Below are 144,179 nucleotides of genomic sequence, written 5' to 3' on the forward strand. Positions count from 1 at the left end.
GCAGGGTCCGGGGAGACCAGATATAGTGAATTCAGGGTCCAGGGAGACCAGATATAGTGAATGCAGGGTCCGGGGATACCGGATATAGTGAATGCAGGGTCCGGGGAGACCAGATATAGTGAACGCAGGGTCCGGGGAGAGTGGATATAGTGAATGCAGGGTCCGGGGAGAGCGGATATAGTGAATGCAGGGTCCAGGGTTTAGTAACACTTTAAATGAGCTACAAATGCATATACAGATACATAGTTTTTTGGAGTTCTTCTTAATTTTTAAGATTATCATCTTATTGTATTAAAACATTAGGTTCCACTTTGAGAGTTTCCAGCAGTTCCAAGCCATGATGTTTGCTATGGAAGAGATCAACCAAAACCCCAATATTCTTACCAATGTGACACTAGGTTTCCAAGCTTTAGATTCCTGTGACACTCTCCGTCTGGACCTTGGAAGCTCTTTACAAGTCCTAAGTGGGACCAAAATGGCCATTCCCAACTACAGGTGTCTTCCTGACATTCCTCTAGCAGCCATTATTGGACCAGCAATCTCTACGCACTCAATTTTATTGGCCCATATTCTAGGACTCTACAAATACAGCCAGGTACTTTGTTTTGCAGATGTGTCTCCTTATTTGATCCTTCAAAGCATGTTCACTCAAAGTGACATGGGGATAGCTGTGACATCCCTGTGCAAATATGGTCACTGGCCATAGTATTTAGGCGTTGACGGTGAACACATATATCCATGGCAATATTTGTTCATTAATGTCACTACTATCTTTTCCTCTTCCCTTATATATCTCAGGGAGCTGTAATTCAGCTAGTACTGTCAGGATCTGCTTGGCAGGGTCCAAATAAGTAGGGGTGTTATGTCATTCTTACTCATTCATATGGGGGGAAGGTATCTGGGTGCCTGCTTCCTTATTTTTAAAGGGAAGCCTCCAAATTCCTACAAGTCTCCACCCACAGATCCCCACAACTTCTGTTCAAGGCACCCCCCCCCCCCATGTTGAGGTATTGTTTAGATGGAGGCCAGAAAGAAAATGTAATTTGCTGGCAATTTACAACCATTTTTCAATTATAAATCTCAGTGCTTTAAAAAATGACTGCTCCCAGTCAAATGGTATTTAAAAAAAATTGCACTGGTACAGGTTTTCTAGGGCAGTGCCCACCTCTATATTATTTTTGACACCCCTTCCCTTGCCTATTAGCCCCCAAAATTGTATTTTTAATTTGACAAAGCAGTTCAGCTCAGGGGCGGACTGACCATTTGGAAACTTGGGCATTGTCCGAGGGCCCAGGGTCAGTAGGGGGGCCCATGAGATGCTCCTGTTACCTTTTTAATAGGATTTTTTGAGTCTGGGAAAGGACACGGGGACCCCTTGATCCCCTATTGCCCGGGGGCCCCATCAGTTGTCAGTCCGCCCCTGGTTCAGCTCATCCCTGGTTTTAACCATTCCTGCATATCTATGGGATAAATGTCCAAACAGAGGAGAAGGTCACACCCAGAATGTTAATAATTATTTAAAATATTCTTGACTAGGCTAGAACTCAAAAAAGATATTGAATTTTTTGTATAAAACTGTAATTTTTTTTTAAATTCAAAACAGATTAGTCATTTTTCCACAAGCTACCTACTTGGTGATCGTAGAAAATTCCCATCCTTCTTCAGGACCGTTCCAAGCGATGCCTTCCAATCTGTTGGACTAGCAAAACTGGTTCTGTATTTTGGTTGGACCTGGGTCGGTCTGCTGGCTGAAGATAGTGATTATGGTCAGCAAGGAATCCAATTGGTTAAACAGGAATTACTAAAGGGTGGAGCATGCGTGGCCTTCACTGAGAACATAATTATGAATGATCAGGAACGCAATGCACAACATATAGTCAAGGTCATGCGAGCTTCAACAGTTAAGGTAATTGTTGTGTTCTCCACCGACATTGAACTCTTTGCTATCCTAGAAGAGATGTTGAGGCAAAATGTTACGGACAAAATATTTGTGGCCAGTGAAGCTTGGTCCACAACAAGCATACGTTCTATTGAAAAATACTCGGACCTTTTGGCTGGCACTATTGGCCTTGCATTCTACAGTGGAAGCATTCCTGGACTTGATAAGTTTCTCCTTGCCATCCGTCCCTCTATGTCCTTGGGTAGTGACTGGATAAACCTATTTTGGGAAGAAGCCTTTGACTGCAAATTTAATACACATAGAAATGTCACAGATATGTTGGACTCTGCATTTAGACAGTGCACAGGAGAGGAGAGGTTAGAAAATGTCCACAACAGTTTTACCGATGTCTCCAATTTGAGGACCACATACAATGTCCACACAGCAGTCTATGCTGTAGCTGAAGCTCTGGACAATTTAAAAAATTGTGTTTTGCAGGATGGAACTTTGTCATCAAGTCGCTGTGCAGACATCTACCATTTCAAGCCTTGGCAGGTAATTTAATGCTTCAGTCTTCTTCTAAGGGACTTGGATATTTTATTATTTATTTATTTCAGGTACTTATATAGCGCCACCAATTTACGCAGCGCTTTACATATATATTGTACATTCACATCAGTCCCTAACACTCAAGGGGCGTACAATCTAAGTTCCCTAACTCACATTCATACATACTCATACTAGGGTCAATTTACTTACCAGCATGTCTTTGAAGTGTCTGAGGAAACCAGAGTACCCAGAGGAAACCTACGCAAGCACAGGGAGAACATGCAAACTCCAGGCAGGTGGTGCCGTGGTTGGGATTCGAACTGGCAACCCTAGTACTGCCAGTAGTGCAGGGACTTCTTTCCCTGTGTGTCAAGGGCACGGGAGTCCATTAAAATGAATGGGCTCTCGTGCTCCTGCAAAACGTGGCCCGCACAGCCGCATAGATGTGAACCGGGGGTAAGAGTGTTCTTATGATATAGGAATAACAGAGATACTTGGTCTTTGAAAAAGTAGTAGAGTTTACGCAAAGAGCCCCCCCATACACACACACACACATCCCACCCTCTTATACCCCAATTGCTAGCGCACCTCACTGTTTCTTCTTCTGTCATAGCAGGTTCATTTAAATGCTACATACTGTATCTACTCACCTTTTCTTTTGTCCTTCTAAAGAAAAGAGAGATGCCTGGTACTTCCAGATATGGAGGTTCATGTGACACCCTCCCCTTTTTTCTGACTATGTATCAGTGGAGTCCAAGCAGCCAGTCACAATGACCGAGTGCCATCACGTAGGGCAGGGGATGAAGTCCAAGCTGTCAGGGACCGCCGCGGCTCCGTCCCCAGCTCACACCGGGACACAAGCACCAGGTCCCGGCGGGCCACGGCTGACAGGATGCCGCGCATGTGCAGCAGGTGCCGCGGGCGCGCCTTGGGCAGCCAATGACAGCCTGGGGGCGCGTCCTGGGCGGCCAATGACAGTGCAGGGCGCGATATTTAAAGATGCCCTGCACTGTCACAAATCGCCGCAAGGTCTGACCTGTTACCTGAAGTTTCCTGTGCCCTGTGATTATAGACCCGGATTGTTTGACCTCTCTGCCTGCTCCAGCTCTGACCCAGATTACCTGACTATGCTGCCTTCTCCTGAGTTTGACCCGGATTGCCCCGGACTACGCTGCCTTCTCCTATCCTGACTCCCGGCTTGTTTGACCATTCTGCGGACTGACTTCGATTCTGACCCTGCGTGTGACCTGACCACTCTCTGCCTGTCGTCTCTGTACCTCGCCATTCCCCACGGTGACAACCGCCGGTTTATCCTGCCTGGTCCTGCCGGCCTCCTCACATCTGGCTCTCTTCTGGTTTACACTCATCCCCGGAGGCTCCCTCTGCCACTGGTGATTCCGTCTAGTGGGCTGCCAGAGGCACCACCTGGCGGATCCATAACACAAACTCTGGCTAGATTGACTTTGGACTTCTCTTTGAATGAAATGGCAACACAGAAAGCAGAATGAAACTAACATACAGTAGATACACTCTAAGAGTATCTTTAATTAAAGTACTAATGAACTTACTTTATAGAGAACTAACATATTTTATACACATTGATTTATGCAAGACACCCTTCTCTTTCCCAGCTCCTGTATTACATGAAGAAAGTCCGTGTGAGCCTGAGTAATGGGAATGAATTTTATTTTGATGAGAATGGAGAACCACCTGCAATCTATGACATTGTAAACTGGCAGCTGAGCCCAGGGGGTGCCGTACGGCAGGTTAAGGTTGGCAGTTATGATAGTGCCGCAGCTCCTGGTCAAGTACTCACCATCAACTCAAGCCTATTATTTTGGGCTTCCAAAGATAATCAAGTAAGAATATTCTATATATATATTACATTTACAATAAAACAAATATAGGGGGGCTCTTCCACCTTGGCTTAAACAATGGTGGCTTATAGCAGACGACAGGGGCTTTTAGACATTTGGTGCTCAATTGATGGGATCTGAAGACTAGAGCTCTTGTCTGGCCCTTCATGGCTACCCAACAGTGTATTTGAATTGTTCAGTAATTTTTCTTCACCCCCAGAGCTGTTTATATAGCTTCTCTCTTATGAATAGAACATTTAATTTAAATCTTAACACACACTAGGGCACCCTGGCCTTGTATAGCATTTATGTTACTTTATTATAAAATTGGTTAAAATCAGTGGCTAATCAGTCACAGTGTTCCAAGATTCCACCCATACTGTGTTAAAGTTTATACAAACTGAGAACACTTCAGAATTTATAGTATGTTTTGTTGATACCCAATCTAGTCTATGGGCAGGGGATGATGGTGAAGCTTTGTAATTGTCAGCCATGTACATTTTGAAATTTTTGGAAGAATCTTTGTGCATATAGAGGGCTGAGCACCAATGGTACAATTCTGAACAATATTTTGTTTATCCTAGAGCCCTGCGCTAGTATCTGTTGAAGCAGGGTTCAACAAAGAAGATGAGATTTCTTCCCCATTTTAACTCCCCAACCCTTGTTTTTTAACTCTAACCCTAGCACAACTCTTCCGGGGAACTCAATCAACTCTTTATTGAAGATAGTCACCTTATGTACATCGATCTTCTGCACTATATCTAAAAGTTTCAGGTCTTAAAGTCTGAGACCAGGGGTAATCATTGGTTTCAAAAGGAAATATTCCTATATGTCCAATAAGATAGGTCAGAAATCATGAACTAAATAAATTATTTGGAAATTTCTCTAGGTCCCTCTCTCAATATGCAGCAAAAGTTGTCCTCCAGGGTTCTGGAAAGCGGCTAGACGAGGAGAGCCTATCTGTTGTTTTGAGTGTGTACCATGTCCTCTTGGAGAGATCGCCAATAAAACTAGTAAGTTAACTGTCCAGATAGGTTTTCCTTCTAGACAGCTAGTGTTGATGATGTTAAAAATGTTAAATTTTTAAAACACAACTCTTCTTCATTGGCTTCCTTTGTGGAGTCAGTCTGGTACAAGGAATGTTCTGTAAGATAGTTTGGCTCACCTAAATAGCTACATCATGCTGTTCAGTCATCCTACAGTTATAAACTGTATCACTCTCCAAAAACCTCCGGTGATCAGCGGTGTGAAGCAGAAGATGAACGGATGCTCTAGTCTCCCTGCTGCAGTGGTTCAAGTTCTATGATTACTTGATTCTCGATTACTGCAACTCCCTCCTCACTGGCCTCCCTCACCACAGGCTATCCCCGCTTCAGTCGATCCTGAATACGGCAGCCAGACTCATCCACCTTACCAACCGCTCCGTTTCCGCCACCCCCCTCTGCCAATCCCTCCACTGGCTTCCGATTACACAATGGATCAAATTCAGAATCCTAACACTGACGTACAAAGCTGTCCATAATACTGCCCCAAACTACATCACTAATGTAATATCCAAATACCACCCAAAACGCACTCTCTGCTCCTCACAAGACCTCCTTCTCTCTAGTTCCTTGGTCTCCTCCTCCCATGCCCACCTCCAGGACTTCTCCAGGGCATCACCCATCCTCTGGAACTCCCTACCCCAATCCATCAGACTATCACCTACTCTCCTCTTTTAGGCGCACCCTGAAAACCCACCTCTTCAGGGAAGCCTACCCCACCCCCTGGCAATTGCCGATCTCCTCCACTCTTCCTACCACTCCATCCCCCACAGCTTTTCCTCCTGTATCACTATCCCCCCCCTCCTAGATTGTAAGCTCCAAGGAGCAGGGCCCTCAAACCCCTCGTGTATCGCATTGTATTGTTATTGTACTGTCTCATGTTTTGTCTCCCATTGTAATGTACAGCGCTGAGCGAACTATTGGCGCTTTATAAATACTGTATAATAATAATAATAATAATGATGTGGGTGGTGTTGTGCTGCCCCTAGGTGTCCTTACTCCCAGTCTCAGGCTCAGATCTCCACTGGTATCATTTCCCACTGGCCTGGAATATCCAAACAGAGGTGATCTCCCTCTAACTCCCTCAAAAGAAAGAACTTCCTGGGCAGTTTAACAAAAGTTCTCTGCACTCCTCCTGCTGCACAGTGCATGTTGGGATCTGTAGTGTAACCATTATAGTGTAGCCATTATATGGCAGCCATCTCCATCTTCAACTCCAAGCATTCTCAGTGCTCTTCATACAATAGAAGTCTATGGGCTTGCTTGGCTTTGGCTCTCCCCCTGCTGGCTGGAGGAGGACGGTGCAGCATAACATTAATCTCACAGTAGAGTTAGAGAGGCAAATAAAGAGCAATGCCTTATTCTCCATGTTGTTGTAGCCTAGCACCTGGCTACATACCGTTTCATTGAGCTTTTGCTTTTTTAATGTATTAAGATGTAGAATGTCAGAATTTTATTTATTGTATTAGTAAGTGTAAGTGAACTTCAATAACCCTAATTCTTTATTTATTTAGATTCTATTGATTGCATCAGATGTCCGTGGGATCAGTGGCCAAACAGCCAGAAATCTGAGTGTCTGTCGAAATCCACAGAGTACCTCTCCTATGATGACCCGTTGGGAATGAGTCTGCTGGTTATCAGTGCTATATCCTCTTTAGTCCCTAATTTTATTTTAAAGCTTTTCATTAACCATAAAGCCAGCCCATTAGTAAAAGCCAACAATTATAACTTAAGTATTCTTCTTCTGGTTTCCCTTTCCTTTTGTTTTCTTACCTCCTTGGCATTTATTGGTTATCCCCAACCTGAGAAATGTCTCCTTCGTCAGGTTACCTTTGGCCTGGTTTTTGCCCTTTGCATCTCTTGCATTTTGGCTAAAACTATCATGGTGGTTCTTGTTTTTATGGCCACCAAACCAGGCAGCAGTTTGAAGAAATGGACCACTCCACGTGTATCCTACATGATCATTTTGACGGGTTTTTTGTTACAATTCATCTTGTGCGCAGCCTGGTTATCCCTGGCACCTCCATTCCCACAAAACAGTACACATATTCAATCCATAGTCATCATTATTGAGTGTAACGAAGGTTCTTTCATTGCTATCTGGACAATGTTGGGTTACCTCTTTATCCTGGCCACCATTAGTTTTATTGTGGCCTTTATGGCTCGAAGACTACCTGACAGCTTCAACGAGGCCCAGTACATTACCTTCAGCATGTTGGCCTTTCTCTCTGTCTGGACCTCCTATATCCCAGCATCTCTCAGTGCTCAAGGCAAATATACTGTAACAATGGAGATTTTTGCTATCTTGGCTTCCAGTTGGGCTGTGCTGATCTGTATGTTTTTGCCAAAATGCTTTGTCATATTATTTAGACCTAATCTAAACTCTAAAGAGTATATAATGAGGAAAACCAGAGTAAGATGAGGAAAAGAAAAAGCAGACTGAAAAAAATGACTTGGAGTAAACCAAGATTACAGTGTATTCCATATACAGTATCAGTGATACATCAACTGACTGTATTTTACTATTTCCTTTCCTTTATTCCCCAACTTCCTTGTGATGGGCTCATGGTATTATTTTTTTCACAATCAATGTCTGTATTACAATGCATGGATGTGTTTCTTTAATAAATATTTGACTTTCCAATGCTGATTTCAATAATATTCCTGTTAGGCAGTAAACGTTTTCTTTCCCTTGGTATCTCCAGTAGCAAGATCTCTCTTCTCTTTCTATGTTTCCTCCAGTCTCAGAGTTTTGGATGTTTTCATTAATCTTGGGGTGTTTCCTCTCCTTCAATTGACATAACGACTTCAATTGACAGGTCAAAAAGGAAAGGTGGTGGTGTCTGTCTCTATGTGAGAAGTGATCTCAGAGCGAGTGTGAAAGAGGACCTAGTGGATGGAGAGTGTGATGAGGCTGAAGTATTATGGGTGGAACTGCACATGGGGGGGTGTACTACAAAGGTAATCATTGGAGTTTGTTATAGGCATCCCAGTGTTAATGAGGAGGTGGAGACTCAGCTCCTTGCACAGATCGATGGGAATGCAAGGGCTATGATAATAGTGATAATAATGGGGGATGTTAACTATCCAGAAATTGACTGGAGTAATAGCGCTGCAGGAACAGGTAAAGGGCAAACATTTACAAACCTGCTACATAACAATTTTATGGTACAATTCATAGAGGCCCCAACTAGGAATGATACTCTGCTGGACCTGGTAATCTCAAACCATGCAGATCTTATTGCTAATGTCCATATAAAAGAACATCTGGCAAGCAGTGACCATAACATGATTTCATTTATTGTTAGCTGTAAACAACAAGCACATACGGGAAAAATAAAAATGCTCAATTTCAAGAGAGCTAATTTTCCAAGGCTGAGAGCTGCTCTCCAAGATTTAGATTGGGAGGGAATATTGGTATCACTGAACACAACACAGAAATGGGAGTTCTTCAAAAAGACTGTATGTGAACACACTGCAAAATATATTCCCATGGGCAACAAGTTTAAAAGGCTAAAAATCAAACCTATGTGGCTTACGGCCAAAGTTAAAAAGGCTATAGATAATAAGAAAAGAGCTTTTATTAAATATAAAAATGAAGCAACGCGATCATTGTTTAAACATTACAAAGAATATAACAGAATATGCAAAAAGGAAATAAAAACCACAAAAATTTTAAATGAACGACAGATTGCAAAAGATAAAATTCTTCAAATATATTAATAGTAAAAAGGTCCAGTCCGAGCATGTAGTCCCTTTACAGAATCATCTAGAGGGGGTGACTGGGGACAAAGAGAAGGCAAATTTAATAAATCCCTTCTTCAGCTCTGTGTATACAAAGGAGCATGGGGGGGGTTCTTGTCCATAATGGGGCGTGGTACTGACACAGCTCCAGATGATCCACATTGGCTCACAATTGATATGATCCAGAAATATTTAGGCAGAATAAAGGTGAATAAAGCCCCTGAATTGTATGGCATACATGAACGGGGCCTTAAAGAATTGAGCTCTGTCATTTCAGAGCCATTGTTCCTAATTTTTAGGGACTCTTTAATGACTGGCATAGTACCAATGGATTGGCGTAAGGCCAATGTGGTGCCAATATTTAAAAAGGGGTCAAAATCTTTACCAAGTAATTATAGACCTGATAGTTTAACTTTTATAGTTGGGAAAATACTGGAGAGTATAAGAAAAGACCACATAAATGAGTTCTGCTGGAAAAAATTACTTTAAGTAACAGACAGCATGGATTCATGAAAGAGAAATTGTCAAACAAATCTGATTTCTTTTTTTGGTTGAACTGGATGGACTTTTGTCTTTTTCAGCCAGACTAATTATGTAACTATGTAACTTTACTGTATATGGCCGACCTGGGAACCAACACACAGAGATCTTATTGCTCTAGCTATTACAGGTTGGATGAGATGCTAGAATCACCATTTTGATATTTGTACATTGCGACAATGTCTCCTCTCATGCATCTTTTCCAGGGAAAATACGTTTACCGTGTGTAGCCATTCCTCATAACTGAGATCCTTTACCCCCCTTATTAGCTTTGTTGCCCTTCACTGAATTCTGGGTGATCAGAACTGGACAACATACTCAAGATACAGCTGAACCAGAATTTTGTAATGTTGTAGAATTATAGTTTTATCGCTTTAGTAAACATCCTTTTTAATGCAAGCTAATAGTTTGCTGACTTTGCTTCCTGCAGCTTGGCATTGCATGCTATTGCTGAGTCTGTCATCTACTAGGACCTCCAGATCCTTTTCCATTTTCATGTCCCCCAGATGTTCTCCCCCTAGCTAGTAACGTTTATATTTTTAGCCTCCAAGTGCATTACTTTATATTTTCCTACATTGAACCTCATTTGTCATGTAGTTGCCCAGCCCTCCAAGACCTTCTTCTAAGGTTGCTGTATCCTGTTGTGAGGTTATTACCCTGCTTAAAGTGGAGTTACACCCAAAAGGGGAAGTTCCGCTTTAATGCTTTGTCCCCCGCTCCCCATTAGGGTTGGCACCTTTGGGGAGCGGGGAGCAGATACCCAAATTTGAAGGTACCCAGTCCCACTTCCACTGCAATCGCCTAGGTGATCGGAAGTGGAAGTTGTCCCACCCCCCTCCCCGTAGTCTTCTTGGACACGTGACAGGTCCCAGAGGACTACGGGGCCATTCACAAAGTACAGAGCTTCTCACGCATGCGCAGTGGGCACCCAGCTGTGAAGCAGCAAGCTGTCACAGCTGGATGCCCACACTGAAGATGCTAGCACCAGGGAGAGAAGACGGCTGGTGAAACCAGAGGAAGTGAGGACACCGCTGGACCAGGGGACAGGCATGTGGCTGTATTTTAAAAGTCAGCAGCTACTCCGCTTTAATGTTGTATTGCCAGCAAAAGCTGAGGTTGAATTGTTTATACCAACCTCTATGTTGTTTATGAACAGGTTAAACAGAATTGGCCCAAGGACAGAGCCCTGGTGTACCCCACTTACAACTCCAGGCCATTCTGAAGATATGCTATTTATCACCAATCTTTGGACATGCTCCTGAAACCAGTTTTCTATGTAGATGCATACACTATCATCAGCAGACCTCAATTTGAAAATTAGGTATTTTTTGAGTACCATATCAAATGCTTTGGCAAAATATACAGTAGATATACTACATCCACAGGCCTTCCTGATCCAGATCCATATTGCAGCCCATTTCCTCATAAAATATTAACAGGTTGATCTGGCAAAAATGACCCTTTATAAATCCATGCTGGTTACTACTAATGATATTATTTTCATCTGCAGATTCCTGGATATAGTCCCTTATAACCTCCTCCAATAGTTTACATACTATATATGTTAGGCTGACTGGCCTGTAGTTTCCAGGTATGTATCCTGACCCTTTTGAGAATATTGGTACCAAAATGGCTTTTGGACAATCAGCTGGTACCATTCTGGTCAGTAAGCTGTCCTTAAAGATTAGGACTAACAGTCTAGCAATGACCTGGCTAAATTCTTTGAGAACTCTCAGATGTAAGCCATCTGGTCTTGGCAATTTGTTCACATTAAGTTTTTCAATTCTTTTTAGAACACTTGATTCTGTTAGCAACAAGGGTACAATCCATGCTGTGTTGCTAACAATAACGTCTTCTCTGTTACCCCTCCTTTTCCACAGAAAAAAATGAGGAAAATAATGTATTTAACACAGTTAAATTTTCCCTGTCACTCCGAACCCACTTCCCCTGAATATCTTTTATTGAGCCAATATGTTCTAACTTTGCCTTTTTGATATTAATATAATTTTTTTTAAATGTGATATTCATTTTACTCTCCTCTGCTATTAGTCTTTCATTTTCTCTTTTTTGCTGCCCTGAACGTGCTCTTACATTTTTTTTTGCATTCTTTGTAGTGTTGTAATGCTGAAGATGTCCCCTTATATTTTTTAAAGGACAGTTTCTCTGTAATATATCTCTTTACGCTTGAATTTAACCACCCAGGTGTAACCTTAGTTTTTTATGTGTGTTGCCCATTGTAATACACTGGCTAATGCCATTAAATAATATGTCCTTAAAGCACTCCCATATTTCCTCAGTGTTTTTTTGCTTCTAATGTCGAGATGTATAGTATAGAGCACAATTTAGTAAAGTTGGCTCTTTTGAAATGTAATGTTCTTGTACCATTACTCCAGTCAATTTCTGGGTAGTTAAAATCCCCCATTATTATCACTGTCCCACCCCTTGCAGCCCTTTCGATCTGTGCAAGGGGCTGAGTCTCCATCTCCTCATTAACACTGGGAGGCCTATAACAAACTCCAATGATTACCTTTGTAGTACGCACCTCCATGTGCAGTTCCACCCATAATGCTTCAGCCTCATCACACTCTCCATCAGCTAGGTCCTCTTTCACACTCGCTCTGAGATCGCTTCTCACATAGAGACAGACACCACCACCTTTCCTATTTAATCTGCCTCCATCTTTCCCCATTCCACCCACCAATAAGTACTGACCCCTGTCTAATCTGTCTACCCCATTATAATCTAATTCTCCCTGCCCCCTTGATCCTAGTTTAAATACTCCTCCAGCCTCCCCTCTCCTCCAGCACAGCAGACCCTCTTCCCCTCTTGCGTCCAGCTGCCACCTCCCACCTCCAGTCCTCCTCTCATCTACAGTTCACCTCTCACCTCCAATCCATCTCTAACCTCCAGTCCACCTCTCACTTCCAGCTTCTCCCTCACCTCCAGTCCATTTTTCACCTCTAGATTCTGCCTCTCACATCCAGGGTCTGCCTCTCACCCAGGGGTGGACTGACAACTCATGGGGCCCCGGGCAATAGGGGATCATGGGGCCCCTGTGTCCTTGCCCATACTCAAAAAAGCCTATGAAAAAGGTACCAGGGGCAACTCATGGGGCCCCCTACTGACCCCAGCCCATCGGGCAGTGCCCGAGTTTCCAAATGGTCAGTCCACCCCTGCTCTCACCTCAGCATCTCCCTCACCTCCTATCTGACTCTCACCTTAATGTTCACCTCTTGCCTCCAGTTTTCACCTCCAGGTTCTGCCTTTCACCTTCAGCTTCCACCTCTCATCTCCGGCCTGCCTCACCTCCAGTCCACCTCTCACCTCCAGTCCGTCTCTTACCTCCAGTCCATCTCTCACCTTCAGAGTTTGCCTCTCACATCCAGAGTCTTTTTCTCACTTCCAGTCTGGCTCTCACATCTAGCTTCATCTCCAACATCCAGCTTCTGTTTCTCGCCTCTAGAGTCTGCCTCTCACATCCAGCTTCCACCTCTCACCTCCAGAGTCAGCTTCTCACCTACAGTCTGCCTTCCACCTCTCACATCCAGCATTTGCCTGTTACCTCCAGCGTCTTTCTCTCACCTCCAGGTTCTGCCTTTCACCAAACTGGGGGATTGACCCTAGTACTATATCTCCTGGAAGCTTCTTCCATAAACAGGCAAGGGAAATTGATCACCTAGCTTAGGAAACCTTCACCAGAATAAAACAATAAATCACTGCTCCACTGACTGCAGTGTAGTCAAAAACTAAATTTAGCTTGACAGCCTAACTAGAGGATGGCACTACATTTGAAATTTGTGAACAACACAACACATAAACATCTTCTGTTTGAGGCATTCGCAGGGATGTTGTTTTAGCCCCAAGCCTTAAGCTGATTAAGCTAACACTGACCGATCTTCTGAAGTTCTTGACAAACCAGCCAAAATGCACTTTGTGGGTGACCCTGTTGGCACCCTCCTACCCAGCATTTTTCAACTGAAAAATCAAAGAACCCAGGTGGAAAATTGTCTGCCGAACAGCAGCTGCATCCAATCAAATGCAACCATTTTTGGGTATTTTGACAGTCACTGGCACTGGCTGTCAAAACACAATAGATCTGGTGTTCTCTTTGTTATTGATATGTGTAGTGTCACCATGCCAAGAGCAATAGATCACTCTAAGAAAGAAACAAACAATGTCCTCAAAAAGAAAGTTGTGGATGCCTATGAATCTGGTAAGGGTTTAACTAGGTCACCAAATGATTTGAAATTATTCATTCTCCTGTAGTGCTGGCCATGGATGGATCAAAATTCAGCAGGGAATGGCCAAATTTTGATCCATGTGTAGCAGTTCTACAGTTGTTAGATCAGCTTCTGTCGAACTGGAATGTTGGAAAACTCTTGTTGATCTGAGTTCCACTTCCAGAATATAATGTTCTGGTGGGAACATCATTTGTGGCCAGATTTAGAAAATCAATCTGCAAGTGGCATGGATTTCAAACAACTGCTAATTTGCCCAGGACTGGCTGGCCAAATTCAACCCAAGTACTGAGCATTTCATTCTAAAAGAAGTGTCCGCAAAATGTTATCATGAGTTGTTCAGGTAACCCTTGCAAAAGATAGGGTCAGTGCATGCATCTACAATGAAAAAGAGATTGCACCAATTTAATCTTCGTGAAAGGTCTATTAGGAAAAGCATTTGCTAGAGCAAGAATACAAATTGTTATTGAACATATAGGCAAAGAACAGACCTTCTGAAACAATGTTCTGAATACTGGTTATTCAAAGACAGAATTGTTTGGTCACAGTATACATGTTTGCCCAAAGTCAAAATCAGTAAAGTGCCTTGAAAAAGTCTTCGTACCTCTTGACATTTTCCACATTTTCATATTACAACCAAAAACGTAAATGTATTTTATTGGGATTTTATTTGATAGACCAACACAAAGTGACACATAATTGTGAAGTGGAAGGAAAATGATAAATGCTTTTCATAATTTTTTACAAATATATATCTGAAAAGTGTGGCGTGCATTTGTATTCAACCCCCTTTACTCTGATAACCCTAACTAAAATCTAATGGAACCCACTGCCTTCAGAAGTCACCTAATTAGTAAATAGAGCCCACCTGTTTGTGATTTAATCTCAGTATAAATACAGTAGTTCTCTGAAGCCCTCAGAGGTTTGTTAGAGAACATTAGTGAACAAAGTGTTCAGGAAGGCCAATGAACACACCAGACAGGTCAGGGATATACTTGTGGAGAAGTTTAAAGCAGGGTTAGGTTATAAAAAAATTCCCAATCTTTGAACAGCTCAAGGAGCACTGTTCAATCCATCATCCGAAAATGGAAAGAGAATGGCACAACTGCAAAGCTACCAAGACATGGCCGTCCACCTAAACTGACAGGCTGGGCAAGGAGAGCATTCATCAGAGAAGCAGCCAAGAGGCCCATGGTAACTCTGGAGGAGCTGCAGAGATCCACATCTCAGGTGGGAGAATCTGTCCACAGGACAACTATTAGTCATGCACTCCACAAATCTGGCCTTTATGGAAGAGTGGCAAGAAGAAAGCCATTGTTGAAAGAAAGCCATAAGAAGTCCCGTTTGCAGTTTGCCAGAAGCCATGTGGGGGACACAACAAACATGTGGAAGAAGGGGCTCTGGTCAGATGAGACCAAAATGGAACTTTTTGGCCTTAAAGTAAAACGCTATGTGTGGTGGAAAACTAACACTGCACATCACCTTGAACACACCATCCCCACTGTGAAACATGGTGGTGGAAGCATCTTGTTGTGGGGACGCTCTTCTTCAGCAGGGACAGGGAGGCTGGTCAAAGTTGATGGGAAGATGGATGGAGCCAAATACAGGGCAATCTTAGAAGAAAACCTGTTAGAGTCTGCAAAAGACTTAAGACTGGGACAGAGGTTCACCTTCCAGCAGGACAACGACCCGAAACATCCAGCCAGAGCTACAATGGAATGGTTTAGATCAAAGTATATTCATGTGTTAGAATGGCCCAGTCATAGTCCAGACCTAAATCCAATGGAGAATCTGTGGCAAGACTTGAAAATTGCTGTTCCCAGACACTCTCCATCCAATCTGACAGAGCTTGAGCGATTCTGCAAAGAAGAATAGGCAGAAATGTCCCTCTCTAGATGTGCAAAACTGGGAGAGACATCCCCAAAAAGACTTCCAGCTGGAATTGCAGCCAAAGGGGGTCCTAAAAGTATTGACTCCGGGGGGCTGAATACAAATGCCGCCACACTTTTCACAGATTTATTTGTAAATCATTTTGACAACCATTTCTCATTTTCCTTCCACTTCACAATTATGTGCCATTTTGTGTTGGTCCATCACATCAAATTCCAATATAATACATTTACATTTTTTACATTTTTTACATGACAACATGTGGAAAGTTTCAAGGGGTATGAATACTTTTTTCGAAGGCACTGTATTTCAGGAGAAGACTCTCATACCAACAGTGAAACACAGTGGTGGAAATGTTCTGCTGTGGGGTTGCTTTGCTTCTTCAGGGCTTGGGTAGCTCACTGTAGTTGCGTCAACTATACATTCTGCATTTACTAAAGGCAAATAGGCTGTGCACTTCAAGGAAGGGGAACATGCAAGGAAAAATTAAAAAAACAGCATTGTTGCTTGCACATAATTGGATGATAAAAATTATCAAAGCTTCCCCTCATTCCAGAGCTTCCTCTCAGATTTAGCGCAACCGCACTTGTAGTGCACAGTATATTTGACTTTAGTAAATCAACCTCCATCTGTCTGAAAGCTGAAGTTGAACTGGAAATTAATCTTTCAACACGATCATGAGCAGAAGAACACCAGCAAATCCACCAAGGAATGGCTCAAGAAGATACAAGAGGGGGTTATGGATTGCCCTGGTCAAAGCCTTGATTTGATTTCAATGGAAGTTTTAGTGGGGGTCTTGAAATGGGCAATTTAGGCAAGGAAACCGGCAAACATGTAAAGAAATGTTGCATGGTGAAGTGGTCAAATGTTTCAATGTCATTGCCAGAGAGTGGTGGGCAGTTATACAAAATGCCTACAAGAAGTAATTTCTCCTACAGGGGACAATGTCATCTTTTGATGCAGAGCGTTTACTTACTTTTTCCAGAGAGCACCATTGCATCTACTGACATTTTTGTTGAGGAGGTGATGGAAAAGCCAAATATTCTTGTGTTGTTCAATAATATCATATTAAACTGCTGTTTCTGTTTGAATGTTTGAATCAAAATCTAATGTACACTATATTGCCAAACGTATTGGGCCACCAGCCTGTACACACGCATGAACTTTAATGGCCCCCCAGTCTTCGTCCGTAGGGTTCAATATTGAGTTGGCCCCGCCCTTTGCAGCTATAACAGCTTCAACTCTTCTGGGAAGGCCGTCCACAAGGTTTAGGAGGGTGTCTATGGGAAGGTTGGACCATTCTTCCAGAAGCACATTTGTGAGGTCAGGCACTGATGTCGGGGGAGGAGGCCTGGCTTGCAGTCTCCACTCTAATTCATCCCAAAGGTGTTCTATGGGGTCGAGGTCAGGACTCTGTCCAGGCCAGTCAAGTTCCTCCACCCCAAACTGGCTCATCCATGTCTTTATGGACCTTGCTTTTTGCACTGGTGAACATTCATGTTGGAACAGGAAGGGGCCATCCCCAAACTCTTCCCACAAAGGAGCATGAAATTGTCCCAAATGTCTTGGTATGCTGACGCCTTAAGAGTTCCCTTGACTGGAACTAGGGGGCCAAGCCCAGCCCCAAAAAACAGCCCCACACCATAATCCCCCCTCCACCAAACTTTACACATGGCACAATGCAGTCAGGCAAGTATCATTCTCCTGGCAACCCCAGACACATCCATCGGACTGCCAGACAGAGAAGTGTGATTGGTCACTCCAGAGAACACGTCTCCACTGCTCTAGAGTCCAGTGGTGGCGTTCTTTACACCACGGCATCCAACACTTTGCATTGCACTTGGTTATGCAAGGCTTGGATGCAGCTGCTCAGCCATGGAAACCCATTCCATGAAACTCTCTACGCTCATCTGAAGGCCACACCAAGTTTGGAGGTCTTTAGCTATTGACTCTGCAGACAGTTGGTGACTTCTGCGCACTGTGCACTTCAGCATACACTGACCCCGCCCTGTCATGTGACATGGCCTACCACTTGGTGGCTGAGTTGCTGTTGTTCCCAGTTGCTTCCAGTTTGTTATAACAATTTATTCTAACAGTTGAGCGTGGAATTTTTAGTAGCCAGAAAATGTCACGGATGGACTTATTGCCCAGGTGGCAACCTATCACGGGACCACGCTTGGAGTCACTGAGCTCCTGAGAGCGACCCATTCTTTCACCAATGTTTGTAGAAGCAGTCTGCATGCCTAGGGGCTTGATTGTATACACCTGTGTCCATGGAGGGGATTGGAACACCTGAATCACATGGAGGGCTGGCCCCAGGGGCAGACTGACCATTCAAGCACTCAGGCACTGCCCGAGGGCCCGGGGTCAGTAGGGGGCCCCATGAGATGCCCCTTGTTACCTTTCATTGGCTGTTTCATAGGCTTTTTTGGGTGTGGGCGAGGACACAGGGGCCCCATGATTCCCTATTGCCCGGGGGCCCCATGAGTTGTTATTCCGCCCCTGGCTGGCCCAATACTTTTGGCACTATAGTGTATGTCTATTCAAATATATGCAACAAGTCAAGAAGTTCTATGGGGTTTACTTATCTTTTAACATGGCTGTGTGTATAAATAAATAATATATACAGTATATATATATATATATATATATATAAAAAATAAATATATATATATACTGTATATATAAATATAATATATATATATATATATATATATATACTGTATATATTATTTATATATATATATATATATATATATACACACACACACATATCTACAGTATGTGTGTGTTTGTGTGTGAATGAAAGAGAAAGGGAAAAGGGGTTCAATGGTGAATATAATTATTTGGACATACTTCATTTCAGAAACTCCTATGTATCCCCCTACACCTTGCTTCTCCTGGGAAGAGGTTGCCCAATTCTACTAGGATTATATCGATTAAATTAGTATAATGAGGCAATTAAACGCAGCCCATAAATGCCGTCTTGGTGACAATGACAGCACTGAAGGCAGCTCTCTGCAGAGTCTCATATGGAAAGGAGTCGCTGTACAGGAGTCCATGACTGTGAATTGTAAGTAGTGAGTGAGTACGAGTGAGTACGTTTCTATTACAACCCAATACAGACTTTACCCTAGCTTCACACCTAAGCGTTTTCCGCAGCGTTTTGCATTTTGCAGAAACGCAGTACACTCCATTTAACATGATTTCCTATGGCGCAGGTTCACATCTCCGCGTTTTCACCCGGCACGTTTTTTGGAAAGGGTCAGACTTTTTTAAATGCAAAACGTTGTGTTTTTGGTTCTATAGACTTCAATGGTAACGCTGCAGAAAAGCATTTAGTGTGTTTTTACCACGTTTTTGATGCATTTTGCGTTTTAAATCTGCCTAGCAACAATTTTTAAAAAACACGCAAAATGCATCAAAAACACACAAAAACGCATGTGCAAAAATGCAAAACAGACCACAGAAACAGTTCTTTTTGGATTTTCCTGGTCCTTTGAGGGCAGCATAGCTTGCGATCTTTCTATACTCCATGTGAGGATACAGACATTGTGGAGTCCACTGTCCAGCGCAGGAGTTCAGGCATTCGGTTGCTTCTTTTCTTCCTATCAAACCACAGAAACGGATCAAACGCAACCTGCATAGGTGTGAACCTAGCCTAAGGCCGGCCATACATGGGTCAAAATTCGACCGATTTTTCATCCGAAAATCAGACCTAAGAATAATCGTCCAATTTTCGTTCTGTTAGTGGGGTCAATGGCATCGGCCGATTTTCGTGGTTCCTTCCCTTTTTCGGTGATCGGGCATGTTGGAAAATTTGTGAAAAATGACCGATTTTCGACTCAATGATGGTCAAATCGTACAATCGTTTTTCCGAAAAGAATATGCGCATGAGCCGTGACCTGGAAGGAACAGAAATTTCGCCTGTTATATGGAGTGAAGTTTATGACTCGGTCGACCGATTTTCGAAATTATTGATGGCGCCGTCGGATTACCGAGCGAACAACGCTTTTGATTTTCAGACGAAAAATCGTTCAGAATTCCAACCATGTATGGCCTGCATAATAGATCTTTGAGTATGACGTGTAACTAAAACAAGCTCAGCTGTGGCATTTAAAGAAAGTCTTCAGCAGGTTCCTTGAAAATGTGATTTCCTTTTGCTTTTCGAAGTGTCATTTACCTCTGCTAAAGGCGGTATTAAACCCAAAAGCAAGCATTTATGATTTAGCAGCTTACCAATTCGTAGTATTTTAGAATTTCTTTCTTCTGTTTTCTCCTAGTGATCCAGCTAGTAAGTCTGTTGTTTTTTTAAAAACCACAAGCTTTCTTGCAGATGCAACTACAGGCACGGGACAAATTATTTCCTACTGACAGGGGTGATTACAATGGTTAGCTTTTTATTATTTGTGTAAAACCTTTATCCCAAAAGCGAAAACAACTGATTATAAAGAGCTGTAGTTTGACTTCAATTTGTTAGTGTATTTCAATCTGCTAGTACATCTAACACTCACCTCCCTCCAGACTGACAATGCTGCTGTCCAAAGGTGCCCCCTGTGCTCCTTCATCCGGAGTGGGGGCGCTCTAATAGAGGAGGTTGTGTTACTGGCCAGATCACCAGGTGAAAACAGAGGGGAAAATAGCCTAAGAGCTCCCACAGCCGGTCCTATTGCCTATTGGGAGGATCTCATATAAAATGACATGTTTGTTGCAGGGGATACCGAAAATCTGTCTTGTATCTTAGTGCAGACCTCTGGGAAGATCAGTGAGCCAATCACACAAGCAGGAAATGACATTTCTAGGTATTGCTGTGTATACCATTTGTGTACAGAACGCCTCCAGGTAGCCGTATTGTATTTCACAGAAAATTGCAGCATTGAAAAGGAAAAGTGATTTTTAATAGCATTCAATTACAATATGACTTGTGTCGTAATTTTATATGCTATATTATGGTTTTTTTTTTGCTAATTTTTTCCCATGAAAGTGGAATTACCCTTTAAGGGCAGCACAGTGGCTAAATGGTTAGCACTGGCAGTACTGGGGTCATTGGTTCGCATCCCAAACCAAGGCACCAGCTGTCTGGAGTTTGCATGTTCTCCCTGTGCCTGCGTAGGTTTCCTACAGATACTCCAGTTTCCTCTTACGCCCCAAAGACATGCTGGAAGCAGGGGCGGACTGACCATTTGGAAACTCGGGCACTGCCCAAGGGCCCGGGGTCAGTAGGGGGCCCCATGAGATGCCCCTGGTACCTTTTTTATAGGCTTTTTTGAGTTTGGGCAAGGACACAGGGGCCCCATGATCCCCTATTGCCCAGGGGCCCCATGAGTTGTCAGTCCGCCCCTGGCTGGAAGGTTAATTGGCTCCTGTCTAAATTGGCCCTAGTAAATTTAAGTTAGGGACCTTAGATTGTACGCCCCCTGAGTGTTAGGGACTGATGTGAATGTACAATATATATGTAAAGCAGTGCGTAAATTGACAGCACGATATAAGTACCTGAAATAAATAAATAACAAATAAGACACACCCCACTCAGTAATGCTAATATGGTAAAAAAAAGTAGTTGCCTGATGTGAAGGATACAATGAAATTAAATGCTTGTTGCTATCCCTGTGTTTAATTTACACCCACAGATATCACTGCTTGATCCTTAAACAAGATGGTCTCCTTATCTACGACAATGTGGACTCTGGTCCTTTCACAGCTCATTCCAGTTTTTCATTCAGATGATCAAAAATGCCGTTTGGATGTCTCCCAGCTGGAGGCGATGGTGCAGCCTGGAGATATCATGATTGGTGTGGTGTTACCTCTACACTTTGATAAGGTCTACCAACAAGTCCTCTTTAAGGAGAAGCCACCTAAGACCACCTGTACAATGTAAATAGAGTTTAACTTGCCCTGGTTTTATGCCTACCCAGTGAATCCTTATTGAGTATGTTCTAGCCAACCTACACTAACCAGCCACTTTATTAGGTACACCTTGCTAGTGCCACGAAAATCTCCCCCACACCATGACCCCACCACCAGTCTGAACCATTGATACAAGGCAGGATGGATCCACCACACCATGACCCCACCACCAGTCTGAACCATTGATACAAGGCAGGATGGATCCACCACACCATGACCCCACCACCAGTCTGAACCATTGATACAAGGCAGGATGGATCCACCACACCATGACCCCACCACCAGTCTGAACCATTGATACAAGGCAGGATGATGGATCCACCACACCATGACACCACCACCACCAGCCTGAACCATTGATACAAGGCAGGATGGATCCACGACACCATTACACCACCACCACCAGCCTGAACCATTGATACAAGGCAGGATGGATCCACCACACCATGACACCACCACCACCAGCCTGAACCATTGATACAAGGTAGGATGGATCCACCACACCATGACACCACCACCACCAACCTGAACCATTTATACAAGGCAGAATGGATCCATGCTTTCATGTTGTTTACACCAAATTCTGACCCTACCATCTGAATGTCGCAGCAACCAGTCTGCCCATTCTCCTCTGACCTCTGACATCAACGGGGCACCCTGGTCCACACAACTGTTGCTCAATGGATATTTTCTCTTTTTTTGGACCATTCTCTGTAAACCTTAGAGATGGTTGTGCGTGAAAATCCCAGTAGATCAGCAGTTTTTGAAATACTCAGACCAGCCCGTCTGCCACCAACAACCATGCCACATACAAAGCCACTTAAATCCCCTTTCTTCCACATTCTAATGCTCAGTTTGAACTTCAGCAAGTTGCTTCACCCCGTCTAGATGCCTAAATGCATTGAGTTGCTACCATGTAAATGGCTGATTAGCTATTTGTGTTATTAAGCAATTGAACAAGTGTACCTAGTAAAGTGGCCGGTGAGTGTATATTCCACTGAATGGTGTTAATGGTTAATATAAAAATGTTTTCCTTTCTCCTGGGATTTGCAATTCTTCACATTGCAGCTGAGGTCTCATGGTATCTATGGGATTAGCTGGAAGCACTGATATTTAGGCATCAGCAAATGCACCAACCATGATCTTCCTTTTTGGTAGAGATCATGTGAATAACACAGCTGTGCTCATAAGTTTATATACCCTTGGTGGAACTTTCCAGAAAATATGAGTGATCCTGCAAAACGCTATTTGATTTCAGAATGTTGGTCAGATGAAGCTATCATCACAGAATTTTGTGTGCCCTTTGACAATGATACAGATAACTGAAAGCACTCAGATTGCCCTTTTGAAAAAAATTATACACCCTTGAATGTTTGAGCTGATACTATGCACTCAAGTTGACATGATAGGCTGAAATGTCATTGAAGGGTAATCATCCACACCTGTGGCTTGTTTGAATGTATTAGTGTCTGTGTATAGTAATGGAGGCCATAGATGGGGAGAAAACCGGCCGATTTTTCTTTAAAAAAAAATGAAAAATCGGTCGTTCAAGCGGCCGACGTTACCAGGAATGGTAAAAAAAATCGGCCGATTTTCATCCTGTCTACAGCCGGCAAAAAGTGTCCCTGCAGAGAGCTCCGCTATTTCTTTGACAGTTCTTTGACATTTATAGCGGTTGCAACAATGTATCTATTTGTATCCATTTAGGATACAGATGTTTTTATTCGGAAACAAATAGATACATTGTTGCAACCGCTATAATTGTCAAAGAACTGTCAAAGAAATAGCGGAGCTCTCTACAGGGACACTTTTTGCCGGACTGGAATTCCTCTTCTTCTTCATCCTCTTCTTCTTCTTCCTCTTCTTCTTCTTCATCCTCTTCTTCTTCATCATCCTCTTCTTCATCCTCTTCTTCATCTTCCTCTTCTTCTTCATCCTCTTCTCCTTCTTCTTCTTCATCCTCTTCTTCTTCATCATCCTCTTCTTCATCCTCTTCTTCATCTTCCTCTTCTTCTTCATCCTCTTCTCCTTCTTCTTCTTCATCCTCTTCTTCTTCTTCTTCTTCTTCTACTTCTACTTCTTCATCTTCTTCTTCATCCTCTCCTTCTTCTTCTTCTTCCTCTTCTTCAACCTCTTCTTCTTCTTCTTCCTCATCCTCTTCTTCATCCTCTTCTTCTTCATCCTCTTCTTCTTCTTCTTCTTCTTCATCCTCTTCTTCATCTTCTTCATCCTCTTCTTCTTCTTCATCCTCGTCTTCATCTTCTTCATCCTCTTCTTCATCCTCTTCTTCTTCTTCATCCTCTTCTTCATCTTCTTCATCCTCTTCTTCCTCTTCCTCTTCCTCTTCCTCTTCTTCATCCTCTTCTTCAGCTTCTTCATCCTCTTCTTCATCCTCTTCTTCATCATCCTCTTTATCCTCTTCTTCTTCTTCTTCTTCATCCTCTTCTTCTCCATCCTCTTCTTCATCTTATTCATCCTCTTCTTCTTCTTCTTCTTTATCTTCTTCTTCATCCTCTTCTTCTTCTTTGTCTTCTTCATCCTCTTCTTCTTCATCCTCTTCTTCTTCTTCATCCTCTTCTTCTTCATCCTCTTCTTCATCCTCTTCTTCTTCATCCTCTTCATCCTCTTCTTCTTCTTCTTCTTCCTCTTCATCCTCTTCTTCTTCATCCTCTTCTTCTTCCTCCTCTTCTTCATCCTCTTCCTCTTCTTCTTGTTCTTCTTCTTCTTCATCCTCTTCTTCTTCATCCTCTTCTTCTTCTTCCTCTTCTTCTTCTTCATCCTCTTCTTCATCCTCTTCTTCTTCCTCTTCCTCTTCTTCTTCTTCATCCTCTTCTTCTTTTTCTTCTTCTTTTTGTCTTCCTCTTGCAGGTCACTGCTCATGCGCAGATTTTTTTATCGGTAAAAAGATCGGCTGATTTGCCCATAATTGCCGCGAAAATCGGCCGATCGGCAAAATCGGCCGATTTTTTTCCAACTTTACCGATAAAAAAAATCTGCCAAAATACCGAAAAATGGCCAAACAATTAACCCACTAACGATCCGAAAACCTGCCGATTTTATTTTCGCACGAAAAATCGGCCGATTTTCAACCCATCTATGGCCTGCATAACTGAGTTTCTAAGCTCTTGAGAATCCCTTTGTGCTTCATTCAGGATTGTGCCTGCTTTACTGGTTACTATAAGTCCTAATCCCCACAGGGAATTTAGTCCCTGTGCATGTTACTCTAGGTCAGTGTTTCTCAACCTTTTTCAGTCAAGACACCCTTTAAAATTATGGACAGTCTTGAGGCACCCCATTCTAAAATGTGAGAAACTATTCTAATAGTTTTATATAACGCAGCAACATCCACACATGTAGGACACCCAACATTAGAGGTGATTTATTCTTTTAATCAAAAACACTTCTGCACACTGGTACTGACTAGTATTCCAGTGTTTCTCCTCTCCCTCAGTTTTTCTCCATCACTTATGGAGGGGGTGGGGGAGGGTCAAACTAGGATGCTGTGCAGGCGACTGACAACCTTCTCATCAACTGATGATGTCATTGGCTGTCAAGACGCCTGCGGCTAGAAGGTTGTAATGGTGCGCAATGAAAACCTGTGGCTTTGTGTAACTAAAAGGCAGAATTGTTCCACCCGCTGGCTTGTATAAACATTTTGGGCAAATTTAGGCTGCTATAGGTGATGCCACACTAGCAAGCTATATTTCCTGACCACTTGTACAAGAACAAGCATTACATAGACTTTATGGTCACAACCAGTGGAGTCAACAAGGTCTATGAAAAGAAGCACACCATCCCTACCATGAAGTATGGAGGTGGATCTCTACTGAGCTGCAACAGCACAGGGACGTAGAGGAAAATCTGCATTTATCTACCCTGAAGTTGTACATTGGGGAAGGGGGGGGGGGTTATTTGAACCTTCCAACATGACAATAATCCAGAACATAATGCGAAGTTCCAGTCATGTTTGTGTTTATTAAAAGTCAGCAGCTACATAAACTGTATCTGCTGACTTTTAATAAACACACACTTACTTGTCCCAGGGTCCAGCGATGTTCTCACCCGCACCATCTCTTCTCTGCTTCTTCTCTCCCCGACACCGGCATCACAACTGTGGGCACCAGGCTGTGACAGCTTGTGGCTTTACAAATCAATTCATTTGGGGTTTTTTTGTTGTGACAATAACACGTGATCACTGTGACCAATCACAGCTAGTGACACAATTGCATACAGTAGATAGCATGAAAGGAAGCCAGCTATTGTTTACAATTGTTATTGATGGGTCACATGGAACTGGCAACGGGCCGGTACACTGATCTGTCATTGGCTGTTTCCAAGGTACACAGCTGGTGACAGATCTTACCACAGCGCGGCCACGCGATCCGTAAAGATAGGAAATGAAAAAAAGTGAGCGCTGATCCTAGAAAGCAGCTAAGCACTCTAAGTAACCAATAAATACTTATACAGAATAATATAAATAAAAGTGCAGCGCTAAGTGATAAATCTGAAAGTTGTCCACTATAAGTCCAGTTCATATAAACGTGCCAGGTGACAAACGGAAATCCACAATGGTGATCGGTGAGGAAGTAGCAGAAATGCGCACTCACCAGAAGGCGGATATATATAAGCAGTATATATCAAAAGCTCATGGATCCTCGGTCAAGAAGAAACAGGTCTGGTCACTGTGGATTAGCCTTTCCTTTCCTCAAGGGTGCAGAGCAAAATTCTTCCTCCTCTTAGGTGGATCAGCAGACGTTGTCGCTGCAATGATCTGTACGGACTCAGGAAGTGAGATGGCCGGAGAAATAATCCTGTTATACAATGTTACCAATACCTTTAACAGGATTATTTCTCCGGCCGTCTCACTTCCTGAGTCCGTACAGATCACTGCAGCGACAACGTCTGCTGATTGGCCCACGCCGGCTCCCGTAGTATCCCTCCTAGAGGCTGCCGGGAGTTGTAGTTTGCTGCATTTCCCAGTGTTTCCCTGTCATGGCTGCCTCCAGTTAGGAGTACCTCTTCGCAGAGTCCTTATTAGGAATCCAAGCATCCACCTAAGAGGAGGAAGAATTTTGCTCTGCACCCTTGAGGAAAGGAAAGGCTAATCCACAGTGACCAGACCTGTTTCTTCTTGATCGAGCATCCATGAGCTTTTGATATATACTGCGTGTATATATCCGGCTTCTGGTGAGTGCGCATTTCTGCTACTTCCTCACGGATCACCATTGTGGATTTCCATTTGTCACCTGGCACGTTTATATGAACTGGACTTATAGTGGACAACTTTCAGATTTATCACTTAGCGCTGCACTTTTATTTATATTGATCCGTAAAGATAGCATATGACGCCTATCCAGATCGATGAGAGTCCTGCTTGGCCGTCATTTTGCTATTGGCCGGGCAGGAAAAGATTAAGAAAATAATAATAATAACGATAATAATGATAATAATAAATGTGATTATTCATGTTTTCCTAAAAAAATGGTCCACTTCTACAAATTCTGCAAAAAGTATGCAAACTTATGAGCACAATTGTACCTCTTCATTGGTCATGGCTGATACCGGAAGACTAAGTTACATTTTTCAGTTGTATTGAAATTTTTTTTTAAAACAATATTATCTTCAATCTGCTTTATAGATCTGCTAAAAAAAATACTATACAACAGATTGCAAAACAAAATGTTTATCGCACAGTAAAAAAACAAAAAACAGATCTCCTAAATCGCAATTTAATTTCAGTTTTGATGTGTAAATTTTTCCAGGATCTTCCAGGCCCTGTAAAAGAAGTAAGTGTATACCTTTCTCTAGGCCCTTGTCTTGAAATGCTGTCACCTCAATGCTCCTTGATAGTTGTAGGCAGGATTTTTTTTTCAGCAGGAAAGTGGGGGAACGAGGTTTCAGCACCTCCAGCACTCAATGAATGTAATGCCAAGGAGTGATGGGTGTGTTGGAGGAATTATTGTTGCTGGCCGCTAGGAAAGCTATTGTAGCTGGGGTATCTATTGTTTGTTGTGAGAGATCTGTTTTTGCTAGGAAAAATCTACTGTTGATGAAGGGGTCTATCGTTTCTGGCTGCTGTGGGGTCTATTGTAATGGTTGCGCCTGCTGTTGCTTGTGAGGGATCTATTGTTGCTGGGGGTCAGTTGTTGCTGGGAGGGATCTATTGTTGATGGAGGAGTCTATTGTTGCTGGCTGCTGGGGGCCTATTGTAATGGTTGTGTCTACTGTTGCTTGTGAGCGATCTATGGTTGCGGGGGGGGTGGAGCTGTTGTTGGGAAGGATCTACTGTTCATGAAGGGTTCTTGTTGCTGGCTATTGGGGGTCTATTGTATTGGTTGTGTCTACTACTGCTTGTGAGGGATCTATTGTTTCTGGGGGTTCGTTGTTGCTGGGAAGGATCTGCTGTTGAGGTAGGGGTCTGTTTTTTATGGCTGCTGCGAGATATATTGTTGCTGGGGTGGCTCTATTGTTACTGAGGGGATGGTTTGTTGCAGGGGGTCCATTGTTGCTGGGAAGTCTAATGTTGCTGGCTGCACGGGATCTATTTTATTGCTTTTCATCAATAAATTCCATACAGAATTACTTAGCACAACACAATGATACTTTTTTATTATTATTATTCAGGATTTATGTAGCGCCAACAATTTTCTCAGCGCTGTACAAAGTGAAGGCAGACATTACAGTTACAATACAATTTGGTACAAGGGGAAACAGAGGGCCCGGCTCGTCAGAGCTTACAATCTAGGAGGAGGGGTTGAGTGATACAAAAAGGTAATAGTTGTGGGGGATGAGCTGATGGAGGAAATAAATGGCGGTTTACTAGGTAGAAGCAGGATAGGCTTCTTTAAAGAGAAAGGTTTTCAGGGATCGTCTAAAGGTGGATAGATTAGGACACAGCCGGACAGATTGGGGTAGGGAGTTCCATAGGATGGGAGAAGCTTAGGAGAAGTCCTGGAGGTGAGCATGGTAGGAGGTGACACAGAAACTAGAGAGCAGAAGGTCTTGGGAGGATCGAAGAGAGCGGTTTGGTTGATATTTTGAGACCAGGTTGGTGATGTAGTTGGGGGCAGAGTTGTGGATGGCTTTGTAAGTTGTTGTAAGTATTTTGAATTTTATTCGTTTAGGCAAGTGTAAGCCAGTGGAGGGATTGGCAGAGAGGGGTGGAGGACACTGAATGGAGGCCAGCGGAGGGATTGGCAGAGAGGGGTGGAGGACACTGAATGGAGGCCAGCGAAGGGATTGGCAGAGAGAGCAGATACTTAACGGTTGATAAGGTGGATGAGTCTGGCAGCAGTATTCATGATGGACTAGAGGTGAGATAGCCTATATAAAGGTAAGCCAATGAGGAAGGAGTTGCAGTAGTCGAGACAAGAGATTACCAGGGAGTGAATTAGGAGCTTTGTGGTATCATTGGTTAAAAAGGGGCGTATTCTGGAGATGTTGTGGAGGTTGAGGCGGAATGATTTGGACAGGGATTGGATGTGGGCCTGAAAGTATAGTTCAGAATCCAGGATTACACCTAGTACCCTAGCATGCAGGGATGGTGTCAGGGTCCTGTCCACGGCAGAAGTTCTGGAAGTTCTGGCATTTCTGCCAGTACCCTGCATGTCCGCAGAAGCGCACGTCAGATTCAGTCTGGTGCCAAGCGGCCTTTATAAGGAGGCTCATCACTTCCTCAAGTTGCTGGATGATCTCTAGCTCCCCGTGCCCTGTTCCTGTTTCCTGTGAATGTGACCTGTGATTTCCTGATACCGACTCAGCTTGCTCCTGGACCCGTCTACTCTGCTTTACCCCTGATCTGACCTCGGCTTGGCTTACGGATACTCTCTCTCTCTCTCCTCTGTGTATGACCACGGCTATACCATCTGACTATGTCTTCTCTGATTCCCACCTGGTACCTGAGCTTGGCTTGAACCAACTACCCAGTAAGCATCTAAATCCCGGAAGGGCTTGCATACCACGCACAGGTGCCTCATGTCTGCAGACCTATCTCAAAGCACCAGCTGTGCTTCTGAGTGGACCACCAACCAGCACTCCTACAGGCAACCTGTGCAACTTTGGGCCTGACTCCCGCTGTCCCACTCTTAGGGGAGTCTGGAACTTAGCCGCAAGGGAAGCCCTCTCTCCATTGGCCTCCATCACCAGGTACGTGATAGATGGGTTGATAGTGGTGCTATTGATCCTGACAGAGAAATCAGGGGAAGAGGCACGTGGAGGAGGAAATCTTATGAGTTCACTTTTGGACAGGTTGAGTTTGAGAAAGTGGTGTGACATCCAGTCTGACATGTCTGTTAGTAAATCTGTGATATGCAAGGAAACTGATGGGGTGAGCTGAGGAATAGAGAGATAGATTTGTGTGTCATTAGCATAGAAATGGTATTGGAAGCCATCAGCTGACCCAAGGAAGAAGTGTAGATCGAGAATAGAAGAGGTCCAAGGACAGAACCTTGGGGGACCCCGACAGTAAGAGGAGTAGGAGAGGAGGAATTAGAGTTGTAAGTGACACTGAAGGTGCTGTGAGATAGGTAAGATTCGAACCAATGGCGAGTATGGTCACATAGACCAAGTAAATATAGTTTTTTGAGGAGGAGGGGGTGGTCAACTATGCCAAAGGCAGCGGAGAGGTCCAAGAGTAAGAGTAAGGAATAGTGACATTGGTTTTAGTGGTTAGTAAGTCATTTGTGAGTTTTAGGAGAGCAGTTTCTGTGGAGTGTTGTGGGTGAAATCCAGACTGAAGGGAGTCGAGAAGGTTATTTTCAATAAGGTGGCAGCTCAGCCGGTTGCAGACTAGACCTTCAAGGAGTTTGGAGGCAAAAGGGAGTAAGGAGATGGGTCTTAGGTTTCTAAGATTGGTGGGGTCCAGTGAGCCCTTTTTAAGTATGGGGGTGACTAGCGCATGTGTTAGAGAGTTGGGGAAGATGCTAGTAGAAAGGGAGAGATTGAAGATATGAGTTAAAGAGTGAAGGATAGAGTCAGAGGGTGACCCTAGTATTTGTGAGGGAACGGGGTCCAGGGGGCAAGTGGTTAGGTGGGCTTTAGAAAATAGTTTACCAACCTCCTCTGTAGTAGCTGGGTTAAACAAGGGAAGTGTAGATTGTGCAGGTGGACAAGGAGTGTAGGGTGAGGAAGATATACTGTACAGTGGAGATCTCGTCATGAATTGTATCAATCTTATTTTTGAAGTGATTAGCGATCTCCTGGGCAGTGAGTGAGTTAGTGGGTGGAGGTAGAGAAGGACGAAGTAGAGAGTTAAAGGTAGAAAAGAGTTGAACGGGATTGCATGAGAGGGTGTTAATGGGAGCAATAAAATAGGTCTGTTTGGCAGTGTGCAGACTAGAATTGTATTTTTGAAAGGCAGATTTATATCAGTCGAAGTCTTGCTGGGTCTTAGTCTTACGCCATAAATGCTCAAGAGCACAGCTATATTTTTTGAGGCATTCTTTATTGAGACGTACAGGATCTAGAAGACCCTGCATGTCTTCTCTGTGATCCATTAGATGTATTGCAATGCAAACCGCATTGCAATACATCTTTCCCCAGCTACTCTGGCCAGGAAAGTGACAGCCGTGACCCGGAAGTGACGTCATGGACACCCACAATAGCTTTCCCCAGGTCTGCAGATGGGCAAGCGGAGCCCGGTTACATGCCAGCAGTGCGCCTATATGTGGGAGTTGGGGACTGTGGAAGCGATCGGTGGCAGTGGAGCCACCTGATAAGCAGGAGTCTGCCTTTTAGTTTTATACACAATCCTGGTGGCTGCAGCCACTGGATTGTCTATAAACCCCCCTGCTGTCAGGTCCGTAGAGCACACGGACCTGGCAGCGAAAGGGTTAAAGCCTATGGATAGTAAAAACCCTCCCTGGCTGCCCTGGCACTACAAGTCTTAAATGCTTGTTTAGGTCAAGGAGACCTGGAAAAGCAGTTACACTTACCCAGTGCTCTCCTCTACTCCCCTACACTCTGGAGGTGGACTGTTCCTCAGCATCCTCATGCCCAGTGAAGGGCTATAGGCTTTCCATTGTACTTGATGACATTGGAGGACCTGTTACCCATCGGAGCATAGGGGAGAAGTAGCTATGGGGACTGGTCTAGCAGCACAGAAAGAACCTGCATTAGTGGACAACTGAAGTACAGCTGCTTTTTCCGGCCCCTTAGACCAAATAAGAATTTAAACCTCACGGTGTGGAGGCAACCCCACTGCAACAGAGGATTTTTCCTGGAATTTAGCTTTCATCCTCTAGGGGCTATCCATAACAAAATACAATGTTTTGGCTGGGGTTGGGCTTTACCCTTTTGTAAGAGTCTAATGAGAGGTACACTTTCATTATTGTTTCTGAAAACGAAATAAAACATTATCTACTGTACTTTCTTCAGGTTCCACCTTGAAACCTTTCAGCAGATCCAAGCCTTGGTGTTTGCTGTAGATGAGATCAACAGTAATTCCAATGCCAATTTTACCCTCGGGTTTCAACTCTTCGATTCTTGTAATGTTATTCACTATGAATTACAAGCTACTTTACAAACACTGACCGGACTCGGCACTGCCATTCCTAATTACCGCTGCCTCAGTGATGTCCCTCTCAGTGGAATAATTGGTTCTGCATCTTCCACGCATTCAATGCTGCTGGCTCATATATTGGGACTCTACAGATACCCTCAGGTGAGATATTATATGAATTTTATGTATATTATTTATTGTATTTACTTTCTGCTGCTTATGTAAAACCACCAAATTGAACAGCAATACTCAGACACAAGGAAGAGCCATAAAACTGTCCTCTCCGCTCCTCGCATGACCTCCTGCTCACTAGCTCCCTTGTCTCCTCCTCCTATGCTCATCTCCAGGATAGATGGGGGCACTTTAATTAAATTTTTTTTTTAATTAATAATTTATTTATTTTTACATTGTCACATTACATTTTTTTAAAATCGCTTTTATTGCTGTCACAGGGAATGTAAACATCCCCTGTGGCAGCAATAGACATGTGACAGGTACTCTTTATAGAGGAATCTGGGTTCTATAAGACTGCAAATCCCATCTCACCTCCGCACTTGAAATCATTCAAAACACCAAGATCAGTTTTTAAAAAATGGCGCCGATAGTTTCCTAGTAAAGCAGGTCAGGTCATCACTTCCAGCTTACTATAACCCCTGGTTCACATCTATGCGAGTGTGCCACTGCTGATCCGCATGAAAATCCGTGCAGCCGCACCACCTGCACAGAGAAATGCAGTTCTAATGGCATGCCACCCGCACTGGAAAACACATCCGTACTGGGGACTGAAGTTCCCGTGAGGGCTACATTTTCCAAAGAAGTGCAGAGACTTCTTTCCCTGCGTGTCACAGGCACGGGAGTCCATTCAAATGAATGGGCTCTCGTGCCCGTGCAAAACGCGGCCCTCACAGCTGCATAGATGTGAACCAGGGGTAAGGGAGAGATGATCAAAGCTGATCCCATCTTTGTTTGGCTGTCCGGTCACCCAGCGGACATGCCGGTTGGTCATTTAGGTCTCCCGTTGGGACAGAGGATCCTAAGAGAGTTGCAGAATGCAGCAGAAGTGGGGGCAGGGAGAACATCCCCTCCCACTGCTTGTACAAGAGAGACGACCACAGGCTCTAAAAAACAGTCCTGGGGTGATGCCTGCAGATGCAGGCACTACTCTGGTATAACCACCGAAGCCCCAGTGGGTCTGCAATTGGTTAAATGATGTTGATCAAATCGAGCAAACTTTGGTGTGCTGGATATTCACCAAACGCTTGAACATTTTTAAAACCCTAAACAAAGCAGCCAAATTCCTTTGAAGTCTATATAAGACAAATATAGATTTTTTTCCTGGTAAATTTGCAGACTTTAGGGTGGAAGCATGGGTATATGGGCACTGCCATGGGGGACAGCATGGGTATATGGGCACTGCCATGGGGGACAGCATGGGTATATGGGCACTGCCATGGGGGACAGCATGGGTATATGGGCACTGCCATGGGGGACATGTACCAATGCAAAAAAAAATAAATACATAAAATAATGTTCAGCAGGAAGCCAGTCTTTAAATGAGGCTTACAGAGCAACATTAAACATACACAATCCCTTTAAATAACATGCTTGGGGGATGCACAAATGGCATACCTGTAGGAGAAGAACTTAAAGTAAAACTATAGCATAACCTTTTTTTTCATTTTGAATAGAGTAAGGAAAGGTCATAACCCCAACCAGTTTATATTTTGACATCTGTCTCCCATGGGGGAGATTTTCCTCCACTTCCTGCCCCATAGCCAAAACAGGAAGTGAGAGGAAATCCCTGAAAATTAAGGGAATCCCTTGGGGACCCATAGGTCACCAGAGCTAGTGTCCCTATTGGAAGATTCGTAATAAAAGCAATACATTTGTTTGATTCATTTTATAAATTTTATCTATATCATAAATTGAAAAAATTGGATTTCTTTTATTCAATCTAGGTAAGCCATTATTCAACTAGCCGCCTTTTGAGCGACAGGTCAAAGTTCCCTTCCTTCTTTAGGACAGTGCCTAGTGATGAATTCCAGTCTCGTGGACTTGCCAAGCTTCTCTTACATTTTGGTTGGACTTATGTGGGTCTCCTGGCTGTGGACAATGATTATGGACAAGATGGGATTCGGCTGGTCAGACAGGAGATAATGAAGACTGGAGTGTGTGTTGCCTTCACCGAATATATTCTAATAAGGAAGCCCAACCGCAATGCTCCACACATAGTCCAAGTAATCAAGAAGACACCAGTTCGTGTCATAGTGGTCTTCTCAACTGATCCTGATTTAGTTCCTGTTTTTGAGGAGATGATAAAACAAAATATTACAGGAAAAATATTTGTTGCCAGCGAAGGCTGGTCTACATCCACATTGTACCTCAAGAGCAGATTCTCAAACCTTCTCTCTGGGACAATTGGTCTTTCATTCTCCAGTGGGACAATTCCTGGGTTTGGAGACTTTATTAAAAAAGTCCATCTATCCAAGGGGCAGGAATGGGTGAAGCTGTTTTGGGAAGAGACTTTCAACTGCAGAATTCTAGATAATGCTACAGAATATTTTCCAACATCAGTGGAAGTATGTAATGGAACTGAGAATCTAGACAACATCCAGAATAGCTACACCGATGTCTCCAGTCTAAGAATCACCAATAAAGTCTACAATGCCGTCCATGTTTTGTCCAAAGCTTTGGATGATTTTAGAAGCCAACATGGAAGCCACACAGGGATCCAGAATTTCAAACCATGGCAGGTAAGAGAACAAAAACAATATAGATATATACAATATAATGTAATAGGTGGCATAACCAAAGATATAAAATGTATCTCTATTTCTCTTTTTTGGGATTTGTTTTAAAAAAAAAAGCATAATACCAGTTTGTTAGTTGTATTAATGTTTTAATGTTTTCAGTTTCAAACTTGCAGTCAGTTACCTATCCAATGCAAATCTATAGAAGCAATAACCTCTACCGTGAATGTTGATGGGCTCTACTCTGTTCATCAACAAAAAACTAGAAATGTGCAGTTTTTTTAGGTACAAAATTCGGATGAAATTTTCATTTTTCGGAGATTTGGATGTACCAGAAACTCTTTATAACAACAGTAACAAATTTTAATGAATCCAAAATAAATTATAAGGAGACAACAAAATTAATTTGTTTCATTGAGTTGTTTGAAGCATCCAATGTAATGAATGATCCAAATTGATTTGTGAATAGCTGGTTGTTAAGTAGCGGGCGACTGCCCTGTCCTTAACAACTATGACTTCATCTGCTGTCAGCGGCTTCCAAAATGTATACAAAAGAAGAGCCAGCATTAGAAATAATTAAAAAAAAACCCAGTGTGGGGGTCCCCTCTAATTCATACAGATTTTAAGGGGGACCCCATGCCAAAAGAGAATTGTGTGGGGTCCATCACAAAATCCAAACCAGGCCCTTAGGTCTGGTATGAATTTAAGAGGAGCTCCACACCAAAAAAATGCCTTGTGGTCCCCCAAAAATCTATACTGTTATCTGAGCATGCAGCCCTCCGGGGGGCGAGCGAGCACACCTCCTCCTGAACCATACCAGGCCACATGCCCTCAACACAGCGGAGTGCTTTGGTGGAGGGGTTCCCCCCTCCAAAGCACCTTGTCCCCATGTTAATGAGGACAAGGGCCTCTTCCCCACAACCCTGAAATAGCGTTTGCAGGAGTGTTGGGGGTAGCTCATCGGAATCTAGAAGTCCCCTTTGACAAGCACACCCCCATATCCCGGCCCCTTGGGCTACACAATACCCCTACGTATTCACTAAAAAAAGTGCAAAGTAAAAACACAGACAGTTTTTGACAAGTCCTTTACTCAAACCCCCCCCCCCCCAAAAAAAATAAATAAATGTCACTCCAAAGTAGATTCAACATCATTCTCGTTGGGAACCATCCCCTGACCCACATTAAACAAAAATCCTGCTGCCTGCCAAATATGACCGGTCCCATCCAGGGACACTTTCCAAATGACAGCTGCTTCTCCCTTGCCAGTAAGTAAACATGGGGACGAGGTCACCCAGTGACACTCCCCAATGATATCATGCACAGGGGTCCTTGAGTGATGTGGGGTTTTATTACTTTGCACATTTTTTGAAGAAATGAGTAGGGGGGAAGCGGGATCTGGGGGGCCCCAGATTCTGGAAGCTCCTCCACAACCACCAGACCAGGGTTTTGGGGAAGAGGCTCTTGTCCTCATCAACATGGGGCAAGAAATGTTGGGGGAGAGTCCAATTTCCCCCAAAGCACCTTCTCATGTTAAGGGCATGTGGCCTGGTATGGTTCAGAGGGGCACTCGCTCATCCCCCCTTTCCATGTTTGGATAAGGGTTTGCTTTGGATTGTGGGTGGGGGACCCCACGCCATATTTTTTTTGCATAAAGTTCCCCTTAAAATCCATACCAGACCTATGGACCTGGTATGGACCTTGAAGGGGACCCCATATTTTTTTCTTTGGCGTGTGGTCCCCCTTAAAATCCATATGTAGCACTACCCCCGAAGGAGCTGTTTGATAATGCTTGTCACCAGTGGTTGCCCTAACCTTGCAAGCCTCCCGACACCTCTGACAGTCTGCATTAAGACATATTTCAACAGTATGAAATAATGATGCAAGAGACATCTTTAGTAACACCTCAAAAGGGTAGACAACAGAACGAAGGTTTAGGAGGTACATCCCCAGTTAATACATAAAAGCAAAACACTGATAAAAGGGAAATAACCAAAAAGCAACGGCTAACAAATTATACGGTCACAAATGGTACATTGTAACTATGTAACTGCAACTCCAGCAGCAGGAGGGGGAAGGAAAGGCCTGTTGACTTATCAGCTCCCTATGGGCCATTGATGTCACAATAGGGAATGCAAAGAATGTTATATATATATATATATATATATATATATATATATCGGACATCGGACACAGTCGATGACATATCTGAGTACCGGCCCCGTTTCCAGTACCATGTGACCTGCTGTGACCAATCACATCAGGTCACATGACAGTTGTATACAATGGATGGCTTCCTTTCATGCCATCCATTGTACACTAGTGTGTCTAGCTGTGAATGGTCATAGCGATCACATGCACAAGCTGGGCCAATCCCAGCCCAGCTGTGTCATGTGATTAGCCGTGGCCAAATCACAGCTAAGCACAAAAAAAATCCCTGAATGAATCGATGTCATTCAGGTAAATGCTTGCTTGTAACAAAGAAATTATTTGCTATAAGCAAATTGTGTAAAAAAAAAATATACTGATCACTTCCCCAAAGTAGTATAATGTTACTATGGTACCATTGTACTACTTTGGTCGTAGTAAAATATTAAAAAAATCTTTAAAAAATTAAACAAAATTATAATTTGTTTTTCGTGCTGTCACCAGTCAGTGTCCTGGATCACCTCCATGTCAGTTATATGATGATGCTGCACTGGTGACAGTATGTAAAAACAAAATAGTGAAAATATATTTTTTTTTTTCATTTTCCGAAAAATGATGACAAAATAATTACAACTTCAAAAAACTTGCCATGCCTCTTATGAAATACGCCGGACTGTCTACTTTACAAAAAGGGGTAATTTGGGGGATATCTGTAGTGTCCTGACATTTGGGGGATATCTGTACTGTTCTGACTTTTGGGGGATATCTGTACTGTCCTGACTTTTGGGGGATATCTGTACTGTTCTGATATTTGGGGGATATCTGCACCGTTCTGACATTTGGGGGGATATCTGTACTGTCCTGACATTTGGGGGATATCTGTACTGTTCTGACATTTGGGGGATATCTGTACTGTTCTGACATTTGGGGGATATCTGTCCTGTCCTGACATTTGGGGGATATCTGTCCTGTCCTGACATTTGGGGGATATCTGTACTGTTCTGATTTTGGGGGATATCTGTACTGTCCTGAGATTTGGGGGATATCTGTCCTGTCCTGACTTTTGGGGGATATCTGTACTGTTCTGAGATTTGGGGGATATCTGTACTGTTCTGACATTTGGGGGATATCTGTCCTGTCCTGACATTTGGGGGATATCTGTCCTGTCCTGACATTTGGGGGATATCTGTACTGTCCTGACATTTGGGGATATCTGTACTGTCCTGACATTTGGGGGATATCTGTACTGTTCTGACATTTGGGGGATATCTGTATTGTCTTGACATTTGGGGGATATCTGTACTGTTCTGACATTTGGGGGATATCTGTACTGTTCTGCCATTTTTGGGCCTCAAGAAATTAGATTGTACTTCAGGATTGATCAATTTCAGATATATTCCATAGTTTGTGAACTATAGAATATATCTGGCCTAAATTTATGAAGAACAATTATTTATTTGCAAACGTTTATAACAGAAACAAAGAAAAATTTGGGTTTTTTTAAAAAAAAATTTTTTAATTTAGCAAAAAATAAAAACCCCAGTGTTGCTTAAATACCACCAAAAGAAAGCTCTAGTTGTGTGAAGAAATTTATAAAAATTTTAGTTTGGGTACAGTGTTGCATGACCGCACAATTGTCATTCAAAGTGTGAGATCGCTGAATCCTGAAAAATGGCCTGGGCAGGAAGGGGGGGGAGTGCCCAGTATGGAAGCAGTTAAACAATCTCCATATTCACCCAGAAGCACCTAGGTTAACCACTTCATGTCCGGACACTTTCACCCCCTTGCTGCCCAGGCCAATTTTCAGCTTTCAGTGCTATCACACTAAGAATGACAATTGCGCGGTCATGCAACACTGTACATATATGAATTGTTTAGCATTTTTTGAGACAGATAAAACTTTATTTTGGTGGTATTTATTCACGGCTGGGATTTTTTTTTTCTATGTAAAAGAAAAAGTCCAAACATTTTGAAAAAACGTGTTTTTCTTATAACATTTTGCAAATAAATAATCTTTCTTCATAAATCTTGGCCAAAATGTATTCAGTTATCTTTTTAGAAAAAAAAATAACCCAAATTAGTTTATAACCAAAAATTATAATTTTTCTAAATTTTTTTTTCATTTTTAATTTTTTTTATACTATTATTTGTTTTTTTTTATATTATTATTTATGTTTTTTGGGGGGCTTTTTTTTACATACTGTCACCCTAGCAGTACAGTGTCACCATAGCAGTACATAGTGGGGGGTGATGAAGATTTTTTTATTTATTTATTTATTTTTTTACACTGATTTTTTTTTACACCCATAAAGGCTGTAAAAGCAATCATTTCTCCTTCTCTCTGGCTGCATTCTTGCAGCCATTGAGAAATACTGTGTGAGCTGTGATTGGTCACAGCTTGTCACATGGTACAAGGCTGTTGTGAATAGCCCTGTACCATGTGACCTCTGTGATCATTCACAGATTTCACACGTAGTAAGCAATGATGTCAGAAGTGACATCTTGCTTACTACTCTTCATGTGATCACTGATTGGTCAATCAATTATTTGATCTAAGGATCAGAGAGGAGTAGACTTCTAAAGACTTCCTTCATTTGTAGGGGTATATTTCACAACTATCAAAAATTGTATGTTATGTCACTTACTTCTTTCACTTTTTCAGCTCCTCTGGTATGTGAAGAAGGTCAGAGTGAAGCTGAGTAATGGAAGGGAGCTTTACTTTAATGAGAATGGAGACCCACCAGCAGTCTATGACATCATGAACTGGCAGCTGAACCCAGACGGCTCCATAAGACAGGTCAAGGTTGGCAGCTTTGACATTACAGCCTCGTCGGGTCAAATCTTCTCCATTGACTCAAACGCCCTAATGTGGGCTACTGGAGACAGTAAGGTAAAGCTTTTTAAATAAGATGCTAGCATCTGGCCTCCCCTGGTCTACATCATGGAAAATATACACTCACAGACCCAGGGGCGGACTGACCATTTGGAAACTCGGGCACTGCCTGAGGGCCCGGGGTCAGTAGGGGGCCCCATGAGATGCCCCTGGTACCTTTTTCATAGGCTTTTTTTGAGTTTGGGTGAGGACACAGGGGCCCCATGATCCCCTATTGCCCGGGGGCCCCATGAGTTGTCAGTCCGCCCCTGCACTGACCAATGTATTAGGTACACCTGTTGGGAACACAAATTGCTAATTAGCCAATCACATGGCAGCAACTCAATGCATTTAGGCATCTAGACGAGGTGAAGACAACTTGATGAAGTTCAAACCGAGCATCAGAATGGGGAAGAAAGGGGATTTAAGTAACTTTGAACGTGGTATGGTTGTTGGTGCCAGACAGGCTGGTCTGAGTATTTCAAAAACTGCTGATCTACTGGGATTTTTACAAGCAACCATCTCTAGAGTTTACAGAGAATGGTCCGAAAAAGAGAAAATATCCAGTGAGCGGCAGTTGTGTGGAGGGAAAGGCCTTGTTGATGTCAGAGGTCAGAGGCAGGGCTGTGGATAAGGGGGTACCACCAGACCTCCTGTACAGGGCCCAGGCTAGCAGGGGGGCCCAAGAAGTTGGGTGAATCGTATTTGGGTGGGGAGGGTGATTGGCATGGCGAGGGGGGCAGTTATTGTAACTGATCCCCTGTATGGCTCTCTCTGCAGCAACTGAAACCTGGCTTCTTCTCCTCTCCCTCCTGCTGGCAGCTGCTGCTGCAGAGAAAACCCTACAGAGGATCAGTTCCAGTAATTGCCCCCTCGCCATGCCAATCACCCTCCCCACCCAAATACGATATACTGTATGTTAAAATGCATTTTAATTACAAAATATATGAAAAATATTTTTTAAAATACATTTCAAATATACTGTATGTCTTTAAAAATACAAATCTACATTTTTGGAACGCATTTACAAATATATGTCAAAATATATGTTAAAATGACTTTTTTATATGTTAAAAAAAATCTGAATATACTTAAAAAATATATATTTTTAAAAATATTTTCCATATATTTTGTAATATATAAAAAATGTATTGTGTGTGTGTGTGTATATATATATATATATATATATGCACGCAATGCATATTTTTATATATTACAAAATATATGGAAAATATTTTTAAAAATGTATATTTTTTAAATATATATATATATATATATATATATATATATATATATATATATACATATATTGAAAAATATTGAATATGGCCAAATTTGTAGCATTTGAAATATATGGCAATATATTTGGGAAGAACATTTTTCAAATATATTTCAAATATACATGTATTCTTCTTCCATGTGGGTATAGCACACGTTATTCCTCAAAATAACACACATTAATATATGTGCATTAGTGCACCACACAGATGTAAGTGGGGTCCAAGGGCGGACTGGCCATTTGGAAACTCGGCACTGCCCGAGGGCCCGGGGTCAATAGGGGGCCCCATGAGATGCCCCTGGTACCTTTTTCATAGGCTTTTTTGAGTTTGGGCAAAGACACAGGGGCCCTATGATCCCTAATTGCCCGGGGGCCCCATGAGTTGTCAGTCCACCCCTGGTGGGGTCTTATATTTGCTGTGCATGAGCATCTCAATGTCCTCTCCAAAAGAATGAATGGAATTTTTCTGGACATGTGAAAAAGTAGGGAACCAGCTGGAGGAGTTTGCTGATGAACATCTCAATTGGATGAATAGGGCCAGATGTGTGGATAAGTGAGCATAAGGCTGTCCATACACTATACAATTCTCGGTACTTGTCTGTTAATTCACCGAATTTATTTATTCAATATAGTTAACATAGTTTAAAAGTTTTATTTTAAACAAATTACTTAGCTAGGATGTCAGTAAAGTGGGTCTCTCTCTCTCTCTCTCTCTCTCTCTCTCTCTCTCTCTCTATATATATATATATATATATATATATAAAATAATATATATTAATATATAATATATATTGAATAAATAAATCCAGTGAATTAACAGACAAGTACCCAATTCTCTGTCCAATTTCTGCCAAATTTCCTTTAGATTTACCTTCAACTATGTAGTGCAAGCGCCTGCCTAATTGGATACAATTGAAAGTGTTGTTAGGTTTGACCTCATATATAGTTACATAGTTAGTCTGGCTGAAAAAAGACAAAAGTCCATCCAGACTACCATAACCATATTATATGGTTTTTGGTAAATCTAAGCCAAAAATCTCAAGAAAATTGTATAATGTATGGCCAGCCTTAGATTGTTGGGAGGAGGTGGGGGTAATTTGAAGGATATCCTTCAAGTAGTCAGATTGTGTCCTCAACCCTGACATTTAGGGGGAGATTGACTAAAAGTGGAGCGCTCAGATTCTGGTGCAGCTGTGGAAGGTAGCCAATCAGCTTCAACCTTCAGTTTGTTCAATTACGCTTTGACAATAAAACCTGGAAGCTTTTTTTGCTTATAGCGCAAAAAATAAAAAATGCACAGGCAATCAAATACCAGCAAAAGAAAGCTCCATTCGTGGGAAAAAAAGGACAAAAATGTCATCTGGGTGCAGCGTTGCATGACCGCGCAATTGTCAGTTAAAGTAGCACAGCGCCGTAACACAAAAAATGGTCTGGTCAGGGGGGGGGGGGGGGGTAAATCTTCTGGAGGACAAGTGGTTCATAGATGTCTTTTTGTCATGTTGCAGAAATGAACAACTTTCTCTTTGCCAGGTACCCCGGTCAGTCTGCAGCGAGAGTTGTCCGCCTGGTTTCAGGAAGGTAGCTATAACCGGTCAGCCTGTTTGCTGCTATGAATGCATTTCCTGTCCAATAGGAGAGATTTCAGGTACCATGGGTAGGTGAATCATCTTCTGCCTTCTAATTTGTGTTTGTATCTATTGATACATGAACGTTTATCGGGAAGATAGAGGGGAGGGAACAACGTCGCTTTTGATTTTTGTAGGTGATGCTTAAACCATTAACAATGAGAGATATTAAAGTATAACTATAGGCAAAACCCTTTTTTTCATTTTATTATAACCCCTGTCAGATTTATTTTTTGTGTTCGATTTCAGAGTTTTCCCTTCACTTTCTGTTCCATAGCCAAAAATGAAAGTGAGTGTAAATGAAGGTAATTCCCTTGGGGATCCCAGGACACCAGAACTAGTGTCCCCATTGGAAGAGTTCCCCTCTATTAGGCCCCTTTCACACGATCGTTCCGTATGTCCGTTTTTCATCTGTCCGTTTATAGAGGAAAAACAGACCCCCCCCCATGTATTTCTATGGACTTGCGGATGTAAATGGATAAACATCTTTTTTACGTCCGTTAATGTCTGCGTCTGTTAACATACGATTTTTTGAACGGAAGAAAACTCTATTTTTCTTCCGCAAAAAAAAAAAAACCCAGAACGAATGAAAAACGGATCTAAACAGATAAAAAACAGATGTAAACCAGATGTAAATGGATGAAAAACAGATGTAAACAGGTGAAAAATGGATGAAAAACGGAGGTAAACCGGATGTAAATGGATGAAAAACGGATGCAAATGGATGAAAAACGGATGTACACCGGATGTAAGTGGATGAAAAATGGATGTAAACAGATGAAAAACAGATGAAAAATGGATCTAAATTGATCTAAACAGATGAAAAACAGATGAAAAATGGATGTAAACCAATGTAAATGAATTAAAAACTGATCTAAACAGATGAAAAAGGGATCTAAATGGATCTAAACGGATGAAAAGATGAAAAACAGATGTAAACGGATGTAAACAGATGAAAAATGGATGAAATAAACATGAAAAAATACAGATCTAAACGGATGATAAACAGATGTAACCAGGATGTAAACGGATGAAAAACGAATTTAAATGGATGAAAAATGGATGTACACCGGATGTAAGTGGATGAAAAATGGATGTAAACAGATGAAAAACAGATGAAAAATGGATCTAAATCGATCTAAACAGATGAAAGACAGATGTAAATGGATGAAAAACAGATGTAAACAGGTGAAAAATTTGTGAAAAACGGAGGTAAACCGGATGTAAATGGATGAAAAACGGATGTAAATGGATGAAAAACGGATGTACACCGGATGTAAGTGGATGAAAAATGGATGTAAACAGATGAAAAACAGATGAAAAATGGATCTAAATTGATCTAAACAGATGAAAAACAGATGAAAAATGGATGTAAACCAATGTAAATGGATGAAAAACTGATCTAAACAGATGAAAAAGGGATCTAAATGGATCTAAACGGATGAAAAGATGAAAAACAGATGTAAACGGATGTAAACAGATGAAAAATGGATGAAATAAACATGAAAAAATACAGATGTAAACGGATGAAAAACAGATCTAAACGAATGATAAACAGATGTAACCACGATGTAAACGGATGAAAAACGGATTTAAATGGATGAAAAATGGATGACAAACGGATGCAAACCGGATGTAAATGGATAAAAAACGGATGTAAACAGATGAAAACTGGATCTAAACGGATGAAAAATGGATGTAGACCGGAAGTAAATGGATGAAAACTGGATGTAAGTGGATGAAAAACGTATGTAAACCGGATGTAGATGATTGAAAAACGGATGTAAACATATGAAAAACGGATGAAAAACAGATGAAAAATGGATCTAAATTGACCTAAACGGATGAAAAACAGATGAAAAATGGATCTAAATTGATCTAAACGGATGAAAAACTGTTGAAAAATGGATATAAACCAATGTAAATATATGAAAAATTATGTAAACAGATGAAAAACTGATCTAAATGGATCTAAACGGATGTAAACAGATGAAAAATAGATGAAAAAAACAGATTAAAAAAACGGATGTAAACAGATGAAAAAATGGACTGAACTGAAGAAAAAAAAGGGAACGCCCCTGTGAAAGGACCTGGGGCGGACTGACCATTTGGAAACTCGGGCACTTCCCGAGGGCACGGGGTCAGTAGGGGACCCCATGAGATGCCCCTGGTACCTTTTTTCATAGGCTTTTTTGAGTTTGGGCAAGGACACAGGGGCCCCATGATCCTCTATTGCCCGGGGGTTCCCAAAAGTTATCAGTCCACCCCTGGAAAGGACCCTTACTGTTCTTTTACTTTCACTTTTAATGATGATGGTAGAAATGACAAATAGAGAGGGGGAATCTCCTTAGCGGGGACACAATAAAAAATAACAGGGCTTCTAATCCCTCCAAAACTAAAAGAAGTTTCCCCTTTAGTTCTACGTTAAGGACAGAATTCTGTATTTCTGTATTTTTCTGTTATACGGTATGTGCACATTTCATACTTTGCCTACTTTATTTTGCAGATGCTTTGGATTGCTTCAAGTGTCCGTGGGATAAGTGGCCAAATCTTCAGAAAACCGAGTGTCTGCAGAAGGCCAAGGATTACCTGTCTTATGAGGACCCATTGGGCGCGACCTTGGCTGTAGCCAGTGCCTTGTCTTCGTTGATACCTGGCTTTATTTTGAAACTTTTTGTTCAGCATAAAAGCAGCCCTATAGTGAAAGCCAACAATTACTCCCTGAGCTGTCTTCTTCTCTTCTCTCTCTTGTTTTGCTTTCTCTGCTCTTTAGTTTTTATTGGTTACCCACAGCCAGAGAAGTGTCTCATCCGCCAAGTGGCGTTTGGCTTGGTTTTCACGCTTTGCGTGTCGTGCATTTTGGCAAAAACCCTCATGGTAGTTTTTGCCTTCATGGCTACCAGGCCTGGCAGCAGACTGAGGAGATGGACAAGACCAGAAGCCTCCTATTCAATTATTATGACATGTTTTTTAATACAATTGATCATTTGTATTTCTTGGTTGTGTGCTGCTCCGCCATTTCCACAATACAACATCCAGTCTCCACCAGTAGTTATTGTTGAGTGTAATGAGGGTTCTCCCCTTGCTTTCTGGACCATGTTGGGTTATCTCTTTCTTCTGGCCACCATAAGTTTAGTTGTGGCTTTCCTGGCTCGGAAACTCCCAGACAGTTTCAACGAGGCCCAGTTTATTGCTTTTAGTATGTTTGCCTTCCTTTGTGTCTGGATATCTTTTATCCCAGCATTCTTCAGTGCTCAGGGAAAATATACAGTGGCCACGGAGATCTTTGCCATTTTGACTTCCAGTTGGGCTCTGGTCATCTGCATGTTTCTTCCTAAATGTTTCATCATATTGTTCAGATCCGACATGAACACCAGAGAGTATTTCACCAGAGCCAACTTTAACAGAAAACAAACATAAACAATCTGGCTCACCTGTACTGCCATTGATGGAAGGATGGAAGGATGGAATTAACAAACAAAAGCTAAATGCAATATCAAGACTCTTCTAAAAACCACCAATACGTATATTTTGTGTATATATTAATAAACAAGCTTCTTTTTTGCTGTCCAATAAAATTGAATGTTTTGGGAGCTATAAACTGTTATTTTGTTTAGTATGTGGAAGTGGAGGACTGGTACTTGGCAAACCAGGTGCCACTGGTACCAAATTGATGTGTTGGTTGACAGTGGTGTATGCATGGTATGACTTGTATGGCATGTGCCCTTGGTTCCATCTGAAACGGGTGCTTGAGTATGCTATAGCCACCCCTAAAAACCTGTTAGTACCCATGGGCACCTTCATCGGATTAGTAAATCAAAGCACCCTTATTTTATTGTTAGGCCCCAGATTTCCCAGGGTCATCTATTTAATGGCCCGCTGCAGTATGTATTTCAATCGTGCAGATGGGTCGGCCTACCCGAAACATGGCAATGCATGGCACTGATCCTGTGCTACTCCCAGCATTAAGAAGAGGATGGAAGTTTCCTCCATCTAGATTTGCTCTGCTTCCCACCCTTTTCTACCCATGCCACTGCTATACTATTATTAAAGTAGGACGTTAATGTGAGGAGGCTCTGTGGACTCCAATGTGAGGGGGCTTTGAGGACTCTGATGTGAAGGGGGCTCTGAGGACACTAATGTGAGCGGCCTCTGAGGATACTGATGTGAGGGAGTTCTGAGGACACTGACGTGAAGGTGTTCTGAGAACTCTGATGTGATGTTGGCTCTAAGGACTCTGATGTGAAGGTGGCTCTGAGGACACTGATGTGAAGGGACTCCAAGGACACTGATGTGAGGGGGCCTATGAGGACACTGATGTGAGGTGGCTCTGAGGACACTAATGTGAGGGGCCTCTGAGGATACTGATGTGAGATAGTTCTGAGGACACTGATGTGAGGGGGTTTTGAGGACACTGATGTGAGGGAGTTCTGAGGATAGAGATGTGAGGGAGTTCTGAGGATACTGATGTGAGGGAGTTCTGAGGATAGAGATGTGAGGGAGTTCTGAGGACACTGATGTGAGCGAGTTCTGAGAACACTGATGTGAGGGAGTTCTGAGGACACTGATGTGAGGGGGTTTTGAGAACACTGATGTGAGGGAGTTCTGAGGATAGAGATGTGAGGGAGTTCTGAGGATACTGATGTGAGGGAGTTCTGAGGATAGAGATGTGAGGGAGTTCTGAGGACACTGATGTGAGGGAGTTCTGAGAACACTGATGTGAGGGAGTTCTGAGGACATTGATGTGAGGGAGTTCTGAGGATACTGATGTGAGGGGGTTTTGAGAACACTGATGTGAGGGAGTTCTGAGGATAGAGATGTGAGGGAGTTCTGAGGATACTGATGTGAGGGAGTTCTGAGGATAGAGATGTGAGGGAGTTCTGAGGACACTGATGTGAGGGAGTTCTGAGAACACTGATGTGAGGGAGTTCTGAGGACATTGATGTGAGGGAGTTCTGAGGACACTGATGTGAGGGAGTTCTGAGGATATTGATGTGAGGGGGTTCTGAGGATACTGATGTGAGGGGGTTCTGAGGACTCTGATGTGAGGGGGTTCTGAGGACACTGATGTGAGGGAGTTCTGAGGATACGGATGTGAGGGGGTTCTGAGGACACTGATGTGAGGGAGTTCTGAGGATACTGATGTGAGGGAGTTCTGAGGATACTCATGTGAGGGGGCTCTGAAGACACTGATGTGAGGGAGTTCTGAGGACACTGATGTGAGGGAGTTCTGAAGATACTGATGTGAGGGAGTTCTGAGGACACTGATGTGAGGGAGTTCTGAAGATACTGATGTGAGGGTGTTCTGAGGATACTGATGTGAGGGAGTTCTGAGGATACTGATGTGAGGGGGTTCTGAGGATACTGATGTGAGGGTGTTCTGAGGATACTGATGTGAGGGGTTTCTGAGGATACTGATGTGAGGGGTTTCTGAGGACACTGATGTGAGGGGTTTCTGAGGACACTGATGTGAGGGAGTTCTGAGGATACTGATGTGAGGGAGTTCTGAGGACACTGATGTGAGGGAGTTCTGAGGATACTGATGTGAGGGGTTTCTGAGGACACTGACGTGAGGGAGTTCTGAGGATACTGACGTGAGGGAATTTTGAGGATACTGATGTGAGGGGTTTCTGAGGATACTGATGTGAGGGAGTTCTGAGGATACTGATGTGAGGGGTTTCTGAGGACACTGACGTGAGGGAGTTCTGAGGATACTGGTGTGAGGGGTTTCTGAGGACACTGACGTGAGGGAGTTCTGAGGATACTGACGTGAGGGAGTTTTGAGGATACTGATGTGAGGGGTTTCTGAGGATACTGATGTGAGGGAGTTCTGAGGATACTGATGTGAGGGGTTTTTGAGGATACTGATGTGAGGGGTTTCCGAGGATACTGATGTGAGGGAGGTCAGAGAATACTGATGTGAAGGGTTTCTGAGGACACTGATGTGATGGAGTTCTGAGCATACTGATGTGAGGGGTTTTTGACGATACTGATGTGAGGGAGTTCTGAGGATACTGATGTGAGGGGGTTCTGAGGATATTGATGTGAGGGGGTTCTGAGGACACTGATGTGAGGGAGTTCTGAGGATAGTGATGTGAGGGAGTTCTGAGGATACCACTGAACATGAGAGGTGCAGTCGGCCGAGCTGCTTGTACTTTTAAGAAACTAGCTTTTGAAAAAAAGGTTTTATTTTAACAGAAAACAGAAAAAAACCCAATAACCACTGCTCATTGTATCCCACGTCTGTAAAATTATGATGTTGATGCTTTCATACAGACAGTAATAATATCTCCCTACAATGCCTTCCCCTTTTCAGCCAGTAAAGAGTGAGGAACTCTGGGAGGAGGCTTCCTATTACCAAAGAGGGGATAGAACTTTTAACATAATCTAATTAGTTGTATGGAGGACACATGGTTTGTAGAAGTCATTTGGGAAACGTATTCACCCAACCGAATCACCCAACAAATGGTTCTATGAGAGGACACATGGTTTGTAGAAGTCATTTGGGAAACTTAACCACCTAACCAAACAACCCAACAAATGGTTCTATGAGAGGACACATGGTTTGCAGAAGTCATTTGGGAGACTGAACCACCCAACAAATGATTCTATGAGAGGACACATGGTTAGTAGAAGTCATTTGGGAAACCTATCCACCCAACCGAACCACCCAACAAATGGTCCTATGAGAGGACACATGGTTTTTAGAAGTCATTTGGGAAACCAAACCTCCCAAAAAAAACAGAAATTCAGATTTGGACATCTGCTTAAATTAAATTTGGTTTGAACTTAATGCTATGTGAGTTTTGGGATCAACTCTAGTGTCTACTCCTCACCATGAAATATTAATAAGTGGATACAAAAGATATCAAGAGGAGTAACACAAAAGTACAAGGCTGTAGCCCAAGTGGTTGTAGACACGTTGACTCTTCTTTGTTGCATATTTTTTATTCTACCAAAAAAAATATAAATTATTCCTTACAGCCAACAAATGTTATCATTGGTTAAGACTATTTTCTTGCATTGATTGATAGTCATCAGCAAATGAAAGCCATTTTCTTGAATACCTTGACCATTCAAGCCCCAACCTAATAGGCCATCCATGACATTAGGGCTCAGTGACATGGACCTCTATGACTAAACCCTGTGGGTGGGGTAAAATGCTTCAGGGGCATGGCCTGGGAGGAGCCTTGGCTGAGGCTGCTCTTCATTCCCTGATTCAGCACACAGGCTCCTTAGGAGTTTGGCATCTTCAAGTTATATTTTGCATAGCAAGCTAGGATGGGCAATTCAGAGAATTGCCGGAGAATAGTAGTTCACCGGAGGAGATCGGATAGGTGCTTGGGGTAGTGATCTAGGAAGCTAAACAGGTTTACAAAGAATGGCTATTTATATTTTGTGTTATATAAATAAAAAAGCTCATTCGAAAAGCAAATTAAACTTTACTTTTAATATGACAAATATCCGAGTCTGTATTATATAACGTGTTATAGAGGAATGTAAAAAAAATCAGAAGTGTTTTTTGGCTATTTTGGGTGTACAAATTATTACTGAAAATCTCATAAGTATATTTAAACCCAAGAACAAAAATGGAATATTTTGCAGCTCACCAGTCTTGATGGCTGCATTAGTTTTCTCTTTTCAGACTTCCTGTCCTAGGGTGAGAGTGCTAACTTACTGTATGTATAGTTATGAAGTGTTGCCACCGTAAGACAGGAGGTGTGTTAGGACTACAGAACACGTCCTCTCTCCTCTTTTCCATAACATAGGGGCTCACATAAAGAGCTGGGAATAATGTAGTAGATAACAATCTACAGAGACGGGGAACACAGGGTGTTATCAGCTCGGAAGATTTCTTGCAGGATCAAAGGGTATTTTCGGCATTTATCCAAAAGATACACTGCTCAAAAAAATTAAAGGAACATTTTGAAAACACATCAGATCTCAATGGGAAAAAATCTCCTGCTGGATCTCTATACTGATATGGATGGGTAATGTCTTAGGAATATAAGGACGCCCCATCGTTTGATGAAAATGATCGACCTACAGAGGACTGAATTCAAAGACACCCTGAAAATCAAAGTGAAAAAATGATGCAGAAGGCGAGTCGATTTTGCTGAAATTTCATTGCAGCAACTCAGAATGGTCCTCAGTAGTTTGTATGGCCCTCACGTGCTTGTATGCATGCCTGACAACGTCGGGGGAGGCTCCTAATGAGACCACGAATGGTGTCCTGGGGGATTTCCTCCCAGATCTGGACCAGGGCATCACTGAGCTCCTGGACAGTCTGAGGTGAAACCTGGTGGCGTTGGATGGACCAAAACATGACATCCCAGAGGTGTTCTATTGGCTTTAGGTCAGGCGAGTGTGGGATCCATTCAATGGTATCAATTCTTTCATCCTGCAGGAGCTACCTGCATACTCTTGCCCACATGAGGCCGGGCATTGTCGTGCACCAGGAGGAACCCAGGACTCTCTGCACCATTGTAGGTATCATCCCGATACCTAATGGCAGTCAGGGTGCCATTGTCTAGCCTGTATATATCTGTGCATCCCTCCATGGATATGCCTCCCCAGACCATCACTGACCCACCACCACAATGGTCATGCTGAACAATGTTACAGGCAGCAGAACGTTCTCCACGGCTTCTCCAGACCCTTTCACGTCTGTCACATGTGCTCAGGGTGAACCTGCTTTCATCTGTGAAAAGCACAGGGTGCCAGTGGTGGACCTGCCAATTCTGGTGTTCAATGACAAATGCCAATCGAACTCTATGGTGCCGGACAGTGACCACAGGGCCCACTAGAGGACGTCAGGCCCTCAGGCCACCCTCATGAAGTCTGTTTCTGATTGTTTGGTCAGAGACATTCACACCAGTGGCCTGCTGGAGGTCATTTTGTAGGGCTCTGGCAGTGTTCATCCTGTTCCTCCTTGCACAAAGGAGCAGATACCGGTCCTGCTGATGGGTTAAGGACCTTCTACGGCCTGTCCAGCTCTCCTAGAGTAACTGCCTGTCTCCTGGAATCTTCTTCATGCTCTTGAGACTGTGCTGGGAAACACAGCAAACCTTCTGGCAATGCCACATATTGATGGACCATCCTGGATGAGTTGGACTGCCTGTGCAGCCTCTGTAGGGTCCAGGTATGGCCTCATGCTACCAGTAGTGACACTGACCCTAGCCAAATGCAAAACTAGTGAAAAACAGAAAAGATGAGTAGGGAAAACAATGTCAGTGGCCTCCACCTGTAAACCATTCCTGTTTTGGGGGTCATTTCCTTGTTGCCCATCTAGTGCACCTGTTGGTAATTTTATTAACACCAAAGCAGCTGAAACTGGTTAACAACCCCCTCTGCTACTTACCTGACCAGATCAATATCCCAGGAGTTTCATTGACTTGATGCTAGACTCTGATTAATAAGTGTTCCTTTACTTTTTCTGAGCAGTTCATAATATACAATTTTTTTTCCTGCACATGTGGGAAGCTGTACATGTACTGTAATTGATTTAATTACATGAAATGAATCCTCCAAGGAAACCCTGTGGCCTGATTGTAGCGATTCCCTTAAGTGATCTCCCTTCCTCTTATAAAAGTGAGAGATCACAAGCAACTCACTCTGCTGTATTGTGCTATGAACATTGAACGACAACGGAAGGGAAGCAGGACTATGACAACCCCACATACGTCAGTTCTATTGGCACTGACTTCTGCTAAATTGTTGTGTGACCTCCATGGTCCTGTCTGGAGGAGCATTACTGCAATCTGTCTATGACGACCCAGCTCCTCTGAGTGTTCATATACCTTTGCAGAATTGAGTATCCTAGTAAGTACGTAGCTACACCTCCAACATAAAAGTAGGACTTTTTTTTTTGCATTTTTTTCTTTTTATGGCTATAGACTGAAGATTCATGTGATACTTAAAGTGGTAGTACACCCAAAAAGGAAATTGTAATATATCGCAGCTTACCAATCCTTAAATGTGATGGCTGCATTGGTTTTTTTGGTTTTTTTTAAATGACCACTGTTCAAGGGTGCCCCCATTGCTAGTGGAGACCCCCTAGCATAACTGCCTGTCTCCTGGAAGACCCCCAAAACAGGAATGGTTTTACAGGTGGAGGCCACTGACATTGTTTCCCCTACTCCTCGTTTCTGACTGTTTTTCACTAGTTTTGCATTTGGCTAGGGTCAGTGTCACTACTGGTAGCATGAGGCCACACCTGGACCCTACAGAGTTTGCACAGGCAGTCCAACTCCTCCAGGATGGCACATCAATACATGCCATTGCCAGAAGGTTTGCTGTGTCTCCCAGCACAGTCTCAAGAGCATGGAGGAGATTCCAGGAGACAGGCAGTTACTCTAGGGGGTCTCTACTAGCAATGGGGGCACCCTTGGACAGTGGGAGTGTTAAACTAGCGGACGTATGGAGTTGGCTAACAAATCGAAGCTGAACTCCACTTAACACTTATTAGGCAGTTTCAGCAACAGTTTGTTTTCCTTTTAGGATACATGTTTTTTCATAAATAAATAAAGCTGATCCTTGTATGCATCACTGTCAGTTGTAAATGGTTTATCTCAGCCCTCTAACTGCCACGTTGTCTGGACAGCGTGGTCTGTTAATCACTTGCCGACCGCACTATATCTGAAAGACGGTTACAGCCAGGGGCAGACTGACCGTTTGGGCATTCGGGCACTGCCCGGGGGCCCAGGGTCAGTAGGGGGCCCTATGAGATGCCCCTAGTACCTTTAATAGGCTTTTTTGGGTGTGGTTTGAGTGTGGGTGAGGACACAGGGGCCCCATGATCCCCTATTGCCCGGGGGCCCCATGTGTTGTCAGTTCACCCCTGGCTACAGTGCAGTTGGCTAGTTCTGGGAGGGCGCCCAAGGACGTCTTCCCAGAACCTCACACATCGGGTGCGCTCTGTGACTGCTGTGTCCTCTGGACGCAGCTGATCATAGATCTGGGTAAAGAGCCAATCACAGCAGCCCTTTACCATGTGATCAGCTGTGTCCAATCAAAGCTGAGCACATGTAAACAAATTTGCCAGTTATCGGCAGTCCTTTCCTCACCCGCTGTGTCTACATGAGGAAAGGAAAGCCGATAACTGGCAAGGCTCTCAGTATGTTGTTTACACTGATTATCAGTGCCATGATTATCAATGCAGCCCCATCAGTGCAAATCATTGCAGCTTATCAGTGCCCATCAGTGTCACCTCATCAGGGCTCATCGGTGCTGATTCATCACTGCCTCTCAATGCCCATCAGTGCCGACTCATCAGTGCAGCCTCATCAGTGGCCATCAGTGCAGCTTATCAGTGCCCATCAGTGACGACCCATCAGTGTGTCCTCATCCGTGGCCATCAATGCAGCCTATCAGTGCCCATCAGTTTCGCATACCTGTTCCCATCATTGTCACCTCATCAGGGCCCATCGGTGCTGATTCATCACTGCCTCTCAATGCCCATCAGTGGTGACTCATCAGTGCATCCTCATCCGTGGCCATCAATGCAGCCTATCAGTGCCCATCAGTTTCGCATACCTGTTCCCATCATTGTCACCTCATCAGGGCACATCAGTGCTGATTCATCAGTGCCTCTCAGTGCCCATTAGTGCCGTCTCATCAGTGCAGCTTCATCAGTGCCCATCAGTGCCGCATATCTGTTCCCATCATTGTCACCTCATCAGGGCCCATCGGTGCTGATTCATCACTGCCTCTCAATGCCCATCAGTGATGACTCATCAGTGCATCCTCATCCGTGGCCATCAATGCAGCCTATCAGTGCCCATCAGTTCCGCATATCTGTTCCCGTCATTGTCACCTCATCAGGGCCCATCAGTGCTGATTCATCAGTGCCTCTCAGTGCCCATTAGTGCCGTCTCATCAGTGCAGCCTCATCAGTGGCCATCAGAGCAGCCTCATCAGTGGACATCAGTGCTGACTCATCAGTGCATCCTCATCAGTGGCCATCAATGCAGCCTATCAGTGCCCATGAGTTCCGCACAGGGGCGGACTGACAACTCATGGTTCCCCCGGGCAATAGGGGATCATGGGGCCCCTGTGTCCTTGCCCACACTCAAAGTACACCCAAAAAAGCCTATAAAAAGGTACCAGGGGCATTTCATGGGGCCCCCTACTGACCCTGGGCCCTCGGGCGGTGCCCAAGTGCTCGAATGGTCAGTCCGCCCCTGGTTCCGCATATCTGTTCCCATCATTGTCACCTCATCAGGGCCTATCAGTGCTGATTCATAAGTGCCTCTCAGTGCCTATTAGTGCCGACTCATCAGTGCAGCCTCATCAGTGGTCATCAGTGCAGCCTATCAGTGGCCATCAGTGCAGCATCATCAGCTTACAACAGTGATTAAGAAAAATTATTTATTTGCAAAATTTTATACCAGAAACTAAGAAATTTTTTTTTTTATAATTCTCAGTTTTCTTTTGTATGTTTAGCAGAAAAACACAACAACCCCAGTGCTGATTAAATACACCCAATGAAAGCCCTATCTGTTTAAAAAAAATTGTAAAAATCTCATATGGATACTGTGTTGCATTACCGCGCAATTGTCATTCAAAGTGCGACAGCGCTGAAAGCTGGAAATTGGCCTGGGCAGGAAGGGGGGGAAGTGTCCGATATTGAAGTGGTTAAAGGAAGCTCAAAAATAACAGACTTACTGGCTTGATCACCAGGTGAAAATGCAGGAGAAAAAAGGAATACTAATGAACAGGGGCGGACTGACAACTCCTGGGGCCCCTGGGCAGTAGGGGATTGTGGGGCCCCTGTGTCCTTGCCCAAACTCAAAAAAGCCTATGAAAAAGGTACCAGGGGCATCTCATGGGGCCCCCTACTGACTCCGGGCCCTCGGGCAGTGCCCGAGTTTCCAAATGGTCAGTCCGCCCTTGCTAATGAAGACACAACACCTGAGAATTGGTAAGCTGCAATGTAATACATTTTTGCTATTGGTTCTAATTTTACCAAGCAACCTATCAATGTGGATGTCACGCCACTCCCTCAATCTCAATCTATTCAAAACTGAGCGCTTAATATTTCCTCCCCCTCATGCCTCTTCCCCTGACTTCTCTGTCAAGATCGATGGCACAATTATCAACCGGTCCCCACATTCCAGGGTGCTCGGTGGAATCCTGGACTTTGAACTCTCTTTTTGACTCCAAATCCAGTCACTGTCCAAATCTTGCCTCCTCAATCTCCACAACATCTCCAATATACACAGCGGAACACCGATCGCTGTATGGGACCTCTGTGTGAGGTCCCGATCATGTGATCACCGATTGGCCAATCAGTGATCACACGAAGAGTAGTAAGCAAGAGTCACTTCTGACATCATTGCTTACTACGTGTGAAATCTGTGAATGATCACAGAGGTCACATGGTACAGGGCTATTCACAACAGCTTTGTACCATGTGACAAGCTGTAACCAATCACAGCTCTCACAGTATTTCTCAATGGCTGCAAGAATGCAGCCAGAGAGAAGGAGAAATGATTGCTTTTACAGCCTTTATGGGTGTAAAAGCAATCAGTGTAATAAAAAAAAAAATCTTCATCACCCCCCACAAGTAGTACAGTGCCACTATGGTGGTACTGTACTGCTAGGGTGACAGTATGTAAAAAATACAAAACAAACAAAAAATATAAATAATAATATATAAATATAAAATAAAAATGTAAACAAAATTGGTTATTTTTTTTTACTAAAAAGATAACCGAATACATTTTGGCCAAGATTTATGAAGAAAGATTATTTATTTGCAAAATTTTATAAGAAAAACACTTTTTTTCAAAATTTTGGGACTTTTTCATTTATATAGCAAACAAAAAATAAAAATCCCAGCGGTGAATAAATACCACCAAAATAAAGTTTTATCTGTCTCAAAAAAATGCTAAAAAATTCATATGGGTACAGTGTTGCATGACCGCGAAATTGTCATTCAAAGTGTGACAGTGCTGAAAGCTGAAAATTGGCCTGAGCAGCAATGGGGTGAAATTGTCCGGACATGAAATGGTTAATTTCACATTTTTTTTTTATATAATTCCCCAATTAAACATGACCAGCAGTCACCTCCTAAGCACATTTTCAGGTGAAATCAGTAGCCCACATACCCACCTTTCCCACCATTGTGCTTTTTTTTTTTTAATTAAAAAAGACCTCCAAAGCAGTTTTTCTTACAACATGATGAGTCAGTTGCCACCACTGCCATCTTCTCCCAGTCTTCTTCTGGGTCCAAAGTCTACAGTCTGAGGTCAGACTTCTCTTTCTGCTGGCCATGGATGCTGTGCTGCTCAGTGTCCAACTGATAAAAAATGATAGAAGCCAGGGAAAAAGATTTTTAAAAACTTTTAAACCTATTTTTTTTTAACACTGGAGTTTAGTTCCACTTTATGAACTGACTCCATTTTTACACTGCTCAAGTCTTACCATTTATCATGAAAATATTGTATGGATGATGTAGAAGTACAGATGCAATATTGTGTTCTGAAAGTTGACTTCTTTGTGTCAATTCTTTGGATAAAGTCTATGAATACCTTGGATATACAGTATCTCCCAGACGTGAGTCAACCCCTCACATTTTTGTAAATATTTGATTCTCTCTTTTCATTATTATTATATTATTATTATTATACAGTATTTATAAAGCGCCAATAGTTCGCTCAGCTCTGTACATTACAAAGGGGACAGAACATGTGACAGAACAATACCAATACAATGCAAAACATGAAGGGATTGAGGGCCCTGCTCTTTCGAGCTTACAATCTAGGAGGGAGGGGATGGTGGTACAGGAGGAGATAGCTGTGGGGGATGGAGTGGTAAGAAGAGTGGAGAAGGTCGGCAAGTTAGCAGGGGGTGGGGTAGGCTTCCCTGAAGAGATGGGTTTTCAGGGTGTGCCTAAAGGAGAGGAGAGTAGGTGATAATCTGATGGGTTGGGGCAGGGAGCTCCAGAGGATGGGTGACACCCTGGAGAAGTCCTGGAGACAGGCATGGGAGGAGACCAGGGAACTAGAGAGAAGGAGGTCTTGTGAGGAGCGGAGTGTGCGTGTTGGGCGGTACTTGGATATTAGCTCAGTAATGTAGTTCGGGGCAGTATGGTGGACGGCTTTGTACGTCAGTGTTAGGATTTTGAATCTGATCGGAAGCCAGTGGAGGGATTGGCAGAGGGGGGTGGCGGAAACGGAGCGGTTGGAAAGGTGAATGAGTCTGGCAGCCGTATTCAGGATTGACTGAAGCGGGGATAGCCAGCAACGAGGCAGGCCAATAAGGAGGGAGTTGCAGTAGTCGAGTCGTGATATGATGAGGGAGTGGATGAGCTGTTTAGTGGTTTCTGGGGTTAGGAACGTGCGGATTTTGGCGATGTTGCGGAGGTGGAGTCGGCACAAGTTTGTTGAAGATTGGACTTGGGGCTGGAAGGATAGGTTGGAGTCCAGAATGACACCAAGTACTCTGGCCTGCGGGGCGGGTTTGATGGTGGTGTTGTTGGACATGATGGAGAAGTCAATGGGAGGTGGTGTGCTGGCTGGGGGGAAGACTAGGAGCTCGGTTTTGGAGAGGTTCAGTTTAAGGAAGTGGAGCGACATCCAGTCTGATATGTCGCTCAGTAGGTGTGTGATTCGGGCGGAGACAACACTGAAGAATTACACTTTGCTACAATGTGACGTAGTCAGTGTACAGCTTGTATAACATGTAAATTTGCTGTCCCCTCAAAATAACTCAACACACAGCCATTAATGTCTAAACCGCTGGCAACAAAAGTGAGTCCACCCCTAAGTGACAAGGTCCAAATTGGGCCAAAGTGTCAATATTTTGTGTGGCCGCCATTATTTTCCAGCACTGTCTTAACCCTCTTGGGATGGAGTTCACCAGAGCTTCACAGGTTGCCACTGGAGTCCTCTTCCACTCCTCCATGATGACATCATGGAGCTGGTGGATGTTAGAGACCTTGAGCTCCTCCACCTTCCATTTAAGGACGCCCCACAGATGCTCAATAGGGTTTAGGTCTGGAGACATGCTTGGTCAGTCCATCACCTTTACCCTCAGCTTCTTCAGCAAGGTAGTGGTCGTAAATGAAAAATATTTTAAAAAATATATTTTTAAATATATTTTTACATATATTTGTAAATGCATTTCAAAAATGTAGATTAAATGTATTTTTTAAGTCAAACAATATATTTGAAAATGTATTTTTAAAAATATTTTTCATATATTCTGTAATATATACAAAAAGCATTTCAACATACAATATATATATATATATATATTTTTTTTTTAAATATATTGAATACGATCAAAATTGTAGTGTCTCCAATGTATGTCCATATATTTGGGAAGGATATTTTTACGATATATTTAAAATATATTTTTCTTCCATGTGGGTAGTGCATGATGTCTGGTACAGGGGCGGACTGACAACTCATGGGGCCCCCGGGCAATAGGGGATCATGGGGACCCTGTGTCCTAGCCCAAACTCAAAAAAGCCTATGAAAAAAGGTACCAGGAGCATCTCATGGGGCCCCCTACTGACCCCGGGCCCTCGGGCAGTGCCCGAGTTTCCAAATGGTCAGTCCGCCCCTGGTCTGGTATATACAGTATTTTGAGGAGTGCAATTTACTGGATGTGTTTACGATATAATAATGAAAGTCTAGCCCAAAGACCTAATAGAGGACTGTACAACCTTTGCCCAATATTAATTAATTAAAACCAGGCTTAGCATCTGCAGCTGGACTTTACCTATACCCACAGAAAATAAATCATAGGTCAACATTGCCGGTTGACAATGTATTATAGGCAGGTAATTATTGTGATATCTTGTCTTTTCAGATACTGGAGGAAAATGGTAGATTTATCCACAGCAATCTGGCTTCTCGCTTTACTGAACCTCATTACAGATGTGTCTTCTATGAATAAGAGATGTGTGTTATCTACTTCATCAAACCTGGAAGGAATGACACAACCTGGAGATGTCATGTTTGGATTTGTTGTCCCACTCCATTTGGAATGGGTTTATCAACAAGTTTCCTTCACCACGAGACCTCCAAAGGTACCCTGTACAACGTAGGTGAACTTTTCTGAAATCCTCAAGAAATATGAAATTGATATACTGTACTAGCTTTTTCTGATGTTGGCCTTGACTTGGCCATATCTCAACTCCATGTAATTTTTTTTGTAGTTTTGAATTGAATGAGGAAGAGTTAGAACCTTGTGCAAGGTTTCTGTTGATGTTTGTGTTCCAATTGGGAAGATTTTCCTCAAATTCAGTTGCCTATCACTGGGGCAGGAGCTGAGGGAAAGACAGGACTAATAGGAAGGGTTTTTTTTTTGTAAACTGGGGGATGGTTTAGAATCTCTTTGTTGGTGAGAATTTCCCTAATGGCCTATCCACATGAAAACCAGTTTGGGAGACTAAGGAGACTAGGGTGAGAATGCCATTCTTTCAAAGACAGAAATGAGAAAACGCCTGTATTTGTTTTTTTGCTTTTTTGCAAATCTAATGAGGAACCACCTTTTTCTGTTAGTGTCCTGACTCTGAGCCATTCAGGTAGATGTGATTGCTATATATATATATATATATATATATATATATATATAAAGCAGTAATATGGGTGGAGTGCACAAGGATGATCAATCACAGTGCATAGCAATCAGGCCCCCCCAATCCAATTTTCTTTATATGGGTAGTGGATGGGTGTTCCAGCATGACAATGACCCAAAACACACAGCCAAGGCAACAAAGGAGAGGCTCAAGAAGAAGCACATTAAGGTCCTGGAGTGGCAAAGCCAGTCTCCAGACCTTAATCTGATTGAAAATCTGTGGAGGGAGCTGAAAGTTCGAGTTGCCAAATGTCAGCCACCAAACCTTAATGACTTGGAGAGGATCTGCCAAGAGGAGTGGGCCAAAATCCCTCCTGAGATGTGTGAAAACCTGGGGGCCAACTCCAGGAAACGTCTGACCTCTGTGATTGCCAACAAGGGATTTACCACCCAGTACTAAGTCATGTTTTGTGAAGGGGATCAAATACCTATTTCCCTCATGAACATGCAGATTAGTCATCATTTGTTAGACATGCATTTCTGCTGAATTTGTTGTTGCTATTCTGTCTCTTAGGGTTACAATACACCAAACATTCGATTTTTAGACCGATCATTTCTTTGTGAGTGGGCAAACATTCAAAGTCAGCCGGGGAGCAAATAGTTATTTCCTTCACTGTATATATATAGATTCCTAGATTGTAAGCTCGAAAGAGCAGGGCCCTCGAACCCCTCGTGTATTGTATTGTTACTGTCTTGTCTCATGTTCTGTCCCCCCACTCTAATGTACAGCGCTGAGCATACCCTTTGGCGCTATATAAACACTGTATAATAATTATATATATATATTTAGTGCACCAAAAAAGATGTGCTGTTGTAAATTAGATACATTTTAAATATCTAATGTGTCCTATTTACTGGATTGAAAAATATCTTTCTCTTAAATATGTTTCATATTATTACATGTGAAATAATAATAACAATAATAACTAGAAAAGCTACAATTTCTGGGGAAATTGTGTGAAGTGTTCTTGCCTCCACCAGTAGTCTACAACTGGAGTGGGCGGAGTAACTGGGTGGAGTGGCTTGTCACTCTGCTGCCTGCTCACACACCTGGGTTCCTATGGCAACTCACTCTACAGTAAGGGCAGAGAAGAGCGGTTAAAAACAAACTGCTCCTACTTGCTCACTTCACTGGCGGTTGCCATGTTCAAACGGTTGTAGTTTTAAAACTATAAATCCTACAGCAAAGAGCTTTATATTGTGAGAATCGCAGACCCAGACCTACATTTTGATGCATAGTATGTCTCTGAAATATTAAAACTGAAGGCACAGTCGCAGTTTAGAAATGCCCCTTCAAATTTCAGGTGGCTGTGAGTGAAGTTTCAATGAAAGTCAATGGGCGGCGTGAGTTGCAAACAAATGGTCATATTGTAAAAACTATCAGGACTTTTTTAGTGGCAGCAGGGATAGCTGAACATTTTGATATAAGATTTGTGTAGGTGGGCTTGAAAATGAGAGAGTGATGGCAGTTTAGAAATCATGTCCTGATTTTTCCTTCCACACTCTAGCTTTGTCAGCTCCCACTCTAGTTGCGCAATTCATTCCTCTGGGACAAATTTCACCACCAAAACAGCGATATTTCGTGAACCATTCGGCGAAACGTTCCACAAAGTAATAGCAATCCGATCGGGAACAATCCACACGTTTCGGTATATTACTTGTCTATGTAATGTAAAAACTGTGGGAGGAGTTAGGGTGGTAAAATTGGCTATAATAATAAGAATAAGAATATATATGTGAGATAACAATAAGTGTTCTTGCAAGAACACTTAATAAACACCATCATCATCAAATGAGAAAAAGATGTTTTACAAAATGATATATCCCCTTTGAGGAGTTTTCTCTCTTTTTGTATTTGTTGGTTGTGAAGATTTCATATTGACAGCTATCAACAGATCCAAGCACTGATATTTGCAGTGGAAGAGATCAACGATAACCCTCACCTTCTACCCAACACAACTTTGGGCTTCCAGGTATATGACTCGTGTGATGTTATGCAGTATGACTTGGATGGTGCTTTGCAGATACTGACCGGAACAAACACAGCCATTGCCAACTACAGATGTCTTGAAAATATTCCCGGTAGTGCTATTATTGGAGCAGCCCTCTCCTCCAACTCTGTCCTCCTAGCACAGGTTCTGGGACTTTTCCGCTACCCTCAGGTAAGGCAAAATATGAATGAAGGCATTTACTCCTAACTTACTCCTTACTTTCAATTGTATTAAATTTAACTACTTCAAGTCCGGACACTTCCCCCCCTTCCTGTCCAGGACAATTTTCAGCTTTCAGCTCTATCACACTTTTGAATGACAATTGCGTGGTCATGCAACACTGTACCCATATGAATTGCTTAGCATTTTTGTGAGACAGATAAAGCTTTATTTTGGTAGTATTTATTCACCACTGGGATTTTTATTTTTTTTGCTATATAAATGAAAAAGTCCAAAAAATGTAGAAAAAAAGTGTTTTTCTTATAAAATTTTGCCAATAAATAGTATTTCATCATAAATCTTGGCCACAATGTATTCAGTTATCTTTTTAGTAAAAAAAAAAATAACTCAACTTAGTTTATAACCAAAAATTTAAATTTTTAAAACTTTTTTTTATATTTTAATTTTATTTTTTTATATTATTATGCATGTTTTGGGTTTATTTTTAACATACTGTCACCCTAGCAGTACAGTGTCACCATAGTGACACTGTTCTACTTGTGCGGGGTAATGAAGATACATTTTTTGTTTTTTACACTGATTGCTTTTACACCCATAAAGGCTGTAAAAGCAATAATTTCTCCTTCTCTGTGGCTGCATTCTTGCAGTTATTGAGAAATACTGTGTGAGCTGTAATTGGTCACAGCTTGTCACATGGTACAAGGTTGTTGTGAATAGCCCTGTACCATGTGATCTCTGTGATCATTCACAGATTTCACACGTAGTAAGCAATGATGTCAGAAGTGACTTCTTGCTTACTACTCTTCATGTGATCACTGATTGGCCAATCAGTGTTCACATGATCGGGACCTCGCAGAGAGGTCCTGTACAGTGCTTGGTGTTTCGTTGTGTCCAGAGGATCGAGGGCTCCCAGGGAGCGCGCACAATCCAAAATGGCGGGCGCCATTTATGAACGGCAAGCCACCCCTGCACTGCCACCCTCTGGCTGTTTATATACAGCGGCCAGACGGGAAGGGGTTAAAGAAGTACAAGGGGTTTTCAAGTCAAACTGGGACTTTTCATTTTCCAGGTCTAAAAAGTGATGCTAGCATGGTGGTACTACACTCAGTAGTAAGTGGCAAGTGTGTCCTATTACTGATAGGCGGCGCTCATGTCTCAGGCCAGTGCAGAGACTGTTAACCAAGATGGCAGACAACAGTGTTAGTGAGTGCACGGAGCAGCGTGTGGTGATGACGTTTCTTGTGAACAAAGGCGTAAAACCCACAGATATCTACAGAAGTCTTCAAGCACAGTACGGCATTGAGACATTCAGCCGCAGCATTACATTTGAATGGTATAAACAAAGATCTCAGTACATGCATCAGTGGTGGTCCCCAGCCCACAGCAGCCATTCCTGTGAACATTCAGCTAGAACTCAATACACTAAAATCTGATAGTATAACATTCCTGTATCAAACCATTTCACATACATTGTGTCCCGAGTGCTTTGTCCGGCGCCCTGCCTGCATTTTTACTGTTCTTTCTGCCTGGAAACTGAGAAACGTCCATGGCGTCCAAAAAGCGTCCCTTTACGTCAAAAGCGGTTTTAGACCGGCTAGAGAACAGCGATAGTAAATTAGAACCACTTGCAGAATTGAGTGATAATGATTCGTGGGGGAATCTGGTACTCACAGAAAGTTCCCGATCTCCTCTTTCGATTGGGACCTTTCCCGATCATGTGACCGCCGTGACGACGTGTCATGGTGGTCACATGACCCTAAACCCCGTCCCACCTCCCCGCTTCTGAAACCCTTAAAGGGCTGGTGCCAAGGGGTTAAACTGTTTATAAATTAATAAAAACATTGAAATACAAAAGATGGATTCACAGCTACCTTTGCCAGTAAATCAATGCCCATGTGCTTTTTCGAAAAAACTTTTGATGCCATGGAACTTTCGATACAACCTTCAATTTACATATAATAAATATTTGGGGGTCCGTGAACAATCTGAACCAGGGGCGGACTGATCATTTGGAAACTCGGACACTGTCTGAGGGCCCGGGGTCAATAGGGGTCCCATGAGATTCCCCTGGTACCTTTTTCATAGGCGTTTTTGAGTTTGGGCAAGGACACAGGGCCCCCATGATCCCCTATTGCCCAGGGGCCCCATAAATTGTCAGTCCGCTCCTGATCTGAACCTTTATGAAGGGGTTGATGAGCAAGTTTTTGTGACCCATTTTAGAACATTTGAATATTTGAGCATGGGCACTTGCGGGTTCCTGCACTACAGAGGGTGTACAGATGTCTTTCTATCATTAAGAGAAAAGCATCTCCTGGTCTTTAGCTGAGACTTACAATGACATCACAACAACTACATAGTACATACCACACAAACCATACATACCATACAAAGTACCTACCACCATTTGCACCAGTCTCTGCCATAATGTCTGTAATGATATCATACACACGAAAGGGGTGATTTTGTGAGGTTTTAATTGACCTACTACTATATTTTTGGTGAGAGTAGAACAACTGTTAACCTCCTTAGCGGTGTTCCCGACTGTAGTTCGGGGTAAAATTTCTATACCAAAAGCGGTGACCCCGAGCTACACTTGGGCTCACCATGCGGCGTTGCTCTGGGGGTCCCTGCAGCACTTACCTTGTCCTTCGCTCCCACGATGTGTCCCCTCCAGCGTCCCCGGCCATCTCCTCCGGCCGATGCCAGCATCCGGCTTCTGTGTTCCTGTTCCTGTGACATCGGGACGCACGGCGGGAAATTTGAATTTTTAAAAAAATTTCATTTTTGCTGTCATTGCTATTTCAATGCATTTCATATACATTTTGTCCCTACTGCTTTGTCCGGCGCCCTGCCTGCATTTTGAATGTTCTTTCTGCCTGGAAACTTAGAAAAGTCCATGGCGTCCAAAAAGCATCCCTTTACGTCAAAAGCGGTTTTAGAACAGCGATAGTAAATTAGAACCACTTGCAGAATTGAGTGATAATGATTCGTGGGGGAAATTCGTCATCAGACACTGAAAACAATTTTGCGACTTTGCTCAGCGATGTGCGAATTTGCCTCTGTATTTCAAATTTCAGTGTTTTTGGTTTGATTATATTATTGAATTAAATTTATTATTATATTATTATTTTTTATGATTATTTATTAAATTATAATTCATGATTTCGTGTTTCAAATTTTATCATACCCGGGATGTTTACTAGACTCTTGTTCGTACAGATTTCAGTGAGTTATTCCTAAAAATTACAGCCTACAATAAAAAACTACATATTTCCATGCAAAAAAATGGTACCGCTTTCAGCACAAAAAATCGGAAAGAATCATACCGCCAAGGAGGTTAATACCCAATGGAAATCCAAACCTGCAACGTTTGAGTAATACACAGTTGTCCATGATGCAAATACATTTTTGTGTTTGGTAAATAAACAACAATTACTCTTTTCTTTCCTTTAGATCAGCCATTTCGCAACAAGTCGCCTGTTAAGTGACAAAAACAAGTTTCCATCTTTCTTCAGAACTGTCCCTAGTGATGTGTTTCAGTCTCAAGGGCTGGCCAAGCTTGTGTTATATTTTGGTTGGACATGGGTAGGTCTGGTGGCTGTGGACAACGATTACGGTCAGCAGGGTATTAATGTGGTCAAGCAGGAAATCACCAAGGCCGGGGCTTGCATTGCCTTCACTGTAAGCATTCTTGTAAGTCAACCTGACCGCAATGCTCTCCACATAGTTAGGGTCATTCGGCAATCTTCAGCCAGAGTTGTCATTGTCTTCTCAACAATACTTGACTTGATTCCAGTTGTGCAAGAGATGCTGAAGCAGAAGATATATGGCAAAACATTCATTGCCAGTGAAGGTTGGTCAACATCACCATTATATGCCACAGAAGATGTTTATAAAATTTTCTCTGGCACAGTTGGATTGGCTCTCTACAGTGGAGTAATTCCTGGATTTGAAGATTTCTTGAGCAATTTTCACCTTTTCAGTGGTATCGGAAGCAATTGGTTAAAGGTGCGTTGGGAGGAAATTTTTAATTGTGAATTTAGGACTACAAAAACTGATGGAAACTCCTCCACAGTGCCCGGGAATGTGTGCACAGGAAGAGAGTCTCTCACAGGAACACAGAATGGCTACCATGATGTATCCAGCTTGAGAAATCCATACAATGTCTACACAGCAGTGCATATCTTAGCTCAAGCATTAGGAGATCTTGAGGGCTGTAAACCAGGTACAGGAGCATTTCCTAATGCACGTTGCGCACATATCAGGAACGTCAAGCCATGGCAGGTAATATTACAGTCAAAAAAGGTATCTTTCTATACAAAAATGCTTTGCTGTTGCTAGACTACTGTAGTTAAGTTCTACATGGTGGTATATGGTAAATTAAAGTGAATGTAAACCCTGAAAATGAATTTCTTTGGTCTGTTAACCACTTCCAGTCCGGACACTTTCACCCCCTTCCTGTCCAGGCCAATTTTCAGCTTTCAGCGCTATCACACTTTGAATGACAATTGCGCGGTCATGCAACATTGTACCCCTATGAATTTTTTTGCATTTTTTTGAGACAGATAAAGCTTTATTTTGGTGGTATTTATTCACCAATGGGATTTTTATTTTTTTTGATATGTAAATTAAAAAGTCCAAAAATGTCTTATAACATTTTGCAAATAAATAATATTTCATCATAAATCTTGGCCAAAATTTATTCCGTTATATTTTTAGTAAGAAAAAAATAACCCAAATTAGTTTACAACCAAAAATTACCATTTTTAAACATTTTTTTATATTATTTTTTATGTATTATTTTTTTTTTACATACTGTCACCCTAACAGTACAGTGTTACCATGGTGACCCTGTACTACTTGTGGGGGGTGATGAAGATTTTTTTTTTTTTTACACTGATTGCTTTTACACCCATAAAGGCTGTAAAAGCAATCATTTCTCCTTCTCTCTGTGGAAGTGGAAGCAACTGGGAACAAGAGCAACTCAGCCACCAAGTGGTAGGCCACATCACATGACAGGGCGGGGTCAGCGCATGCTGAAGCGCACCGTGCGCAGAAGTCTCCAACTGTCTGCAGAGTCAATAGCTAAAGACCTCCAAACTTGGTGTGGCCTTCAGATTAGCACAACAACAGTGTGTAGAGAGCTTCATGGAATGGGTTTCCATGGCCGAGCAGCTGCAGCCAAGCCTTACATCACCAAGTGCAATGCAAAGCGTCGGAAGCCGTGGTATAAAGCACGCCGCCACTGGACTCTAGAGCAGTGCAGATGTGTTCTCTGGAGAGATGAATCACGCTTCTTTGTCTGGCAATCCGAAGGTACTTGCCTGACTGCATTGTGTCAAGTGTAAAGTTTGGTGGAGGAAATATTATGGTGTCGGTTGGGCTTGGCCCCCTGGTTCCAGTAAAGGGAACTCTTAAGATGTCAGCATACCAAGACATTTCTACAATTTAATTCTCCCAACTTTGTGGGAAGAGTTTGGGGATGGCCCCTTTGTATGCCAACATGACTGCGCACCAGTGCACAAAACAAGGTCCATAAAGACATGGAGGAGCCAGTTTGGGGTGGAGGAACTTGACTGGCCTGCACAGAGTCCTGACCTCAACCCCATAGAACACCTTTGGGATGAATTAGAGCGGAGACTGTGAGCCAGGCCTCCTCCCCCGACATCAGTACCTGACCTCACAAATGTGCTTCTGGAAGAATGGTCCAACCTTCCCATAGACACCCTCCTAAACCTTGTGGACGGCCTTCCCAGAAGAGTTGAAGCTGTTATAGCTGCAAAGGGCGGGGCCAACTCAATATTGAACCCTACGGACTAAGACTGGGAGGCCATTAAAGTTCATGTGCGTGTAAAGGCAGGCGGAACACTACTTTTGGCAATATAGTGTATATAAATAACTCTCTACAAAGTTTTCTTTTTTATTGTTGGTAAAAGGGTGTTTATATATATATATGTGTGTGATTTTTTTTTTGTATACTATTTTTGTCCTATATTTGACATTTATAAAGATAAGGGAAAACTTTTTTTTTTTAGTTTTGGATAGTATGGAGAGGTATTAGAATAAGGGAGGGTTATAACCCCTACCATTTTTTTTTTGCCATCTGTGCCCCATTGGGGAGGTTCACCTTCACTTCCTGTCCCATAGCCAAAACAGGAAGTGAGAGGAAATCCCTACAAATTATCCACATCCTTACCACGCTATAGCTGAATGAAGGCCACAGCGCGGATGTCCAGTTCTAGGAGGGCGTCATATGACGTCCTCCCAAAACACGCCCCCAGCGTGCCTCCAGCAGTGTGTATCTGGTGCTGTCTGTGATTGTTGTTTCCTTTGGACACAGCTGATCACATGACATAGTAAAAGGCCAATCACAGCTGACCACCATGTAAACACACTTGCCAGTTATCGGCAGTCCTTTCCTCATGCACTGTGCACTGTCAAAAGAGACATATTCACTGGTAATTAGGGCACTGATTATCAGTGCCCTGCTTATCAGTGCAGTCCCAAAAGTGTCCATTAGTGCCCAACAGTACTGCCCAGCAGTGCCCAACAGTGCTGCCCAACAATGCTGCCCATTAGTGCCCAACAGTGCTGCCCAGCAGTGCCCAGCAGTGCCAAACAATGCTGCCCAGCAGTGCTGCCAATCTGTACCTGTCAGTGCCACCAGTCTGTGCCGCCAGGCAGTGCCGCCAGTCAGTGGCCTTCAGTGCTAATTATTAATGCCCATCAGTGCTGCCTATCAGTGCCCATCATTGCCGCCCATCAGTGTCCATCAGTACAGCATATCAGCGCAGCATCATCAGTACCTCCTCATCAATGTCCACCAGTGACGCTTCATCAGTGCAGTCTATCAGTGCACATCACTGCTGCCTAACAGTGCACACCAGTGCTGCCTATCAGTGCCGCTTCAGCAGTGCCCATCAGAGTCCATCTGTGCTGCCTATCAGTGCCACCTCATAATTGCCCATCAGTGCAGCCTGATCAATGCACATCAGTGAAGGAGAAAATGTACCTATGTGCAAACTTTTATAATAGAAACAAAGAAAACCTTTTTTTTTTTTTAATTTTCACTTTCCGTTTATAGTGCAAAAAATAAAAAACCCAGTGTTGGTTAAATACCACCAAATGAAAGCTCTATTTGTGTGAAAAAATGATAAAGATGTCATATGGGTAAAGTGTTGCATGACTGCGCAATTGTCATTCAAAGTGCAACAGCACTGAAAGCTGAAAATTGGCCTAGACAGGAAGAGGGTAAAAGTGCCCTGTAGGCAAAGTGGTTAAAGGAATCCACTGGCATCCCAGGTCACCAGAGTCTTTGTCCCCACTTGAAAATTTCCCCTGTTCTGGAGCCAACCCCAAATTTGGGATTTTCTTTTACTTTCACTTTCAATGCCTTACTGGCTTCATCCTGAACCTAAAAAAAAAACGGTCTAGCTCAAGTTAGGCTTTAAAACTGGTGACCATAGAAATCATTTGTTAAATGTGAGAAACATTACATGTAGAGATGAGCGAAGTATTCAAAAATTCGATTCGACTGATTCGGCGAATTTGTGGACAATATTCGATTCGAGTCGAATATATTCGCTGTGAATTTAACTTAAAAAAGGGTGTTTCTAGGCTTCAGAGAGACTTAATATTAGTGCAGAACACTGTACCTTTAATTTAAATGCCCTTGGAGTCTGATGGGGAAGAGAAATAATACTGTCAGTCAGTATGACATGCAGATGAGTGCCGTCGATCTTAGAATCACCGCACACTTCACTCATTTGGGCAGTCAGGGGGCCAAAACCAGAGTGTGGAGCCACAGTGTGGCGGTGGAGGCAGCAGCAATGGGAGGCCATACAGCAACCTATGACAAAATGGAAACCAGCAGGAGTGTGAGGAGACCTGAAAGTGGCACATGGCAGAGTGGGAGCAATGGGAGGCGGTACAGGGACCCATGTCACACTGTGGACCCAGCAGCAGCGTGACCAGGCGGTACGGGGGCCCATGGCAGATTACAGGCCTGGCAGCAGCAATGGGAGGCCCGTAATCTGTCAGCACCCTATGACAAAAAATGGAACACACCAGCAGTGTGTGAGGAGACCTGAAAGTGGCACATGGCAGAGTGTGGCGATGGAGACAGCAGCAATGGGAGGCCGTACAGGGACCCATGACAGACTCTGGACTTGGCAGCAGCATGAGGAGGCGGTATAGGGGCCCATGGCAGATTAGGGGCCTGGCAGCAGCCATGGGAGGCCCGTAATCTGCCAGCACCCTATGTCAAAAAATTCAACACACCAGCAGTGTGAGGAGACCTGAAAGTGGCACATGGCATGAGACACTGTGGACCTGGCAGCAGCATGAGGAGGCGGTACAGGGGCCCATGGCAGAATAGGGGCCTGGCAGCAGCTATGGGAGGCCCGTAATCTGCCAGCACCCTATGTCAAAAAATTCAACACACCAGCAGTGTGAAGAGACCTGAATGTGGCACATGGCAGAGTGTGGCGATGGAGACAGCAGCAATGGGAGGCCGTACAGGGACCCATGAGAGACTCTGGACTTGGCAGCAGCATGAGGAGGCGGTATATAGGGGCCCATGGCAGATTAGGGGCCTGGCAGCAGCTATGGGAGGCCCGTAATCTGCCAGCACCCTATGTCAAAAAATTGAACACACCAGCAGTGTGAGGAGACCTGAAAGTGGCACATGGCATGAGAGACTGTGGACCTGGCAGCAGCATGAGGAGGCGGTATAGGGGCCCATGGCAGATTAGGGGCCTGGCAGCAGCTATGGGAGGCCCGTAATCTGCCAGCACCCTATGTCAAAAAATTCAACACACCAGCAGTGTGAGGAGACCTGAAAGTGGCACATGGCATGAGAGACTGTGGACCTGGCAGCAGCATGAGGAGGCGGTATAGGGGCCCATGGCAGATTAGGGGCCTGGCAGCAGCTATGGGAGGCCCGTAGTCTGCCAGCACCCTATGTCAAAAATTCAACACACCAGCAGTGTGTGAGGAGACCTGAAAGTGGCACATGGCAGAGTGTGGCGATGGAGACAGCAGCAATGGGAGGCCGTACAGGGACCCATGACAGACTCTGGACCTGGCAGCAGCATGAGGAGGCGGTATATAGGGGCCCATGGCAGATTAGGGGCCTGGCAGCAGCTATGGGATGCCCGTAATCTGCCAGCACCCTATGTCAAAAAATTGAACACAACAGCAGTGTGTGAGGAGACCTGAAAGTGGCACATGGCATGAGAGACTGTGGACCTGGCAGCAGCATGAGGAGGCGGTATAGGGGCCCATGGCAGATTAGGGGCCTGGCAGCAGCTATGGGAGGCCCGTAATCTGCCAGCACCCTATGTCAAAAAATTCAACACACCAGCAGTGTGTGAGGAGACCTGAAAGTGGCACATGGCAGAGTGTGGCGATGGAGACAGCAGCAATGGGAGGCCGTACAGGGACCCATGAGAGACTCTGGACTTGGCAGCAGCATGAGGAGGCGGTATATAGGGGCCCATGGCAGATTAGGGGCCTGGCAGCAGCTATGGGAGGCCCGTAATCTGCCAGCACCCTATGTCAAAAAATTCAACACACCAGCAGTGTGAGGAGACCTGAAAGTGGCACATGGCATGAGAGACTGTGGACCTGGCAGCAGCATGAGGAGGCGGTATAGGGGCCCATGGCAGATTAGGGGCCTGGCAGCAGCTATGGGAGGCCCGTAATCTGCCAGCACCCTATGTCAAAAAATTCAACACACCAGCAGTGTGTGAGGAGACCTGAAAGTGGCACATGGCAGAGTGTGGCGATGGAGACAGCAGCAATGGGAGGCCGTACAGGGACCCATGACAGACTCTGGACCTGGCAGCAGCATGAGGAGGCGGTACAGGGGCCCATGGCAGATTAAGGCCTGGCAGCAGCAATGGGATGCCCGTAATCTGCCAGCACCCTATGACAAAATGGAACCCTGGGCTGGGGCAGGCAGAACCGCCGTATCTTTATCATGGTTTTCCCAGGCCACCGAATGGCGATGCTGCATATGCTGACGCAACGCTGTAGTCCCAACATGGGCCCCCTGGCCACGCTTGACTTTCTGGCCACATAGTCGACATACGGCTACGTTTACTTCCTCGGGCGGCTTGACGAAAAATTGCCACACCGCCGAGTAGGAAACTTTGCCCCCGCTACTCCTCACTGGCTGACTGCTACTTCCTCCGTGCACACCGGCACCACTACTGGCCGTGGTGGTAGGCTGCAGTGGAGCTGGTGCTCTACTCCGTGGCCGTTTGCCTCCACTGACACTGCTGCGACCCTGCTGCCTCCTGGCAGCAGCAATGGGAGGCCGTACAGGGACCCATGACACACTCTGGACCTGGCAGCAGCATGAAGAGGCGGTACAGGGGCCCATGGCAGATTACGTGCCTGGCAGCAGCAATGGGAGGCCCGTAATCTGCCAGCACCCTATGACAAAAAATGGAACACACCAGCAGTGTGAGGAGACCTTAAAGTGGCACATAGCAGAGTGTGGCGATGGAGACAGCAGCAATGGGAGGCCGTACAGGGACCCATGAGAGACTCTGGACCTGGCAGCAGCATGAGGAGGCGGTACGGGGGCCCATGGCAGATTACGGGCCTGGCAGCAGCAATGGGAGGCCCGTAATCTGCCAGCACCCTATGACAAAATGGAACACACCAGCAGTGTGAGGAGACCTGAAAGTGGCACATGGCAGAGTGTGGCGATGGAGACAGCAGCAATGGGAGGCCGTACAGGGACCCATGAGAGACTCTGGACTTGGCAGCAGCATGAGGAGGCGGTATATAGGGGCCCATGGCAGATTAGGGGCCTGGCAGCAGCTATGGGAGGCCCGTAATCTGCCAGCACCCTATGTCAAAAAATTCAACACACCAGCAGTGTGAGGAGACCTGAAAGTGGCACATGGCATGAGAGACTGTGGACCTGGCAGCAGCATGAGGAGGCGGTATAGGGGCCCATGGCAGATTAGGGGCCTGGCAGCAGCTATGGGAGGCCCGTAATCTGCCAGCACCCTATGTCAAAAAATTGAACACAACAGCAGTGTGTGAGGAGACCTGAAAGTGGCACATGGCAGAGTGTGGCGATGGAGACAGCAGCAATGGGAGGCCGTACAGGGACCCATGACAGACTCTGGACCTGGCAGCAGCATGAGGAGGCGGTATATAGGGGCCCATGGCAGATTAGGGGCCTGGCAGCAGCTATGGGAGGCCCGTAATCTGCCAGCACCCTATGTCAAAAAATTGAACACAACAGCAGTGTGTGAGGAGACCTGAAAGTGGCACATGGCAGAGTGTGGCGATGGAGACAGCAGCAATGGGAGGCCGTACAGGGACCCATGACAGACTCTGGACCTGGCAGCAGCATGAGGAGGCGGTATATAGGGGCCCATGGCAGATTAGGGGCCTGGCAGCAGCTATGGGAGGCCCGTAATCTGCCAGCACCCTATGTCAAATAATTGAACACAACAGCAGTGTGTGAGGAGACCTGAAAGTGGCACATGGCAGAGTGTGGCGATGGAGACAGCAGCAATGGGAGGCCGTACAGGGACCCATGACAGACTCTGGACCTGGCAGCAGCATGAGGAGGCGGTATATAGGGGCCCATGGCAGATTAGGGGCCTGGCAGCAGCTATGGGAGGCTCGTAATCTGTCAGCACCCTATGTCAAAAAATTGAACACAACAGCAGTGTGTGAGGAGACCTGAAAGTGGCACATGGCAGAGTGTGGCGATGGAGACAGCAGCAATGGGAGGCCGTACAGGGACCCATGACAGACTCTGGACTTGGCAGCAGCATGAGGAGGCGGTATATAGGGGCCCATGGCAGATTAGGGGCCTGGCAGCAGCTATGGGAGGCCCGTAATCTGCCAGCACCCTATGTCAAAAAATTCAACACACCAGCAGTGTGTGAGGAGACCTGAAAGTGGCACATGGCAGAGTGTGGCGATGGAGACAACCCACCGACTGTTTTGCTCGCTGCCAAGCTGCCACCCTCTTCTCCTGATGATGCGGAAGCAATAGCCTGATGACGACGAGGCTGCCAAGTGCGATCAGCCTCATCATCATCAATTAGGGTCTCCGCCTCACTACTAGCCCCCTCGGCTGCGTGTGGGTCAGGAGACAGACCTGTCTCTAGACCGGCTACCGAGCCACTCTCCTCGCCACTACTTCTTCGCCTGGCTGCTGAAGAGGCGGATGTCTCTCCCCGTTCCTGACCGCCCTCTGTTAGCTCTTCCTCACTGTACTGGATGACACCGGGAGCACTAGCCTCTGGCTGCGAATAGTGCTGCCTCGACCCCTTCCTCTGCTGCCACGTCTGCTCGCTCCTAAAACATTGCCTCCTCTGCCACTCCTCTGCATGTTGTCTGACATACTCTTTAATTAAACGATTCTGTGTCCCTGAGTAACAATTCTGTGTCCCTGAGTAACAATTCTGTGTCCCTGAGTAACAATTCTGTGTCCCTGAGTAACGTTTCTGTGGCCCTAAGTAACAGTTCTGTGGCCCTAAGTAACAGTTCTGTGGCCCTCAGTAACAATTCTGTGTCCCTCAGTAACAATTCTGTGTCCCTCAGTAACATTTCTGTGGCCCTCAGTAACAATTCTGTCTGTCCCTGAGTAACAATTTTGTGTCTGTCCCTGAGTAACAATTCTGTGTCCCTCAGTAGCAATTCTGTGTCCCTCAGTAAAAATTCTGTGTCCCTCAGTAACAATTCTGTGTCCCTCAGTAACAATTCTGTGTCTGTCCCTGAGTAAGAATTCTGTGTCTGTCCCTGAGTAACGTTTCTGTGGCCCTAAGTAACGGTTCTGTGGCCCTCAGTAACAATTCTGTGTCCCTGAGTAACAATTCTGTGTCTGTCCCTGAGTAACAATTCTGTGTCTGTCCCTGAGTAACAATTCTGTGTCCCTGAGTAACGTTTCTGTGGCCCTAAGTAACATTTCTGTGGCCCTCAGTAACAATTCTGTCTGTCCCTGAGTAACAATTCTGTGTCTGTCCCTGAGTAACAATTCTGTGTCCCTCAGTAACAATTCTGTGTCCCTCAGTAAAAATTCTGTGTTCCTCAGTAACAATTCTGTGTCCCTCAGTAACAATTCTGTGTCCCTGAGTAACAATTCTGTGTCCCTAAGTAACTGTTCTGTGGCCCTCAGTAACAATTCTGTGTCCCTGAGTAACGTTTCTGTGACCCTAAGTAATGGTTCTGTGGCCCTCAGTAACAATTCTGTGTCCCTGAGTAACAATTCTGTGTCTGTCCCTGAGTAACAATTCTGTGTCTGTCCCTGAGTAACAATTCTGTGTCCCTGAGTAACGTTTCTGTGGCCCTAAGTAACAGTTCTGTGGCCCTCAGTAACAATTCTGTCTGTCCCTGAGTAACAATTCTGTGTCTGTCCCTGAATAACAATTCTGTGGCCGTAAGTAACGGTTCTGTGGCCCTCAGTAACAATTCTGTGTCCCTGAGTAACAATTCTGTGGCCCTAAGTAACGGTTCTGTGGCCCTCAGTAACAATTCTGTGTCCCTCAGTAACAATTCTGTGTCTGTCCCTGAGTAACAATTCTGTGGCCCTAAGTAACGGTTCTGTGGCCCTCAGTAACAATTCTGTGTGCCTGAGTAACGTTTCTGTGGCCCTAAGTAACAATTCTGTGGCCCTCAGTAACAATTCTGTGTCTGTCCCCGAGTAAAAATTCTGTGGCCCTAAGTAACAATTCTGTGGCCCTCAGTAACAATTCTGTGTCCCTGAGTAACGTTTCTGTGGCCCTAAGTAACAATTCTGTGGCCCTCAGTAACAATTCTGTGTCTGTCCCTGAGTAACAATTCTGTGGCCCTAAGTAACGGTTCTGTGGCCCTCAGTAACAATTCTGTGTCCCTGAGTAACGTTTCTGTGGCCCTAAGTAACAATTCTGTGGCCCTCAGTAACAATTCTGTGTCTGTCCCTGAGTAACAATTCTGTGGCCCTAAGTAACGGTTCTGTGGCCCTCAGTAACAATTCTGTGTCCCTGAGTAACAATTCTGTGGCCCTAAGTAACGGTTCTGTGGCCCTCAGTAACAATTCTGTGTCCCTGAGTAACAATTCTGTGTCTGTCCCTGAGTAACAATTCTGTGGCCCTAAGTAACGGTTCTGTGGCCCTCAGTAACAATTCTGTGTCCCTGAGTAACAATTCTGTGGCCCTAAGTAACAGTTCTGTGGCCCTCAGTAACAATTCTGTGTCCCTCAGTAACAATTCTGTGTCTGTCCCTGAGTAGCAATTCTGTGGCCCTAACTAACGTTTCTGTGGCCCTAAGTAACAGTTCTGTGGCCCTCAGTAACAATTCTGTGTCCCTGAGTAACGTTTCTGTGGCCCTAAGTAACAATTCTGAGGCCCTCAGTAACAATTCTGTGTCTGTCCCTGAGTAACAATTCTGTGGCCCTAACTAACGTTTCTGTGGCCCTAAGTAACAGTTCTGTGGCCCTCAGTAACAATTCTGTGGCCCTGAGTAACGTTTCTGTGGCCCTAAGTAACAATTCTGTCTTTCCCTGAGTAACAATTCTGTGGCCCTAACTAGCGTTTCTGTGGCCCTAAGTAACGATTCTGTGGCCCTCATTAACAATTCTGTGTCCCTGAGTAATGCTTCTCTGTCCCTAAGTAACATTTCTCTGTCCCTAAGTAACGTTTCTGTGGCCCTAACTCTGTCCCTAATACAGAGCGGTCTGCCTCTCTTGAATGACTGGAGGCAAATGAAGAATTCTAAAATGGCCGCCATTTATAGCTCGACCATTACACAGTGCTGGCTGGCTGGCTGCTGATTGGCTAATGCGATCACATGTCATTAAGGAATGCATTATGGGTCAGCGCGCCTTGTCTGCGCGCCTTCCCAGACATCCCCGCTCCGTCGCCGCACATGTCCGCCGCCATTTTATTTTCCAATATTCGAAACGAATTCCACTTCGCCTACTTCGATTCGCTCATCTCTAATTACATGAAGTAAATTGTAAAACTTTCCTACTTTACAGCTCCTTTACTACATGAAGAAGTCCAGGCTCACTCTGAGCAATGGCAGAGAGCTTTACTTTGATGAAAATGGAGACCCACCTGCATTATACGACATTGTAAACTGGCAGCTGAACCGGGATGGCACAATACACCACCTCAAAATTGGCAGTTATGACATTGTGGCATCCCCTACTCACATGTTCACTATTAACAAAAGTGCCATTTTCTGGGTGGATGGAGAGAGCCAGGTATGACCATTATAATTAATTTATGACCAACTACTAAGTTTTAAAATATGGGTCATTTAATGTATTGGCAATTTCTGTGTATACTTGTACACAGTTCCCTTAGTTGCCAAATATTCTTGTTTCAAAGCAAAGAGCAAGCCTTTAAAAATACATTTGTGAAAGAATGGGTCGCTCTCAGGAGCTCAGTGACTCCAAGCGTGGTCCCGTTATAGGTGGCCACCTGTGCAATAAGTCCATCTGTGACATTTCCTGGCTACTAAATATTCCACGGTCAACTGTTAGTGGGATTATAACAAAGTGGAAGCAACTGGGAGCAGCAACTCAGCCACCAAGTGGTAGGCCACGTCACATGACAGAGAGGGGTCAGCACATGGTGTAGCGCACAGTACGCAGAAGTCCCCAACTGTCTGCAGAGTCAATAGCTAAAGACCTCCAAACTTGGTGTGGCCTTCAGGTTACCACAACAACAGTGCTTAGAGCGCTTCTTTGTCTGGCAATCCGATGAACATGTCTGGGTTTGGCAGTTGCCAGGAGAATGGCACTTGCCAGACTGCATTGTGCAGTTTGGTGGAGGGGGGGTTATGGTGAGGGGTGTTTTTCAGGGGTTGGGCTTGGCCCCTTAATTCCAGTGAAGGGAACTCTTAAGGCATCAGCATACCAAGATATTTCAGACAATTTAGGGTTTAGGGATGGCCCTTTCCTGTTCCAACATGACTGGGCACCAGTGCACAAAGCAAGGTCCATAAAGGCATGGATGAGTGAGTTTGGGGTGGAGGAACTTGACTGGCCTGCACAGAGTCCTGACCTCAACCCCATAGAACACCTTTGGGATGAATTAGAGCGGAGACTGCAATCCAGGCCTTCTAATCTGACATCAGTGCCTGACCTGACAAATGTGCTTCTGGAAGAATGGTCAAACCTTCCCATAGACACCCTCCTAAACCTTGTGGACGGCCTTTTGAGAAGAGTTGAAACAGTTATAGCTGCAAAGGGCGGGGCCAACTCAATATTGAACCCTACAGACTAAGACTGGGATGCCATTAAAGTTCATGTGCGTGTAAAGGCCGGCCGACCAATACTTTTGGCAATATAGCGTATGTTTCTTAGAAATGATTCTGGCTTTATAAATTGCTATTGAAATTATTATTTTTTTCCATCTACAATGTGTGATGAGCCCCTGGTATGATGAGCCCCTGACGTTGCCTGAACTCAGAGTTGTAGTGAATAAGGACACTGCAGATCAAATGTTCCTCACCGAACACCAGCACGTGCATTGATGCACTCTGTGGACCTGTAAAAGGTTCTTTTGAACTCCCTTCCAGTCCATGTATGGGAACTCCTGTCCATGCTTCTGCAGGTTTCATTGAGAATCCTACTATAATCTCATCTACCTAATTTGCATACTTCCTTCCATTTCTGTGAATGAAACTATTTGCTTAAAAGTCCAACATAGTCAATCACATGACCTTTCGATGAAGTGAAAAGGGCTAAAAGCTTTGTTTGGTTTGGGCTAATTTGGGAGATGTCCCATTACTTCCTGTTCTGTCTGACACCTGCTACCCAGAACGAAAGTAAGGGAAAGTCTGGCCACAAGCAATCCAAACACACCAGAGTTTCTAAACAACCACTCTTCTTAAAAAAGATGTCCACCTCAGGGGGGATTTCATCATAATGTTTGACACACATCAATTTTTTTTTTAGCTAAACTGAACTTTAAATGCTCACTTAATTGCAGGTACCAATCTCCATCTGCAGTCAAAGTTGTGCTCCAGGATTTCGGAAGGCTGCCAAACCTGGAGAACCACCTTGCTGCCTTCAATGTGTCCCTTGTGGTCAAGGAGAGATTTCCAACCAGTCAGGTAAGTTTCACCTCTGTTATTGGATAGCAATCATATATCCCTACCTATTCCAGGCAAAATAAAAAAAACTCCTTGTTAACTTTATCTTATATCTCTGGGAATCTGACTACATGCAACACCAGCTACAAGTGCTGCATATCTCATGGTGATGTGTTAAAACAACACAAGTTTAATAGTATTAGTCACAAGAAATTATGGGGAAAATGAAGAAGTGGCACCAATAATGGATCAGCAGCATATACACTCACCGGTCACTTTATTAGGTACCTGGTGTGGTGGTCTTCTGCTGCTGTAGCCCATCTGCTTTAATGTTTAATGTGTTGTGCATTCAGAGATGGTATTCTGCATACCTTGGTTGTAATGCATGGTTATCTCTAACTACACGAAGTATCAGGCCCCGACCATTACAACCATGGCAGACAGACGACACCAGAAATCTTAAGTGACATAGTCGTGCACTGGAGCAATTGTGGCATAAAACCAAATCTCACCAAGCATTCACCCTATATAAATCTGCTTTCTTAACATACAATTCCTCCCTCTATGCTGCCAAACAAGCCAACTTTGTCACTCTTATTAATACCTTGTAATCCAGTCCTTGTCTTCGCTTCTCTACTTTTAACTCTCTACTTTCTCCACCTCCACCCAGTAACTCACTCACTGCTTACGAGATTGCAAATCATTTCAAAAACAAGATTGATGCAATTTGTAGGGGCATCTCTGCTACACAGACATCTATCCCACTTAGCATACTTTATACTAAACCTCCCTCAACACTTTCCTCTTTTGACCTTGCTACTACTGAAGAGGTCACTAAGGTTTTCTCAGAAGCCTGCCTCACCACCTGTCCCCTGGCTCCTGTCCCCTCTCAACTATTACGGTCACCCTCTTCTTCCATTCTATGCTCCCTCACTCACATCTTCAATCTCTCCCTCTCTAACGTTGCCTTCCCCACCCCTCTAAAGCATGCACACATCACTCCCATGCTTAAAAAACCCTCGCTGGACCCCACCAACCTGAACAACTTAAGACCTGTTTCCCTGCTCCCGTTTACCTCTAAACTCCTTGAGTGCTTAGTCCACAATCGCCTGAGCTCCTACCTCACCGACAACAACCTTCTTGACCCTTTACAGTCTGGCTTTCGCTCACTACTCTCCACTGAAACATCACTACTAAAACTCACTAATGATCTACTAACTGCTAAAACCAATGGCCACTACTCCGTACTGTTACTACTTGACCTCTCTGCGGCTTTTAGTACTGTTGAGCATCCCCTCCTCAAAAAAAACTCCACTCTCTTGGTCTCCGAGACTCTGCTCTCTCCTGGTTCTCCTCCTACCTATCGCAGCGCTTCTTCAGCGTTACCTATAACTCTGTCTCCTCCTCTCCACTTCCTCTTTCTGTAGAGGTCCATCAAGGTTCTGTCCTTGGACCCCTTCTCTTCTCCATCTGCACCTCCTCCCTTGGTCACCTGATAAACTCCCAGGGCTTTGCCCAATGGATAAAATTCGAAACATTAACAATAACATATAAAGCCATTTTTAACTCTTCCCTAAATTACATCACCAATCTTGTCTCCAAATATCACCAAAACCATCTTCTCCACTCCTCGCACGACCTCCTGCTCTCTAGCTCCCTTGTATACTCCTCCCATGCTCATCTGCAGGACTTCTCCAGAGCCTCCCCTATCCTCTGGAACTCTCTACCCCAATCTATCCGACTATTGCCTACTCTGCCCACTTTTAGGTCATCTTTGAAAACCTATCTCTTCAGGAAAGCCTATCCTGCCTTCAGCTAACAATGGAATCTTCTATTCCTCATATCAGTTCATCACCCACAAGTATTACCTTTTGTACCGCCAGCCCCTCCCTCTTAGATTGTAAACTCCATGGAGCAGGGCCCTCCTAACCTTCTTGTATTGAACTGTATTGTTGCTGTATTGTCTCCCGTTATATTGCAAAGCGCTGAGCAAACTGTTGGCGCTATTTAAATCCTGTATTATATAAATAATAATAATAGTTACTGTTACCTTTCTTTCATCTCAAACCAATCTGCCCATTCTCCTCTGACCTCTCACATCAACAAGGCCTTTTTGTCCACACAACTGCTGCTCACTGGATATTTTCTCTTTTTCGGACCATTCTCTGTAAACCCTAGAGATGGTTGTGTGTGAAAATCCCAGTAGATCAGCAGTTTTTGAAATACTCAGACCAGCCCATCTGACACCAAAAGCCATGCCACGTTCAAAGTCACTTAAATCCCCTTTCTTCTCCATTCTGATGCTCAGTTTGAACTTCAGCAAGTGGTCTTCACCACGTCTAGATGCATAATTGCATTGAGTTGCTACCATGTGACTGACTGATTAGCAATTTGTGTTACCAAGCAATTGAACAGGTGTACCTAATAAAGTGGTCAGAGAGTGTATAATACTTTTGGTCCCTTGTTACTAAGTAGGGCTGTCACAGAGTTTACTTGACCAACTACATTACCAGGGATGAGCAACTCATGTCACCTAATCTGGGGGTGGTCCTGGTGCTGTGGTTGCACTGAAGAGTAGCTGGCTATGGTGTCAATCAAGATGAAAGGCACATGCCAGCCCACTGTGTGCTGACATGTCAGCTTTTAATGTTTGTCCTAGGGTGACAAACTAAGCCTATATAGACTTACAGTAAGGCATCAAATTCACCATCAGACGTTCCCACCTCCCAGCTAATACTGGTGGGATCAACAGGTCCAAAAAGATGAATAAAAACCTCACAGAGAAAAAGTAGGTGACCCAAAAGACATAAAGAAGGGTAAACTACCATTTATCCGGTTTTAATTTTTAAGGTTTACAGTTTGTTTTTTTTAACACATTTCAGCAACTGTATTGGAAACACAATGCTGTTCTTTTGAAACTAAATGCACACAAAGTTCATGACTCTTCATAAGGCTTTGATCTATCATGATCTATAGAGACCAGTACACTGTCAGTCCAAATAATGCATATTCTTTTGCTTCATGTTGCAGATTCTTTTGAGTGTTACAAGTGTCCTTGGGATAAGTGGCCAAACCAACAGAAAACAAAATGTCTTAAAAAGAGTATAGATTACCTCTCTTATGAAGATCTTCTTGGACTTTCTTTGGCAATCATCAGCATTGGGTCCTCTTTTGTTCCAACCGTGATTATGAAAATTTTGACAAAGAACAAACATACTGCCATAGTGAAAGCCAGTAATTATTCTCTAAGTTGCCTTCTTCTAGGATCTCTAATGCTGTGCTTTCTCAGTGCCTTGATTTTTATTGGGTCCCCCAACAGGGAGAGCTGTCTGTTACGCCCGGCTACATTTGGCATGACTTTTGTTCTTTGCATATCGTGTATCTTGGCCAAGACAATCATGGTGTTGCTTGCATTCTTGGCTGTCAAACCGCTGAGCAGGCTAAAAAAATGGACCAATATTCGTGTGGCCTACGCAATTACAACACTTGGCTTTTTAGTACAGGTCATCTTATGCATTACTTGGCTGTCTCTAGCTCCTCCGTACCCACAGTACAACACTCACATTTACCCAGAACTCATTATTGCTGAGTGCAATGAAGGCTCTACTTTTGCTTTTTGGACCATGTTGGGTTACCTTTTTCTGCTGGCAACCATAAGTTTCATTGTTGCCTTTCTGGCTCGGCGACTTCCTGACAGCTTCAACGAGGCCCAGTTTATCACGTTCAGCATGCTGGCCTTCCTGAGTGTTTGGATATCTTATATCCCAGCATCCCTCAGTGCTCAGGGCAAATATACAGTGGCCATGGAGATCTTTGCCATTTTGGCTTCCAGTTGGGCTCTAGTCTTCTGTATGTTCCTTCCTAAATGTTTCATCATATTGTTTAGACCACACATGAACTCCAGGGAAATTCTAATGAGGAGAGATAGGGTTAACATACCAACTACTTCCAAAATATATACATTGCATCAGTGACTGATGCTTTCTTTTTTTTTTTTTTTGGCGTGTGTTAAATTTGCATAATTAACACCACTATGAAAAGTAAAATATTCATCTATTTCATCCTTTCACAATTTTGATTCAAAGAAGGGCAAAACAATTCCCTTGTCAACCTTCTGGGACTCGCAGTCTAAATGAATCTCATATGTATTTATTAATGTAAATGGAGTGTGGGAGTCTGAAGAAACCTAGAGATATCTCTACATTTCATTGTTTAATCCCAACACAGGCAAAACGTTTTATTTGGTTTTAAATAGAGCAGGGAAAATCGGTTTATATTGCTGTCTGTGTCCCTAATGGGGACATTTCTACTCAGGAGAAGTAACTGTCAGGGAAGGAAATGATGGGAAATCTCTCCAATGTGGTCATAAAAGCACATAAAAGTTTTTTGGGCAATCTCGCAGTCACTAAATAATGCTCTAATCAAGTGCAATATACACACTTCAACTAGTTTTATTCCAAATATAGTGCAATTAGTGCCAATACCCCTAAGCACCAGAATTCCCTTTGCTCATTATACCTAATACTCAGGGGCGGACTGACCATTGGGGAACTCGGGCACTGCCCGAGGGCCCAGGGTCAGTAGGGGGACCCATGAGATGTCCCTGGTACCTTTCATAGGCTTTTTTGGGTGTGGTTTGAGTGTGGGCGAGGACACAGGGGCACCATGATCCCTTATTGCCCGGGGGCCCCATGAGTTGTCAGTCTGCTCCTGCTAATACTACAAACTATATAAATACCATTTCCACTCCCGCCATTCCTCATGTATTAATTTTCTGCTCCATGTACAGTATGTACAATGTGTCTATAAACAACCTCAACTGTAAATTGTAATTTTAAATACAATCTATCTATAAACAATTTCAATCATGAAAATCTTTCAATTAAAGGTCTGTAAAGAAACGTTGTTTAAGTGTTTTCTTTATCTCCCCAAAAATGATCATCACCGATGTGAATCCTCTCCAAATCGCTCGTGTTTCCTACACCTGCATTCTTCTAAATCTCTCATCGGAGTTGGCTGACCTTCAGTTCTCGTTGGTCTCTCTTCACAGAAATATCCACAGAAATGGCAAAAAGACAAAATTACTCCAAGTAGGGTTTTACCACTTAAAACCATTTTTTAAGATAAAATAATTGCACTCACGCTATTGGTTGCTGTACCAGCACTCAATACACCATGCTAAGAATTTCCACCTCCCACACACACTACCCAATCACAGAACTCCTATTCCACCTTTGTCACATGTCTGTGACTCATTGCTGTTGTTCCCATTCTCCTGTCTGCTGGATATTCAGTTGTACAATGTTACCCTGCCATCAGATATACCCACTCATCCATACACCATGTTCTGGCCCGATGATGTATTAGAACGTGTTTTCCCTTTCTTAGCGAGAAGTTTAATATAGGCCTGGGAACCAGTGGGCATATATATGCCCCCATCCCACATTGTATATACAGAGATAGGAGATTAGGGAGTATGTCATTTCCTTGTAGAATTTTGCCAGGATAGCCATCGGGGCTCAGGGATTTATTGTTTGCTAGGGCTTTAATCGTGCATACGGTTTCCTCTGGGGATATGGGAGCATTGAGGCTGTTCAACTGGGACTTCAAGAGATTGGGGAGTGCTAGACCTTCTAAAAATGATTGGGCTGTTCCCTGATCTACCAAATCTTTGGAGAATAGAGCAGTATAATAGGCTTATAGAACTGTAGATATTGTTGGTGTGTAACTGTGTAAGTTGGTCTGCGCTGTCTTTAACCCCCCTGGCAATATTGTAGTTTGGGGTAAACTTTCAGTACCAGAAGCGGTAACCCCGAGCTACACTTGGGAATACACTGCAGCGTTGCTCTGGGATTCCCTGTTTCACTTACCTTGTCCTGCGCTCCTGTGATGTCCCTCCTGCAGCATCCCCGGCAATCTCCTCCGGCCGATGCTGGCATTTGTCTTCCGGGTTCCGTTCCCTGCGACGTCGGGACGTATGGGGGACGGAACGGCAGGAAATTAAAAAATGTAAAAATGTGACATCCACTAAATACACTAAAATCACATAGTATTCCATTCCTGTATCAAACCATTTCACATACATTTTGTCCCGAGTGCTTTGTCCGGCGCCCTGCCTGCATTTTTACTGTTTTTTCTGCCTGGAAACTGAGAAACGTCCATGGCGTCCAAAAAGCGTCCCTTTAGGTCAAAAGCGATTTTAGACCGGCTAGAGAACAGCGATAGTAAATTAGAACCACTTGCAGAATTGAGTGATAATGATTTGTGGGGAAATTCGTCATCAGACACTGAAAACGATTCTGCGACTTTGCTCAGTGATGTGCGAACTGTTGGGGATGCAACAGCATGTACTATATACAGTATTGTGTGTTAATATCACTTGACCAGTAGATGGCACTGTACACTAAGGTTACCAGTTGTGCATATCTGTAAACTTGTTGGTTCTCTCTCTTCTCTCTCTCTTCATAACCAAGATGTCTGCTGTTACAGATTACTGAAATGTTTTGTATGTTTGCAACTTAAGCCACACAAGTAAACCAAGTTCTGCCTCATCACAAGCTACTAGTGTCTTCTCTAACACATAACCAACACGAACTTGGCGCTATATTTCAAATTTCAGTGTTTTTGGTTTGGTTATATTATTGAATTAAATTTTTTATTATTATATTATTATTTTTTAGGATTATTTATTAAATTATAATTTATGATTTCGTGTTTCAAATTTTATCCTACCCGGGATGTTTATTAGACTCTTGTTCGGACAGATTTCAGTGAATTATTCCTAAAAATTACAGGCCTACAATAAAAAAACAACATATTTCCATGCAAAAAAAGTACCACTTTCAGCACAGAAATATGGACATAATCAGACTGCTAGGTAGGTAAAGAGTCAAGATAGACGTTGGTTTATAAGGACCTTTGGGGAGCCTGAAAAGTCATTTGTTTCCAAATGTATGATGTTGTGCATCTAAAAAGGACTGTTTTATTTTTCTCCTACTGTTCTGTCCAGAAATCAAAACAGCGTTTGGCCTCCTGCTAGGCATTTTTATGTTCTAATGAATCAGAGTTAGGGGCATGTCTTTATAAATAAATATTTAAAGAAACCCTGTCAGTAAACTGTTTATTTCAACAATTTAAATAAAAAAAACACAGCGCCCAGGACCAATCTACTAACAAACAATTATAAGTGAAATGCTGCTGTGCATAGGTATATAAACCAAAACAAATTTTCCAATATAAACCAGCGCAAAACACAAATGTAAAATAATAAGTAAATACAAAATTATTATTTTATAAATAATCTTTAAAGTCCAGTGATAAAGATAAGTGACCACAATCCCGTGACATATAAAAACTAAAAAAACTAAAAAAAAATTTTTTATAAATCAAAAGAAGTCCTCAAAGGGGGTCCAGGAGCCCTAAATAATCCTGAAAGGTGTTTTACTCACCATTATCTGGTGAGTGCGGTTTATGTTGATTTCGGCACTGGTGGATGGTGGAAGAATTATTTGAAGCACTGACGTTTATTTTTTAGAAAGTTTTTTTTGGGATCACTGGACTTTTGATTTATAAAAAATTATTTTTTAGTTTTTTTAGTTTTTATATGTCACGGGATTGTGGTCACTTATCTTTATCACTGGACTTTAAAGATTAATTATTTCAACAATTGTCTTTATGTAAGGTTATGAGAATTTTATGTATTTTATGCATGGTATTTACCTTTTTTAGCCTTCCTGTTGTAGACATCCAAAAACCCCGAGGCTGCTACCAGGTGGTGCCATCTTGGGTGTGATGGTGGCAGCTCCAGCAGACTCAGATCTGTCTCTGAAGTGACACCTTCACTCAACTATTCCCCTTCACTCCTCCCTTGACAACTACAAAAAAGTTTATGCAGAGCAGTGAGGGGAAGAGTTGGGCCAGCACAGAGAGTTTAAGACATTTGAGAAGAGGAGAGGGCTATGATGTGCTTTTCTACGTAAACTTTCACTAGAAATATTGATCAAGTGTGAGGAAAAAAAACAGCCAAAATGTTTCATTTTTAACCTTAGAAAGAGTGGGGAAGGCATAGATTCTCTGTCACCGTTCCTTGTGTCCAGCCGAAGCCGGACACCCAGTACTTGGTCAGGGGGCTCTCCCGAAGAGAAAACCCCCTAGGGACAGGGGAGGAAGGAACCAAAAGGCCACACATCCTCCCCTTAGACTTCAGGGCAGGCCCGAGGACCCACACCCTCCATCCTGTGAGAAAAACACACACATAAGCAAAGAAAAAATGACAATACGTGGGAGTGAATAAATTAAATAAATAGAAAATAAAAAAGTGGTCGTGCCAAATTGCCCTGGTCCTAGCCAGAAGGCCTGGTCCTAAGGGCGTTGTGCAGAAAAAGTTTGTAAACAAGTGACCATGTGCCATTTTCAGACAGTTGGGTCCCACACCCAGGTGCTACTAGTGGCACCCCTGAGGCGACTACTCAGGGGGCACTGGTTTGCGGACTCTCTGCCTTCCCGACCCCTGGCCAGACAAGGTAGATCCGTCCAAATCAGGAGGTACTGGATCCTTCAGACATTCCAAAGGGGAATTACTACCAGGCCCCAGCTACGTGTGGGCGTCCCGGGTTCTGTTCCCCCCGTAATAGCCATCCAGACCCCCATCATACCAGCGGGGGTACTATACAACAGTCATCCCCGCAAAGCTAGAATGACCGGGAGCACCCCTACTGGACACTGATAAGAACAGATACTACACTTGATCTTAGCCAAAAGGCCTAGAACTGGCAGGTGCCGTTTATGAACGGCAACCCGCCCCTGGAGTGCCACCGTCCTGCCGTTTATAAACAGCAGGTGGACGGCAAGTGGTTAACCTGCTGCTCGGTGAGAGCCTTGCTACTGCTATAGCTACAGGTCATACAGCCTGACCCCTTTTTGGAATAAAATGTTGTGGCGTGCTGCAACCCATGGATTTATTCCTTCAACATGGATGAATGGATGGCATGGGTTGTTACCGACATGGGGTGAAACTTTCATGTCAATATCAACTTTAGAAATATATTTACTGAGAAGAATGGTGACGTGTTCAATACTTATTTTACCCGCTCTGTATATATATATATAAAATAAAAAGTCATAATTTTTAATAAAAAGAGCAGTACGACAGGCCACCCAAAGCTGCGATAAATATACAAGCAGATGTCAATGATCAGTTTATTGTGAATTATTGAGGCTACGAAACCTGAGACTCCATCTGCTTTCTGCTTGTTTAGTGACACCGACTTCATCCGTATCATCAAATCCCCTCTGGAATTAATAATGGACGGCCCAGGAGGAATGCCTGCAGAGACATCTTTGTTTTTTAACCCTTGAATAAACACTGTTGATGGACTTGCTATCAATGTGATTCTGCTCGGTGCAGAGACAGTGTGTATGGAGTTAATCCTCCCCTGGAAATGTTAGCGTCATTCTCTATAAATACTGAGAACCGGCACTTAACGTAAACGGGAATTATTGTTACGTTGGGAGTGCGGGACGTTGACACTTTCTATGTGGAGTTCCATCCGGGGAGCCCATCGTCCGTGTATTGCAGGTATTTAAAAAGCATTAACAATTTACACTCTGTACGTTCACAACACTCCATGTCGTTTAAGGGGCGTACAATCTATGGTCCTCACCAGGGGTGCACTGACAACTCATGGGGCCCCCGGGCAATAGGAAATCATGGGGCCCCTGTGTCCTCGCCCACACTCAAACCACACCCAAAAAAGCCTATGAAAGGTACCAGGGACATCTCATGGGGCCCCCTACTGACCCCAGGCCCTCAAGCAGTGCCCGAGTGCCTAAATGGTCAGTCCACCCCTGGTCCTCACCTCACTAGAGTCACTCAGCCTACCAGAATGTCTTGGGAGGAAAGCCATGCAAGCAAAGGGAGAACATGCAAACTCCAAGCAGATCAAGTCCTCATCATGATTCAAACCAAGAACCCTGATGCTTCAAGGACAATGTGCTAGCCATCAAGCCACTGAGCTGCCCATACCTGGAGTAGGAATAATGTACTTATGCAGGCCATAGACCGATATTCACACCGTTAGTGGGGCAATGCCATCGGCCGTTTTTCACGAATCTTCTTGTTTTTTTTTATCAGTCATGCTGGAAAATCTCCGAAAAAAGGCCGTTTTTCGTAAGCATTAGTGACAGCATCCATGGCAGCAAGGATCGATTTTTCATTTATTGGCCGACAATTCGGCCAATTAACGGCCCGTCTATGGCCAGCCTTACTCATTCGTATAGTGCAGATCAGGTGAGTATATTGTAGACGAGAGTTAGGGGTTGATTTACTAAAGGCAAATAGACTGAGCACTTTGCAAGTGCCGTTGCTCCAGAGCTTAGTAAATGAGCAGAAGCTCTGCTGACTTCCATCATCCAATCATGTACAAGCAAAACGTCTGTTTTTTTTTTTCCCTTGCATGAAACCAAACACATGTTAAAATCTGCATCTCTGGCTATAAAATTACTTAAAACCCCCAGAATATGATATATTTTTCTGAAAACAAAGGCCCTGCACAAAAAAATGGTGATAGCTGCTTTTTTTTATGCAACACAATATTGCTGAAGAGTTTCTTGAGAAATACTGCTACAGGGCGGCACGGGTGCGCAAAATCACACACACACACATATATATATATATATATATACGTGATTTTGCAGTTCCAGGTAGGGGGCGGGCACGCACCCCACCCACACCTCCATTCGCGCCCATGGCTGTCAATAACCGGGTCCCGGCCAGTAATTACTCGCTGGCGCTCGGTGATTGCCGAGCATCTCCGATGACGAGGAGAACTGTTTGTACACAAAACAGTTCTCCTCCCTGTCAGCTCCTGCACACTGCTTGGGATGGCTCTGCACAGCACACAGGTGATCAAATACCACCAAAAGAAAGCTCTATTTGTATAAAAAAAAGGACCTAAATATTGTTTGGGTGCAGCGTTGCATGACCGCGCAATTATCAGTTGAATTAGTGCAGCGCCGAGTAGCAAAAAGAGGCCTGGTCATTAAGGGGGGTAAATCCTCTGGAGGGCAAGTGGTTAATTTAGTGTTTTTGCATTAGTGTTTAGCGGCGTTTTGCCGCGTTTTCCCAAGTTTTTCCGCATTTGTGTTTTTTAGTATTTTTTTTACCAAAAAGGTTAAAAAAAAGTCTAAAAATGCCGGTTTGCAGCGTTTTACCACATTTTTCAGCGTTTTTCAGTGTTAGAGCGTCTTAACAGCTAAAAATCTCCTCTAGAAGCCCACTAGTCCTGGGTTTTTTCAAGCCAAAAAACGTTGCTACCAGTCTATGTGTGCATGGACACATAGGATAACATGCCGGGGAAGGACACATAGGATAACATGCCGGGGATGGACACATAGGATAACATGCCGGGGAAGGACACATAGGATAACATGCCGGGGATGGACACATAGGATAACATGCCGGGGATGGACACATAGGATAACACGCTGGGGATGGACACATAGGATAACACGCTGGGGATGGACACATAGGATAACACGCCGGGGATGGACACATAGGATAACACGCTGGGGATGGACACATAGGATAACACGCTGGGGATGGACACATAGGATAACATGCCGGGGATGGACACATAGGATAACACGCCAGGGATGGACACATAGGATAACACGCCGGGGATGGACACATAGGATAACATGCCGGGGATGGACACATAGGATAACATGCCGGGGATGGACACATAGGATAACATGCCGGGGATGGACACATAGGATAACATGCCGGGGATGGACACATAGGATAACATGCCGGGGATGGACACATAGGATAACATGCCAGGGATGGACACATAGGATAACACGCCGGGGATGGACACATAGGATAACATGCCGGGGATGGACACATAGGATAACACGCCGGGGATGGACACATAGGATAACACGCTGGGGATGGACACATAGGATAACACGCTGGGGATGGACACATAGGATAACATGCCGGGGATGGACACATAGGATAACACGCCGGGGATGGACACATAGGATAACATGCCGGGGATGGACACATAGGATAACATGCCGGGGATGGACACATAGGATAACATGCCGGGGATGGACACATAGGATAACATGCTGGGGATGGACACATAGGATAACATGCTGGGGATGGACACACAGGATAACACGCCGGGGATGGACACATAGGATAACATGCCAGGGATGGACACATAGGATAAAACGCTGGGGATGGACACATAGGATAACACGCTGGGGATGGACACATAGGATAACATGCCGGGGATGGACACATAGGGTAACATGCCAGGGATGGACACATAGGATAACACGCTGGGGATGGACACATAGGATAACACGCTGGGGATGGACACATAGGATAACACGCTGGGGATGGACACATAGGATAACACGCTGGGGATGGACACATAGGATAACACGTTGGGGATGGACACATAGGATAACATGTCGGGGATGGACACGTAGGATAACACGCCGGGGATGGATACATAGGATAACATGCCGGGGATGGACACATAGGATAACATGCCGGGGATGGACACATAGAATAACACGCTGGGGATGGACACATAGAATAACATGCTGTGGATGGACACATAGGATAACACGCTAGGGATGGACACATAGAATAACACGCTGGGGATGGACACATAGAATAACACGCTGTGGATGGACACATAGGATAACACGCTGGGGATGGAAACATAGGATAACATGTCGGGGATGGACACATAGGATAACACGCCGGGGATGGATACATAGGATAACACGCCGGGGATGGATACATAGGATAACATGCCGGGGATGGATACATAGGATAACATGCCGGGGATGGATACATAGGATAATATGCCGGGGATGGACACATAGGATAATATGCCGGGGATGGACACATAGGATAACATGCCGGGGATGGACACATAGGATAACATGCCGGGGATGGACACATAGGATAACATGCCGGGGATGGACACATAGGATAACATGCCGGGGATGGACACATAGGATAACATGCCGGGGATGGACACATAGGATAACACGCCGGGGATGGACACATAGGATAACACGCCGGGGATGGACACATAGGATAACATGCCGGGGACGGACACACAGGATAACATGCCGGGGATGGACACATAGGATAACATGCCGGGGATGGACACATAGGATAACATGCCGGGGATGGACACATAGGATAACACGCCGGGGATGGACACATAGGATAACACGCCGGGGATGGACACATAGGATAACATGCCGGGGACGGACACACAGGATAACATGCCGGGGATGGACACATAGGATAACACGCCGGGGATGGACACATAGGATAACACGCCGGGGATGGACACATAGGAGAACACGCCGGGGATGGACACACAGGATAACACGCCAGGTACGGACACATAGGATAACATGCCGGGGACGGACACATAGGATAACACGCCGGGGATGGACACACAGGATAACATGCCGGGGATGGACACATAGGATAACATGCCGGGGATGGACACATAGGATAACACGCCGGGGATGGACACATGGGATAACATGCCAGGGATGGACACATAGGATAACACGCCGGGGATGGACACATAGGATAACATGCCGGGGATGGACACATAGGATAACACGCCGGGGATGGACACATGGGATAACATGCCGGGGATGAACATAGGAGAACATGCCGGGGATGGACACATAGGATAACATGCCGGGGATGGACACACATAGGATATCATGCCGGGGATGGACACATAGGAGAACATGCTGGGGGGGTTCACTGGCTGTAGAAAAAAATGTCAAAAGACAAAAACAGCCGCTGTACAAATGTCCCGTGTGCATGAGGACTATATCTTCACATCCCTGTGTCAGCACTTTTACTTTGTGTTCAGATATGAGATATGTTTTATTCCTCATGCACACAGACCCTGCATTCACTATATCCGATCCCCCCGGACCCTGCATTCACTATATCCGGTCTCCCCGGACCCTGCATTCACTATATCTGGTCTCCCCAGACCCTGCATTCACTATATCTGCTCTCCCCAGGCCCTGCATTCACTATATCCGGTCTCCCCAAAGCCTGCATTCACTGTATCCGGTCTCCCCGGACCCTGCATTCACTGTATCTGGTCTCCCCGGACCCTGCATTCACTGTATCCGGTCTCCCCGGACCCTGCATTCACTATATCTGCTCTCCCCGGACCCCGCATTCACTATATCCGCTCTCCCCGGACCCTGCATTCACTATATCTGGTCTCCCCGGACCCTACATTCACTATATCTGCTCTCCCAGGACCCTGCATTCACTATATCTGCTCTCCCCGGACCCTGCATTCACTATATCTGCTCTCCCCGGACCCTGCATTCACTATATCCGGTCTCCCCGGACCCTGCATTCACTATATCCGGTCTCCCCGGACCCTGCATTCACTATATCCGGTCTCCCTGGACCCTGCATTCACTATATCTGGTCTCCCTAGACCCCGCATTCACTATATCTGCTCTCCCCGGACCCTGCATTCACTATATCTGCTCTCCCCGGACCCTGCATTCCCTATATCCGGTCTCCCCGGACCCTGCATTCACAATATCCGGTCTCCCCGGACCCTGCATTCACTATATCTGATCTCCCCGGACCCTGCATTCACTATATCCGCTCTCCCCGGACCCTGCATTCACTATATCTGCTCTCCCTGGACCCTGCATTCACTATATCCGCTCTCCCCGGACCCTGCATTCACTATATCTGCTCTCCCCTGGACCCTGCATTCACTATATCCGGTCTCCGCTGACCCTGCATTCACTATATCCGGTCTCCCTGGAACCTGCATTCACTATATCCGCTCTCCCCAGACGCTGCATTCACTATATCCACTCTCCCCGGACCCTGCATTCACTATATCCGCACTCCCACAGTACACAAAACATGGAAATGCAATTATTTTAGTAAATATAAACTGCTTAATACCTTTTCTCATCAGCAGTATATAGCAGTCTTGTGACTTCTATCAGTGTCCAGCAGAGCACTGGCTACAGCTTGTAGGAGAAGTTTTCATTCTCCTCCTATGAGGCTACAGGACCCCTGACCTACTGTCTGGATATCTCTGATTGGTCCTGTGTTGATCACATGCACTCTCCCAATAGCAAAAAAAAACTCTCAAGCAATACACACCTATCTGAGCATGTGCAGCTTGCCTCCAAGGCTCTGTACTATCAGCAGATGGATTGGGGACAGTAGAAGAAGGGGAGGATCAGAGAAGACAGGATCAGACAGCCTTTTTACACAATGCAGAGGATTAACCCCTTAGGTCCCACAGTGAGTATAACAAGCATGCTTTACTGCATCTACAGACTGATTGTACTGTTGTGGGTTTAGGAACACTTTAAATAACATGCTTGTGGGATGCCTTAAAGGAGAAGTACAGCCAAAGCTTGTTTGGCTGTACTTCTCCTGTGGATCACAGCAGTGCAGTCTGTTCTGGACTTCTGTGACCCACAGGGGCGGACTGACCATTCGAGCACTCGGGTACTGCCCGAGGGCCGGGGGTCAGTAGGGGGCCCCATGAGATGCCCCTGGTACCTTTCATTGGCTTTTTTCATAGGCTTTTTTGGGTATGGGTGAGGACACAGTGGCTCCATGATCCCCTATTGCCCGGGGGCCCCATGAGTTGTCAGTCCACCCCTGGTGACCCATTTTCAGACAACAGTGGGCTAAAGTTCGCCTTCGGCTGACATCACTCAGCTGGTCCAGGCTGGGGAAAGATTGCGATCATATGCTTGGGACCCAACCAGAAGCCTGGAGTGGTACATGGCTCAGGCACTCAGTGACCTGCCGAGAAAAAAATTCCTTCCTGATCCCCCGAGAGGCAATCGGATATTCCCTGGATCAACCTTACCTATAAATGTTATATCCAGTTATATTCTGTGTATCCAAGAAAGAATCCAGGACTTTTTTGAAGCAATCCACTGAGCTGGTCAGAACCAACTCTTGAGGGAGGCTATTCCACATTTTCAGAGCTCTTACTGGGAAGAAACCTTTCCATGTTTGGAGATTACATTTATTTTCCTCCAGACATAAAGAGCGCCCCTTTGTCCTCTGTGATGACCTCAGAGTGAACACTGAGTTCACTGTATGAATGTAAATAAGTAATGTTTCATGTTTGTCTAGAATTTTACCATTTTATTAATTTTGTTGACAGGTAGTCCCTAAATTATGGTCAGGATACACTGTAGTGTCTGGGCCTTCTTCCTCACCCCCTTCATTCCAGCTTTATACAGTGAAGACTCCCATTGTCAAATGGAAGTTATGGGGCTTAACGGCATCGTACTCCCAGGAGATGTCACTTTGGGGGCCGGGTTACCAGTTCGTGTTGCTGATGTCTACCAGTATCTTTCATTCACTTCAAGACCTCCTCCTCCGACCTGCACACTGTAAGTGGCACTTCAGGCCAATGTAATTATTGCATAAAGTATGACCCCCTCCCCCAGTACACCGGCTTGCATCCTTTAAATGGAGGTGGGACAAATGTACCAAGACTGCCAACATTTGTATGCATTATTCTTGCAGTTGAAGGGTGAAATAGTCTTTGGTTGGCCATCTAAGCCTCCCATACGAGGTCATTTGGGCAGAAAGTCTCCAACTTGCACGTAAACTTCCACCACATTCCAGCTCTACTGGGCACTAGATCTATGGAAGAACTGGGAATTCTTTAGCAAATGGCTGGTGTTTTGAGATATTGGTCCATGCCAGGGGCGGACTGACAACTCATGGGGCCCCCGGGCAATAGGGGATCATGGGGCCCCTGTATCCTTGCCCACACTCAAACCACACCCAAAAAAGCCTATGAAAGGTACCAGAGGCATCTCATGGGGCCCCCTACTGACCCCGGGCCCTCGAGCAGTGTCCAGGTTCCCCAATGGTCAGTCCGCCCCTGGTCCATGCTGTTTTACCTGGGCCCTTTCTTCTGCAAACACCTTCTGGATACAGTTGGGTTTTAGGTCTAATATCAATAATATATTGATAACTCAGTGACCTTTTTGCTGTGGCGATAACAGTTCATAGTTACATAGTTCCATAGTTCGTCTGGCTGAAAAAAGGCAAAAATCCATCCAGTTCAACCATAGAAAAAAAAAAGTTATAATCCTATACCGACAGTTGATCCAGAAGAAGGCAAAATATACCCAGCAAAGCGTGATCCAATTTGCTCCTTCAGGGAAAAAATTCCTTCCTGATCCCCCGAGAGGCAATCGGATATTCCCTGGATCAACTTTACCTATAAATGTTATATCCAGTTATATTCTGTGTATCCAAGAAAGGATCCAGGACTTTCCTACAGCAATCCACTGAGCTGGCCACAACCAACTCTTCATCTGCTTAGTGTTCCAGGTTGGCATCTTTATAGAGTCTTTTTTTTATCTAAATTAACATAAAAAATGTTGGCTGTTTGTTCCTGTGAAACAACATCCTAAGATCGGATCATAGGTAATACTGGCACAATGGAATTGGGGTTCTTTCTGTCAATTCTGCCACCTACTGTATATCTGATACACAAGTATTAATGGATTCTTATATTTTTGTTTGAAAGGTTTATATTAATTTTCATTTTTCAACAATGTAACAATGAACATTACATATATCCCCTACGCATGTTGATGTCATGAGAAACTCCTTGCTACATGATATATACATATAACAATGCAAGAAAAAACACCAATACTGCGCTGCACTTGCTAGATCTCACGCACCCTTATGAAATCTTGATTGGATAGTGAATGGGGGGGACTTACAATAAGCATGTGGATCTACAAAACTGCATATAGGTAATAAAACCATCAACAATTTGTGTGTAATGGTATATACATTTAAAATATACACATTAAAAAATATAATATATATATATATTACACACACACATAAATATATATTTATAGACACATATATATATATATATACAGTATATGTGTGTGTGTGTGTATATACATACATATATATGTAAAAAAATAAAATAAAATATATATATATATATATATATATATATGTGCACATACACATGCATATATATATATATATATATTTTTTTTTTTACATATATACACATATATATGTATGTATATACACACACACACATATACTATATATATATATATATGTATATATATATATATATATATATATATGTGTGTATAAATATATATATATGTGTGTGTGTGTGTATATACATACATATATATATGTATATATGTAAAACAAATTATATATATATATATATATATATATATATATATATATGTACATGCATATATATATATATATATATATATATATATATATATATATATATATACACACATATACAGTATACAGTTCTGCTCAACAGTGTGCACACCCTGGCAGAAATTGTGGGATTTTGGCATTGATGTTTCCAACAAATGCTCTTTTATTGAAGGATGATGATCATATGAAGCCATTTATTATCAAATAGTTGTTTGGCTCCTTTTTAAATCATAATGATAACAGAAATCACCCAAATGGCCCGGATCAGAAGTCTCCACCCCCTGGATCAAAAGTTTCCCTCCCCTGGAATGTTTGGCCTTGGTACAGACACACAAGGTGACACACACGGGTTACAATGCCAATTAGAGGTTAATGTCCCACATCTGTGGCTTTTTAAATTGCAATTAGTGTCAGTGTATAAATAGCCAATGAGTTTGTTAGCTCTTACGTGGAAGCACTGACTAGGCTAGATACTGAGCCATGGGGAGCAGAAAAGAACTGTCAAACGTCCTGCGTAACAAGGTAATGGAACTTTATAAAGATGGAAAAGGTCATAAAAAGATGTCCAAAGCCTTGAATATGCCAATCAGTACTGCTAAATCACTTATTAAGAAGTGGAAAGTTCGGGGATCTCTTGATACCAAGCCAAGGTTAGGTAGACCTTGGCTGGTGAAGGCTGCTTTCTGAGTGGGCTGGGAACCCAAGTGTTGCAAAAGAAATAAAGGGATGGGGAGAAAGGCGCCAATAGTGTGGAAATAGTGTAGTATAAGGAGCACTGTGATGCCAAAGCAGGAATCCAAGTAAGCCACCCGGGGAGCCCGAGCTGGAGACCAGATCTGTTGGAGAGCTCTCCAAGGAGCTGTCAAACGTCCAGGGTGCTGTGACCAATCAGAGCGTGCTCCTGACAGTGGCACTGGACTCTGGACTGATGTCTCCATTTGGAGCTTGTTCCAATGCTCATTACCAGAGATGTTTGTGAGTGCATAATTATTGAACTTTATACCCTTTTTTATTCAATACAATTTGCTACACTATTGGCGGCTTGGCGCTTCTCTCTCCATCAGGGGTGGACTGACAACTCATGGGGCCCCCGGGCAATAGGGGATCATGGGGCCCCTGTGTCCTCACCCATACCCAAAAAAGCCTATGAAAAAGGTACCAGTGGCATCTCATGGGGCCCCCTACTGACCCAGGGCCCTCGGGCAGTGCCCGAGTTCCCAAATGGTCAGTCCTCCCCTGCTCCCCACCCCTTTTCTCTGTGATATACACCTATCCGTAAACAGCCATTACCCCTTCATAAATGTTTCTACATATATTGACATTTTCTTTTCTTTCCACAAGGCTTCACTTTGGCTACTTCCAGCAGCTTCAAGCCCTATTATTTGCTGTAGAAGAGATAAACAGAAATGAGGACCTTCTACCCAATATTACCTTGGGGCTCCAGTGGTATGACACTTGTGGGGTGATACCTGTGAACACAGCCGCAACTTTACAAGTACTAACAGGACACAACGTGGCCATCCCCAATTATCAATGTCTACACAATGCTCCTCTCAGTGCTTTTATTGGCTCAGCTTCCTCCACCCACTCCATAGTTGTTGCCAATATTCTGGGGCTCTATCGCTACCCTCAGGTAACACATTGTCTTCTGTAAAAAGTTGTGATCGGGTAAAGAAAAGCCTACAAAGAGAATCCAAATTTGTACAGCTTTGTTGACCCAGCCTTGCCTGGTTATGAGGTTTTCGCCTCATTATACTCGAGTCCCCGAGCCAGAACATTTCAAGTTGTGACATTTACCTGACTATGTAATCTGCACGCCTGGTGTCCAGTCAATGAAGTACTGCAGATAAAATTCACGGGAGGCGGTCACCAATGCTAGTCTCCAATATTGCTCAGGGGTGTAGAAACACCAGGAGAGCCGGTCAAAACGTTGAGAGACAAAAAACAAGTTTATTTTGTCATAAAACTTTAAGGCTCCATGTACACAGGACACTTCTGAATGATGGAAACTGACTACTGGAATACATAGGTTAAAAAATGTCTGTTCAGCTGCGTTTGCGCGCATTTGCATTTAGAAGCGTTTTTTAACCTCCCTGGCAGTATTCCCGAGTGTAGCTCGGGGTAAAGTTTCAGCACCACAAGCGGTAACCCCCCCGAGCTACACTCGGGAATACACTGCAGCGTTGCTCCGGGATCTCTTCTTCACTTACCTTGTCCTGCGCTCCCGCGATGTCCCCCCTGCAGTGTCCCCGGCAATGTCCTCCGGGCAATGCCGGCATCTGTCTTCCGGGTTCCGTTCCCTGCGACGTCGGGACGTACGGGGGACGGAACCGGCGGGAAATTTAAAAATGTCAAAAAGTGACATTCACTCAATACACTAAAATCTGATAGTATTCCATTACTGTATCAAACCATTTCACATACATTTTGTCCCGAGTGCTTTGTCCGGCGCCCTGCCTGCTTTTTAGTGTTCTTTCTGCCTGGAAACTGGGAAACGTCCATGGCGTCCAAAAAGCGTCCCAAAAGCGGTTTAGACCGGCTAGAGAACAGCGATAGTAAATCAGAACCACTTGCAGAATTGAGTGATAATGATTCGTGGGGGAAATTCCTCATCAGACACTGAAAACGATTCTGCGACTGAGCTCAGCGATCTGCGAACTTGGCGCTTTATTTCACATTTCAGTGTTTTTGGTTCGATTATATTATTGAATTAAATTTATTATTATATTATTATTTTTTATGATTATTTATTAAATTTTAATTTATGATTTTGTGTTTCAAATTTTATCATCCCCGGGATGTTTACTAGACTCTTGTTCGGACAGATTTCAGTGAGTTATTCCTAAAAATTACAGCCTACAATAAAAAAATGACATATTTCCATGCAAAAAAAGTACCGCTTTGAGCACAGAAATACTGACATAATCAGACCGCTAGGGAGGCTACAGATAACCTCAGGAGACCTTCCAAAATGCCCAGAATGCACTGAAAAACAGTAAAAAATTAACAATTTCAGACATTTTGAGAGAAAGAGAGAGAGCAGAAGCAGAGAGAGCGATATGTGTTGAGATTAGTTTTTTTTTTTTGTGGTGTTTGGATGTTCCGGCTCATTTCTGTGCAGAAATTATTGCAGCCGTGTCTAACATATTTTCTTTCATGCAAAACCTCAAAGTATGGCGTACCGGGGAAACGCTTTGCATGCATTTTTCATAATGAAAAAAGGCTCTGGACAGCATCTGGAAATGAAAGACTTAAAAAAAAATTTCCAAGCGCTTATAAACACGTTTAGCCGCGTTTAGCCACGTTTACACGCATTTGCAAGCGTTTGGTGTTTAAAACATTGATAAAATCTACTCCTGAACGCAAGTTTGGTGCGTTCAAAAAAACGACTGTAAACTCAACTGCCTGTAAACGAAGATGTGTACATGGACACATAGGAAACATTAGGGAGGGTTCAGGAGCTTCTGAAAAAAAAAACGCAGAAAAGCTCCTGAACGTCCGTTTATCAGCTGCAGTGTACATGGAGCCTAAAAGTTTTTAAAAATTTTGAAAGTTCTAAGGGAGCCCTTCATCAGAACTAAATGAACTCTAATAAGTATAATAAATATGTTTACTATATTGAATCAATACTTTTTATTACTAGATTAAAATTTATTGTACTTATTTATGTTCCTTATGCCCTGCTGATGGGAGCCCTTAAGAGTCCTGAAACATGTTGTCTTGTGCCTTAGATGTTTTATAATAACATGAGCTCCTTGTAGTCTCGCAGTATTTGGTCTGGTGCAGGGGCGGACTGACCATTTGGAAACTCGGGAACTGCCCGAGGGCCCGGGGTCAGTAGGGGGCCCCATGAGATGCCCCTGGTACCTTTTTCTTAGGCTTTTTTGAGTTTGGGCAAGGACACAGGGGCCCCATGATCCCCTTTGCCTGGGGGGGCCCCTGGTCTGGTGCTCCTGTTTTTTCCATTCCCCTTGGATTGCACCCAAAAAGTCTGCCCAAGGAGTCTTTATTGGGTTTGTGAGCTCCCAACCACAGCCCTTTGAATGTTGTAATACATTTTATAAATGTGAGATAAATCTACACTTAGATCCATTGCCATTCTCTGTCTCTCCCAAATTTTGCTCAGGATAAATTTGCAATAAACAAAAGTAATATTCAGAATGGAGTTGACCATAGAAACCAACCTTATTTCAGTCTGATCCATAAAATTTGTTTAAATATTGCTTTTTTGCTGTATGAAATAAGCAGAGAAAGGCAAAGCATTAAAACAATCATAATACACAACAATAACTATCATTTTTATTATAGAGTATGTATAGGTGATTTTTTTTTTTTAATAGAGTTTTGGATATAGTTGGGATTGTTTAACCTCTTCCATACCGTGCAATTTTACACCTTCCTGCCCAGGCCATTTTTCACGTTTCAGCGCTCTCACACTTTGAATGACAATTGCGCGGTCATACAACACTGTACCCAAACTAAAATTTTATCATTTTCTTCACACAACTAGAGCTTTCTTTTGGTGGTATTTAATCACCGCTGGGGTTTTTATTTTTTGCTAAATTAACAAAAAAAGACCAAAAAGTTTGAAAAAAAAACACATTTTTCTTTGTTTCTGTTATAAAAGTTTACAAATAAATAATTGTTCTTCATAAATTTAGGCCGAGATGTATTCTGCTACATGTCTTTGGTGAAAATAACCCAAATTAGGATGTATTATTTAGTTTGTAGGAAAGTTATAAAGTTCACAAACTATGGTATAGATCTGAATATTGATCAATCCTGAAGTACTGACAGCCAATCTAATTTCTTGAGGTCCAAGAATGTCAGGACAGTACAGATATCCCCCAAATGTCAGGACAGTACAGATATCCCCCAAATGTCAGGACAGTACAGATATCCCCCAAATGTCAGGACAGTACAGATATCCCCCAAATGACCCCTTTTTGCAGAGTAGACAGTCCGACGTACTTCATAAGAGGCATGGCAAGTTTTTTGAAGTTGTATTTTTATGTCATAATTTTTCGGAAAATGAAAAAATTAAAAAAATTATTTTCACTATTTTTTTTTTTACATACTGTCACCAGTGCAGTACAGCGTCATCATATAACTGGCATGGTGGTTAACAGGGACACTGACTGGTGACAGTATGAAAAAAAAAAAAATATATATTTTTTAATTTTTTTTAATTTTTTTATTATATTTAATTTTTTATTACATTTTTTTTTATTTTTTTTAAGATTTTTTTTTCATATTTTACTATGACCAAAGTAGTACAATGTTACCATAGTACTACTTTGGGGAAGTGATCAGTATTTTTTTTTTTTTACACAATTTGCTTATAGCAAAGAATTACTTTGCTATAAGCAAGCATTTACCTGAATGAAATCGATTCATTCAGCTTTTTTTTTTTTGTGCTTAGCTGTGATTTGGTCACAGCTAATCACATGACATGTGCATGTGATTAGCTGTGACCATTCACAGCTAGGCACTAGTATACAATGGATGGCATCATGAATGAAGCCATCCATTGTATACAACTGTCATGTGACCTGCTGTGATTGGTCACAGCAGGTCACATGGTACCAGCAACGGGAGCCGGTACTCGGATCTGTCATCGGCCGTGTCCGAGGTGCACGGCCCGTGACAGATCCCGCTGCTGCGCCGCTCTGCATTACCGCAAACAGCGCATGTGCGGGAGCACGCCAAATGGTGTGCACCCGGAATGAAGAGGCACATCTGAAGCCGCCAAACGGCCATTGGCCGGGCGGCTAATGGTTAAAACAGTTCCCTTTTTATTATTATAGTGTATGTATAGGTGATTTTTTTTTTTTTTAGCATAGAGTTTTGGATATATTTGGGATTGTTCAAAACAGTTCCCTTTTTTTTTATTATAGTGTGTGTATAGGTGATTTTTTTTTTTTTTGCATAGCGTTTTGGATATAGTTGGGATTGTTTACAACAGTTCCCCTTTTTATTATAATGTATGTATAGGTGATTTTTTTTTTACATAGAGTTTTGGATATAGTTGGGATTGTTTAAAACAGTTCCCTTTTTTTAATTATTTTGTATGTATAGGTGATTTTTTTTTTTGCATAGAGTTTTGGATATACCGTATTTTTCGCTCCATAAGACGCACCTGACCATAAGATGCACCTAGGTATTAGAGGCAGAAAACAGGGAAAAAAAAATTCTGAACTAATGGACTGCAGACATAGTACAGGAGATGACCAGAGACTGCGGACAGCACAGGGATGACCAGAGACTGCGGACAGCACAGGGATGACCAGAGACTGCGGACAGCACAGGGATGACCAGAGACTGCGGACAGCACAGATGACTGATGACCTTTGGGGAGGTGGGGAGCGGGTACCTGAATTTGACAGGTACCCGCTCTTACTTCCGCAGAGTTTTTGTTTGATCTTACCTGTTCCTCGATCCAGCCGCGCGCTGTCTTCCCGGCTTCTGTAATGGCGCTCGGCATGACAGCCGGATGCCCAGTGCGCATGAGCGAGAAGCACTTGCGCTTTGTGATTGGTCCGGCGGCTTCTGGGATTGGTCATGTGTCCCAGGTACCGCCTTACCATTCACAAAAAGCACCGCTTCTTGCGCATGCGCACTTGGTACCCGGCTGTCATGCTACAGAAGCCGGGAAGACAGCACGCCGCTGGATAGAGGAACAGGTAAGATCAAAGAACAAAGAAGTAAGAGCGGGTACCTGTCCAATTCAGGTACCCGCTCCCCACCTCCCCAAAGGTCAGCAGTCCTCTCCATAAGGTCCCACTGCAGAGCTGAGCGGCCGGCCCGGTATTCTGACACGGCGGCGGTGGAAATACCGGACCGGCCGCTCTATATTCGCTCCATAAGACGCACTGACATTTTCCCCCCTTTTTTTGGGGGAAAAAAGTGCGTCTTATGGAGCGAAAAATACGGTAGTTTGGATTGTTCAAAACAGTTCCCTTTTTTTTTATTATAGTGTATGTATAAGTGATTTTTTTTTTTTTTTTTGCATAGAGTTTTGTATATAGCTGGGATTGTTAAACACAGTTCCCTTTTTTTTTATTATAGTGTATGTATAAGTGATTTTTTTTTTTTGCATAGAGTTTTGGATATAGTTTGGATTGCTTAAAACAGTTCCCTTTTTTTTATGCTCTCTATATCCTGTTGGAGAGAAAAAGAGAAACTACCCTTTTGGGCCAATTGTCATTAAAACAGTTGTCCCCATTGGGAGAATCCCATTTTTGTTCTGGTGACAACTGTAACATTTTGGATTTCCTATCACTTTTCATCTCAGTCACAATAGTCACCAGAACTAGTAGGACGATTCTTGAAAACGAAGACACAGGCAGCAATAGAAATCTGACAAGGGTTCCCCACACACATCCAAAAGTTTTAGCTATGTAAAAACTGTAACATTAAAAACATATGTCAAGGCTTTCCATGTCGCAGTCCATCTCTGCAATACCTGCACCATACCGTGTTTTAATTGGATTCTCTACAAACATGTTCAGGATACTTTTTATTCCATTACCTGTGGAAAAGGCATTATGCTATCATCTTTTTCTGGGGTACAAATTGAGGAAAACGATTCAATGTGTTTGTAGGGCATGGTCAACGTGTTATGACTACTGAATCAGCATTAGGTAACAGTACATCTCCTGACCCACAAGGATAGGTCTATCAACAACAATGGAAAAATGTCTTAGTAGGGTAAAACCACCGCTTTTTGGTGAAAACACCAATTTGTTTTTACATCAAGCAAGCCACCAAACAGCTTTTAATAGGAACTATGTAACAGTCTCTTAAAACACTGTACCCAATTATGGTAGCACGTGCTAGCAGTAGGGATGACTCAAACTGCCCTGAGTTGGGTTTGAGTAGGCTTTGGTAGACTTCAAAAAAATGTGGATGCCCAACCCAAACCCTACTGAAACCAAATCTGTCAAATTAAAATGCTGATTTTTTTTTAAGTAATAGGCAACGGGGTTGTGACGGGAGTGACTTTTGGGGGTGGGGGGACCTCTGTATCATCTCCCCAAATCATTATGTTTAAGGCACCATGTGCCTGTTTTAGGGGTACAGGGTGTGTATGTGAATGTCTGAGTCTTGTGTATAGTGTGCGTTCCTTTGTCTAGGCCACATGGCTGTGCATTGTCTGTTTGCCATGTGCTACCCCCCATTGTGCTGTGTCTTCCTGTCCAGCCAACTATTATGGGATGTACTGTTTGTGTATTGGTGTGAGGGTTGGTCAATGTTCTTTGCCATGTGCTTCATCCCATTGTTCTGTGTCTTGGTGGGATGGGGAGGGGTGATGATGTATTTCCTTTTCTTGGTTGTGTTTCCCCGCCCTCTGTATATATCCTGTGTTTTGTGTTAAAATAAAAAGAGTTGGCTTCGTGTATTAAGAAGAGCTGGGTGCTGTCTATTTCCTGAGGGATTTCAAGGGTGTGGTCTGTAGATGGTGTTCGGACAGGGGAAGCTGTGGTATAACGGAAAAACTCAGTGCGGTCTGGGTTCCGGTTCCATTACAGGGGTGTCAAAAAATAGCATAGTGGGGTGGGCACTGCCCCGGGGAACATGTACCAATGCAACACATTTTTTTTTTTTCAATTCCATTCGGCCAGTAACATTTATTTATTTATTTATTTATTTTTATTCCAAACAAGTTTTATTGAAATAAATTTGTCAATACAGAATCAAATAGGATTAGACATCAAAAAGGTACAATTCAAGAGTAATCACATTAGATCCAATGAGTAGAGTCACAAAATCAAATATACAGTTTTCTATTTGTTAAGTAGCGAGAGTTTGCATACAAGCTGAGCAACACAAGTAACGATAACAGTTTGGAGTCGCTACAGGAAGTAATGGATAAAGAATGGCATGAGGGCCCCCCGATTCTGGAAACTGCAGTTTCTTGATATCGCTGGTATCAATGTCCAGGGGGCAATCACAAGGTACTATTTGCACTATGGCCAATGTAATCCTCCTTGCATATAGCTAGACCGATAATCGGGAGATAGAAGTCAGAGAACAGAAAAGAGGAGCGGGAAACATGAGAAGAAAAAAAAAAAAGGGGGGGTAGGCCAAGATTTGGCAAAGAAGTGGATCTGCCATTGACATCAAGGTCCTTCCATAGGATACAATATAAAAAAGAAAAAGAAAAAAGAGGGGGGGCATATAATAGCCTCACCCAGCTCAGCATTGCCTGCATGTCATGTGTGGTTCATGCTATAGATTTTTGCAATTTAGGAAGGGGTGGTACTATCATTGTCTGGACGAGGGGTGGGCAACACTATCCGTTGGAATTCTGCAGTTGTTTGGAAATATCTCCAGCAGGCCCAGGTTTTCGTGAATTTAGAAGGAGAATCCTTAGCTATGGAACAGGGGCGGACTGACAACTCATGGGGCCCCCGGGCAATAAAGGATCATGGGGCCCCTGTGTCCTTGCCCAAACTCAAAAAAGCCTATGAAACAGGTACCAGGGCCATCTCATGTGGCCCCTTATTGACCCCAGGCCCTCGGGCAGTGCCCAAGTTTCCAAATGGTCAGTCCGCCCCTGCTATGGAAATTAGTTCCTCCATTTCAGCTACAACAGTTATTTTTAAATGATAGGAGGTATATCATAATATGGAACATATTAAATATTTAGTAATAAGCCCCTCCCCCCCCCCGATACCACTCCCCTCTTTAAATAATGAGTATGGGGGAACATAGTACACCCTACTCAATTACAAAAAAAAGATGTAACCTAGAAAAAAAGACACTGACTCATTTGACAAGTCCTTAGAAAAATACAAACAAGTACATGGTACAGCAGGCACATATCAGGAATACGAAATGATGGGTTTACAGATTCTTTAATGCAAACTGAAGCACATGAAGAAGGAATGCACGTCTCTAGACATTCTTTACTTTTCTTAAACAGGTCAGTCATTATGCCACAAGCTCCCTCTTGAGTGACCGTAAGAAATTCCCTTCCTTCTTTCGAACTGTTCCAAGTGATGCAATTCAGTCCAAGGGCTTGGCCAAGCTAATTTTGCATTTCCGATGGATATGGATTGGTCTTTTGGCTGTGGACAATGACTATGGACAACAAGGAATTCAGCTGGTCAAACAGGAGATAACCAAGGCTGGAGCCTGTGTGGCCTTCACCGAGAATATTTTGAACAGCAGGAAAGATCGCAATGCTCCACAAATTGTTAAAGTCATAAAAGAGTCAGTGGCCAGAATAATTGTTGTCTTTGCTGCTGGCCTTGATTTGCTGCCAATTCTTGATGAAATGACAAAGCAGAACATCACAGGAAAAGCATTTGTTGCCAGTGAAGGGTGGTCCACAACTACTTTACAGTATATGGGAGCCTTTGCTCATCTCCTTGTTGGAACGGTTGGTTTAACATTTTACAGCGAGGGGATTCCAGGCTTTCGGGAATATCTTTACAAGATCCATCCTAACATGACTTTGGGAGGAAACTTGGTGAAGTCATTTTGGGAGGAAGCCTTCAGCTGCAAGTTTCCGAATGGTACGAATTTGCTAACCCAAGAAAAATTTTGCACTGGAGAAGAGAGTCTATACAGTGTCAAGAACAGTTACAACGATGTCTCCAATTTACGGGTGGCCTACAATATCTACACTGCAGTTCATGTTGTCGCTAAAGCTTTGCAGGATCTCCAAAACTGTCACAAAGCAGGAGGTCCATTTTCTCATGGAAGTTGTGCAAATATGCGCGGCTTTACCTCCTGGCAGGTAATCTCATATTAGTACTCTAGTATATACACCAATGGCCAAAAGCATGTGGACCTTGACCATTATGTTATATGAGCTGGTGGAACAATCCAAAACCAAAGGCATTATTAGAGAGTTGGCCTCCCTTTTGCAGATATTACAGCCTTCACTATTTTGAGGAGACTTTTTTTTAAACTTTTGCAGTGTGTCCCTAGGAACTTTTGCCATATCAGCCAAAGGAGCATTTGTGAGGTCAGGTACAGATGTGGAGCACAAATACCTGGCTCACAATTGGCAAACTGATTCACCCCAAAGGTGTTCAGTAGGGTTGAGGTTAGGGTTCTGTTCAGACAACTTCACACCAGACTCATCAAACTATGTCTTTACTGAGCTGGCCAAGGGGTACATCCATGCTTGAACAGAAAAGAGCCAGAGATGAAAGAAAATGTCAGATTAACCACTTCCAGTCTGGACATTTTTAACCCCTTCTTGTCCAGGCCAATTTTCTGCTTTCAGTGCTATCACACTTTGAATGACAATTGCGCGGTCATGCAACACTGTACCCATATAAATGTTTTAGCATTTTTTTTGAGACAGATAAAGCTTTATTTTGGTGGTATTTATTCACCACTGGGATTTTTATTTTTTTTGGTATATAAATTAAAAAGTCCAAAATTTTTGAAAAAAAAGTGTTTTTCTTATAAAATTTTGCAAATAAATAGTATTTCATCATAAATCTTGGCCCAAAAAAATTATCCAAATTAGTTTATAACCAAAAATTATAATTTTGTAACTTTTTTTTACAGAGGTTTCACACAGAGGTCCTGTACAGTGATTGGTGTTTCGTTGTGCCCAGAGGATTGAGGGCTCCCAGGGAGCGTGCACAATCCAAAATGGCGGGCACCGTTTATGAACGGCAAGCCGCCCCTGCACTGCCACCGTCCGGCTGTTTATATACAACGGCCGGACGGGAAGTGGTTAAAGAAGTACAAGGGGTTTTCAAGTCAAACTGGGACTTTTCATTTTCCAGGTATAAATTAAAAAGTCCAAAATTTTTGAAAAAAAGTGTTTTTCTTATAAAATTTTGCAAATAAATAGTATTTCATCATAAATCTTGGCCCAAATTTATTCCATTATATTTTTAGTAAAAAAAAAAATAACCCAAATTAGTTTATAACCAAAAATTATAATTTTGTAACTTTTTTTTTACATTGTTTTTATATTATTTTTTATTTATTATTTTTTTTTACATACTGACACCCTAGCAGTACAGTGTCACCATGGTGACACTGTACTACTTGTGGGGGGTGATGAAGATTTTTTTTTTTTTTACACTGATTGCTTTTACAGCCTTTATGGGTGTAAAAGCAATCATTTCTCCTTCTCTCTAGCTGCATTCTTGCAGCCATTGAGAACTACTGAGTGAGCTGTGATTGGTCACAGCTTGTCACATGGTACAAAACTGTTGTGAATAGCCCTGTACCATGTGACCTCTGTGATCATTCACAGATTTCACACGTAGTAAGCAATGATGTCACAAGTGACATCTTGCTTACTACTCTGCATGTGATCACTGATTGGCCAATCAGTGATCACATGATTGGGACCTCGTACAGAGGTCCTGTCCGACGACAGGTGCACCGGATCGCGATGCTGAGCGCTCCCAGGAAGCGCGCACAAGCAGGGGGCGGGGAAGCCGTTTATAAACAGCCACCCAACCCTGCACTGCCACCGTCCGGCCGTTTATATACAACAGCCAGACGGGAGGTGGTTAATAGTATCCTTCACTGGAAACACCTGAGTTTAACAATTGTGGGGGGTGTCCACATGCATTTTGGCCATATAGTTTAGATAAGCGTTTCTCAACTTTTTTTCAGTCAAGGAACCTTTCAAAAGTCTGCACAATCTCAAGGCACCGCAGCCTAAAATGTAAAAAACTATTCTACACACATCCAGTACACCCAACTTTAGAAGTGATTTGTTCTTCCAAAGCAAATACACCTTTGCACACTGGTACCGACTAGTATCCCAGTGTGTGTTTCTCATTTTTGCTCCCTCAGTCTGCTAATGTGAACCCAGTGCTGACAGAGAGGGGCAGGGGAGGGCCAAGCAAGGATGATGGGCATGCACTCGACATCCTCCTTATCAACTGATGATGTCATTATTTGTTAGGATGCCGGCGACTAAAAGGTCATAAAAGTGCACAATGAAAACCTGTGGCTTTGTGTACTAAAAAGGCAGGATTGATAGACCTGCTGGCTTGTATAAAATCTTTGGGCATTTGCCAAGGCACCCCTGAAGAAGCCCGATGGCACCCCTGAAGAAGCCCGATGGCACCCCAGGGTGCCTGGGCACCCTGGTTGAGAAAGGCTGCTGTCGATAATTAGCCACGTAGTGCAGATGGATATACCATGTAGATAGATTTTTCTAATTTAGTACACTTGAATACTCCGAATGTATAGGAAGTATACCTAATGGTGTTCTTTCTTGTAGTTACTGCTAAACAATTCTAGGTTTAATGTCCTTTTGTAAGATGCCATTTTGAATTAGAACCCCTCTCAAGTTATTATTATGGTCTATTTCCCAGTTAGATGGGCTTTGCCTCTCTACTTATCCTGGTGACAATTGTCACCAGGATAAGTAGAGAGCCACAATACTAGACTGATCACCATAACAGAAAAAGATGGGAAAGGAAGTGAAGTGAAATTTGCCCAACAGGGCATGGACAAAATTAAAAAAGCCTAAAAACTTTCAAAAATGTTTTGGTTATATAAAAACTTTTTTTTAAAAATATTCTGGCTGTACAGTACATATTCTTTAAATGAAAATGTTTGTAAAATTTTCTGCACAAAGCTTTTTTTTTTCTTTGTCAGTTACAGGTAATAATGATCCTTCCATTTCAATACACTCTATAGCCGCTGTTGATTTTGAAAACATTCCAATGATGTAAATATGGGAACGTGAATGCACTGTATTGCATACCCCATTGGTGTACAGAATGCACCTTACCTCCCCTTCTCCATCCATCTTCCATCCGCCCCTGCACTGCCACCGTCCGGCTGTTTATATACAACGGCCGGACGGGAAGTGGTTAAAGAAGTACAAGGGGTTTTCAAGTCAAACTGGGACTTTTCATTTTCCAGGTATAAATTAAAAAGTCCAAAATTTTTGAAAAAAAGTGTTTTTCTTATAAAATTTTGCAAATAAATAGTATTTCATCATAAATCTTGGCCCAAATTTATTCCATTATATTTTTAGTAAAAAAAAAAATAACCCAAATTAGTTTATAACCAAAAATTATAATTTTGTAACTTTTTTTTTACATTGTTTTTATATTATTTTTTATTTATTATTTTTTTTTCATACTGACACCCTAGCAGTACAGTGTCACCATGGTGACACTGTACTACTTGTGGGGGGTGATGAAGATTTTTTTTTTTTTTACACTGATTGCTTTTACAGCCTTCTTCCTTATGTGGCTGACTCACATTTCGTGTATTCCCTGCAATAGGGGATTCATTTCTGATCCCCTCCCTTGTCTCCTCCTCCCATGCTCATCTCCAGGACTTCTCCAGAGTCTCCCCCATCTGGAACTCTCTACCCCAATCTATCAAACTATCGCCGACTCTGCACACTTTTAGGCGATCTCTGAAAACCTGTCTCTTCAGGGAAGCCTATCCTGCCTTCAGCTAATAACGGAATCTTCTATTCCTCCTACCAGTCCATCCCCCACAGTTAGTACCGCCACCGCCTCCCTCTTAGATTGTAAGCTCCCAGGATCAGGGCTCTCCTATCCCTCTTGTATTGAACTGTATTGTTGCTGTATTGTCTCCCATTATAATGTACAGCGCTGAGCAAACTGTTGGCGCTATATAAATCCTGTATAATAATAATATATAAATCCTGTATAATAATAATATATATATAAATCCTGTATAATAATAATAATAATGATGAGATCTTCTCTAAGGCACATCCACTTCTCAATGGATGCACAAACTTATGTCATGTACCTGCAGGAGTTCAATATGATTCCTGGAGGCCAGAATGGCAGCTGAAAATAATGAAGGATTTCTTAACCTTTTACCCCAGAAAAAGCCCTAAATTAATGTTCAGGTCTCAGGGAACCCCTGCCAAAATGTACCGTATTTTCGCTCCTTAAAACGCACCTAGATTTTAGAGGAGGAAAACAAGAAAAAAAATATTCTAAACCAATGGACTGCAGACATAGTACAGGAAATGACCAGAGACTGCGGACATAGTACAGGAAATGACCAGAGACTGCGGACATAGTACAGGAGATGACCAGAGACTGCAGACACAGTACAGGAGATGACCAGAGACTGCGGACATAGTACAAGAGATGACCAGAGATTGTGGACATAGTACAGGAGATGACCAGAGACTGCGGACACGGTACAGGAGATGAGCAGAGACTGCGGACATAGTACAGGAGATGAGCAGAGACTGCAGACACAGTACAGGAGATGACCAGAGACTGCGGACACAGTACAGGGGATGACCAGAGACTGCAGACATAGTACAAGAGATGACCAGAGATTGTGGACACAGTACAGGAGATGACCAGAGACTGCGGATATAGTACAGGAGATGACCAGAGACTGCGGACACAGTACAAGAGATGACTAGAGACTGCAAACATAGTACAGAAGATGACCAGGGACTGCGGACATAGTACAGGAGATGATTAGAGACTGCGGACATAGTACAGGAGATGACCAGAGACTGCGGACACAGAACAGGGGATGACCAGAGACTGCAGACATAGTACAAGAGATGACCAGAGATTGTGGACACAGTACAGGAGATGACCAGAGACTGTGGATATAGTACAGGAGATGACCAGAGACTGCGGACACAGTACAAGAGATGACTAGAGACTGCAAACATAGTACAGAAGATGATCAGGGACTGCGAACATAGTACAGGAGATGATTAGAGACTGCGGACATAGTACAGGAGATGACCAGAGACTGCGGACACAGTACAGGAGATGACTAGAGACTGCGGACATAGTACAGGAGATGACTAGAGACTGCGGACATAGTACAGGAGATGACTAGAGACTGCGGACATAGTACAGGAGATGAACAGAGACTGCGGACACAGTACAGGAGATGACCAGAGACTGAGGACACAGTACAGGAAATGACCAGAGACTGCAGACACAGTACAGGGGATGACCAGAGACTGCGGACATAGTACAGGGGATGACCAGAGACAGCGGACACAGTACAGGAAATGACCAGAGACTGCGGACACAGTACAGGAGATGACCAGAGACTGCGGACATAGTACAGGAGATGACCAGAGACTGCAGACACAGTACAGGAGATGACCAGAGACTGCGGACACAGTACAGGAGATGACCAGAGACTGCGGACATAGTACAGGAGATGACCAGAGACTGCGGACATAGTACAGGAGATGACCAGAGACTGCGGACACAGTACAGGAGATGACCAGAGACTGCGGACATAGTACAGGAGATGACCAGAGACTGCAGACACAGTACAGGAGATGACCAGAGACTGCGGACATAGTACAGGAGATGACCAGAGACTGCAGACATAGTACAGGAGATGACCAGAGACTGCAGACAGTACAGGAGATGACCATAGACTGCGGACCTTTGTGTAGCGGGGGGGTGTACCCAAGTTTGACAGGTACCCGCTCCCACTTCCGTGGAGTTGTCCTCCCCCCTACCCTCCCCATAGTCTTGTGGGACATGTGACAGGTCCCAGAAGACTACAGGTGGCCATTCACAAAGCGCAGCGCTTCTCGCACATGTGCAGTGTACACCCGGCTGAGAAGCCGCAAGCTGTCACAGCCGGGTGTCCACACAGAAGATGCCGGTGCCAGGGAGAGAAGATGGCCGGTGAAAGCAGGACATTGCTGGAATGAGGAACGGGTAGGACCGAGGAGCGGGTTCTTCTGCATAGTAGAGCTGAGCGGCCTGCCCAGTATTCAATTAACTCCTCAAAACTCTGGTTGAGAAAGATTGAACTCAACTGAGAAAGGACATTTCGAAATCAGTCAATTCTTCATAGCAGATATGTAGTTTACCGAGGGATTGAACTGGATTTACACTTTAAAGGCCAAGAGGCCATAACATTCTTGCAGATTAGTTGTACCTAGGTATAAAACGGGAAACAATGCTGCTGGCACAGGGGTATGTGTACGGCACGGTATGAATACAAGAATTGTGTTTTAAAAACGACACAATCATACAAATTACAATTTTTCTTTTATCCTTCACTGTACAGCTATTGTATTATATAAAGAGGGTGAAGGTCACTTTGAGCGGTGGGAGGGAGCTTTACTTCGATAGGAATGGAGACCCACCAGCCATCTATGACATTGTGAACTGGCAGATGAACCCAGAAGGAACTATAAGGCAGGTCAAGGTTGGCAGTTATGACACCACGGCTGCTTCTGGTCAAGTCTTCACCATCAACTCCAGCCTTTTGTTGTGGGCCACAGAAGACGAAGAGGTAACTAAGGTCAAAGTGAACACCAGGTACATCCCACATGGAAGAAAATTATGTTTTGAAATATATTTTAAAAATATTCTTCCCAAATATTTTGACATATATTTAAAATACTACAATTGTGGCCGTATTCAATATATAAAAAAAAAAAAAAAAAAAAAAATATATATATATATATATATATATATATATATAAATACTGTATATATAAATATATGCACACACTGTATGTTGAAATGCACAGTGTATGTGTGTATATATATATATATATATATACACAGTATATTTATATATATATATATATATATATATATATGTGTGTGCGTAACGAATCCGGACCCCGACTGCATTTGGGTACTTCCGTTATAATACCACATCCCGTCCAAACACTGACCGCAGACACCACCGCTGACCAAACAAGACTAGACAACACCAGTCTGTATAAACATGGAACTCTTTATTTGAAACTCAAACTAGCTTTTTATACACTCAGGGGACAAATACCCCTCCCTGCATAATGACACAGGGTGGGGCAATCTACCTTTAGTAACAAGAGACACACAGGTATTCAAACTTCACACCAGCAGACAGTCCCATCAGAAGAGAGGGTGGCTGGAGACACCCCCCACCAAGCCAATACACAAACACATACATCCCATAATAGTCTGCTCCCAAGCAAGACACACAATAGAACAATGAGATGCAACAACATGACATTAAACAATCCTTAACCCCCCACCCCAATATTAGGACATTTCACCCTGTACCCCTAACAGGCAGAGGGTGACTTACACATAATACGGATATGGGGAGCTGAGACAGGGGTCTCCCCACCTCTCCAAAGTGCGCTGTGTTCCATGGGCCCCACACCCATAGTGATTCCCGTCAAAAAATAAATAAATAAATAAATATATATATATATATATATATATATATATATATATATATATACACACACACACTGTATATTGATATGCGTTTTTGATATATTAATAAAAATCGGAAAAATTTTTTAAAAAATAAATTTTCAAATATACTGTATATCTTTAAAAATACATTTAATCTACATTTTTGGAATGCATTTACAAATATCTGTAAACATATATTTTAAAATTACTTTATTATAAAAAATCTGAAGAATATATTTAAAAAGTATATATTTTTAAAAATATTTGTCATATATTGTGTAACATATTTAAAACGCATTTCAACATATACAGTTGTGGCCAAAATTATTCAACCCCCAATGCTGTAAAGGGGTTTAGGGACTATAGTGTACATTTGGAATTGTATTCAGAATCAAATCCTACAAGGACGTTGTAACTACCCAAATGCAACTAAAATGACATCAATTGTTTATGTAATACAGTAGTAAATGGTTCTTATGTGGTTTCTTCATTGCCACAATTATTCAACCCCTTAAAGACTACCACTCTGAAGAACAGAGGTTCATACAGGTGCTTTCCATCAGGTATTGAAAACACCTGTGGATGTCACCGAGCAGCAATCAAGCATAATAAGCACCAATTAGGCAGCTTTAAAATGACTGTGATACTCAGCTCCTTCTAGACATTTACTGGTGTGGTTACAAACATGGTGAAGGCAAGAGAATGGTCCAGGAAGACAAGAGAAGAGGTGATTTCTCTTCACAGGAAGGGCAATGGCTATAAGAAGATTGCAAAGATGTTAAACATACCAAGAGACACCTTAGGAAGCATCATTCGCAAATTCAAGGCAAAGGGCACTGTTGAAACGCTACCTGGTCGTGGCAGAAAGAAGATGCTGACTTCGACTGCTGTGCGCTACCTGAAGCGTAGAGTGGAGAGAAGTCCCCGTGTGACTGCTGAGGAACTGAGAAAAGATTTGTCAGATGTGGGTACAGAAGTTTCAGCCCAGACAATAAGACGCACACTGCGTAATGAAGGCCTCCGTGCCAGAACTCCCAGGCGTACCCCCTTGCTGTCTCCAAAGAATAAGAAGAGTCGACTGCAGTATGCCAAAAGCCATGTGGACAAACCACAAAAGTTGTGGGATAGTGTTCTGTGGACTGATGAAACAAAATTAGAACTGTTTGGGCCCATGGATCAACGCTATGTTTGGAGGAGGAAGAACAAGGCCTATGATGAAAAGAACACCTTGCCTACTGTGAAGCATGGTGGAGGGTCAATCATGCTTTGGGGCTGTTTTGCTTCTGCAGGTACAGGGAAGCTTCAGCGTGTGCAAGGTACCATGAATTCTCTTCAGTACCAGGAGATATTGGATGGAAACGTGATGCAGTCCGTCACACACCTGAGGCTTGGGAGACGTTGGACCTTTCAACAGGACAATGATCCCAAGCATACCTCCAAGTCCACTAGAGCATGGTTGCAGAGGAAAGGCTGGAACATTTTGGAGTGGCCATCGCAGTCACCAGACTTAAATCCGATTGAGAACCTCTGGTGGGACTTAAAGAAAGCAGTTGCAGTGCGCAAGCCTAAGAATGTGACTGAACTGGAGGCCTTTGCCCATGAAGAATGGGCGAAGATACCCGTAGATCGCTGCAAGACACTTGTGTCAAGCTATGCTTCACGTTTAAAAGCTGTTATAACTGTAAAAGGATGCTGTACTAAGTACTAAGATTGAATGTCACTTGGGGGTTGAATAAAACTGATAATGCTGTGAGCACAGAAAAGACATTTGTGGTTATTTCATTATAACTGTTATGTTATATTTGTCTGACCTACAAGTGCCTCTTTAATGTAAATGTAAGCAAGATGACTGAATGATCAAAAGCAATGTCAAACTGGCCAAAACACTCAATTTCAGTGGGGGTTGAATAATTTTGGCCACAACTGTAGTATATATATATATATCATTTTTTAAATAAATATATATTGAATATGGCCAAAATGGTAGTATTTCAAATATATGTCAAGCCTGGCTGTACAGAATTACATACCCCTTAGCAGGTAAAACAATAAACATGTACTGCATGTGTTTTGTGTGTGTATTTAGCTGTTTGCCTGGAGTTTTGCACCTACCAAGATATCCTATAAACTTCAGAGCAGATACAAATTGCTTTTTTTGGGATATGAGTCTTTCCAGAACTCTGAAATTTTCCTCCACTGATTTTCTAGGTTCCCGTGTCAGTATGCAGTGAGAGTTGTCAACCTGGATACAGAAAAGCTGTCAGAAGTGGGCAGTCTGCATGTTGCTTCCAGTGCGTCCCCTGCCCACAAGGAGAAATCTCCAACCAAACCGGTGAGCTAAAATTGGAAGTAAAGCCGCAGAAGGTTTTCAGTGCATGGAAGTATGGAAGTATGGAAGTGAGTTCAGGTGTTCCCAGTGAAGGGTTATTATAATACTACAGCATACAAAGATATTTTAGACAACTGAGTTCTTCCAGCCTTGTGGTAACAGTTGGGGAAGGACCTTCTCTGGTCCACCGTGACTGGGCCCAGTGCTGCCCTTAGGTGACAAAAACTGTGTGCCCCCTCCAATGAGAGAGCGAGAGAGTGTGTGTGTGTGTATACAGTATATATATGATTCTTCCTCTCTCTCCTTTCTCTCTCCCTCTCTCTCTCTCTTCCCCCCACCTCTCTCTCTCCTCCCTCTCTCTCTCCTCCCTCTCTCTCTCCCTCACTCTCTCTCTCTTCCCTCTCTCTCTTCCCCCACCTCTCCCTCTCTCTTCCCCCCCCCTCTCTCTTCCTTCTCTCTTCTCCCCCCCCTCTCCTCTTTCTCTCTTTCTTTTTCTTGCTTCCCCCTCTCCCTCTCTCTCTTCCCTCTCTTTTCTCTCTGTACCCCCCTCTCTCTCTCTCTATCTCTTCCCTCTCTCTTCCCTCTCTTCTCTCTCTCCATCTTTTTCTCTATCTCTTCCCTCTCTCTTCTCTCTCTTCCCTCTATCCTCTTCCCCCCACCCCTCTCTCTCTCTCTCTCCTCCCTCTCTCTCTTCCCCCCTCTCTCTTCCCTGCCCCCCCCCCCTCTCTCTCTTCCCTCCCCCCTCTCTCTCTTCCTTCTCTCTTCTCCCTCTCTCTCTCTCCCTCTCTCCCTCCCTCTCTCTCCCTCCCCCCCCCTCTCTCCCTCTCCCCCCTCTCTCCCCCCCCCCTCTTTCTCTCTCTATCTCTCTCTTCCCTCTCTCCATCTCTCTTTCTCCCTCTCTTCTCTCTTTCTCTCTCTATTCTCTCTCTCTTCTCTCCCTCTCCCCTACTAGCACATATTCCCCCCATTCCTCCTAGCAAATACCACCTCCCCCTTCCTACAATCATTACATTTGCTAGAAGAAGTGGAGAGGAAAGAGCATTGAGGAGGTGAGCTGTGTTGTGTTCTCTGGGCTCTCCTTCCTGTCGTCCATACAGCACATAAGACAGGATCACTGACAGATCATATGGGACTGAACACACACAAAGTATGATTACTTTATTAAGTTTTACAGAGAAAAAAATGCATCTTCCATATTCCTCTTGGCTTTTTTTTATACCAAGGATGACCTCCTCTTGCAAAGCATTTTGTCCCCATGTTGATGAGGAAAAGGGCTCCTTACCCACGATACAAAAAATAGCCACTGCCCATCTATAACTGGACTTCACAGCTAGGAACATATGGACAGGCAACGCATGTCAAGCAAAAAAAAAAAAAAAAAAGAGAACAATTCCCAGCTCAACTTGCCAGCCAGCTTGCAAACAAACCAAATTAACCTGTCTAACAGTATGCATTAAACACAGGGGTTTAGTTAGCACACATTTGCAAATACATGTGTAAGCTACAGAGCCACATCAAGGCACCCCAGTATTCTGTAGTCCTAACTCTACAAATGTTGAGAGCCCCCATAGTAGAAACCTTTAAGGAGGGGTGGGCTCCCTCAGGTTCACCTGCCCTTGTTCTATCCATTAAATGCATGTGCCTCTACTATGGGGGCTTTCAACATTTGTAGAGTTAGAACTACAGAATATCAGGGTGCTGTGACGTGGCTCTGTAGCTTACGCATGTATTTGCAAACGTGTGCTAACTAAACCCCTGTTTTTAACGCATACTGCTAGACAGGGTAATTCGGCTTGTTTGCAAGCTGGCTGGCAAGTTGAGCTGGGAATTTTTCTCTTTTTTGTTTCCCCTTACCCACAACCCTGGCCAGTGGTTTTGAAGGTGTGAGGAAAGGGGGCATATCAGAATCTGGAAGCCCCCTTTAAACATAAGATGGCTCCCAGGTACCTCCCCCAATGTGAATGAGTCCTTTACTAAAAAAATAAGAAAAACAAAAAGTCCCTCATTATAAGTTAATTGTTAATCAATGTGCCTGCAGCTTACCAGCTCACCAAAAAATAAATAAATAAAAACCTAGATGACCCTGCAGACATGATCAATCCCAACAGTAGTCATAGCTCCCTGAACTGTCATCAGCTATATAAGGGAAGGGGCAGGGATGGTGGTGAGATCATTGACCAGATTTGGCAATGGCCAAAAACCAAATATGAACCACCAAATCATCCCCAGTGTGGAGGAAGCTGAGTGGTCTGCACAGAGCCTTGACTCCAAAATCTTGTGGCAAGCCTTCCCAGAAGAATGGAGGTTGTTAAAGCCAAAAAGGAAGGAAGGGGTGTGGGGCAACTACAAATAAATGCCCATGGTTTTATAATAGGATGTCCCACAAGCCCACATACAGTTGTGTTCAAAATAATAGCAGTCAGACATCACTAACCGGATCAATCACTGTTTTTGGTAGAAATGATATTTCTACATGGCAAATAATTTCCTAGCAGGTGTAGTAGAGTCATAGAAATCCAACAGACCCAACAGTCATGACATGCATGCTGCTGATTCTGTGTCATTGAATCACTCATTGAAAGGGGCATGTTCAAAATAATAGCAGTGTGGAGTTCTATTAGTGAGGTCATTCATTGTTTGAAAAACAGGTGGCAATTATTGCCCTTATTTAAGGAAGGAAGGCAGCAAATGTTGGTCATGCTGGTTACAAAGCATTTCTCTCTGAAATTCTGAGAAAAATGGGTCGTTCCAGACATTGTTCAGAAGAACAGCGTACCTTGATTAAAAAGTTGATTGGAGAGGGGAAAACATATAAAGAAGTGCAGAAAATGATCGGCTGCTCAGCTAAAATGATCACAAATGCTTTAAAATGGCAACCAAAACCTGAAAGACGTGGAAGAAAGCGAAAAACTACCATTCAAATGGATAGAAGAATAGCCAAAATGGCGCGGACTCAGCCAACAATCAGCTCCAGGAAGATGAAAGAAGGTGTGACGTTCCCTGTGAGGACTGTTACAATTAGAAGACGCCTATGTGAAGCCAAGCGATCTGCAAGAAGCCCCCGCAAAGTCCCACTGTTGAAAAAAAGACATGTGCTGAAGAGGTTACAATTTGCCAAAGAGCACATTGACTGGCCTAAAGAGAAATGGCGCAACATTTTGTGGACTGATGATGGTAAGATTGTTCTTTTTGGGTCTAGTGGCTGGAGACAGTTTGTCAGACGACCCCCAAACACTGAATTCAAGCCACAGTACACTGTGAAGACTGTGAAGCATGGTGGTGCAAGCATCATGATATGGGGATGTTTCTCATACTACGGTGTTGGGCCTATTTATCGCATACCAGGGATCATGGATCAGTTTGAAGACATCAGAATACTTGAAGAGGTCATGCTGCCTTATGCTGAAGAGGAAATGCCCTTGAAATGGGTGTTCCAACAAGACAACAACCCCAAACACACCAGTAAACGTGCAACATCTTGGTTCCAGACCAACAAGATTGACGTTATGGAGTGGCCAGCCCAATCCCCGGATCTTAATCCAATAGAAAACTTGTGGGCTGACATAAAAAATGCAGTTTCTGAGGCAAAACCAAGAAATAGAGAAGAACTGTGGAATGTCGTCCAATCATCCTGGGCTGGAATACCTGATCACAGGGGCCAGAAGTTGGGTGACTCCATGCAACACAGATGTACAGCAGTTCTCAGAAACAGTGCGACTACAACCAAATATTCATGAAGTCATTCAAAGGAAAGCAAAATCTTCAAACATTTCTCAGTTTATATAGTGAATGTTTGAGTTTGTAAAGAAGAATACAAACACTGATATTTTTTTGAACCGTCTAATATTCACTTTTCTTAAATTTTTTTAGAGGAACAACACAAATTTGATCTATTTTTCATCATGTTTTGATTTGGAATAGAATGTGTCGTGTTCCCAATGCATTTGTGTGGATGGAAATAAAAGCTATTAGAAGGATTTTGAGCTTTATTCACTTTTTTCAACACACTGCTATTATTTTGAACACAACTGTATGTGTGATGCTCAGATATCCACAAGCTCATATAGTGTATACAATATACTGAGATAAGATATGTCTTTCATGTCATTCACTGGAAACACCCCAAACTCAACAACCGGGTGGAGTGTTCACACACATTTTATATAGAGGAGAATTGTCTTCATTTTCTGGTTTGTGAAGAGTTATAAAAAACAACAAATATTTTCAATGCACAATAAAAAATCAGATTCACAAAGAAAGCCTACCCTTCCCACTTCCTGCATAGTCACCTCACTTTTTCTGATGTACATGTGCAGTATGTGAATAAACTAGTATGCTTACAGACAGAAGACATACTGTATATATATACTGTACGTATCCTTTTTTTGGTTTCCCAGTTAGCACCTTATATCACGTCTCTTCTCATGCAAGTTCAGATTCCATTATGTGTAACAGTTTAGGTTTTGGAACCAAATTGTCATGCAGTAAGTTATTTCTTATATGTTGCAGATTCTCTTGATTGCCTCAAGTGTCCATGGAGTGAGTGGCCAAATGTGGAGAAATCCAAGTGCCTTAAAAAACACCTTGAGTTCCTCTCTTTCGATGACCCATTAGGGTCAACTTTGGCAGCCATATCTGTTGTGTCATCCATAATTCCTAAATTAATTTTGAGGCTTTTTACACGGAACAGATCTACTCCCATAGTAAAAGCCAATAACTTTTCTTTAAGTTGTCTTCTCCTGGCATCTCTTTCTCTTTGTTTTCTTTGTTCTTTGGCTTTTATTGGGTACCCTCAACCAGAAAAATGCCTTCTACGTCAAGTTGCATTTGGCTTGGTTTTTACTCTGTGCATTTCTTGTATTTTGGCCAAAACCATTATGGTCGTATTTGCTTTTATGGCAACAAGGCCGGGGAGCACTCTAAAAAAATGGGTCAGTCCTCGTGTGTCTTATATGATTATTTTAGTAGGCTTCTTACTACAGTTCCTACTTTGCATTACTTGGTTATTTATGGCTCCACCTTTTCCACAATACAACACTCAAAGCCAACCTATGCTTATCATCATTGAATGTAATGAGGGCTCTCCTGTTGCCTTCTGGACCATGTTGGGTTATCTATTTCTCCTGGCCACCATTAGTTTTGTTGTTGCCTTCCTGGCTCGGAGACTCCCTGACAGCTTCAATGAAGCCCAGTTTATTACCTTCAGCATGCTGGCCTTTCTCAGTGTATGGATATCTTATATCCCAGCATCCTATAGTGCCCAAGGAAAATACACAGTGGCAATGGAGATCTTTGCTATCTTGACCTCCAGCTGGGCTCTGATCATCTGTATGTTTCTTCCTAAATGTTTCATAATTTTGTTCAGACCTGACGTTAACTGCAAAGAATATCTTATGAGAAAAGACAGAAGACAGTAGAACCGTTATGGACTGTCAAGCTTCCTTAGCTCACTGTAATCCTTTTTCTCAGACTGTAAAAGAATTTTGAAAAATATATAAAACCTAAAACACCTGCTCCAGCCACCTTATATTCTCTCGTTCTCACTGTCTCATTGCATAACTTTGCTTTATCAGCATTATTCAATAAAGACATTTATAGAACAATATGATTGTACCATTTTAATAACTCATTACACCCAAAAATATATCAGCCTGCTGTCATTAATTCAGAGCAGGGGCGGACTGACAACTCATGGGGTCCCCGGGCAATAGGAGATCATGGGGCCCCTGTGTCCTTGCCCACACTCAAAGCACACCCAAAAAAGCCTATAAAAGGTACCAGGGGCATTTCATGGGGCCCCCTACTGACTAGCAGTGCCCGAGTGCTCAAATGGTCAGTCCGCCCCTGGTTCAAAGATAGAAATAATGGGATTGGACAGCTTGGTGCGCACATTCAGCATTAGCCAGGAGCTTTAGCACTGCCTTCAGAAAATCAGCTATGTTACAATGTTTTACAGTTTGACTTTGTGGGCGATGCATGGTTTGCATGTAATAAAGAACAAGATTTTCCCCATGATTCCTCAATTTCTTCATGACCAAGGAGAAAAACAAATCTTAATGCCCAAATCTGGTTTTGCCACTTTGGCGTGTTAGTAAAACTGTACATATCATCGCAAATATTTAGTGTATCCAGGTGAATTGTAATATACTTTCGATCCATGTATGGCTGGCTTAACACTGACACTCCCTAAACTAGATCAAGCCCTAATTTATTTTATCTGTTTTGTTTTTCAGCAGGCCTTTTTTTAATTTAGACAGAGCTTCTGTAGCGCTACCCCCATAGGGACCTCAGTTTATTTCACAGGTTCTTTCCCAAAACAGTAAATAGGCAGCCAGGCACAAAGCAACAGTCCATTCACTCCGGCTCCTTAACCATTAGCCGCCCGGCCAATAGCCGTTTGGCGGCTTCAAAAGTGTTGCTGCATTCTTGCAGTTTGCGCTAATGCAGAGCGGCGCAGCAGTGCGATCTGTCACCGGCCGTGTACCTCGGACACGGCTGATGACAGATCTGAGTACCGGCTCCCGTTGCTGGTACCATGTGACCTGCTGTGACCAATCACAGCAGGTCACATGACAGTTGTATACAATGGATGGCTTCATTCATGCCATCCATTGTATACTAGTGCCTAGCTGTGAATGGTCACAGCTAATCACATGCACATATCATGTGATTAGCTGTGACCAAATCACAGCTAAGCAGAAAAAAAAAAAAAAAAGCTAAATGAATCAATTTCATTCAGGTAAATGCTTGCTTATAGCAAAGTAATTCTTTGCTATAAGCAAATTGTGTAAAAAAAAAAAAAAAAATATGATCACTTCCCCAAAGTAGTACAATGTTACTATGGTAACATTGTACTACTTTGGTCATAGTAAAATATGAAAATAAAATCTTAAAAAAATAAAAAAAATTTAATAAAAAATTAAAAATAATAAAAAAATAAAAAAAATAAAAAAATATATATATTTTTTTTTTCATACTGTCACCAGTCAGTGTCCCTGTTCACCGCCATGCCAGTTATATGATGACGCCATACTGCACTGGTGACAGTATGTAAAAAAAATAATAGTGAAAATAATTTTTTTTAAATTTTTTAATTTTCCGAAAAATTATGACAAAAAAAATACAACTTCAAAAAACTCTCCATGCCTCTTATGAAGTACGTCGGACTGTCTACTCTGCAAAAAGGGGTCATTTGGGGGATATCTGTACTATTCTGACATTCTTGGACCTCAAGAAATTAGATTGGCTGTCAGTACCTCAGGATTGATCAATTTTCAGATCTATACCATAGTTTGTGAACTCTATAACTTTCCTACAAACTAAATAATACATCCTAATTTGGGTTATTTTCACCAAAGACATGTAGCAGAATACATCTCGGCCTAAATGTATGAAGAACAATTATTTATTTGTAAACGTTTATAACAGAAACAAAGAAAAATGTGTTTTTTTTTCAAAATTGTTGGTCTTTTTTTGTTAATTTAGCAAAAAATAAAAACCCCAGTGGTGATTAAATACCACCAAAAGAAAGCTCTAGTTGTGTGAAGAAAATGATAAAATTTTAGTTTGGGTACAATGTTGTATGACCGCGCAATTGTCATTCAAAGTGTGAGAGCGCTGAAACCTGAAAAATGGCCTGGGCAGGAAGGTGTAAAATTGCACGGTATTGAAATGGTTAAACAGTCTAGGGGTTGTCTTTTTAAAGTTTATTTGCTTGTAGAACTTGTAACAGAAGATAATAAAGGGGTGTGAGATACTCCAAATGTCAGGTATTATTTGCAGAGGACACCTAGTAAAAGTAGCACAGGTCCAGATAGACTAGAACAGTCCACATATTCATGGCTGGGGACCTTGAAGTACGTTTAGTACAGATAAAGGCAGACTGCAACAGTCCATTGGTTCATGGCTAAAGACCATGAAATAGGTGATAGAAAAAGTAGAGTCAATGCCTGCAGCACAGATAATGATGATGATGACTAGAGTTCCCCTCACTAGTGACTACAGAAGAGCATAGGTAGGGACTCCTCAGGAAAGGAACTACTTGGCCCAGCTATCCCAACAGTGCACAGTCACCAGGATATTGTAATAAAGTCAATATTCACAAGGCCAGGGGAGCAGTGGTGTCCATTCAGCTTCCTCCAGACACCATTCAATGATGCCGTGCGGAGATACTTTCCGTTATAGGTCCCCGGCTCTTCCCCAGCTGGGAGCTCGATGAACATCAGCTTGAATCAGAAGAACTGCTACAGGATGGGAGGGGGTAGCCACCCCCACCCAAATGGGTAGAACCTCTTCAACAGGAAGACCCTGCTGTTCTAAAGCTTGGACTATTTGTCATCCCCTTCAGCCACCTACTTGACCCACCTTCCCAAAGGATTGGCTGAAGCTCAATAAAGATTCAGGCTGCTCAATTGACTTTCCCACCCACTATGTTTTAGAAGCCTCTAAAATGCAGGGTGAAACAATCAAATCTGCAACCCGTGAGATCCAGCACAGTCCAAAGCAATCAAAAGCTGCTCCAATGATTACAGAGGAGCCAAACAACAACTCATTTACCTAACATCTTATCAACCTATCTCGGAGGGTGCTACACTCCTATAGAGAGGAGAAAAAATACAATACATCTTTCCTCCTCACAAAAGAAAAGCTATCCTATGGTGGGTTTTCACAGTAGTGATCACTGTGACTGGCTAATCACAGTAATCACATGGTCATGAGCTGGTCTCCTCCCAGCTTCCGATCATTAGTAGGAGACCAGGAGTTGTCAGTGACAGCTCAGGTTCAATGCTGTAGGAGAGTGATTGAGCGTGCTTCTAGCACAAAAACAGTTACACACAGGGGCGGACTGACAACTCATGGGGCCCCCGGGCAATAGGGGATCATGGGGCCCCTGTGTCCTTGCCCAAACTTACACATACACTCATTGGCCAATTTATTAATTCTTCATGGCATAGATTCATCAAGGTGTTGGAAACATTCCTCAGACATTTTGGTCTGTACTGACATGAGTTACTGTTGCCTTTCTATCATTATGAACCACCGGCCCATTCTCCTCTGACGTCAACAAGGCATTTTCCTCCACATAACCGCCGCTCACTGGATATTTTCTCTTTTTCAGACCATTCTCTGTAAACCCTAGAGATGGTTGTGTGTGAAAATTCCAGTAGATCAGCAATTTTTGGAATACTCAGACCAGCCTGTCTGGCATCAATAACCATGCTATGTTCAAAGTCACTTAAATCCCCTTTATTTCCCATTCTGATGCCCTGTTTAAACTTCAGCAAGTCGTTTTCACCACATGTGCATGCCTAAATGCGTGTGATTGGCTGATTAGAAATTTGCATTATCAAGCAATTAAGTGGTCACTGAGTGTACAGCATATGCGATGCCCAGGAAGAAAGCCCACTTCTGTGATGTCATATATATGTGGGAGGTGGTCGTAAAGACGTTAAATATATTTGTAGATAAGCAATTAAGTTCAAATATCTAGGCAATCATTTTAAAAATCAGATCCAATACCAATCTAATCAGAATGGGCATGTAATTTGCACAGAATTCACACAATAGCTCAGTTCACAATACTAACAAAGAAAAACAAACTCACAAGGATAAAGATACCTATTTTCAAAAAGTGGCAGTTATTGGGTTCAATGAGAAAATGAGTCCTATGGCTGAAGAAAGAGTGTCTTAGGATTGAGTAAACCTTTATGAATTGAACTAAAATGATACTGGGATGTCAATGCAAGCTCATCACACTCAATTATTTCTTGGTTGTTCATTCACACTGTGTTGTCAATGGATGGTGCACATGCTCACTTTTATATCCTGGCCCATCTGGTGGGTAGAACTGTTTGAACCACCTATTTCTTCTGCTAATCTGCCCATCAGTAACCTCGTGCTAATCTGCCAATCATCAATGCATACTACATACTACAATGCATGGGGGATAGATTCCCTCAAGAGCAGGGGCGGACTGACAACTCATGGGGCTCCCGGGCAATAGGGGATCATGGGGCCCCTGTGTCCTTGCCCAAACCCAAAAAAGCCTATGAAAAAGGTACCAGGGGCATCTCATGGGGCCTCATACTGACCCCAGGCCCTCGTGCAGTGCCCGAGTTTCCAAATGGTCAGTCCGCCCCTGCTCAAGAGTTGGTTCTGGCCAGCTCAGTGGATTGCTTTAAAAAAAGTCCTTGATTCCTTCCTAGATACACAGAATATAACTGGATATAACATTTATAGGTAAAGTTGATCCAGGAAATATCTGATTGCCTCTCAGGGGATCAGGAAGGAATATTTTTCCCCTGCAGGAGCAAATTGGATCATGCTTTGCTGGGTTTTTTTCCTTCCTCTGGATCAACTGTGGGTGTAGGATTTTTTTTAATGGTTGAACTGAATGGACTTTTGTCTTTTTTCTGCCAGACTAACTATGTAACTATGCTAGCAGGTTATGACATTGCTTTTCAGGGTGAAAGCTCTTTTTTCGGACACTTCTTTTTTAAAGAGCCACCCCTCAAGTTAGAAGGGGGCGTTTGACTTTTTTTCTGCTTCTAAATACCCCTCCATGTTAGCCAATGGGGGGGATTGACTAAAACTGGAGAGTGCAAAATTTGGTGCAGAGAAACCACCAATCAGCTTCCAGGTTTTACCCTCAAAGCTTAATTGAACAAGCTAAAGTTAGAAGCTGACTGGTTCCCTTGCAGAGTTGCACCAAATTCTGGAGTATTCCAGTTTTAGTAATTCTCCCCATATGTTTTCATGCACACATAGACGTTTACAGGTATTTAGAGGCAGGAACATTTAGAGGCAGAAAAAACAATCACTTATGTATTTAAGTAAAGGGCATTTTGGCAGAAAAAACGCCAAACGCGACTAAATACTTAGAAGTGCATCGAAGTGCTCCTGTGGGCTAGGTGTGTTTAGCTCTTGAGTGTTCACTCATTTCAGTGGCCAGAACAGATTGATTAAGCGATCAAACTAAAAACGTGGCTTAGGTGCATTTTTTAAGCTTCTTTTCTCCTGCCAGAAGAAAAGCATTGAGAAGAGTTTGGCAAATTCCCAATGCGCATGGGGCAGTATGCAACTTTATGTCTGGAGCTTTTTTACCTTGTTGTTCAAAGTTCCAGTCTGCAGCTACAGTGCAGACTGCAGACAAACTGAAGAAGTCTTATCAGTAGCAAAAGCACAGAGAGAGAGAAGGCAGAGGTAAAAGGCTATATCAGTCACCCCAGGGGCGGACTGACCATTTGGAAACTCAAGCACTGCCCGAGAGCCCAGGGTCAGTAGGTGGCCCCATGAGATGCCCCTGGTACCTTTTTCATGGGCTTTTTTAAGTTTGGGCAAGGACACAGGGGCCCCATGATCCCCTATTTCCCAGGGGCCCCATGAGTTGTCAATCCGCCCCTGGTCCCCACTGACTAATATCCTCTTTAACCCCAACCTTCCAGATAGTTTGGCCATGCCCCGAGTGCTCCCTTGGGTCTCAGCCAATCTCTCTCAACTATGCCACCTAGTACACCCTGTGACTCGGAAGCTGCAACCATTCTCATACCTCCAGAAAAAAAGATCTACCTTCCCAACATTTATATATCTACCTCCAGATACGCTATTTTTTCTCTACCATGTCCCCCACATTGACTCTTGGGAAACTCAATCCCTTTGAGCGTCTGTGCATACAAGGTCCCCATCAAAAGGGCATAATTTCTAATACATACAAACTTCTTGTGGATGCTTCCCCCCTCTCTAAGAACACTCATCATTACATGCGCAAGTGGTCCCAGTTTTTGCAATGTGACATTGATCTGACGCAGTGGAAGAAAATTTGGGAAAACACATCTAAGTCTTCTGTCTGTTTGGTTTAAAAGGAAAATACATACAAAACTATGATGCTGTGGTACAAAACTCCTGCGGTTATTCATGCCCTTAACCCGAATTCTTCTTCCACCTGCTGGCGTTGCGGGAAAGACTTTGGCTCCCTCTTCCACATTTTTTGAACTTGTGGATCCATTGTTCCTTTCTGGGAAGAGGTTTTGTCTTTTTTACAATTGCTATTGCATACCTCTCTCCCCTTTGAGCCTCTATACTTTTTATTGAGCCTGCCATTCCCAGGTCTTCCCAAAATGGCCAGGAAACTCCCCACACATATTCTGACTGTGGCCAGAAGAAGCATTCCTATTATTATTATACAGTATTTATAAAGCGCCAATAGTTCGCTCAGCGCTGTACATTACAAAGGGGGACAGAACATCTGACAGAACAATACCAATACAATGCAAAACATGAGGGGATCGAGGGCCCTGCTCTTTCAAGCTTACAATCTAGGAGGGAGGGGATGGTGGCACAGGAGGAGATAGCTGTGGGGGATGGAGTGGTAGGAAGAGTGGAGGAGGTCGGTCAAGTTAGCAGGGGGTGGGGTAGGCTTCCCTGAAGAGGTGGGTTTTCAGGGTGCGCCTAAAGGAGAGGAGAGTAGGTGATAATCTGATGGGTTGGGGCAGGGAGTTACAGAGGATGGGTGACACCTTGGAGAAGTCCTGGAGGCGGGCATGGGAGGAGGAGACCAGGGAACTAGAGAGAAGGAGGTCTGGTGAGGAGCGGAGTGTGCGTGCTGGGTGGTACTTGGATATTAGGTCAGTGATGTAGTTTGGGGCAGTATGGTGGACAGCTTTGTACGTCAGCGTTAGGATTTTGAATTTGATCTGTTGCGCAATCGGAAGCCAGTGGAGGGATTGGCAGAGGGGGGTGGCGGAGACGGAGCGGTTGGAAAGGTGAATGAGTCTGGCAGCCGTATTCAGGATCGACTGAAGCGGGGATAGCCAGCGGCGAGGCAGGCCAGTGAGGAGGGAGTTGCAGTAGTCGAGTCGTGATATGATGAGGGAGTGGATGAGCTGTTTCCTATGTGTTGGCTATCTTCTATACCTCCTTCGATGCCAACTCTGTTTAAAATTATTACTGATGTGAGACGCTTGTTCGATTTCAGTGTTCAAGACAGTGTGGCACCCATGGGATAATTTCACCTCCTCCCACCTTTCTTCAACTGTGCGGTTCTGATGGCCTCCCCACTGTAGCTATGTGACATTATGTTTGTAACCATGCAGATTTCACCATCGATGTGCTCCCTCTTTCTCCTGTGTTCCTCCTTTATTTTACTGTTTGTATATATATATACAGTATATGTGAAAACCAATAAAAATTGTTAATATAAAAAAAAAGGCTATATCAGCAAAGGTTTTTGTGATCCCTGGATACAAAAGAGCTAACCTACCGTTAAACTCACTCTTTACCCGTGTAGCGCTACCCTCTTGAAAGCTGCTGGTTTTGGGTCCCCCTTTACTTCCTGCGCAGACAAGCATTAAGCATTTTCCGCTTGTATCCAGACACATAAAAACAGTCTACGGGCTTGGATTTTTTAGTTTAATTAGGGAATTTAACTTGGATAGGGTAAAGGGTTTATGGGTTGCCCAAACTGATTGAGGAATAATATTTCCTTCTCTAGACTACAAAAATGACAGAGATCCAGCTGGAATTATGACAGTCTCTTTAGCAAAGTACAACTTGCAGGAACTCTCCTTAAATGGATTTCCAACAAAGTCCAAACTTGTAGGAGCTTATTGGTAACCTAGCCAAAAAAAAATGCAAATGCATTTAACCCTTACAGAGTGGGGGAGACCCAAATTGCAAAGGTAGTTTTGAAACTTCCCATGGAGTTTTATATTAAATATACCAATAAATGTCAACAAAATGGTGGCCGTCAGCACACAGACAGAGACTCCCTGTTGCATATATTTGACATGAAATGGGCAGAAGATGGCTTCAGTTCCTGTTCTCCACCTTTACAGAACTTCTCAGATGAATTTCACTGTTATCAGGGCTTAATGGTAGAGCCTTGTATCTCTATCATGACATCTACCATTAAGCCCTGAAAAGGAGGAAATGCATCTGAGGAGTTCTCTACAGGTGGAGAACAGTAGCTGAAGCCATCTGCTACCCATTTCATTCACATTCATGCAACAGGGAGTCGGTGTCTATGTGCAGACGGCCGCCATTTTGTTAAAGTTCTACTGGAGTCTGACAATTGATTCGGTTCGTTTTCACCAGTCTATCCACATTCTGAGGTAGCCCTCTACAACTACCATCTACCATTAAGCTTCAAAGTAGTTGAAACACATCTCAGGAGTTCTCAACAGGCGAAGAACAGAAGTCAAAGCTACTTTCTCTTCATTTTATTCATGTTATTGTAACAGGGAGTCGGTGTCTGTGTGCAAATGGATGCCATGTTGTTGGAGTCTACTGGAGCCTGACAAGCAAATCCTGTCTGTCTTCACCAGTCTATCCACATGCTGATCCAACTGATACAGGCAGTGGTGTATTTAGATTTTGTGCTGCCCTAGGCAACACAAACATTTTGCGCCCCCACCCACCCAATGAGAGAGCAAGACAGTTCAATAAGTGCGTGTATGTATATATGATTCTCTCTCTCTCCCTCTCTCTTTCTCTTCCCTCGTTCCCTCTTTCTCTCTCTTCTCTCTCCCTCCCCTCTCTCTTCTCTCTCACTTCCCTCTCTCTTCTCTTTTTCTCTCTCTCTTCCTTCTCTTTCTCTCTCCCTCTTCCCTCCCCCCCTCTCTCTCTCTTCCCTTTCTCTCCCTCCCCCCTCTCTCTTTCTCTCCCTTCCTTCTCTCTCCCCCCCTCTCTCTCTCCCTCTTCCCTCTTTTTCTCTCTCTATTCCCTCTCTCTCTCTTCCCCCTCTCTCTCTTCCTTCTCTCTCTTCCCTCTCTTTCACTCTCCCTCTTCCCTCTCTCTCTGCCTCCCTCTTCCCCCTCTCTCTCCTCTCTATCACTTTCACTCTCCCTCTTCCCTCTCTCTCTGTCTCCCTCTTCCCTCTCTCTCCTCTCTATCACTCTCTCTCTTCCCTCTCTCTTTCTCTCTTTTCCCTCTCCCTCTCTCTCCCTGTCTCTCTCTCTCTTCCCTCTCTTTCCCTCTTCCCTCTCTTTCTCTCTCTTTCTGGGCAGCAGGAAATGTGGACAGGGGGTGGTGCAGTCCCATATAATCTATCAGTGATCACGTATCATCTGCTGAATGGACAACAAGAGGGAGGGCCCAGACAACACAACACAGCTCACCTCCTCCTTGCTCTTTTCTCTCTGTCACTTCTCCTCTCCCTGCTGCAGGAGTTCCCCTGGTCCTGGCTCTAAGTGCGGGTGGGGGAAGAAGCTCAGCAGAGAGCGGCCACTCAGGAACACCAGGGCACCCCCTCCATCCAGCTAGGTCTGTCTCTCTCTCTACCAGCAGAAAGCTGATAGGAGGGAGAAGGGGAGAAACCTCAAACCGGCTTTCAGCTGCTGGAGGGAGAGATACACAGTGCATCGTTCTGCAACTGCTCTCCCCCACCACACCGATCCTCCTGCTGTCTGGGCCACCTACAGGAGTACCGGTCCAACACAACAAACACTTTACTCCTGCGCTAGGAAAGGACTCAGTAGACCCAATAGGAATGTTCTGGAATTTTCTGGAATATGCACTGCTTGCTGCCCTCAACAGACCGGGGTGGTCCGAATACAGTGGATACAGTGGTCATTTGGCCATTTGGTCATCCGGGGTTCCATCGTATGGACTCAGATGTTGTTTGGATCATACATCTTGTTCAGTTTGACATGTGTTATTATGTCCATTGTGAGTATGATAACTATTTTTGTTTCTTTAATAAATTATTTTAAACGATAATGCACTAGGTCGGTGCGCCCTTTTTCTGTTTCTCCATTTGTACCCCTCAGATAATGACCTTTCATGGCTCAGTCCACTGCTGCTCAACAGGTCTCTTCTTCTGGGGGGGGGGGGGTGGCCATGCTGCCCCTCTAAAAATTACCGCCCTAGGCAAACACCTTGTTTGCCTCGTGGTAGATACGCCCCTGGATACAGGTTTGGGGAGCAATTGAGGGGTACATTTTTCAAAATAATAAAAATGTTTGATATGTGCAAAACCAATAACTGTTAATCCTGCCAGAAAACTTGTGAGCTGATAGCATCCTTTGCACATTAGAATATCAAGTGGTTGTTTGGCGATATTTCCCATCATGCCAGGGCAGCTTCTCTATCTGCAGCTCCCTCTCCGCGATGTTATACCCCCATGATTGGTAGTTAGTTCATTACTTTTACAAACTCTTAAATAGTATCAGAGGATGAACACTCACTAAAAATCCATGATAATTCCATGCAATGCTGCTTTCGAGCAGTTAATCGTTTCATCATTACAACAAGGTACATCTGCATTATCCTCTGGGTACAGTAATCAGTGTAATTGAATCTCTGTAATCACCAGTCATGGGATTGAACCATGGAGACATCATTTTCCCTTACCATCTCTGTATGGAATTTTTATTTGCACAAATGAATTCCTTATAATTCCTTATAAAAGGGAGCAATTCCATTCACATGGGAAAGGCACACTGATAGACCGTGAGTATGGAACATGCACCTTATTTGCTATCTTTAGCTCCTTTTTGTCCTCTCATAGCATTTCTTCATTAGAAGGGATAAGATTCTAATAAAATTGGTTCAACCAGTAATCCTTCAGATTCAGATTCAGTATACTTTATTAATCCCAAAGGTAAATTACGAAGGTACCAATACATTCAGACAGCAAGGGTAGTTTTAAAATTATTAAAAGAGAGAACTTTGCTGGACTTGGATACATAAAAAAATCCTCTAGTATGCATAGAGGGTAACTCCACTTTTGTGGGAAAAAATTGCAAAAAAAAACTTACATAGCATATACAATTGTGACACAAGTCATATTGTGAATGGATGTTATCAGAAATTACCTTTCCTTTTCAATCTGCAGCGCTACAATTTTCATTTAAAGTGTGATAGTGCTGAAAGCTGAAATGTGGCCTGGACTGGAAGGGGCTGAAAGTGTCAGGACTGGAAGTGGGTGAGAGTGTCCGGACTGGAAGGGGGTGAAATTGTCCAGACTGGAAGGGGGTGAAAGTGTCCGGACTGGAAGGGGGTGAAAGTGTCCGGACTGGAAGGGGGGGAAAGTGTCCGGACTGGAAGGGGTGAGAGTGTCCGGACTGGAAGTGGGTGAGAGTGTCCGGACTGGAAGGGGGTGAAAGTGTCCGGACTGGAAGGGGGGGGGAAAGTGTCCGGACTGGAAGGGGGGGAAAGTGTCCGGACTGGAAGGGGGGGAAAGTGTCCGAACAGGAAGGGGGGGAAAGTGTCCGAACCGGAAGGGGGGGAAAGTGTCCGGACTGGAAGGGGGGGAAAGTGTCCGGACTGGAAGGGGGTGAAAGTGTCCGGTCTGGAAGGGGGGAAAGTGTCTGGACTGGAAGGGGGGAAAGTGTCCGGACTTGAAGTGGGTGAAAGTGTCCGGACTGGAAGGGGGTGAAAGTGTCCGGACTGGAAGGGGGGGAAAGTGTGCGGACTGGAAGGGGGGAAAGTGTCCGGACTGGAAGGGGGGGAAAGTGTCCGGACTGGAAGGGGGGGGAAAGTGTCCGGACTTGAAGTGGTTAAATGGACTGTAGTGAACTTCTGCAAAAAAGCACTAAAAAACACATTGGTGTGAAAGGGGAAATTGCACATTTTTTCTGACTTAACCTCCCTGGCGGTCTGATTATTTCAGATTTTTGGTGCTGAAAGCGGTACCATTTTTTTGCATGGAAATATGTAGTTTTTTTATTGTCGGCCTGTAATTCTTAGGAATAACTCACTGAAATCTGTCCGAACAAGAGTCTAGTAAACATCCCGGGTATTATAAAACTTGAAACACAAAATCATAAATTATAATTTAATAAATAATCATAAAAAATAATAATATAATAATAATACATTTAATTCAATAATATAATCAAACCAAAAACACTGAAATTTGAAATATAGCGCCAAGTTCGCACATCGCTGAGCTCAGTCGCAGAATCGTTTTCAGTATTTGATGACGAATTTCCCCACAAATCATTATCACTCAATTCTGCAAGTAGTTCTGATTTACTATCGCTGTTCTCTAGCCGGTCTAAAACCGCTTTTGACCTAAAGGGATGCTTTTTCTCAGTTTCCAGGCAGAAAGAACAGTAAAAATGCAGGCAGGGTGCCGGACAAAGCACTCGGGACAAAATGTATGTGAAATGGTTTGATACAGTAATTTTTTACTATGTAATAATCGTTTTAAAAAAATTACATTTTTTGAAATTTTCAAATTTTCCGCCGGTTCTGGCGCCCGTACATCCCGACGTCACAGGGAACGGAACACGGAAGCCGAATGCCGGCATCAGCCGGAGGAGATGGCCGGGGATGCTGCAGGGGACACATCGTGGGAGCGCAGGACAAGGTAAGTGCTGCAGGGACTCCCTGAGCAACGCCGCATGGTAAGCCCGAGTGTAGCTCGGGGTTACCGCTTTTGGTACTGAAACTCTACCCCGAGCTACACTCGGGAATACCGCCAGGGGAGTTAAAGAAAAAAAAAAGATTTTATTTTTTTGGCGATATGGCCAATTAGGTCAGTTTGTCTCAACGCTTCCACAACCAATGAGGACGTCGGAGGATCTGTATCCATTTGACAAACTGTTGAATGTAACTATAGTTCCTAAAAAAGGGACCGCCAAGATTTATAAGATTCTTATGGATAAGGAGGGTACCGATCCTCCTCAGTTGTTGGAAAAATGGGAACAGGAGCTTGGAACAAAGCTGAACGAGCAACAAAATAATAAAATATTCAAATGAATACATGAGGTGATGAATATGAGCACAGTTGAAATGAATTCTAAATGTTTGGCGAGATGATATATTACACCGAGTAAGGCACAGAAACAACCCCCTCACCCCCTCCAATTACTCCAGTCCATATCCAAGTTCCTATCCTTTCTCGTGATGATCTATCTATATCTGTATCCCTTCCCTCCTATCTCCTTCTCTCTGTCGGATACTCCATTACAGCTCCCTCTAATACTCTTCCACCAATATTCCAACCAGTTCCAGATATCTTTTAGATGTTTTAAAAATTAACCAGCTACTCCACATTTTCCTAAAATTTTCTACTCTATCCTCCTCAATATGACACAACTCCTCCATCTTGTAGGCATTTTCCACTCTGTTAACTAATTGCCTTCCGGGCACTTATACCCCCTTCCTGTCCAGGCCAATTTTCATCTTTCAATGACAATTGCGCACTTTGAATGACAATTGCGTGGTCATGCAACACTGCACCCATATTACATTTTTATCACAAATAGAGCTTTCTTTTGGTGGTATGTGCTCACCGCTGGGTGTTTTATTTTTTGCGCTATAAACAAAAAAAGAGCAAAAAATTTGAAAAAAAAAGTTTCTTTGTTTCTATTATAAGATTTTGCAAACAGGTAATTTTTCTCCTTCACTGATGTGTGTTGATGAGGCTGCACTGATAGGCAGCACTGATGGGCACTGATTAGCACTGATAGGCAGAACTAATGGGCACTGATAGGCAGCACTAATGGGCACTGATAGGCAGCACTAATGAGGTGGCACTGATGATGGGTACTGATAGTCGGCTCTGATAGGCGGCACTGATGAGCTGCAACTGATGATGGGTACTGATAGTCGGCATTGATAGGCGGCACTGACAGGCGGCACTGCTGGGCACTGACTGGCGGCACTGCTGGGTGACACTGACTGTCGGCACTGCTGGGTGGCACTGACTGGTGGCACTGCTGGGCTGCACTGATGGGTGACACTGGTGGGCAATGATGGGCACTGGTGGGTGGCACTGCTGGGCACTTGTGGGCTGCACTGCTGGGCACTGGTGGGTGACACAGGTGGGTGGCACTGCTGGGCACAGGTGGGCGGCACTGCTGGGCACTTGTGGGTGGAACTGATGGGTGGCACTGCTGGACACCAATCATCGGGGCACTGATCATCAGTGTCCTGATGATCGGTGCCGATCCCCCCTCTGACAACTGCCACTTCTCGGCAGTACTTTCCTCACGCTCTGACAGCGTGAGGAAAGTGCAGCCAAAAACCAGCAATTGCATTTCCCAGTTATCAGTGTGTCATTGGACATGGCTGATCATGTGGTAAAAGGCTGCTGTGATTGGCCTTTTACCACATCACATGATCAGCTAGGACACAGCGATCACAGAGATTGCCGGGTGTGCAAGATCCTCACGTGTAGTTCTGGGATGATTCCTCACTGTTCTCATGATCATTGACACTCCACGAGGTGAGATCTTGCATGGTGCACCAGACCTAGGGAGACTGACAGTTGTTTTGTGTTTCTTCCATTTGTGAATGATTGCACCAACTGTCACCTTCTTACCAAGCTGCTTGGTGATAGTTTGGTAGCCCAGTCCAGCCTTGTGTAGGTCTAAAATTGTGTCCCTGACATCCTTGGACAGCTCTTTGGTCTTTGCCATGGTGGAGAGTTTGAAATCTGATGGTTTGATTGCTCCTGTGGACAGGTGTCTTTTATACAGGTAACAAAATGAGATTAGCAGCACTCCCTTTAAGAGACTGCTTCTAATCTCAGCTTGTTACCTGTATGAAAGACACCTGGTAGCCAGAAATCCTGCTGAATGATAGGGGATCAAATACTTATTTCCCTCATGAACATGCAAATCAGTCATCATTTGTTAGACATGCATTTCTGCTGAATTTGTTGTTGCTATTCTGTCTCTCAGTGTTACAATACACCGAACATTCGATTTTTAGACCGATCATTTCTTTGTGAGTGGGCAAACATTCAGAATCAGCAGGGGATCAAATACTTATTTCCTTCACTGTATAATACATAAGGGGGATATGATCTCCATGTATAATGGATAAGGGGGGATATGATCTTCATGTATAATACATAAGGGGGGATATGATCTCCATGTATAATACATAAGGGGGGATATGATCACCATGTATAATACATAAGGGGGGATATGATCTCCATGTATAATACATAAGGGGGATATGATCTCCATGTATAATACATAAGGGGGATATGATCTCCATGTATAATACATAAGGGGGGGATATGATCTCCATGTATAATACATAAGGGGGGGATATGATCTCCATGTATAATACATATGGGGGGATATGATCTCCATGTATAATACATAAGGGGGGATATGATCACCATGTATAATACATAAGGGGGGATATGATCTCCATGTATAATACATAAGGGGGGATATGATCTCCATGTATAATACATAAGGGGGGGATATGATCTCCATGTATAATACATAAGGGGGGGGATATGATCTCCATGTATAATACATAAGGGGGGATATGATCTCCATGTATAATACATAAGGGGGGATATGATCTCCATGTATAATACATAAGGGGGGGATATGATCTCCATGTATAATACATAAGGGGGGGGATATGATCTCCATGTATAATACATAAGGGGGGATATGATCTCCATGTATAATACATAAGGGGGGATATGATCTCCATGTATAATACATAAGGGGGGATATGATCTCCATGTATGATACATAAGGGGGGGATATGATCACCATGTATAATACATAAGGAGGGATATGATCTCCATGTATAAATACGTCAGTGGTTCATACAGTGAACTCGGTGTAGTTATTCCCCCTGAAGTCATCACAGAGGACAAGGGGGCGCTCTTTACGTCTGGAGGAAAAGAGATTTAATCTCCAAATACAAAAAGGTTTCTTCACAGTAAGAGCTGAAAATGTGGAATAGACTCCCTCAAGAGTTGGTTGTGGCCAGCTCAGTGGATTGCTTTAAAAAAGTCCTGGATTCTTTCCTAGATACACAGAATATAACTGGATATAACATCTATAGGTAAAGTTGATCCAGGGAATATCCAATTGCCTCTTGGGGGATCAGGTGTAGGATTATAACTTTTTTTTTTTTATTGGTTGAACTGAATGGACGTTTGTCTTGTTTCAGCCAGACTAACTATGTAACTATGCAACATAGAAAAGTGATGGCAGAAAAAGACTGAGGGGTCCATCGAGTCTGCCTGTTTTTTTTTTGTGGGGGGGGGGGTTGTTTTTGGTTTTTTTTTCTGTTTTATTATTTGGGTTTTTTTTCTGTTAACTTTTTGGAGTATAGATCTATGCTTGCCCCAAGCATGTTTGAAAGTATGTACTGTTGGTTGGCTCATTACCTCTGCTGGGAGTTTATTCCAAGCATCAACCGCTGTTTCACTAAATAAATACTTTCTGAGATTAGTTTTGAACTTTCCTCCAGCTAGTTTAAGGTCATGTTCCCTACGTTCTTGATTTTGGTTTTGTGTTGAAAATACTGCTCTTATTCTATCCAAAAAAAAGTTCTTGCTTTGGAGATGCTTGAGGTGAACTGACCCTTTGGATGATCAATCTATTATTATGTTTACAGGGGATGTCCTTCAACTGACATGAATACTATGTTCAGTCTATATGCCATCATCTGGATCCTCGTTCTACCTCGCTTAATTCTAGTATTATACTCTACGGATCAGAGGTGCCAAATGGATATAACGCAGCTTGAGGGAGTAACACAGCCAGGGGATATCATCATTGGAGTGTTGCTGCCTCTCCATCTTGACAAGGTCTACCAGATAGTTGACTACACTGAAAGGCCACCTAGAACCACCTGCACAATGTAAGTAAAGAGTAAAAGTTGACCTATCATATACAATATTTGCTTTTGAGCTCATGCCATGGTAATGTTGTAGCTGCTAATTGGCTGTAATTTTCATCCTGGTCACCACAGCTTGCTCATCCTTGCATGCTCAAGGCATACCTAAAGGCAGTAAGAAGAGACTACAATGCAGTTAAGGAGTGAACACACTGGATTTCCCAGAACCAAGGCTGCTGTTAAAAATCACAGGGCCCCATACAGCCAACCTGACAATTCACCCTCAAAAAAAAAACACAGTTTACTATGCTTCAGTTATGAATGAATGCAGTGAGTGATAAGTGTTCATTCAGGTAAGGAAGGGGCTGGTAAATGTGACACATTTACTGGACCCTTCCCCCACTCTCCATTCTGAAGAATCCTATTGTGTGCTTGTAGATGTCGGTGGAAAGGAGAGGAGAGAAGCCGGCATCACTGCAGAGTGGGCGCAAACAGGGGGGCCTGGGCAGCAGAGTGAAATGTATATAAAGGAGACCCCTTTGACCCCAAAATGCATTGCATTGTTAAAAACAAATTATTATTACCACGTATGTTAAGTCATTATTTGTTCTCTCTTCTTCTTCTTCCTACATGCCACACAATGGAGCCAAGTAAAAGAATAGAGGTGCAGCATGGTTCAAACACGATATACCACTGCTGTGAGCTCAATAATTCTACTGGGATTTGTTTCAAATGCTGACAAGCACTTACAAAAATTTGCCAGGCCATACTTGATTATTTCCTCTACTGCCTTGATGGTGGCCCTGAATATGTGTATATAGCTGCTTTGCAGTAGTTCCAGGAGTTCCAGGTTTCATGTATAGTTTTTCCTTTCAAGGTTCCATTTTGAAAATTATCAGCAACTTCAATCCATAATTTTCGCAGTTGAAGAGATCAATAGCAATCCCGATATCCTGTCAAATCTAACCTTGGGATTTCAAGCTTATGATTCCTGTGACGTACTTCGCCAGGACTTACAGGGCACCTTGGAATTACTGAGTGGAAACCACAACTCCATCCCTAACTATCGTTGTACTCTGGAGGTTCCTCTTAGTGCTGTGATTGGACCATCTGTTTCTACGCATTCTATCCTTGTAGCACATATTCTGGGCTTGTACAGATATCCCCAGGTATATATTAGTTAATTTTTTTGTACCAAAAGCCTTCTTGGAGAGTCTGTCAGGTCCCTACCCAAATGCATATGGCCCTCACCTGCAATAAAAGAGGTATTACTCTCATATCTCTGACAGTCTTTGTCTCCAACCTACCCACTGTTCCAGGTTCTTCAGCATCCAACATTGTGGCTCTACCTTCCAACCGTGTGTCACGGATGCTAAAGAGTCTTTTGGAGGCTGCAGTACTGGAATGGAAGGGAGATAGACAAAATGGGCTGCCAGTGGGCCTCTGTGCAAAATCATAAGTCTCCTGCATGTTGAAAAGCAACTGTTGGGTGTGGTTCTCATTGTGCTGAATATTGGCCATGGCTTAAAGGGACACAGAGTTCAGGGGTCAATAGTAAGTGATGCAGAGTTCAGAGTTCCATAGTAAGTGTGGGAGGGGATATTATTTAGAATAGTTATTGTTAGGCAGGAATTCCACTTTAACAAATGAAAGAAGATACCAACCACATACGGAATGCATTGTTTCCTAATGGGTCGGCAGACTTATCTATTTCCAGTGTAACAAGCCTGGCAGTATGAGGTATGAAAAAGTGCTTTGGTGGGGAGAAAGGTTTAGATGAGTAGAAGAGAGGTGGAATGAGGGGGAGGTGAGTGGGAGTTGCTGTAACCTGGGGGGTTTAGGTGGGTTACAGGGAGGTGCAGTGATTAGAAAGGGATAGAGGGAGGTGCTAAACCTGAAAGAGGGAAGGTGAGTTGGTATGAGGGGTATGTGAGTCAGTATGGGGGGCAGGTAAGGTGGTATGAGGGATAGGTGAGGCAGTATGGGGGGTAGGTGAGGCAGTATGGGGAGGAGGTGAGATGGTATGCGGGGAGGTGAGGTAGTGTGGGTGAGGTGGGAAGGCCTTTTTACAGGTACTGCCACCAGCAGGATACTCAGCTCACCTAAGTCCCTCAGTGCAGCTGGTCAGCTCGGAAAGTCTGTACAGAACTGTGTCCCAGTGTCTTGTTTGCAGGTAGGCCTGGAGGAGAAAATTCTGTCCTTGTCCTCCTCCTTCTCTGAATGTAGGGGCCTGGGGGCAGGTCAAATGTGATTGGCTGATAGGACCAATCACGTGCTTGCCCCTCCCAAAGGCCCCAACGTTCAGAGAAGGAAGAGGGCAAGAACGGAAGAGGGAGAAGTCTGGGGACCACTAGTGCTGACGGCAGTGGATACCGCTGACGCTCAGCCTGTATCCTGCAACAGATCTGATTGCTGTTGAGCTGTTGTGTGGCTACTTGCAGCAGTAGGGACCAATTGGGCATTTGGAAAGGGTGCTCTGGGGGTTCAGACCTCCCCTAACCCCCCCCCATCTACGTCCCTGGTGAAACATGTTTTCCAAAGAAAACAAACCACTAGTACCAGAATAATTCTGACCCAGAGCATGTTGGCTGGATTCCTTGGAGCTCTTATTTGCTCAAATGAATTTACTCATTCCTTAATAATAGTAATTTGTGTGGCAGGGACATTAGCATTTACTGAAGCTTGCACTGATGGCATTAGATTGTAGGCTCAGTGCTTCTTATTGTTGCTTTACAAATACAGGAACTACAGTTATGGGCAGCACAGTGGCTAGGGCCATCAGTTCAAGTCCCAGCCACGGCTCTACCTGCCTGGAGTTAGCATGTCCTCTCTGTGCCTGCGTGGGTTTCCTATGGGTATTCCAGTTTCCTCTCACACTCCAAAGACATGCTGGTAGGTTAATTGGATCCTGTTTAAATTGGCCCTAAAACGTGAGTTAGGGACCTTAAATTGTAAGCTCCTCAAGGGCAGAGACTGGTGTGAATGTACAATATGTATGTAAAGCGTTGCACAAATTGACAGCGCTATAAAATTACTTATAATAAATAAATACAATAAGTAAATAATTATTTCAATGTCATCATATTTATTTGCAATCTTTTTCAATAGATTAGTCATTTCTCAACAAGCCCTGTACTGAGTGACCGGACTAAGTTCCCTTCCTTCTTCAGGACAGTTTCCAGCGACGTCTTCCAATCTCGG

The 144,179-nt window shown here is 43.5% G+C and overlaps 6 protein-coding genes and 1 pseudogene across 6 annotated transcripts in view; 6 read left to right on the forward strand and 1 right to left on the reverse strand.

The window, feature by feature from the left end:
• Nucleotides 1–337: 337 nt before the first annotated feature.
• On the forward strand, nt 338–2,443 carry LOC149448961 (extracellular calcium-sensing receptor-like). Its single transcript, XM_089694014.1, has 2 exons — nt 338–595; nt 1,604–2,443. Exons 1-2 carry the CDS (start codon nt 338–340, stop codon nt 2,441–2,443), a joined length of 1,098 nt encoding a protein of 365 aa, XP_089550140.1.
• Nucleotides 2,444–4,059: 1,616 nt separating this feature from the next.
• On the forward strand, nt 4,060–7,910 carry LOC149448962 (vomeronasal type-2 receptor 26-like). Its single transcript, XM_089694033.1, has 3 exons — nt 4,060–4,287; nt 5,174–5,297; nt 6,842–7,910. The coding sequence occupies exons 1-3, from the start codon at nt 4,072–4,074 to the stop codon at nt 7,747–7,749; spliced, it is 1,248 nt and encodes a 415-aa protein (XP_089550159.1). The 5' UTR covers nt 4,060–4,071; the 3' UTR covers nt 7,750–7,910.
• A 13,506-nt stretch (nt 7,911–21,416) lies between these two features.
• LOC149448963 (extracellular calcium-sensing receptor-like) lies at nt 21,417–46,360 on the forward strand. The gene is made up of 6 exons (XM_089694015.1): nt 21,417–21,613; nt 32,021–32,306; nt 34,103–34,897; nt 39,702–39,929; nt 42,721–42,844; nt 45,322–46,360. Exons 1-6 carry the CDS (start codon nt 21,417–21,419, stop codon nt 46,233–46,235), a joined length of 2,544 nt encoding a protein of 847 aa, XP_089550141.1. The 3' UTR covers nt 46,236–46,360.
• A 13,825-nt stretch (nt 46,361–60,185) lies between these two features.
• Nucleotides 60,186–83,613, forward strand: LOC149448964 (extracellular calcium-sensing receptor-like). The gene is made up of 6 exons (XM_089694016.1): nt 60,186–60,232; nt 62,278–62,569; nt 66,032–66,862; nt 77,574–77,801; nt 79,537–79,660; nt 82,670–83,613. The coding sequence occupies exons 1-6, from the start codon at nt 60,186–60,188 to the stop codon at nt 83,611–83,613; spliced, it is 2,466 nt and encodes an 821-aa protein (XP_089550142.1).
• A 4,639-nt stretch (nt 83,614–88,252) lies between these two features.
• On the reverse strand, nt 88,253–88,412 carry LOC149448965 (U2 spliceosomal RNA; annotated as a pseudogene).
• A 7,575-nt stretch (nt 88,413–95,987) lies between these two features.
• Nucleotides 95,988–123,847, forward strand: LOC149448966 (extracellular calcium-sensing receptor-like). Its single transcript, XM_089694018.1, has 6 exons — nt 95,988–96,112; nt 99,297–99,588; nt 107,884–108,702; nt 114,969–115,196; nt 118,310–118,433; nt 122,940–123,847. Exons 1-6 carry the CDS (start codon nt 95,988–95,990, stop codon nt 123,845–123,847), a joined length of 2,496 nt encoding a protein of 831 aa, XP_089550144.1.
• A 16,928-nt stretch (nt 123,848–140,775) lies between these two features.
• The window catches only part of LOC149448967 (extracellular calcium-sensing receptor-like), a 12,868-nt gene continuing 9,464 nt past the window's right edge, over nt 140,776–144,179 (forward strand). Inside the window, exons 1-3 of the mRNA XM_089694019.1 lie at nt 140,776–141,002; nt 141,856–142,147; nt 144,087–144,179. The exon at nt 144,087–144,179 is cut by the window's right edge and continues 735 nt beyond it. Of these exons, the coding sequence (XP_089550145.1) occupies nt 140,776–141,002; nt 141,856–142,147; nt 144,087–144,179 (612 nt within the window). The remainder of the gene's footprint in view (nt 141,003–141,855; nt 142,148–144,086) is intronic.

The sequence above is a fragment of the Staurois parvus genome, unplaced genomic scaffold (assembly GCF_062004578.1).
Source record: "Staurois parvus isolate SC_StPar_1 unplaced genomic scaffold, SC_StPar_1.0 ptg000647l, whole genome shotgun sequence".
NCBI classification, from domain to species: domain Eukaryota; kingdom Metazoa; phylum Chordata; class Amphibia; order Anura; family Ranidae; genus Staurois; species Staurois parvus.

What these genes read in the sequence shown, in the direction of transcription:
- LOC149448963 (XM_089694015.1), top strand. Translation starts at nt 21,417, where the DNA reads ATGTGGACTCTGGTCCTTTCACAGCTCATTCCAGTTTTTCATTCAGAT. An exon ending in CCTAAGACCACCTGTACAAT is followed by an intron (nt 21,614 to 32,020) that starts GTAAATAGAGTT and finishes TACTTTCTTCAG; the next exon opens with GTTCCACCTTGAAACCTTTC. An exon ending in GACTCTACAGATACCCTCAG is followed by an intron (nt 32,307 to 34,102) that starts GTGAGATATTAT and finishes TATTCAATCTAG; the next exon opens with GTAAGCCATTATTCAACTAG.
- LOC149448961 (XM_089694014.1), top strand. Translation starts at nt 338, where the DNA reads ATGATGTTTGCTATGGAAGAGATCAACCAAAACCCCAATATTCTTACC. An exon ending in GACTCTACAAATACAGCCAG is followed by an intron (nt 596 to 1,603) that starts GTACTTTGTTTT and finishes AATTCAAAACAG; the next exon opens with ATTAGTCATTTTTCCACAAG.
- LOC149448966 (XM_089694018.1), top strand. Translation starts at nt 95,988, where the DNA reads ATGGGGCTTAACGGCATCGTACTCCCAGGAGATGTCACTTTGGGGGCC. An exon ending in CCTCCTCCGACCTGCACACT is followed by an intron (nt 96,113 to 99,296) that starts GTAAGTGGCACT and finishes TCTTTCCACAAG; the next exon opens with GCTTCACTTTGGCTACTTCC. An exon ending in GGGCCACAGAAGACGAAGAG is followed by an intron (nt 115,197 to 118,309) that starts GTAACTAAGGTC and finishes CTGATTTTCTAG; the next exon opens with GTTCCCGTGTCAGTATGCAG.
- LOC149448964 (XM_089694016.1), top strand. Translation starts at nt 60,186, where the DNA reads ATGGCCTATCCACATGAAAACCAGTTTGGGAGACTAAGGAGACTAGG. An exon ending in GGGAGACTAAGGAGACTAGG is followed by an intron (nt 60,233 to 62,277) that starts GTGAGAATGCCA and finishes TTGGTTGTGAAG; the next exon opens with ATTTCATATTGACAGCTATC. An exon ending in AGAGATTTCCAACCAGTCAG is followed by an intron (nt 79,661 to 82,669) that starts GTAAGTTTCACC and finishes TTCATGTTGCAG; the next exon opens with ATTCTTTTGAGTGTTACAAG.
- LOC149448962 (XM_089694033.1), top strand. Translation starts at nt 4,072, where the DNA reads ATGAAGAAAGTCCGTGTGAGCCTGAGTAATGGGAATGAATTTTATTTT. An exon ending in GGGCTTCCAAAGATAATCAA is followed by an intron (nt 4,288 to 5,173) that starts GTAAGAATATTC and finishes AAATTTCTCTAG; the next exon opens with GTCCCTCTCTCAATATGCAG. An exon ending in AGAGATCGCCAATAAAACTA is followed by an intron (nt 5,298 to 6,841) that starts GTAAGTTAACTG and finishes TTATTTATTTAG; the next exon opens with ATTCTATTGATTGCATCAGA.